This window comes from Mauremys mutica, chromosome 4 (assembly GCF_020497125.1).
Source record: "Mauremys mutica isolate MM-2020 ecotype Southern chromosome 4, ASM2049712v1, whole genome shotgun sequence".
In the NCBI taxonomy this organism is placed as follows: Eukaryota; Metazoa; Chordata; order Testudines; family Geoemydidae; genus Mauremys; species Mauremys mutica.
The window spans coordinates 12,063,305-12,182,812 of NC_059075.1; the positions used below are offsets into that span (position 1 = coordinate 12,063,305).

The 119,508-nt window shown below is 40.2% G+C and overlaps 2 protein-coding genes, 1 long non-coding RNA gene and 1 other non-coding gene across 11 annotated transcripts; 2 read left to right on the top strand and 2 right to left on the bottom strand.

Annotated features, from left to right (window-relative positions):
* Positions 1 to 4,098: 4,098 nt before the first annotated feature.
* On the bottom strand, positions 4,099 to 4,171 carry TRNAK-CUU. Its single transcript has one exon. It is a non-coding gene; the product is annotated as a tRNA-Lys (tRNA).
* A 182-nt stretch (positions 4,172 to 4,353) lies between these two features.
* Positions 4,354 to 31,971, top strand: PSMA3 (proteasome 20S subunit alpha 3). Its single transcript, XM_045013937.1, has 11 exons — positions 4,354 to 4,506; positions 9,119 to 9,201; positions 11,180 to 11,303; positions 12,856 to 12,957; positions 13,111 to 13,184; positions 13,851 to 13,923; positions 19,325 to 19,390; positions 27,135 to 27,181; positions 30,620 to 30,687; positions 30,932 to 30,996; positions 31,797 to 31,971. Exons 1-11 carry the CDS (start codon positions 4,486 to 4,488, stop codon positions 31,839 to 31,841), a joined length of 768 nt encoding a protein of 255 aa, XP_044869872.1. The 5' UTR covers positions 4,354 to 4,485; the 3' UTR covers positions 31,842 to 31,971.
* Positions 30,993 to 51,716, bottom strand: LOC123368823. 3 transcript variants are annotated; one of them, XR_006578907.1, is made up of 6 exons: positions 51,514 to 51,716; positions 50,618 to 50,725; positions 48,763 to 49,003; positions 47,410 to 47,536; positions 46,140 to 46,262; positions 30,993 to 31,297 (listed from the first exon to the last, which is right to left on the bottom strand). It is a non-coding gene; the product is annotated as an uncharacterized LOC123368823 (long non-coding RNA). The 3 variants fall into 3 exon arrangements; XR_006578905.1 differs by having other exon boundaries at positions 48,763 to 49,006; positions 51,514 to 51,715; XR_006578906.1 differs by lacking the exon at positions 47,410 to 47,536 and having other exon boundaries at positions 48,763 to 49,006; positions 51,514 to 51,712.
* A 429-nt stretch (positions 51,717 to 52,145) lies between these two features.
* Positions 52,146 to 118,758, top strand: ARID4A (AT-rich interaction domain 4A). Of its 6 annotated transcripts, none has more exons than XM_045015553.1 (26): positions 52,146 to 52,160; positions 53,686 to 53,758; positions 55,579 to 55,689; positions 58,320 to 58,385; positions 59,924 to 60,014; positions 72,239 to 72,318; positions 72,413 to 72,507; positions 73,197 to 73,329; positions 75,665 to 75,744; positions 78,296 to 78,369; positions 80,523 to 80,689; positions 89,942 to 90,014; positions 92,588 to 92,682; positions 92,810 to 92,907; positions 95,008 to 95,236; positions 99,409 to 99,659; positions 102,426 to 102,623; positions 104,076 to 104,160; positions 104,356 to 104,557; positions 104,785 to 104,847; positions 105,798 to 106,931; positions 107,137 to 107,241; positions 109,006 to 109,218; positions 115,740 to 115,886; positions 116,819 to 116,918; positions 117,189 to 118,758. In XM_045015553.1, exons 2-26 carry the CDS (start codon positions 53,753 to 53,755, stop codon positions 117,349 to 117,351), a joined length of 4,059 nt encoding a protein of 1,352 aa, XP_044871488.1. In that variant the 5' UTR covers positions 52,146 to 52,160; positions 53,686 to 53,752; the 3' UTR covers positions 117,352 to 118,758. The 6 variants fall into 6 exon arrangements, with proteins under 6 accessions (XP_044871488.1, XP_044871487.1, XP_044871486.1 ...); XM_045015552.1 differs by lacking the exon at positions 52,146 to 52,160 and adding an exon at positions 52,197 to 52,313; XM_045015551.1 differs by lacking the exon at positions 52,146 to 52,160 and adding an exon at positions 53,210 to 53,353.
* The last annotated feature ends 750 nt before the right edge of the window (positions 118,759 to 119,508 follow it).

Here is a 119,508-nt window from a genome sequence, read left to right on the forward strand (position 1 = left end):
TGACTTATTTTTAGGTGAGGAATGTCAAGATTAAGGATCAGTTTCTCATTAATTTACACCAATATGCCTGACTCATAACTATCTCTAGATAACTAGTAATTTTCACCTATCCTGTACTAAATACTGAGACAGATGGATTCTTGTGCCTTTAAATCCTATCGTTAGGCTTGAATGTTTAATCAATCTTTAGAATTTATTTGTTTAGAATCTTTCATTATCGCTAATAGGATTTGCATGACTAATTCCCCCCCTTCCAGCCTGTTGTTCACTTTCTGGTGGTTACTGAAATGTAGTTTTAGAAATAAAGCAGGATCTTACATAGAAACAACAAAGATTGTTGATTTGAAACTAAACAGTGTAGCATGCATTGGTATTTAAATAAGCTTTAATCTGAAGGTTGTCATTACATTTCATAAGTGCCCTGACCTCCATACGCATTTTTTCAGTTGGCAAATATTGACAGATCCTCTCTCCTATCTTAATATTTTATAATTAGTGTGTCCAGGAATCCCTGTGTGAAGTCCCACGGCTTGTACTGTTAATTAAGTCAGACTTGATGATCATAGTGGCCTCTTCTGGCCTTAAAATTGTGGGTTTTTTCCAACATATTATTGAGGGATATATATTTGAGCTAACTGAAGCTAGGGAGAATATCTCTAATACTAGCTACATTCATCTTTCTGTACTCACCTACCATCTAGGCATCATGTATGTATCTGGTATAGTTTGTAATGAAGATATTGGAACAGTTTCTGATAATGGCAAGTACTTAGCCCATTCCCCTACCCATTTTTAATGAAATAATTAGGAAAGCAGAAATCACTGCAAAAGGTGAACTTGATTCTAAAAGCGCAGGTGAGAGAAAAAGATCTAGCTTCTGGATAACAGCCCATTGTATTTCTTTTCATGACTGATTCTCAGTCTATATAGTACCATTAGAGCTTCTTTATAAAAAAAAAGATGTCTTTGCAATGTGTATTAATGTGCCCTTTGATCAGGGCTGGCTCCAGGGTTTTTGCCACCCCAAGCAGCAACAAAACCAAAAAAAAAGCCATGATCAGATCTACTGCCGCCACTTCAGTCTTCGGCGGCAATTCGGCGGCTGATCCTTCGCTCCAAGAGGGAGTGAGGGACCCACCACCGAAGAGCCAGACGTGCCGCCCCTCTCTGTTGGCCGCCCCAAGCACCTGCTTTCTGGGCTGGTGCCTGGATCTGGCCCTGCCTTTGATAGAGAGAGATCAGACCAAGTTTCTGTCATCCCCTTGTAAATACAAGGTGAGTGCATCAGAATAACAATCTGAAGTTTCAAATTCTGTTTTGGCCCAATGTGCAAAACTCCTGCTGAGTGCAGTGAGAGTTGCACGTACAAACGAAATATCTTGGCCTGAAGGGCCAAATTATGCAATCACTTGTTGCAGTCTATAGAGCTTGCTACTTGTAGTCCCATGGAAGCCAGAGGATTGCTCACATTAATAATCGCTGAGCGCCATAGGAGGGACTCTTAGATTGTGAGGCTTTTATTTTCATTTGTCTTATACCGCAGCAAATTCAAATATAGGAGCCATGGAAATTCACAGGGCTATTATTAGTTGTTCCAAGTCCAATATTTTGTGGCCCATGATGGTTAGAAACAGAAATTTAATCCTCTTGAAAAGAAGATATTCCCCACTTCCCAGCACTTGTAGCCTGGAAACTCCATAGATGTCACACCTTAAACATATAAAAGGTGATTTAGGTCATTGATTTGTTTTTAAAGTATATTGATTATAATTCTCTCCTTCCTCCAAGGGCTGTTTGGTAGTAGAACTCCTGGTATGAAGCTAGCCAGGCTTTATTGGTGCAGATATGAAATGTGTTTTAATACACCCAAATACAAGGCCTTGCTTTAAGAACAAAGAGTGGAGGCCATGCCTAGAGAATGGGAGACTGTATCCTGGAAATCAGTATCTCTGTAAAGGATTCAGAGGTAAACAATTGGTAAACAGGCAAACAGGTAAACAGGCAAACAATTGAACATGAGCTCCTAGTAAAATCTATGGCAAAAAGGGCTAATGTGATCCTTGGATTTATAAATGGGCATAATGAGTAGGAGATGATTTTATCTCTGTACATCAGTGGTGAGACTCATCATGTGTACAGTTCTGGTGTCCACATTTTAAAAAGGATATTGAAAAACTTCAGAGGGTGCAGAGAAGAGCCACAAAAATGATTCAGTGACTGGAGGAAAATGCCTTACAGGGAGAGAGGGGCAAAAATACCAGGCACCCAGGGGTTTCTTAAGCTAGCAAAGAAAGGCATAACGAGTACCAATGACAAATTCAAATTAGAAATCAATTACACATGATTAACAGTGAGGGTGATTCACCATTGGAACCAACTAACAAGGGAAGTGGTGGCTTCTCCATCTCTTGATGGAGTCTTCAAATCAAGACTGGATGCCTTTCTGGAAGACATGCCTTAGCAGAACCCAAGTTATTAGGCTCAATTCAGGGGTAACTAGATGAAATTCGCTGGCCTGTGTTGTAGAGGAGGTCAGACTAGATGTTTTAATGGTCCCGGCTGGCCTTAAAATCTGGGAACAACAGTACTTTAGCCAACCCACTGTAAGGTGTCTTTGAGTGTTGAAGTACACCAGCCCCTATGTGTCTGGAGTTTACTGCAACCTCAGAGGCAAGTACTGTAGATCTGGGGCTTGCCCCGCTCTGACGCTCCAGCCAGGCTCCCAGAAGCAGTGGCATGTCCCCGCTCCGGCTCCTACATTTAGGGGCAGCCAGGGGGCTCTGCCCCACACACTGCCCTCACCCTAAGTGCTGCCCCTGGAGCTCCCATTGTCTGGGAACCATGGCCAATGGGAGCTGCAGGGGCGGTACCTGCGGAGGGAGCAGCATGCAGCAGAGCTGCCTGGCCGCTCCTCCGCATAGGAGCCAGAGGAGAGACATGTCATTGCTTCTGGGAGCTGCTTGAGGTAAGCGCTGCCCTAAGCCTGCACCCCTGAGCAACGCCCCCAGTCCTGATCGCCCCCTCCTGCCCTTTCAACCCCTAAGTCCCAGCCTGCCTGGAGCACCCTCCTACACCCCAAACCCCTCATACCCAGCCCCACCCCAGAGCTCGCACCCCATCTGGAGCCCTCATCTGCCCCCCCCACACTTCACCCTCCCTGCCCCAGCCCAGAGCCCCCTCCCGCACCCTGAGCACCTCATTTCTGGCCCCACCCTGGAGCCCACACCCCCAGCCAGAGCCCTCACCCCAATTTCATGAGCATTCATGGCCCGCTATACAATTTCCATACCCAGATGTGGCCTCAACACTCTGTAGTCATATGCCTAGTAAGGAATCTATTTGTCAAAAAACATTTCTGTTTTTTGTTGTTGTTGTCAGACATACCTGCTGACAGGTATTTTGAAACCAATTACAGAAATAATTGAAAGTGGGGTGATTATATGCTGTTCTTTTGACAAATAAAATATGCAGAATTTCAAAATATTGTGTGGGGAATTTGTAATTGCTTGGCGCAGCCTTCCCCCAGAAGCAGTGTATTCTCAACGGTGTCAGGGGAGCCTCTGACTCTACAACCAGCCTTTTCCAATCATAAACAAGCCTTGGGGACACCCACTGAGTCCTCCTTTGGTGGGACGGGCCCTTTCGCCAGTAACACACAATACTACAGCTGGTAACTAGTTACAAAGCAGCCCCGGCTGCTGTGTTTGATGATAGTCACAGGGTAAACAGCAAAGGGGGTTACAGAAAAACATTATGACCCCTGGCTTCGATTGAGTTACCAGCACTGGGCTAGTTTTAAGTGACTTTGGGCTATTAATGCAGTAGCCATTTGGCAGCCTGCTCCTCTGAGGGTCACCCCACAGCGCAGTGGGACCAGGGGCTCCCCACCCTTGGAGAGGGGCTGCCGCAGCCTTTCCTGTGCTGGAGGATGCCTGGCGATCGGTCCCTGCCCCTCCCCACCTGGGCCCACCACCGGGCTGACCCGCTTTGCAAGGCTGATGGCCAAGCTTGCCCCCTTCGCAGGCAAACTGCGCTGCCCCCATCGCTCCTCGGGGCAAAAGCACGGAACACCTGCAACTGTAGGAGCAAAATTCTCCGCGCCCAACGTGGGGCTCGAACCCACGACCCTGGGATTAAGAGTCCCATGCTCTACCGACTGAGCTAGCCGGGCGCTGCGAACTAGGGCTCCTTCAGAGCCTATTCGAAACATAGTTTGGCGCATGCGCAGAATTAGTTGATTCAGCTTTGCTTACGAGACTCCTCCCCTTTCGAGTCATCCCCCGCGGGTTTCTTCCGGTCTCGGGCCGGGCGCGCTCCCGCGTCAGTGACGAAGCTGCTCTGCGGACGCGCACGTTCGCATAGGAACCCACCGCGGGAGCTCATTGGCTGGTGTGCAGCGGACCAATGGGCATGTGCGTTGGTGAGCGCTGGGGCGCGTGAGGCTCGGGTCTGTCCGGCGCTCGCTCTCCGCACGGCTCCGCCGCCATGAGCTCCATCGGCACCGGGGTGAGTGTGTGTGTCCGCCGCGGGGCCCGCTGGGGCGGGAGCGAGCTTGAGCCCCCCCCCCCATGGGGCCGGGGGGGGGCTGCCCGCGCGGGCTGGGTGCGGCGCCGCGCCGCTCTGCTGAGTCACCTGGGCCCGCGCGGCGGGTGGGAAAGCGAAAGTGTAAGCGAGGGGCGGGGCCACAGGTCTCGGGCCCTGGGGGGTGGGGAGCGGGGGCAGGAGCTGGGGGAGGGGGAAGGGGGTGGGGGTTCTAGGGGGTGGGCAGTGGGGGCAGGAGCTAGGGGAGGGGGAAGGGAGAAGGGATGGGGGGTTCTAGGGGGCAAGGGGAGGAGAAGGGGGTGGGGGGGTTCTAGGGGTGGGCAGTGGGGGCAGGAGCTGGGGAGGGGGAAGGGATGGGGGGTTCTAGGGGGCAAGGGGAGGGGGAAGGGGTGAAGGTTTAGGGGGTGGGCAGCGGGGGCAGGAGCTGGGGGAGGGGGAAGGGATGGGGGGCTCTAGGGGGCAAGGGGAGGAGAAGGGGGTGGGGGTCTAGGGGGTGGGCAGTGGGGGCAGGAGCTAGGGGAGGGGGGAGGGATGGGGGGGCTCTAGGGGGCAAGGGGAGGAGAAGGGGGTGGGGGTTTAGGGGGTGGGCAGCAGGGGCAGGGGCTGGGGGAGGGGGAAGGGATGGGGGGCCTCTAGGGACCAGCGGGAGGGAGGTGGGGGTCTAGGCCAAGGGGTTCTCAACTTTTCCCCCCTGAGGTCTGTTCTCCCTAACATGTTTTAAAAAATTCAGGGCTTCAGCCCGGGGTGGAGCTTGAGAGCCACTGCTCTAGGGTGTGAGACGAGAGGATGCGGGTGGGGGTCCTCTCTAGACAGTTGGGAGAATGGGTGCAGGGGGCTCTGGGGGAGGGTGGGCTCTAAGGGGGGGAGAGGGGGCGGGTGGCTCTGGAGAGATTGGGTCTGGATGAGTGGGTGCTCTGGGAGAAGGAGTGTGTGGGGCTATAGGAAGTGGGGTGAATTGGGGTGCTGGGGGGAGATGGGGCACTAAGAGGAGCAGGGAAGGGGATGATGGAGGTGGTAAAGCAGTGGGGGCCCTCTGTCCAGCCCCAGGGCACTGGTGTACTCTTCTCAGCCCCATGATGCCCCCTCCTCCAGTCGCTGCCATGTTTGAAAAGGGGGCACCTCATCTGCAGGGAGAGATTCAGGATGCCCCTCTCCATGTTCAGATGCATGTTGTCAATGAACTGGGGAGGCTGTGGCTGGGAACGTGCCATTTAACTTATGGGGGGTGCTTTTTTCTATGGATATGCAGACTTAACTGGTGCTTAGCAAGGGCCTCTGCCACTCTGACCCAGGCTAATGCAGTAAGTACATGAGACTATGGCATGGTTATGTCTAGGGGTTCTCGCAACAAATATTTTGGTGGCTTCAGAGAGCGGCTACCAGCAAGAGCTGGTGGCCGCTCTTACAATTTTTCCTAAAATACTTAATTAATTTTAGGAAAAACAAATAAATATGTACATATACATGCCCAAATCATTGTAATTTATTTATGCAGGGTTTTTTTCAGACTCTAATAAAAATAATGTACAGTTGTCTCTAATCTTTACTCGGCCAAACCAGAACAGAAACACGCATACGGTGCTTTGTGTGTTTTACTTTTTATGGTTGATTTTTTTTTTTTAATTTGCTATCTAGTAAGTCTGCCACTGAGAAAAGTGATATTTGTCAATATCACTTTTCACAGCAGACTTACTCATCCCCGACAAGCTGGGGAACAAATTAAACCCTGGATGGGGAGGTGAGTAAGGATGGCCAGGAGTAATGGGGGGCTGGATGGGGGGCTGAAAGAGGTAGCGGGGATTGGGGCGATGGAGGGTGAGTCCAGGGCTGGATCATGGGGTCCGGCTGGGGGCTGGAGGGAGCAGAAGGAATCAGGAGTGATGTGGGGGGAATGTGCCCAGGGCCAGAGCACAAAGCCCTGCCACTGGGGGATGAAGCCTGCCACCCACCACCTCAGAGCTGAAGCCCAAAGCCCAATCCCCACTGCCCCTGGGAAGGTGGGGAACTCTCACAGGTCGCCTGCTCCTAACAGTATTTGTGGCTTCAGAATGGGGCTGGGACCAGTCCCTGCTGGCGGCTCCAGGGGAGGGGCTGCTCCGCCCCCATCACCACCCAGAAGGTTGTGGCTGCAAGAAAAACCCCTTGTGGCAGCATTTGAGAGATGCTGGTATGCTACAGACCTTACAGTGGCACAGCTGTAGCCTCATTATGCTGACCAGAGAGAGCTTTCCCGTCGGGATAATTTAAACCGGGATAATTTAAACCACCCCCAGTGAGCGGCGGTAGCTATGTCTCCCGCTGACTTAGCGCTGTCCTCACCAGCGCTTTTGTTGGTGAAACTTATGTCGGTCAGGGGTGTGGTTTTTTTCACCCCCCGACAGACAAAAGTTTTACTGGCAAAAGTGCTAGTGTAGACCTAGCCTACGGCTCAGTGAGAAGATGATCTGTCACTTGTTGGCAGTTCCCTGTTCATTTAAGAATGGAATCAGGCCTGAAAACTGTTTTCTGGGAACAAGGGAAGGTCTGGGTTAAACCTGCATATTCATAATAGTTGGGTGCTTTCATGAAACATCTACTTTTTTATTCTTCTGCCCTTCGCTGCACCAGGCATGTGCAAACTCCACACTACTGAGATGACTGAGGGTCTGTCTACACTGCAAAAACACCCCACAACTATGGTAGAGAGTTTCAGAGCCTGCTAAAAATAGCAGTGTAGATGTTTCCACCCAGGCTCTGAAATGTGGTGAGGAGGGGTGGGTGTAGATATACCCTAGATTTCCTTGGACCAAGGATAATACAGTTACAAGCAGAGCTCAGTTAGTGCTATACCTATTTGGCCAGCAGGCAGCACTGTTCACCGACATCACTCAAATGCCCACTGACCTCTCACACATTCTGCTGTACACATTGCCTAGGTACCAGAGATGAAGTCCTGATTTGTGGAAAGGCTTAAATGTTAAAGTGTGAGAAGTGCTTTGAGATCGTCATATGGAAAGCAAAGTGGAAGAGAAAAGTACTAATGCTATTCTAAGTATCAAAATAAGTCACAATGTACTAAAAAATAGGAACTTTTTGTATGGTTAATACTATGTCTGTGAAGCCTTACTCATTATGCTACTGTTTGGAATTTGAGATTCCTTAATGGGTTTGAATTATGGAATGAATATCACTGAAGCAAGAGCTTTTTTAAAAACTAAGCAAACCAACATTGAGTTTACTAATTTACTTTGAGTTTATATACTTTCACTAAAAGAGAACTGTCTGATTTTTTTTAAAAGTACTGCCCCTTTTATTCACATGAAGTAAATATCAATTTGAGTGAACCATTCTTACACGTTAAGATAAAATGGTCAGTTTTCAGAATGGAGAGAGTCTAAATAGTGGTGTGTCTCCTGGGGTCTGTATTGGGACCAATCTTATTCAACATATTCATACATGATCTGGAAAAAGGGGTAAACAGTGAGGTGGCAAAATTTGCAGATGATACAAAACTACTCAAGATAGTTAAGTCCCAAGCAGACTGCAAAGAGCTACAAAAGGATCTTACAAAACTGGGTGACTCGGCAACAAAATGGCAGATGAAATTCAGTGTTGATAAATGCAAAGTAATGCATATTGAAAAACAATCCCAACTGTACACATAAAATGGGGTCTAAATTAGCTGTTACCACTCAAGGAAGAGATCTTGGAGTCACTGTGGATAGTTCTCTGATAACACACTCATTGTGCAGTAGCAGTCAAAAAAGTGAACAGAATGTTGGAAATCATTAAGAAAGGGCTAGATAATAAGATAGAAAATATCATATTGCCTCTATAAATCCATGGTAAGCCCGCATCTTGAATACTGTGTGTGGATGTAGTTGCCCGATCTCAAAAAATATATTGGAATTGGAAAAGGTTCAGAAAAGGGCAACAAAAATGATTAGGGGTATGGGATAGCTTCCATATGAGGAGAGATTAATAAGACCCGGACTTTTCAGCTTGGAAAAGAGATGACTAAGGGGGGATATGATAGAGGTCTATAAAAACATGACTGGTTTGGAGAAAGTAAATAAGGAAGTGTTATTTACTCCTCCTCATAACACAAGAACTAGGGGTCACCAAATGAAATTAATAGGCAGCAGGTTTAAAACAAACAAAAGGAAATATTTTTTTTCACACAGTGCACAGTCAACCTGTGGAACTCCTTGCCAGAGGATGTTGTGAAGGCCAAAACTGTAACAGGGTTCAAAAAAGAACTAGAAAAGTTCATGGAGGATAGGCCAGGATGGGTGGAGATGATGTCCCTAGTCTGTTTGCCAGAAGCTGGGAATAGGTGACAGGATGGATCACTTGATAATTACCTATTCTGTTTATTCCCTCTAGGGCACCTGGCATTTGCCACTGTTGGAAGACAGGATACTGGGCTAGATGGACCTTTGATCTGACCCAGTATGGCTGTTCTTATGTTCTTACATAGATTTTCTCCAGAAACTCACTTTAAGACTTTGCATAGAAAAATAGTTTAGTACTACCACTATGTGGGTTCTATTTGTAACTCTTTTTATGCTGAGTAGTTTGTTTTCTTCCTTTACAGTATGACCTGTCAGCTTCCACATTCTCTCCAGATGGCAGAGTATTTCAAGTTGAATATGCTATGAAAGCTGTGGAGAATAGTAGGTAAGAGAAATGTCTTTGTTTTATACTTCACAGATTTCTTTAAAAAGGGCAAGAGAAATGTGAGTAGGGCAGATAGCTAAGATCGTATTGCAAAGAAAATTGTACTCCTGAAATAAGCAATTTTGTGACTGTATTCCTTTCAGGAAGCTCTTCAGATTAAATATAAAGGGAGTGTAATCATCCTTATTTGTTCAATAGTTTGGAGGAACAAAAATTATAAAGGCATGTTTTGAGAGACTGCAAAGGAAGGTAGTAAATTATTCATGTTTGCTAGGTGTAATAAAATCTCATACTTTGGGGCAAAAGCTGATTGCATAGGTCCTTAATATATGTAAAATGCTCATCTATTATGGTAATAGGCTATATAAATACCAAAAAGGCCATTTTAGAGATGGTGAATTGAGGCACTGAGAAGTCAAGTAACTTGCTCAGGACCACACAGGTTTGTGGTAGTCTCACTGGCTGTTGCCAGTTTCTTAAAGAATGATGGTTTGGCTAAAACTACGTCAGCCTCTCTAAGATTACATACGTTCATTCAGGCATATGCCAGGTGACAGCTATAAACATGTAAATATTCTTTTGTGTTGTAGCACAATCTGGATGTGTTGACTAGTAAATGCAGATAAATTGCTTTGAGCTTTGGATTGGATCATCCTGTGTTTGTACAGTAACTGGTCTTGATCCAGGTCTCTGCATACTATTGCACTAGAAATAACGTAGTTCAAAATAAATCTGTGTGGTACTCCAGCTAGTATGAATATCTAATATCTTAGGAGTATATCACCCTTTTAGTGACTTCATCAAATGCTTTTAAAGATCTCTTACCATCTGTAATACCATCCTAAAAGTAATGGTGGAATGGTCCATAAATCTTAAATATGCATCCAAAACTATTTTGTACTAATTCTCAATTAGTAAGAACTATTTAATGTCACTGAAGTGCATGTTCTAGTGATTTATCTTCTCTTCTTCATTCACTTGGTCAGTAAGACTTTTTGATGCATCTAGATACTTTAATGTTAGGCACTTAGAGGACATGATTTAGCCCCGTGGAGGGAGGAGGGAACTTGTCAGTGTTGCACTTTATGGCAGTGGTTCTCAAACTTATTTGATCGAGCCCCTCCCCCCCTTTTTTTACATATATGGCCGCCCAACTCTGAAGGCAGAGTGGAGAGTGGCGGCTGCTGGCCAGGTACCCAGCTGTGAAGGCAACACCGTCAGGAGCAGCAGTGAAGTAACAGTGGCATGGTATAGCATTGCCACGCTTACTTCTCTGCTGCTGCTGGTGGTGGTGCTGCCTTCAGAGCTGGATGCCTGGCCAGCAGCCGCTACTCTCTGGCTTCCAGCTCTGAAGGCAGCGCTGCTTCTCACGCCGCCCCAGAATTCATTCTGTGCTCCCCAATGTGAGAACCTCTTCCTTACGGAGTAGGTAGGGGCCGTCCTAACTTAGTGATGACAACAGATTCTTGAGATACTTGTGCCACTGCCTGGGCACTCTCAGGAGCTGTGTTCATATTTTTATGATTATGTGCTTACTGGGGAAGAGGGGGATTGAAGGAAAATAACACATCCATGTAGATGCTCCCACTTCACAACTATAGGAAACCTGCAGGTTTGAAGGGAGAACTGCTCCCCACCCACGTCCCTCAAACTATTTAGTTCTAGATGTACAGAGTGTGTGCGAAAACTTCCTTGTGTAGGGTGGGAAAAAGGGAAATGCGGTGCCACTTTCTTATAGAAACACTGGGTAACTTCAGTGGGTCTTACTCTTTTCCTCCCCGTCTTCAAGACAGCAGTGAAATCATGGAGCAGATCTACCTCACTTTAAACTAAGCTGTCTTGTACTTCAGTCCTGCACCTATTTAACTTTGATAAAGAAATGCTAAAATAACTTTCCAACCCCAGTCCTACCGATTTAGTGGGGTTTTTTTTGTTTTAAAAAAAATCTTACTCTTCTTCTATTTGACTTGTCTTTCAGTACAGCAATTGGCATAAGATGTAAAGATGGTGTTGTCTTTGGAGTAGAAAAACTAGTCTTGTCCAAGCTTTATGAAGAAGGTTCCAATAAACGTCTCTTCAATGTTGATCGACATGTTGGAATGGTGAGGTGCTGCAACACTTTTTTGCTTTTCTCCTATGAATTAGGAAAACGTCACAGAAAATGGATAGTCCATTGCATAAACATAGCCAGTGTTAAATAGCTTTTGAAGTACTGTATCCCGACACTTCTAAACTTGTAGTCAGAGAAAAGTCAAGGGACATTTAGACAAATCAGATTCTCAATTCTGTGTATGCACTTCTAGTCCTGTTTGTGGGTATGTGTATAAACCTGTTCACGTACAAGCAAAATCTCACAGTAAAATGGGAGGCTGATCTGTGATATTTACTCATTCTAGAGTTAACTTTCTCTGGTTTCTTTTTTCTATGTGTACTAAAACAAATGCTCCAATGAGAGCAGGAATATACATAAACTAAATATTAAGAAAGCAGCCTCTTGTTACCCATATCATAAAACACATTTTCTAAAAATAGCAAAACACATAACAGTACTAACATAGAAGATATTCTCACCGTCTTTTGAAAGGGGCGTGGGACGGAAGGAGCAGGATGCTATAATGGCTGGTATAAAGGGACAAAATATCATGGGCTACTGACCTGTCCCAATGGTAATGTCAGTAACATCAGTAGGGCTCTACCAAATTCACGGTCCATTTTGGTCAATTTCATGGTCATAGGATTTTAAAAATAATAAATTTCATGATATTTAAATCTGAAATTTCAATGTTGTAACTGTAGGAGTCCTGAACTAACTCTGAAGGCAGCAGCGTAGAAGTAAGGGTGGCATGGTATGGTATTGCCACCCTTACTTCTGCGCTGCTGCTGGTGGTGCACTGCCTTAAGAGCTGGGAACCTGGCCAGGAGCCACTGCTCTCAGGCCACCTATCTCTGAAGGCAGCGCAATACCTTCCCCCCAATAACCCTTTCATGGATTGGGACTCCCAGTTTGAGTAACACTGGTCTCCCCCTTGAAATCGGTATAGATAGCGTAAAAGTACACAAAAGACCAGATTTCACAGGGGACACCAAATTTCAGAGTCTGTGATACATTTTTTATGGCTGTGAATTTGGTAAGGCCCTAAACATCAGGTGGGAACCATGCTAGTAAAACTGCTTGAAGCTGCATCCCTAGTCATGGAGAGTAAGAAGATTGCTCCTGCAACTGTAATGCCCCCAGAAGAAGGGTAGGTGTTGCTGCAGTTCAAGAAATCTTAAAATCCAGGGGGAAAAATATATAATATACTGTTAAGGGTGCTTGTCTATTTTTTCCATGTTCTCATGGTTTTTGTTTATATTAAGTTAACTTTACAGCTTACATAGAAGTTGGATCTTAAAAGTATACCTTTATTTTATGCGGTTTACAATAATACATCAATTTTGTTTTTATTGAATAATTTTAAAAAGCTTTTTCAGCTTGTTGATAGGTGTAAAGTCTGGTTTGGTCAGTTTTGAAAGAGCAGATGTATGGTGCAGTAAAAACCTGTTTAAGTCACAGTAACAGAATTAGAGGTTGTCTGAAGTTTGTCAATTACCTTGCAAGAAATAGCGGTAATTTATCTGAATGTTGACTTTAGCCGGTGATACTCTTCATTTCAGGCAGTAGCAGGACTCCTGGCAGATGCTCGTTCTTTGGCAGACATAGCTAGAGAAGAAGCTTCTAACTTTAGATCTAACTATGGATATAATATTCCATTGAAGGTAAGTAACTGGTGCTTTTAGCACAAATTCATTCTTTAGGTTTCCTTAGATCCTGTGACAAGGAAGGTAGCCCGTTTTGAATTGTTTTACTTGAGGCATGTTTATTTCATTAAATTAAATGTTCTAAAACACCTCCCTTTTTTCTCCCTCTAGCATCTTGCCGACAGAGTGGCCATGTATGTACATGCCTACACACTATACAGTGCTGTCAGACCTTTTGGCTGCAGGTATAAAGTTTTTTAAATGCTTGTGCTTGATTGTAAGAATTTTTATTCAGTGCACAATAGATAGATTTTTCTCTTGCGTATTTATAAGATGACTTTTCACCTTGGTGTATCTGTGCCTGTGTGTGTATCTATCTATCTCCTAAAACAAGTGTAATTATATTGGTAATATTGAGGAGGACTTTAGGTAAAGATGTCTGTGTAAAGATGCATTTGATTACTAGGTAAAATATCTAATTGTTCCTAAATTTTAAAACTGAGACGCTTGTGCTGGTAACTTCCATGGGAATCACGAAAGCAAAATTGTCATTTGAAAATTTACTTCTCCGGCCCTGTAGCTCAGTGAGGCATTGTAAATTCAGTGCAGTTTATCTTAAATGACAATCCAAGGGACCAATAAGTCAGTGACTTAAGAAAGATGATCTTTAGTTATAGGTCGAGCAAAATTGTACTGACAGCTTTCGGGTTGAAGGTACCCAAAAGGTTAAGATGAGTTTCTTGTTGGAAGGTAGTGTATAGCGGAGGTTTCACTGCAAGAGCAATGATGAGACCTTGTTGTCTACTGTGTGCAAAAAAGCCCAAGGCAGTATAATTAATCTTTGTAATTTTGTGTGATTTTTGTAGCACCATGCATAACCTGTCTTCTAATATCTCATTTTCTTTATTCAGTTTCATGTTAGGGTCTTATGATGAGGATGATGGCGCTCAGCTTTACATGATTGACCCATCAGGTGTTTCATATGTGAGTATTTTGAAATAACCTCAAATATCTTCTGACCGAATAGTTCCTAATAGGGTAATGGAATATAGGATTTTCTCTTTGGATAGTGGTCACTACTGCTGGATGACAGTTGAACTGGTAGTGTTGTATGGCATTGGCTTGCAAACAGACAACCCACACCAAGTACTCTTGAGATAGACCTCTTCAAAATCACTGTCAATAGTAATTGACAGCATTTCTCACACCTGGTTTCACTTATTTGTTAAAGATGAGTGTCAAGGACTTTTTTGGAAAAGTAGCTTGTCTGTTAAACCCCTCTGCTAAATGAGTCAGAAACCCAGCACATCACTTTATTTGTTCTGTCTTCTGAAGTCAGGTATTAGTGGATGGGACTCTGACACAAAAAGCGTGTGGCACTGTAGTAAGAGTCCCACTTACTAATAGTTACCGCCAAGTAGACTCCCTTAAGACCCTGCTTTAATAATGTCAGGTCAGGACAGACACATCTCTTGTAAAACATAATGCTTGACAGGGCTATCTTTGAATAGTCCGCTAAAGAACAAACAGGACAATACAAGACCATAGACAACAGCAGGAAGTGTAGTACTACTGTAACAGCAAAGCCCTGCACATTTTGTATCCCTAAGGATGTATTTAGTAAGATAATTTGTAAGGCAAGGAAATCTTTCAAAGTGTGGATAGCTAAGGATAGTCTCTAAGCCTTGATCTGAATTTCCTGACTTAGTTTTCAGTTGCGACCTAGATATATATTATACACAGAGTATATTAAAAGAATACTAAGGCTGCAAAGACTCTGAAGTTAAATGTTAGAATTAAAGTTGCATCTGCTCAAAAAGGGTTATGGTTACGTGGGTCCTCCCATTTACCTTTTTTAAATGTTGGCACTCCAGCTGTTTTCAGTCTTGTGGAACTCTCCCAGTACACCAAGATTCCTTAAATATCAATATCAGTGGGCCAGAGCTTATCAGCCAGTATTTTTAAACCTCCTGGATGCAAGATACTGTTTAACACCCTCCCTAGTCACATTTTTCAATAGAAAGTATTTCATTATCAGTGTAAGCTGTGAATACCTCATCTGGCTTCTTTCCAAATGCAGTACAGAAATGTACTGACTACATCTGCCTCTTCTTTATCAACAGCTTTTCCATCACTGTTGGTTAACTGACTGATACCAGTGCTAGGTTTTCTTATGTTCCTGATATTTACAAAATTACTACTTATTGTTAATTCTACTGGTGGTAGCTTTTTTTCATTTATACCTTTTAGCTTTTCCTGTCAACTGCCTGTATTTAATAACTGATAATTTTAGTCTTTCCTGTTGACTTCCCCTTTCTGTTGATTATGATTTTTTTTATTGCTGCTTTCATTTCTCTTTCTTAATTAGGATTTATTTTTTTTTAAGCAAAGAATCCATTCTTTATTGACACTGGAATTGGGGGGCATCTAGTAACGTTTTCTTAAACAACTCCTAAATATAATTCACATTTGTATTGTTTAAAATTTTCCTCCCACTCACTCGTGACCATAATTGTGTTTAAACTTTGAGAAATTGGCCTTGTTAAAGCGTGTGTGTATCCTGTGGTATATACATACTAGGTCAGTGTTCTATTACTTCACCATTGACTGATTACTGTTAAAATTTAAACTTTGCAGCACAACAGTTTCACTTTGGAAATTTCAGCTAATGGTTTATTTTCATAGTCTTGTTTGAATATATTTAAATACTTAACGTTGGGCATGACAGTTGGACTTGTGAATACAATATTCACATAGAATCTGACTTTTTGTATTTTATCCTAATGAGTATCAGAGGGGTAGCCGTGTTAGTCTGGATCTGTAAAAGCAGCAAAGAGTCCTGTGGCACCTTATAGACTAACAGACGTTTTGGAGCATAAGCTTTCGTGGGTGAATACCCACTTTGTCGGATGCATGTCATATCCTAATGAGCACATCTCTGAGTAAAAATATTTTACTATAGCAAATATCTAATAGATATGTACTAACCATAACAAGCACAGTCTTGGTTAGCTATTCCTAGCTAGTTTTAGACAATCTCACATCAATGTCTACAGTAGCTTTTTATGGGAAATCTTCTCGTTCCATGCACAGGACTAGCCACACAGAGGGAACATCAGAGCCTTTGTAAAGAAGGTTTTAAATGACTAGGAAACTATGGTAGGTAAAATGGAAATTAGGAGGCTACAAATTTGAAGAATAGCCAAAGATCTGAAAAAACAAGTAACACATTCTTTAGTATCAGAAGCAAGAAACATTGAGAATCTATGGGTCTACTGCATGATAGACTGTAAAAGATACAATTAAGGAGGATCAGGACACTGCAGAAAAGCCTAATGGTTTCTTTGCATCAGTCTTTACTGCAGATGATATTGTGGCGGTACCTTTATTCCCTGATAAGAGTGGGTATCAAGAGAAGTTGCTGGAACCAATTGATAAATTAAAGAGTAGCAAGTTGCCAGTGCTAGATGGCATCCATCCATCCAGGAATTCTGAAGGACTTTAAGAATGAAGTGGCTGATCTGTTAATAAGAATATGCCATGTCTCAATATACTGGAGGGTAGGAAATGCTGTACCTATTTTTAAAATAGTTGCTGGGATGACCTTGGAATTTAAACCTTTCTTTAAGCTGATTCAAAACTGGTAAAACAAATACAACTGTACACAACCTGTGGAATTCAGTGCCACAGGATATCATTAAATCCAAGGATTTAGGATTCAGACATTAGATATCTGTGTACTGAGAGTGTTCATGCTTATATAAGGGTAAAAACTTTATTTTCTTTTAGAAAAGATGTAAAGCCTATATGCTTCAGGTCATAGCCAACATGAATGAGATTAGCAAGAAACTACCTTTGTGGACAGATTATTCCATAATTGCCCACTAAAGGGCTTCTTCCTCTGAAGCATCTGGTACTAGCCACTGTCAAGAGGCAGACTGGACTAGATGGACCCATAGACATTTCAACCTTGTGTTTCAGTAGTCTGTGTATTACTTTGACTTCTGTGCTGTGAGGTATAAGAAGGTGAGTCACTGATGTATATCTCCTTCTTTCATCAAATGGTATACATGGTTAAACTCCACTGTATTTACCACTGTGCTTGCAGTGCAAAAATTAGGAAATTAATACTTCCTTTGTGACTAAACAAATGTTTGGTGACCACCTCTCCCACCTAAGCATGAGGAATATAGAAAATGTATTCTGTGAAAACACTCCAGAGTATGTGAAACTTTTAAAGCTGCAGTTTTGGGGTCCAACAAAAATCAGTAAGAACAGCTAGGCTTTCACATACAAGATGTTTCAAGGCAGATAACACACCAGTGGGAGTTCTGCAAAGGAGAATGATAGGAGAATGATAGATGGCATGAGGGGAGATTTTGGGAAAACAGTATATGTTAATTCCCAGAGATGGATATATGTTGTACACCCCAAAGTTTTTGGGGTGGAAGTGATGATGCAATTCAAATGGAATGTTTAGTTTTGTATGCGGTGTTGTAGCCCTGTTGATCCTAGGATATTAGAGAGAAAAGGTGGATGATGTAATATCTCTTATTTGACCAACTTCTGTTGGTGAGAGAGACGAGCTTTCGAGCTCACATGGAGCTCTACTTCAGGTCTGGGAAAGGTACTCAGTGTCTCAGCTAAATACAAGGTAGAACAGATTGTTTAGCACGAGTAGTTAACACATTTCAAGGGACCATTCAAGATGAAGTGGCCCACAAACATCTCTCTATTCATGGGGGGGAGGGGGGAGAGCAGCTGGGGGCGGAGTTACTAGTGGGTTATAAATTATTGTAATAACCATAAGGCTAGTGTGTCTATGCAGTCCATTATTTTTAGTGTCTAGCTAAATTCTGAATTTAAGCTCTCAGGCCAATGTTTTGAAAGTGTTGTACAGTTTTCCTTTGAAGATGAGGACTGATAGGTCAGATATAAAGTGATCGCTTTGTGAAAAGTGTTCACCCACGGGTGGGGGTGATGGGGTATTTTTGTCCTTTGTCATTTTCCTACATTCATTTGAGAGTGTAGTGATTGTCTGGTTTCACTCACATAGTTGCTATCTGGGCCTTTAGTGTGCTGGATGAAGTACACCACATTGTGATAGGCATGTTGAGGACCCATTGATCTTGAAAGATGTGTTGTGGGGAGCGTTGATCATTGTAGCAGTGGAGGGGTGCACTCCACTAGAGAAATAGATCACATTATGGAATGGACCATCCAAATATCACGAGAGAACCGGCTTCAACATAGAATTTAAACCTTCTCCAACTGCACACCCCTAGGTGTCACCTGCCACCACACACTGGAACCCATACAGGGTACCATCAAATAGCTATAACCCATACTTGATGGGGATCCCACCCTGAAGGAAATCTTTCCTGAATTCCCCCTTCTGGCCTTCAAATAACCCCCTGACCTCTTCAAGCTCATCAGAAGCAAACTCCCCACAGACCAGGACATACTAGCTCAAAGCGGCACCAGACTGCCAGAACCACAGATGCAAAACCTGCAGACATATCTCCAATGCTACAATGATCAACGCTCCCCACAACACATCTTTTAAGATGCATGGGTCCTACACATGCCTATTGCTACATGTGGTGTACCTCATCCAGTGCACTAAGTGCCCCCATAGCAACTATGTGGCCAAAACCAGACAATCACTACGCTCTCGAATGAATGTAGAAAAATGATAAAAGACAAAAACGCCATATCACTTATGGGTGAACACTTTTCATAAAGTGATCATTCTATATCAGTTCTCATCTTCAAAGGAAACTTGCACAATGCTTTCAAAAGACAAGCCTGGAAGCTTAAATTCATAACTTTGCTAGACACTAAAAATCATGGACTGAATAGAGAGACTGGATTTATGGCTTATTACAACTATCTGCAACCCCCTAACAATTCCCACCCCCCATTTCCACCCAGATGTTTCACCTACCCTTCCTCCTTATGACTGCAGGGGTCACCTTGAATGGTCCCTTGAAATATGTGTTAACTACTTATGCTAAGCAGTGACACTTCGAGTTAATTTCCAGTCCTAAAGAAGAGCTCTGTGTAAAGCTCGAAAGCTTGTCTCTCACCAACAGAGGTTGGTCCAATAAAAGATATTAATACGCCCACTTTGTCTGTTACGTTTTTGAGAGTTTTCACTTATTGTGTTAAAACACCAGTATAAATTGAATTCTGCTCTGAGGAATTTACTGAGAAGGATGTTTTGTTGTTCTGTAATATTACCTACAGGTATACTCCGAGTTCTACATCGTAAACTGCAACACTTTACTGAGTTCTTCCGACTAAAGAATATTAAAGAGACCCTCCCTGTAAAAAAAGATTATAACCAAACTTTAACTAATCTCTTCTTTTGTTGCTTTTATAGGGTTATTGGGGGTGTGCCATTGGTAAAGCCAGACAGGCTGCAAAGACAGAGATTGAAAAACTTCAGGTAGGATGGTATTAACAATATAATATACAGTCTATCCAATTATTTTGTATTAATCCATTTCAAGACAGATATTCCTAGCTACCACTGTTGTGCTGTAACTTTTAGGTTTTTGAAGGTAAGGGTTAGTGGGCGTCAGTGCATTCTGGCACAAGGGAGATTAGCAAGTAGATGAAGCTACTTGCTCTGTACAGGAACATTTCCCTATAGCCCACTGTGACTGGAACATCCCCTGAAGAACAGTGAATGGGGCTGCAGCCCCATCTCTTTCCCATGCTGAATGACCAGAGGAATACTATGAATTGTACTAAAATATACTGTCGTGGAGAAGTAAGATCAGAGATGTTTGTTCTCATCAGGTGAAGCACCAGCCAGTTGTCATGCTCCATTTCAGTATACTTGTAGAGTATCATGTGGATATAATTTTTTCTAAGAATTTCTTAAAGCAGTATATAGATATGTAGCATAAAAAGCTTTATTGACATGAGCTTGGATGGCTATATTAATGATGATTGGCAAAGTAACTTGTGAGTTTTGCACCACCAGTACCAGCTAAACTTGTATACCAACGTACACTGTCAAATGCAGTATATACAGAACACAAACCACTTTTAGAACGGTTTTTGTTAAAACTTTACCCTCCACCTGTGAAGTTTGGTTCACATAAATAGAACTGTCCTGGCCTCTAAGTGAGAGGTTTAAAAACCTCTAAATATTGCCTAAAATAAATGTCATTACTGTGAAATCAGATTTTGAGATCCTCCAAAGCTAATGAAGGGCTCCATTGGAAAACTAGGTGTCTCCTCTTCCCAGTGGTAAAAGCTCCCTTTTTTTACATTTGAAGTCAGATGATGGATTTGAAACTTTATTGATCCAATACTGGAACATTGCCCAACTTTCCCCACAAGCCTGTGGAGTTTGGGGAGGGGGCAGTAAAAGGAGACCTCTTATAGAAATCTATTTTCTTTTGTGAGGAGAAGGTGGGGAGAAGAAGCACTTTGAAGTTGCTCAGAGGTCTGGAAAGTTCAAATCCATCCCAGGAGAAATGGTTTAGTAGACCAAGCATAGATGGTGGGGTAAACTGCATTTATTAAATGGCTGTTGAGCCACATATAAGGGGAGGGGGAGTGTGTTATAACTACTAAAATTGTTTCAGGGATGTAAAGAAACTTGCAAACCAATATGTTAATTTATTACTATTAACAGGTGAGGTTGGGACTTTCTGTCCCAAAGAGCTCAGTTAACCTGCAAATATCAGTCATTCACACCTTTTGCTCTATAGTGCTCCTGAAGTCAGTTAATTGTGTAAAATACAAATTATTCATCTAATAACTTGGATATGTTGGACAACCTTTGACTTAAGAGTGCAAAAAATGGATTGCTTAGCTTGTGCTAGAGATTATGTAGGGTTTTCTGTGCTTTGGTGGAAAACTGGTAAAGGTGGTTTCTAGCAAATGGAGAAAAATCAAATTGCAGTTATAGACTACTTCATTCATTAGTTGTGTTGCTCAGTGTGAAATGGACTAACAACAACTAACTCTTCATGAAAGTATTTAAACTGAAAGTCCAGACACCTTAAGCATGATAGAGTGTTCTTATGTCTGAATTACATCAGAACACTATGAAGAAATACAATTATACTTGTTCAGTTTTGGTGTAAAAAATTAGATTGAGGCATTCGAAAATACTGGTGGCTTATAGCAGTCAGCCCTGCCTTGATCTTGTAACTCCCTCTTACTAGCTTATCTGGGGCACATCCAGGTCGTATGAGACAATTTAGCAAAAGGCTCTTGTACAGCTTTTTGTTGAATTCCTGAAACCTATCAATTTCTTAATCACTTATGAGACTAGAGGAACTATATCAGTTCAGCATGTTTTCTTCCATAATAGTGCAGTTGAATCTTCCTATAATACCATATAAGTATTTTATTTTTAGAAGAAAACGCCTTGTAAGATAGGATTGTTGAAACTTCTTATAAGTCAACAAACTATAAATGCAACTAACTCTTACGTGAACAGTGGAACATCATATACAAAATACAACCCGTTGCCCATAAACTGTGATGATATGGGGAAACCAACTTGCCTTTTTCCCTCCTCTTAGCTCTGCTCTGATTAAACAGTGTATTAATTTCCTGTTAATACAGCAGTAGCTCAACCATGTAACTGTATACATTGTTATAATCTTACTAAAAATGGTATCCTAGTATTTTATGAAAGTGTTCCAAATAGTGGGAGTTACAGTAATGCAAAATACAGATGGATTGCTCATTATCTTGAGACTTAAGTGATGTCTTTTCATATCAAAACATTTAAATTTATTTAATGTGCATTTAGACAGTTATGTAAAACTAATCCTTGTTTTGGATGACTCTGCTGAAATGGATTTAAACGTGCCTCATGCTGATAACTTCTGCAATACTGTTTTAGGATCTTAAATTTAATTTGATTTCTCTCCAGCTCTCTTAACTTTATTTACTATAAAACACTGTGTACACAAACACATCGTTTCATTAGGTTCATATTCTCAGATGTACTATTAAGTCGTTTAAAAGAGCAGGAAAAAACTGATTCACCACAAACAAAGCTCACTTCACCTCCCACCTATCTTTTTTTTTTTTTTTGACAATCTGAAAATGTACCTAACCGTTCTTAATTTAGAGATCTATGGGAATTTAATCTAGTCCTGGTTTATGCTACTTTTTTTTTTTGAGCCACCATTAAAATGTAGCCTATTTTCTATGTTAATTTGCTTAATTTTTATAATGAAATTTCATTTAATCTACTGTATATGTCAGGATGGATTTGATCAGAGATCTTGTCTTAAAAGTTTAGTCTAATGTTCATACATTGCGATGAAAATATAGAGGCTAAAAGACAATGCTGACTGAGAAACAATGCTGTGTCAATTTCAGTATACACAAATTGGTAGAATTCACCTTGCTGCATTTGAGTGACATACCTTACTCCTGAGGGTGTTTATTAATAATGCTTGCTTTGTATGTAGTGCTATGATTGTAGCCTGCTAATGTCTTCCTTATATCGCCAGATATTGTCTGATCTTATCAGTGGGGCATAATAATTCAGTACAAACAAAATAATAATCTCCAACACACATTGACATGGCTGTCATTGTCTGTAGAGAACTTCCAGCGGTTTGGTGGTGCTATCACAGTAATGCAAGGCAGTGTTCCTTCTAATTCATTCCGCACATGGATGGAAAAAATGGTATGTGCAGCACCAATATCGAGGTAATATGCGGATGTGCGCCATCACCTCCATGCTTTCACCGCAGCCCTTCGCCCACCAAGCGCTCCCAACATCCTACTGCTAGTACCTAGCTGGGTCTTAGGGAAGCTCTGTCTTCAGGTCACATCTGCAGTATCTATCTGTTTATTCCTACAACCTCCTTCCACAAGGATCAGTACATGCTTCACAAAATATACATATAAATGCATCACTGAAATGCAGCCATCTCTGGGGAAAGTCAGCAACCAGCTAGGTCAACAGCACAGATTGCACTCTGCAGTAGTTTGGAAAGAGAAGGGGAATTTTAGATAGGAAGAATCTTTTTCTCTTATGCAAAATGCTTGAGATATTTAATGTTCAGACAGGAATTCATCTGTAAAGGTCTCATCTGAATGTAAAATATAATACTGCAATTTAGAAATCAAAGTAAATGTTTCTTTTTAAATCCGGACACTAAGGTTCAAAATTTAAAAAACACTCAAATTCCCCTTACTACCATCCTCTTGTATTAACAATACAAAGCACTTTAAAAGACCTATAGCCTATTCCGTCTTCAGGTTGATATTTTTACCTGGATCAGCTTGGACAGTTAAAGTAGCACAGTGAAGTTCATCTTCAGATTCTCATGCACGCATACAATGTTCCAGTGTTTCGGTTATAACAGTGAAACACATATAGCTCTGTAAATGTACACAGCACTTTACAAACACATGAGGTCAGGCAAACTTTCACTTGACAGGAAGTTCTCCCACTTTTCATGAGGCCACTCACATGAGTAACAGCTACAAATAATAATTTGCAGGATCAGGCCCCTAGATAAATCACGTGTCCTGCTGCCCATCTAAAACTTTGCAAACACTGTGAGGGGAAGTTTAAATCCACAACAGGGAAGTGTTGTCACTGGAAATCAGACAAAAACAGTCACCAAAATATATCCATGAAGTCCTAGTTTTGGTAATTTTTTAAAACTCAAATAAAGCCAACAATATTTAGTGCTTTTCCTTTCTAAATATCAGTGTTTTACAGAGGAAGGTCAATATCATTCCTATCTGGAAAATGGGGAAACTGAGGCATGGTGAGGGAGGGGTTACAGAATGAACATCCCAACGTGTGGCCAGAGCAGATACATAATCTCTTTGCAGTTGCTGTAGCAAACCCTGTGATTCCTGCACACTGGTCTAATAACATTCCTTGCCACACCCACTGGATACATGTAACCAAGGCCCTTTTCCGCTCCTTTCTGTAGTGGCCTATGCAAAGCTATTGTGGAATGCAGTTCTGTCACATGCAGGAGGTACAGTGTCTTCCATGCCCCTACTAAACAGTTACCCATTCACATGTAGTGTAACCACAACAGTTCTGCTGCAGTGGGGGACTTTCTGTGGCCACCTGTGTTCCTGGATGAATTTCAACAAAAGTGTGCAAAGCTGACATTCACACTAACGAGGGTTGCACCCGGCAACAATCAGACCCCGTAGTTTTCCCAAGGGGAGCTCAGCCAAAATATACTTATCAGAATTTGTCTTAACTTTATTTGTCTTACCTAGAGACTATTCCTTTGCAATCTGTAAATGTTAAAGCTTTCATGGAATGCTTAACACATGCTCTTACTTCTGAATTCAGAGCACAGTTCAAGTTGAGGGACAATGTTATATTGATCCAGTGACTTAACTTCAATGCAATAAAATTTCTGCCAGCTGATCCAAGTAATTGGTCTCTTATGCAGTGGTAAGCCAGGGACAGTGAAATGCTATTTTTGCCATTTTTTAAAAGCATGAGAAAAAATAATGTAGCTAGGATAATGGAGAAAAAAATTAAATGATAGGTTATGGCCAAGAATGAGATTTATCAGACCCTAACTTGAAGTTAAAATTTCTCAACCAGTGTGGAGCTTGCTAGAAGCCTCTCGGGTAGACTACTGGCAGTTTTATTGAGGCATTAACTCCTAGCTATTCAGAGGGTGAGAAAAAACAGTCTGCTAATCAAGATACTGTGCTGGATGGGGAGAGGTGTCTGTCCCATCCCTGCCGCACCCTGGCCAGAGTTGGGGCTGGAGGAAAGAGAGGCATGTCTCCTGTCCCCATGGCAGCCCTGCATGCCCCAAGATCCCACAAACCCCCATCACTGTCTCCCGCCCCACACATCCTCCACCCTCACCTGTGTGGCCCTTGATGGCCTCCTGTGCAGCCGCACAGGAGCACACCTTAGAGGGAACACATGCAAAGCTTGTGTCAGTCTCAAGGTGTAATGCTTCCTGGTAGATATACCTCACTCAGGATTCTAGGGGCAGGTCTACGGGGCTCACTCAACCTAAATTACGCAACTCCAGCTACGTGAATAACACAGCTGGAGTCACCGTAGCTTAGGTCGACCTTTTGTGGTGGTTATACCACGCTGGGTCGACAGGAGAAACGCTGACTTTCCTTATGCTTCTCGTTCTGGTGGAGTAACGGAGTTGACAGGATAGCGATTGGCGCTCAATTTAGTATGTCTTCACTAGACCTGTTAAACTGACTCCTGGTGGACTGATCGCTGCACGGAGATATCCCCCCTTCCACCTCCCAGTAAGTAGAGACAAGCCCTAGGTTTCCAGAGACTTTGACCTATTTGTTAGGTGCACGTTTGGCACAGATTAACATTTGATCACGTTTCAAACATAAAATTAGAAGTAGCAAACTGCAAGGTGTCTTGTAATGATGGACAATATGGCCTGCTGGAGATTACATATAAAAATCTACACCCAGAAAAGAGGAGAGAGGTAAGGAAGTAGCTCCACCTATCATCTTAAAGCAAGTCTTTTCCTTCTTAGTACTGTCAGATAGCCAAGCATTATAGGGGAACAGCTAAGCATACTGCAGTGAAGATACAGAAGCTGGGAGGGGAGGTGGTTAGTGAAATATTTTCTGTCATAAGTGGTCTACATTATGAAGAACTGCTGTATTAATCACCTCTAGTGGTAGCTGTAAACACTTAATACTTCAAAATGGGAATCTGTATTCAACCAGGGGAAAGTGGTGGTGTTTTTTTTGTAGTATCTCACAAATTCAGCTTTTTCTGAGACAATTCATGTGCCATCTAATGTTTAAATTTCCCCCATTACTTTGGATGTGAACAGTGAATGATACATGTAAACCTTTGAATGATAAATTCAGTGTCAAGCTTTTGATACTGTCTGCAGGATTAACAAATCTGAGATGAAAAAGGTGGTCAGGGATAATGTCTAGCTAAAACATGTGGCCTGCAAACCTTCTTAACATCGGTAGACTAATAAATCTCTCACTCTTTCACAAATAACTTGTGTGCATAAATGCAAGAATCAGTTCTGTGGTGCATGCAATGGTTATACAAAGATAGTGGTGTATATATCTTAGGGCTTGTGTCAACACAAACACCTAGTTTGTGGCAAAACGGGGGGTAAATTTACCCCATACTAGCCTGCTGTGCATGAGATGTCTGTCTGGGCCTGCTGCTACTCATTAAAAGTTCCCTAGTGTGCTCTGATCCACCCTGCTTTGAAGTGAGTAGATTAATGCATACGAGGGAACTTTAGTGTGCTGCAGCACGTGAACATTTAGCACAAATAGCACAGTAGACTTGTATCCTGTCTTGTTGTTCGCTGAGTGTTTGTCCAGATATGATCCTGTCACTGTTAAGAATCAGTTATTGGGGAAAGGGAAGAAGGATCTAGTTTTGTGCCTGCATTAAATCAGCGGGGCCCTACGTGCTGCTTTTCCATTATTCCAAATGGAGGAGGTGGTTGAGATCTGATGTGTATGAATATTTTTTCATGAGCTTGTGCCATGTCATGGATCCTGGAATTTAATTTTGTAAATGTTACCATAATCGTGTGAAACTTTATTTTGGTCAGCTGTCAGTGGACTGCCTCAGGACTCCAATGTAACTACATGAGTTTGAGGAAAAAATGAAAAACCAATCCTCCGTTCAGCCTCACAAGGTCTGTCTTATCAAAATTAGAATAGCATTTACTAGTAGGACACTACACGTAAACAGGAATGCCCTTGAGACTCTTGAAGCATGATTGTTAGAACAGGTGCTAAGATAGAGATGCATCTGTTGGTATGATAGTCCCATGATTTAGTCTGTCAAAAGGCATCAAGGTATAATCAGCTAAGTAAAGGCCTGTGTGCTGAGATTTATAAAAAGCTCTGCAGCGTCTAGTTGAAAGGAACAAACTGAAAAGCTGTGTCTGAGTTGTCTACAACTGAATGAATAGGGGAAAGAGTAACATTTGGGACTCATACAGAAGTAGTAGTGAGAATAAAAAGTGAAAATAAGGAATCATTAGCTAACTTAATTTGGCTCTATTCTTGACTGAGCCTGTGGCAGGATTGTGCAGCAGAAACCGATGCCGGAACAAAACAAGAGTAATATAATTTGGTGCATCAGCCACCAATATCCTGGCTTTCCCCTAGTGGATAAGTGCTTTCCAAAAATACAAAATGTTAAATCAACTAAATTGTACATTCCTTACCCACAGATGAAAGAAATGACTTGCCGTGATGTTGTTAAAGAAGTTGCAAAAATGTAAGTTTCCTTTCCGCCTTTCATCCCCAGTGCTCTTATTTTCTCTTATCCCTCTTTGTGAAAAATAAACATCTCAATAGATTGGCAAACTGGCCCTAACATGGAACTGAGTCAGTTAAATAAAAAATAAAAATGGAAGCTTAAAGTACTACTCCTGTTCCTAGGGCTGTCCCTGTGTAACTAACTTTAGTAGTTTTACAATCTTCTTTCCCTATTTTAAATGTGTGGTTTTCTCTCCCTCCTTCCTGTGCAAAAGATCTATCCAGCATAGGGAAACTGACTATACAGAGGAAACCGTGAAAGGAGTCAATTCTTGGTGCTTTTGGCAGCACTGTGGAAGCCAAGTGAAAACATGTATCTTTATTCTTTCCATTAGTCACTTTAGGTGTTGCTTGAAACAGTGGGTTAAGTGCAGATAAATGTTTGGCCGTGTTCCTACTTTTTAAATGTAAACATTTGAGAGAAAGGGAAGCTGGTCATAGTTCATAATACAGAGTTACTATGGAAATAGATCTATGCAAACTTAATTAATTGTGGCTTCAGGTGCTTCCTAGCTTGGCAGTATCTAGGAATGAAGCAAAGGAACACTGTTCCTAGAGAGGGCCTCATTACCACCCCTCTCTTCTCCTTGCTAGCTGATTAAGGAGCATCACTGCTTGGTTAGGAGAGCAAGTGCAGTGCAATTTATCCAGAAGATGACATGTTGCCTTCTATTATGTAGATGGAGGAAACTAACAATCAGATTTGGTATTTGATGGCACAGTAGCTTCTTTGCTAGTTTAATGTTTCTAAACTTATTAACAGGTGTTACAAATACCATGTTAGGTAATTAAGACTAGGGAAATATTTTATATATAGTGTACATTAGACAGTGCTGGATAGTCACTATTCCTTCCTGGTCTCATCTGCTGGCTGCTATGAGCCTCTTGTTGAACTTGAGCACACAAACACAGGCAGGAGAGAAAACAGAACTGGGGTGCAGAATTGAAGAAATAGGAGTGTTGAGTCTAGTGTCTCCTTCCTTTTGTATTTTCATGTTTGTTCGTATCAGTATCTCTAACCCTTTCTTGCCTAGACATTTTTCCTCAGTGATTTTGAAGGCTTTAGACTAACTCAGTGCCAGAAATGGAAACTAATCTGCTGGATGCTTATACAATGCTGCTTTCACCTTGATTCTGTCCCTCCTGATACTTTGTATGAATTAAATGGTTGATTGAAAACATTTCAGAGGAGGGGTTAGAACTGTTTGTCTGAATATCTGAGGACATTTCCCCTTCAAACTTCTAGCTACTGCAGGAATTACACTGAGTTTCTTGGACATCGAGTGTACTTGCCTGTGAAACTTTAATATTACAGTTTAGTTGCAAATGATTCCAGTATTTTTGTAGCAGTAACTTAGAAGGCTAAGGATGTACTAGGATGAACCTTTTTGTACTGGGGCATATGCATGTTCCATACAACAGATGTCTCAGGTTGCCTTGATGTGTTGTGATGTGATGTGTTGAACCAGAGAGCTTAAGTAGGATCTCTGACCTTGATATTTATTTGAAGCCCTGTGAGCAGGGGATCAAATTCTCTCAAGCTGCACAAACTGGGGGCAAACTTTGTTTTTGGTCCAAGGAATTAGAATGGAAAAGTGAACCACATGGTACTGGAGGCTTGAAATGTTGCATAGTGGCAACTCTATGCACTTTACACTTTCTTTTGACATTTTCAATTTATCTGCAATCCTTTAACACAGGGGTCCCCAACCTTTTCAGGACCAGGGACCGGTCATGCCTGCGGAGGGAGTGCTCGTCCCGCGGCTCGGGTAGACCTCCCGCAGGCGTGCCTGCGGGAGGTCCACCGGCTCTGGTTGAGCTGCCGCAGGCATGACTGGACGGTTCGCTGGTCGCGCGGCTCAGCTGGACCTGCGGGCGGTCCAGCTGAGCCGCGCGACCAGCGAACCGTCCACAGTCATGCCTGCGGGAGGTCCACCGGAGCCCCAGGAGCAGCGGACCTCCCGCAGGCATGACTGCGGAGGGAGCGCTCGTCCCGCGGGAGGTCCACTGGGTCGGTTCGCGGCCCGGTTTGTAAGAGGCTGCGGACCGGTACCAGGCCGCGGACCGGGGGTTGGGGACCCCTGCTTTAACACTACAGTAGTACTGAAAGGCTGTAACCAGGTTGGGGCCCCCACTGCACTAGCAATACAATAGCTGTTGGAGGCAAGCACTTAGTCTCAAAAACAGGTGGATGAGACAGGGCGGGGTGAGGGCCTGTGGCCTGTGAGTTGAGGTAATGAAAATAGCATGAGCAATTCCCGGGATCAGTGCCTACAATTCCATATGATTAATAGCAGGCTTTGAGGCATTCAGAGCTCTGATCTTGGTTGGCAAGTCCAGAGCATATGCCCAATGCAATTAGTGAACTTGTAGGTTCTAGCTCCTCTTCTAGAGGACAAGGGATGACATCACCATTAGAACTACCCATTTTCAGCTTTGCTTTTAAGCATCCTAAATTCCAAGTTTGAAGAATGCAAAGCTTCTGTAACAATTGGAACTGAATGTTTTTTGTTTAGGAAATTAACTTGTGCAACTGCTTTGAGGGAGCTGTTGGAGAACATTAACTTGGCATTTTTTAGTGTTCCTCGTGAACAAATAGATTAAGGATAAGGTTTATATGTTCTTGAACATGGAAATAAGATTGTCTACAGTCTGGTCATCATTGCCATTTTGCTTTTTATTTTTATAGGCCGATAGCTAGTTTCAGAACTGTATGTACGACATGTGCATAACTTACCATGATTGCATGCAGAATTAGAATTGTAACACATGGCCAGTTCCATATGTAAATAGGGCTTGTACACAAGTCACTAACTACAGATGTGCAAGGTGTGTGAATGCATGTGTAGTATTAGACAACATTTGTAAGTTTGAGCTGCATTTACTCAGTCTTCTTTAATTTGTATGTGACTTGCAGGAGAAATATATTTTTAGGAGAACTACTTGCTGGCTTCAGTTTCATGAATAGTTGAGGCACTAGGTCAAGGGCATCATACCTATGGGGTCACTTAAGTGTTATGCTGTCTGCATATTTGATCAGGATACTTGTTCCGCACTTATTACTGGTTGTAAGACACCTTGAGTTAAGGGTGGTATCTTTGCTGAAAGTTTGTTAGCAAATGCTACTGTAAGTGGGAGGGAATGTTACTTTCAGCATTTACTTTGTACATTAATGTAAAACTACTATATACACTACTGGTGTGCGGGTCCTTTACCATACAAGAGAAACATGTTAACAGGAAAATTGTGATCTACAAACTAGCAGGGGAAGAAGGGAGGGGGCAAGTAGAATTTTGTAATGTAATTGTTCATTTTGCATATTAATCCTTGGCTTTGGGAAGGGAAAATGTCAGTGGCTAACTCTTAACCAGTTTTCTTCACTCTTCTTTCTTTCTAGAATCTACATAGTTCATGATGAAGTGAAGGATAAATCTTTTGAACTTGAACTCAGCTGGGTTGGAGAAAGTAATGTATTTCATTTTTTCCTTGTTTTGTTATCTTTAGCTATGCCATGTTTGTCAGTTCTGTGGGAGTAAAATTCAAGGCTCAAATTCTAAACTCCACACATACTACAGGGAAAGTAACATACCTGTTAATGTTTGTAGTTTCTTGTTGCTTCTATCCACTAAGTTTGTTACTTTGAGACTTACAAGTTCCATGCTTATACCAGTAATTTCTAAAGTCTTTATAAATATGGCTTCATTCACAGTAACAAAAGGAAAACATGAAATTGTTCCAAAAGACATCAGAGAAGAAGCAGAGAAATATGCTAAGGTAAACAATATAATTTTATTTAGTAGGTTCAAAACTCCATTTTACAAGTCCAGAATAGAATAAACTGCACAAAGTTCACTTTGTCTAGTGTTTTGGCAACTAGAAGTGTATTATTTTAAGTAATTAGTTATGAGGCAAATCTAGCCTGGGGTTTTTAGATTAAAGTGATTCAGAAACAATTACCTGAAACTTTAGAAGGAAGAATAAAAAGATAAAGTAATCCAGTGGCATCTTCAGCCGATCACGTGTGCATTCAACAATGTAGGTTCAAGTCTTGTACAGCAGGCATGTTTCTCCTTGCCTAAATAAGACAAACCAAATGCATCAGACTATTTTTTAACTGCGAGAACTGACAGTAGTAATGAGTTATATCCAGTACACTAACCCTTTAAAACACAAATTGACTAGGAAAAATAGAAGCAAGCGGTGCATGTATCAGTTCTGCGTTTGTTTTGGAAGTGATGGCTGCACTTCAGTAGTGTTTCTTGTACACTGAAGTTGCAGTATTTGACACTTTCCCATGCAACACTATTATTGACTGCCACAGGGTGCTATGCAATCTGTGTAGATACAGAGCCTTGTCTCTACTGCTTTAGTTTATCTGTACAAAGTGGATGCAATTCAATTACCACACCAAAATTTCTCACTCACTCATAGTGAACTAGTGTAAATGACTATACCAGGTATATAGCTTTAAAGAATCAGATACTTTGTTGAATGTAGGCTGACTCCTAGGACTTGCAAGGCAGCCACTGAACAAGACCTAGGAGTTGATTACGCTTTTATTTTTTTTAATACAGGAGTCTTTGAAAGAGGAGGATGAATCAGATGAGGACAATATGTAACACATTGTTATTTCAAGACACGTTTCAATTTTCTTAATTTGTAGTAGCCATTAATGTGTTAACCATGGATTATTTACTTGCTGGAAAGGTGTTAACTTGCACTAAAATAAATTTCCCCATTTACTGTCAAGTCATGATTCAGACTTTGTTTGAAAATTGGACATAGTTGTGTTGACCTATGAAAAAAGACAAGATATTGCCTCTAAGTCTGAATTTTAGTAAACTTTTGTGCCAAAAACCATGGTGTCAAGAGTGAAAGGGGACATTTGGCAACCTGGTGGTTTTTCCTCAGTGCACCAGCATACTTAAGTCTCAACTTTATGTACATCAAAGACAACCCTCATTTAATCTGAACTGTCCCTCATTTTTCAATTGAGTAGACAGTGCTATTTCTTAACCTCAAAAAAATCTGAAAGCAGTCTAACTCTTGAGTTAACTAGTAAAGCTATACATGAAGTTTATAAGTTGAAGACACTGCAATTCTACCCTGAATAATAGTTTCGCAGCAGTCCAGTTTACAGGAGGTGTGAATTTTACATTGCTCTAAAATATTGCACTCTGCCTCATGTAAACCCTGCCAGCACAAACTAAAAGGTACCTATAGTGCACGTTACTAGGTACCTTTTAATTTGTGCCAGTAGTGTCTAACCCAGGGCATTTAGAGCACTCTAGTGTAGACAAGCCTTAAGATATTGGTCTTAAGGGAGCTTATATTGTAGCTACTGTATCCTGAAGCCATTTCAAATGGATTTTACACTATTTATTCCTATAATATGAACCATTAAATTATTTAAGGCAAAGTAAAATAGTCCTGTAGTTTAGGCAGTGGACTGTACACCTGTGACTTTTGGGTCCATCACTTCAACTTTGCAAAACACTTGCCTACCTCTCAGGGCCAGTGAGGTGCCATTCATTAGTATTGTTTTGTTGAGATCCTTCAGAGGGAAGGTGTATTCATTCTTTGACTTGGCAAGCAAACCCCGGTGCCAGTGTGTCAAGCAGTCCTGTTATCAGAATTTAGCACACCACAAAAGATAATTGGGAATAAAGTCATCCCTACCTGGATTACTGCTATTTTAATTGTCTGCACCTACGAGACAACTATCTACCCCCTGACAAGGCCCGCTCCACCCCAAGTTAGGCTAGGCCCAGCCTACCTTTTCTTGAATGGAGAACTTTCAGTCTATAATATTTCAGTGCAAATCTCACTTGGTCATTGTAACTGACCAAAGCTGGTAGTCTCCCTCTCTGAAGTTATGACTTGAACGAGCTGTTGTGACTGTTAATTACCAAAGATTGCTATGCAGTCCTTTCCTAGGATGGTAGTATGTGGTACATCACCTCATTAAGCTGATATGCTCTAGCATTAATGCTTAGAGCAGTGGGTCTCAAACTATTGTACTGGTGACCCCTTTCACACAGCAAACCTCCAAGTATGACCCCCCCTTATAAATTAAGAACACTTTATATATTTAACACCATTATAAATGCTGGAGGCAAAGTGGGGTTTGGGGTGGAGGCTGACAGCTTGTGACCCCCTGAGGGGTCCAACCCCCACTTTGAGAATCCCTGGCTTAGAGGGTAGGAGGCAATATCAAGGGAATGTATTTATTAGCTTGGATTGTGCAGTCTGCATTTACTGGAAGATAACAGTTTACTTCATCTTTATATTAGTTTTATAGCCAATCATGTCTAGAATATATATAAATTCAAACTGACAAACTTTATCTGGGAGAGACTGAGTAGGTCTAACTTGTGCATATCAAGTAGAATAGTACCATTCTAGTGCTACATATGACTGACATCTAATGCATTTATCTTATGTCAATATAACACACAGTTTAGGAAAGGCAAGTGCTGTCTAAAACACATAGAAGTTATATTAGTCTGCGTCTCATTGCCACTGAGGAAAGCTACCTTGGCATGAAATAAGCCTGGCTCTTGGAAGCAGGGACTAAGATTTAAATGAAGCTCTGCCCTAACCTCTACAGTACTTCTAAAGGATGATCCAGGGGTTAGGTTACTAGGGACTCAATACCTAGATTCAATTCCCAGCTCTACCAGAGGCTTCCTCTAGGGCCTTAAGTCATTTAATGTGTCTCCATTCACCAGTTGTAAAATAGGGATAAGAATACTCTACCTCATCAGGAGAGAGCATGATAAACACCAAAATATTAGAGCACCTCCACATAATAGGGACACAAATATAGCCTCAAATCTTAATTGAAGTTATCTTTGCTTCAACTTCATCCAATTTAGTGTTACCATTTTTAAAAACACATTTGGGGGAAGAGATGGCTTTATTGGTTTTGCAAATTTAGTTGCATTTTCCACTTCCTAACCTTAGCTATTGCTGATTACACTTCATTTCAGTTATATATGGAGTACTTGGCTCAAGGCAAGAATACAAGAACATACCTACCACAAGGGTGCACAGTTGAATGAGCAGTTATTATACTACCTCTTTAAATGCCACTGTTTTGGATCTAGTTAAAAAAAAATCTACTGGAGCCAAGGCTGCTTTGTCAGTAGAAAGCTATGCAAGTTAGTAACTTAGTTTTAAAATACACTAGAAGAATTTTTTTTTAAAACTTTCCTGTTCTAGAAGAAATACCAACAAACTGATTTAATTGTCCGAGGGAACTAAATTGAGGCCTGTATGGTCCAAGGGTTATCTGAAAGTTCTTGGATTCTCTTCAAGGCTACTTAATCCTCAAAACTGCCATTTTTTCCAGACAAGATCACTTGATCCTTAAAGGCTACCTTGATCAAGAGGGCTTGTTGCCATACTGCCAACCTTTGGTAACCGCCTTTTAAAGATCAACTGTCCATTTTAGTTAAACACCCAAACATAGCATGAGCAGGCATTTTCACTAAGGCCAGGCCTACACTTACAAGCTTACAGTGGCACCATTGTAAAAGCACTAATGTAACTTATGCTGCCAGGAGAGAGCTCAGTGGAGGATGAGTGGTGAGACAGGAAGAGGAGTATTTCTAAAAACTGCTGAGCCATTTTAGTGCAAGGATTTCCTCTAAAATTAAGCAATAGAAAGCCAGGGAATTTTGGTAGTACTGGCATTTAAGCAGATGGCACCCCTAAGAAATGGAGTAAGTGCTAGTGAAGAGTTTAGACACATGAAATTGATATGAATATAACTCTCCATCTCTGAACAGAATAGTGCATCGTTTATACTGGGGACTACTTGCCAAGACTAGAGTTAACTAACGATAGCTCATTAACACACGCATTGAAAACACACCGTACATCGCCATGATATAACCACCTAATACTTCTGACACTAAACAAAATTCTGATCACTAGTTCAAGACCGTACTTTGGAAAGCACATTACTCTGAAATTTAAACACCTCTGCACCAGTCATCAACATTACTTTCGTGAATGACTAGTCAGAAATTAATGCCTTCCATGATCTGAAAGTTTGCATTTCAAGCTTTGTAATTATAAAACGTGTGTGTTTTTTTTTAAAGTAGAAAAAAGAGACCTTACAAATCATGTCATTTGCTGACAGTGTAAGAACTGCCAGGGATATAAACAAATGCTTTCAAAGCACTGGAAGCCATGGCAAGTTTGGGAATTTTAGCAATACAGCACTGATCTATAGCGGATGCTTGTTAAAGAACTCATCCCTCACTTTCAGTGCTTTGACACTGGGCCCAGGTAAGTAATTTTTTGTTCAGTGGGGATGTCCTTGGTTTTATCCCTCCCAAACAATGCTGCTGCCACTAGTCCTGCAAAAACCACCTTTCTCCACATGTAGTTCAGCAGCTTTAGTTTCCCTGGTAGTTTACATAATTAAATATCTCTGCATATACACTATTGTAAGTTGCAAGACTAGTGGGGTCTCAGATTAAACTACTTTCAGCCCTTAGTGAATTGCAAGATCAGCATCTTACACTACAAATGCACCTATTTAATGACAATTGTCTCAACTGTACACATCCGAAAGTGAAAGACAAAATGTTCCCTGTTCAGGTAGTTTCATCATAGCGTACCCACGCTGGTCTGTGATCAGTTGCCCTATACTGCCTTCTGCGAGCCCTTTATAAATCTTATGTAGACACAATTATTAAAGTACATTAAAACCAGGCAAATGTTTGACATAAAAAATGCAAGTAGTGCTGAGTTCTGTTTTCATGGGGGTGGGGTTACATGCTGGCCCCATTACAGATAGGATTCAAGAGGCTAGTAGTCAAAGTTTCAGGGAAAAGCAAGCTATAATTTGCCTAAAGGTAAAAACACTGAAAACTAAAGTAAAATCAAATATTAAATCTGACACTTTGCTTTGTGCCAGGGTGAAAAGTTCACCCAATTCTTAGCAGCCTACTGGAGCAAGCAGGTGGTGCTTTTTACTTTGGATTATTTAATTTAGATAACCCATATTTGTACCCACAGCTACTGGAAAGATTCACTCTCTAGATTAGAATAGCACGATTAGGCTCACCAGGCAGCTTCCTCTTTTTGCTTCAGGCATGACAAATCTAGCCAATCCAGGCTCAAGCCATATATGGTAATACTTGACAGAACAGCACAAAGTACGCAACTGTCCACTCAGAGTGGTTGTAGTCACTTTTGCTATTCCAAAATGCTTCAGGATTTCACAGGCAGTTTAACATTTCATGCACTGTTGCTTCTGACTCAAAATATATGCCTTAGGAGAGCACCAAAGGTGCTACTGCTGTTTAGTCCAGATGCCAAGATTCTGACACTTTTGTTTTGGTGTAGCCAAGTCCTTCTCTATTAAATTGTTGTGACAGAACAGCCAACTACTGTTAAAACTGACAGTTCTTCCCATACATTTCCTCTTGATGAGCAGGAGGATAGTTTGCAACATCCTCACACAACAGTTTGGCATGCACTAGACATCTTACCTGTCCCTTGGTGCTCTCTCCACAGTTTGTGGCACATTTATTCCAGAAGTTTAATAAGATCCTAGCACCTTACCTGTTAGGACTCCCCTTTAACACTACTTGGAAGTGGAAATAGGCAGAACAGTATCATCCAGTGCTGTATTTAAACTACAAAGTAACAGCAGCAAGAATCTTGTGGCACCTTATAGACTAACAGACGTTTTGGAGCATGAGCTTTCGTGGGTGAATACCCACTTCACCCACGAAAGCTCATGCTCCAAAACGTCTGTTAGTCTATAAGGTGCCACAAGACTCTTTGCTGCTTTTACAGATCCTGACTAACATGGCTACCCCTCCGATACAAAGTAACAGGTTTCTGGAAGCCATTTGGTTTATACTTTCAGGTCTAATAGCTTGACAGTCAAAAGTCTATTCCATGCAGACTTTTTCCAGATAGGCCAATATTTAATATATATACACATCTCTGCCTCAGCTCAAGTACCACATCATTTACTATTTATACAAAATACAATTTCCTAGAGGAAGTATAAGCCTCTAGACACAGGTCAAGCACATTTTATATAAAACCAAAACAATGGTTACAATTTCCCTATCAAAGACACAGGCTTGGAGCCTGAATCTTTGGCTATATAGAAACTGCTAAACCAATCTACCTTAAAAACCAAACAGTTTCTTCTCACCCAATACCCTACCCGTAGTTGATTAAAAAACAAACAAGTCATGCCATGCACCCTGAGGCTGAAAGTCCATTGACTTGATCAGGATAAAACCAAAGTAGATTCCTAGTTTTACCATGAACAGCAGTTAGATCTGTGGCTCTCTCAGAAGGTAAGCTTGCGCACACATACTGATCTGATTCTACAAACATTTTCCTTCACGCAAATCTTACTGCTGTCCTAAAAAGTATGTGTTCTTATTCTGTATTTGATGAGTCACTATTCTGGTATTTAGTGGAAGTGGACTTGTCAGATTGCCAATTATAATACTCATGTATTTTGTGGAAGTGAGTCAATACACAGCAGCTTTGTTTTGATAAGATTGTGAAGCAAACCACAGACAGCACATTTTCTTGAGTCAGGTGAGAGCAGAACTAAAGATCAGAAACTAGACACCTACTAGCCAAAGTTATAAACAAAAGGAGATGTCTGTAGCCTTCTCCCAATCAGCATGCTGGTAAGAATGCCCATCTCAACTGCTGGGATTTCTGCCAGGGTATTGTTGCTAAAGCATGCCTGTTTCTATCTTTCACATCAACTACAGCTGGCTGATGAATGGGAAGCTTCCTTTTCTCTCTCCCACAAGTGCACCCCCATGCATCTAAAAGCTTGTCACTCCCACTACATTCAGAGCCTCACACATACTGCGTAAGACATCCTCCCCTCCAGTCTCCTGGCTATCAAGAAGAAAGGTTTCCCACTCTTCTACACTTGTTTTGGGATTGTCTTCCATGGAAAGCTTCCCTTTATTGCTCCTCATAGCTTTTCTGAGCATTAGTGTGAAAACAAGATCTCACTGATGCCAACAAGGTTCTGAAAACTGCAGTGAAACTGACTGACCCTGTTAAATTTTATTCTGCTGCTGCCTGGCAAAGCTACTATGAGTCTCATTTGTTCCCTCTATAGACTCATGAGGACAACACATCAGTTCAAAGCTGGAAGGACTTTGCAATCATAGGAAAATTACGTAGAAAGATGTCCTGGGCCCACTCAGTCAGCAGAAAAGCTTACCACTCTTCATGGCAAGTGGATTTTTCAGCTAGGATTTTCAGAGTTTGATTTTCAACAGGATTTGGGTACTAACTCCCTTAGGCACCTCTGAAAATTGTATAGTGGTTTAAGCTAAAAAATATTCAAATATTAATACATGGTCTCAAAAGGAGAAAAACTAAACATTCACCAAGATATCTTAAGGGGGGAGAAATTCTGATTGGGCCCTGTTTATGCGATGAATTCTAACGAACATCTGAACAGGTTTCCTCCTCATTGAAGTTTTCCTGCCTTTCTTAACTTAGACTTGTTAACACACAAATTAAACTATACTGGATAGCTAGAGGTTTAAGTAGCACAACTCCCATATCGTGGACACAGTTGTATCAGGATAGTTACTCCTATAAGGAAGGAGAATAAGCTATGCTGGCATTAGGCACCTTTATACAGCTACAACTACATCCACACTAGGGGCTGTATCCATTTAGCTATTTTGTTTAAAAAACCAAAATCATCCTGAACTAAAATACCTGTACTAGTACAAAACCTGTGTGTAGACAAAAACCTTAGAAATGTCAAGTCTGATCTACTCTGCTTTTTCTGGGAGACTTGCTTTGCCTCTTTAACTGAGTACAGAGCTTAACTGAATAGGAGAAGGTGCTGAATATTTTTCTCAAACTTGAACAGGGGAACTCGAGTAGGAATAGAGAGTATTTTACCTCTGTATTTGGCATGGTGCAACGGCTGCTGGAATGCTGTGTCCATTCCTGGTGCTCACAATTCAAGAAGGATATTGTAAAATTGGAGAGAATTCAGAGAAGAGCCATGACAATGATTCAAGGATTAGAAAACCTGCCTTATAACAACAGACTCAAGGAGCTCAATCTATTTACCTTAAAGAGCAGATTGAAGGGTGACTTGACTACAGTCTATAAGTACCTTATGGGGAATATTTAATAATGGGCTCTTCAATCTAAAGAGAAAGGTATAACACGACCCAATGGCTGAAAGCTGAAGCTAGACAAATTCAGACTGGAAATAAGGTGTACATTTATAACAACAAGAATAATTAACCATTGGAACAACTTACAACAGCTTATCACTCATCACTAGCAATTTTAAAATGAAGACTGGCTGTGCTCTAGGAATTATTTTGGGCCAGTTCCATGGCCTGTGTTATACAGGAGGTCAAACTACATGATTACAGTGGTCCTTTCTGGCCTTGGAATCTATGAATTTCCATTAAGTTGTTTGTCAATATGAAGAATCAAACCCCAAAACATTGCTTTTTGACCTTGTGTAGTCATGTATCCTAATGTAGAGTTAGCGTGAAGTACTACAATTCTGAACTGGTAGTGCTTTGCACTGGTATAAATGACCACACAAGGTGAAGGGAAGGAAGAATCAGACCCATAAGTGTTCAGATGGGGGAAGGGGGGGCACAGAGAAGAACACCACTCCTTTTCTCAGCAGGTTGCCTCCAAAAAAGAAAGTTAAGGTCCAACATCTATAGGATTGATGTTCTTAGACCAAAGGGACTTTCAAGTAAGTGAAATTTAATTATTTCATGCTCTAGATTACCTACACATTTTATTCTAGAACTTGGACCATAATTTCCACTGATTTACATATCTATCCTACAAATGCTGCCTTATCACCATAGCAATTAGAAATTAAAACATGAGGCTAAATTGTGGAGAAAGTCAGCCCTGTGTAAGGAAGACAAACGGTACTGCAAGTGAATTGGAAGACGTCTGTCAAAGCAATTTATCCATCTTAAAATGGCTCCAGAAATGACACTAATTTTGTACCCCCAGACAAAAGGCTCCAAATGTGACAAGTATACACAAAAACCTGAGTGCGAGTCTCAAAACTCAGACTCCACTGCAGTATCTGAGATGACTAAGGACTCATTTCAAAATATAGTCTCTTGCAGATCTCTAAATGAGCCAGCAGTTCTTTTCTTACTTCCTCCCCACAACTGGAAATAGCCTGATGACTCTGGCTTTTTGACTAGCTGTGTGGCTGCAGAAATGGACATGTTCATGTTTGTGATTTTATCTGGTCTTCAGATTCAAAACAGCATTAAGTGGGATGCCTAAAGAGAACTGCCTTCTGTATCCCAATTCTTCTTGCTAAAATGAAAATATGACCAAACAAAAAAGGAAGCACAAAACACTGAATTGAGTTCAATATCTTGTGTTTACCAGCTTGAAGGCAGTTCTTCATGACTGTAATAAAATGCAGAACCTAAAGCTTATTGGGGAGGAAAAACAGTAAGGCTCCTGGTTGCCATAACAACTTTAAGACTGTACCTGTGTCCAACAAATACAGTAAGTAGATTGTTCTCCCCCACCATTCTTCTTCCAGTTAAATATTCCTGTCAGACAGGAAACTAGCCCCCCCACCAAACACACACACACTGTATGTAGGTTTTCAAACATGCAACAAGAACAAATGACTTACACTTTAAATAAAAACAGCCCATTCAGTTTGAGAATTGACTGCTTGTTACTTCCTATTTTAGAAGTTCTTAGTGCCCATTATCTCCAAAGCTGCCAAAATGCAAACACCAGCATATAGGTTAATTGGCATTGATACCATACTGACCAGTTTTTAAATCAAGGACAAATGGGAGACTTACAAATCTGAAGTCTTCTACCCTGGACTGCAGGTCCTGCATTCTCAGTGGTAGTATGTGAATACTGTACACATAGGGTACAACAACCATCACACAGAATGTTGCATTTCTGGGATCTTGGAAGTAAACTAACTATTCTGTCCCATTGAAGAAGATGAAAGATTCTGAATCCCCAAGCAGCTTTTATTCAGGTATCATTTTCTGACCTATTATTGGCTAGAGGGAAGCAGGGAGTAGTCTGGCATAATTTGTAGTCTATATAATGGCAGATTTTGGGGGTGTCAGGGAAGAGATTAAATTGCTAGCAGCCTCCCCACCTCATTCTACAGAAAAGCTACTTTAGTCAAGTGAGTTTTTTAAAATGTCAGTACTATTTTTTATCCCCACTGCCTATACATTAATTGCCATGACTCACGGTAACTAGGCAATTAATTAGATGTGGAGACAAACACTGTTCCCATAAAGCTAAGCTTTTTAAAAAAAATGGTGTAGTATCATATAAAGTTGGGATGTGTTGTTGGGATGGCCTGTAAAGTCATTTGTGAGCCAACCACCAGTAGGTAATATGATCATCCCAAACTCATGATAAACATACCACATAACCATATTCAATAACTAAAAGAAAAAACTCCAAACTTAGGAAGAAGAAAATTGGCTGTATGTTTAAAAAACACACCTGTTATTGTTAATTCATCCCATGTTGGATCAAGAGATATACTCCATTAACAAAAAAAAGTGTTACTTGTCTCTGAAGGCCACCACCAAAAAAAGAGATTCATGGAAGTTAAAGTGATCATCTTGTCCATAGGGCTTTTAGAAAAGCAGCAACATGCTATGCCCTGAATCAGGACAATGATGACAAAGATCTATTAAGTTAGACTGTGTATTATCAGTGTTCAAGGGCCATACAAGGCAAGCATACGTTTAATAGAGGAAGTGCTAAATGATTTAACACTTAATACGCAATGCTTAAGTTTCAATTCTGGCTGTCTCCATATAGGGATGGAACAATGCAGAACAAGCATGTCATGATTTTGTGCAAAGGAGTGAGATTTCTTGATATCCATTCCACTATGTCTTATGTGCTTTGGAAAAAGCATAAAACATACTGTAAAATAAGAGATAGGGGAGGACGTGTCTAATAGCCAGTACCAAAATACTGGAATTTATAGCATCACAGGTACAATGCTACAGTTTGCTGTCAGCCAAAGGCTACCCAGGCATTAGTCACGCAGCAGATCCTTTTAGTGTTCACTGACTGCTTTGTTGATAGTTCATATTCTCAATTAAGCCTTTTAAATAAAACCTGTGTTAAGAGCAGCTTTTGCAAGCACCATGAAGTTTCACAGCAGGCACAGTTGAGAAAAATTTCAGAAACTGAATTGCCAACCAGCTATGGATCTGAGTTCAAAGCAGCTGCTTATGTAAGTGCTTATAATTTTAAGAGCATAACTGACAGCATTAATGCTTTTTGAAAGATATCAGCAATGACCACCAGCTAAACACAAGGGAAACCTTAAGACTGACAGCCAAGTTAGCAAAAATATGCTTAGTCTAGGTGTTTGGGTTGAGACTGGACTGGAAAAGGAAGTCCTAAAGTAGAGAACAGAGAAATGAGCCATTAGATAAAACTTGTGATTTTCTTTGTTGTTGATCATTCTACATATGCAGAAATATAGGCTAAAAAGCCTGTCAATACTCATAAAATGGAGCTAGATTAAAAGGAGGATTTAAAGGAAAACATTACAAACTTGATTTTAGTACTTCTGAAAGCATCCGGATGAGAGAAATGTACAAAATGTTGAAAACAGGGCCGAATTTCTATGAATTCATAATAGCTTTTTTTGAGATTCAAATTTTAGAGAGCTACAGTGATATCTTGGTAGATACACTGTGTACCAAAGATTTACATCTGCATATTTACTATTTCTTCTAAAAAATAAAGTTTTTGCTATGAAGTGTTTAATTTTAGCTCCATCTCAGTTGTAAATATAGGCACAATTTACCATCTATTGCATAGAGTTAAATCATAGTCTAAAAGTCACCAAGCTTTTTAAAAATACTAAGCATCAATTGACTTACCATTAATTCATTTGTATTAGGGTAATGTTTAGTGATTCTAATAGAGATGTCAGTCCTTGCCTCAGAGAGATACCAAATAGACAAAGAAAGAAAACAGGTAGAGCTGTCAATTGGTTAGAACCTAGGTCTTAGATTTGCACTATTCAAGACAGAAATGTGAAAGTGGGACAAAGTAGTAGCTAGTTTTTACAATGTTCAGGAAAATAACTAATTTAATAGTTGCAGAATACATTCCAGACTGACTGAAATTTTCTAACATCAAACTCTGTTGCTCCTATGGATTCACAGATCCAAAAGTTTACTCAGTGACTGTAAAATATAACAGTCTATTAACCTGGGGTCTGATATTCTAGCCATTTCTCTTCCATATCGACTCCCATTACCATCCCAAGAATTATCTAGCTATGTCAGCAACATATTTGGGGCCTGATTTATAGGAATGCTGAGCATCTGCTGCTCTTTTTGACATCAGTTTGAGCATGTTGGTGCTCAAGAGCCCCATAACTAGGTTTGTATCTATGTCATTTTGATCAATAGCCTATAAAAGTTTGTGAGCTTGGAAATGAGACCTGTGCTGAGATATGAACCCAAATCAATTTACTCATCTTCAGTATTCCTGCTATGTATGTTTTATACCTCCCCGGAATCTAATCTGTGCTGCATGAGCGTAGAGACAAGTTATTGAAAAATCCACATCAAACACGCATGTTTCTTATCAGTTTTTGTGCAGCAAATTTATTCAATCAATCTCAATTTAAGTTTCCTACACAATTTTTGCCCGTCCTGCACTCTTGCTGCAGCATGGATAAAATTAATAGACATTTGTCAAAAACAAAAAAAAGCTACTTTTAAGAATTGAAAAAGAAGCTGAACCAAATGCCAGGTGTGGGGGGAACCCACTATGAAAGCAGTTTACTTCTGATTGGTAATGACAGATCACTCAAAAAAAACTCCTCAGGGGAAAAAAGAGAAACTAGCTCTTCTGTTGGTCTTTTACTTTCATGTTGGCAATAGAAGGGATTTCTCTTCTGCCACCCAAGTGAAATAATGGCATATTTTAGCTCTCAAAGTAAGTGTGAAGCAATTTCTTAGGTAAGAGGGAAACTGAATAGCCTATTCACCATATGGTGAGTCAAAGATCAATACCACAAAAGAAAGTAAGCACTTAGGCCAAATCCCTTCAAGGTGGATACTGGAATAAATAAGAGTGAACTTTCAGAAGTTCAGAACACTAACAAATCTCACTCAAGTTAACAAGAAATGCAAGTGCTCAGCACTTTAAAGCAGTCAGGTCACACATTAAGATGCCTAAATATGGATCCAGGAGGCAAAATTTAGGCATGTAATTCTGGAAAAGAAAAACTAAGTCTCACTTTAGTGTTTTTCTATATTTCACAATATAACATCTTCTAAAATACCTCTAACTATAGGGAGTGGCCACTTCCACAAATATATTATACAAGTTTTTTTTCAAAACTGGTTAACACACAAGTTTGAGTATGTTTACATCCAAATCAAGAAACAAAAGGCTTCTGAAATTCATGGTATGTTTCAGTTTAACCAAAAACCTTCAGACATAAGTTCATTTTCTAACAGATTAAGAATTTGTAGTAAGAAATAGGAAAGCTGTACATCCAGAAGTTTAGATGCAAAGACAGTATAATTTTAAAAAGCTCAAGTTTTTAGACCATATCTAGCACTATCATTGACCTTTGTCACTGGTTTGTGTATACTGCATACATAATTATGTACCAGGCAGAAATTTAAGAATTTTTCCTCAATTCATGCAATATACAGGCATGCCTCAATCCATTCAGAAGTGGCGAAGATTTGAAAGATCTGCAGCTATTTAGCAGAAAGTGGGTTTTTCTTTGTTGTAAAACACACACACCCCAAACACACACAAATGTGGAACCCACCAGAAGAACTGTTTTAAGTAGGAGGCAGTAAAATTAGATTTTTTTTTAGGCCTGAATGCAACAGTGGAAATATAAAAAAAAATTAACAGTGGCATTGTTGATAAAAGCCTATGCTAATATAGCCAAAATCCATAATAAGTCCAATTCAATAAAAAATAAGTATACCCATAGAAAGCATATTGTGCACATGTCCCAGACAGTGGAGCTCTGAGGCTCTTACTTCACAAGCCTGGAAACAGTGAGCATGATGTATTTGGTAAAGGATAGCTAATATTTTACCTTCATCAATGGGCATGTACAGAAGTCTATACTACTGCTCATCTTCCATATTTTTCATCTAAGAGCTAAACAAGTTTAAGTATTATATGGTTACTGAAGGAAAGACGTATTTACATAAAAAAAGTAAGGTTACAAACTAAAAAAAATAATTAAGGGAAAACTTCTGAAATTTGTCCTAATTTGATTTTTCAATTCTTTGCCCTATTCTTAAAAATGGTGCGATAGAGGAATTGTCCTGAGGTAAGTGAAAAGTTACAAAAACTAAAGGCTCTCTCACCCCTAAAGTAAAGGCTGGACAGATATTTTAAAACAATGAGATTTAGCCTACAGAGCTGTTACTTAGATCTCTGCTGCCACTGCAGTTCTCTATTGTGCTATACCAGTATGCTAATGAAGGCAAGAGTAAATTCTCTGCACATTTGTAGTCAGTCATTACTTCTCAAGTAGGGACTAGAGAGAGGCTATTACAATTAAGATAGTGATTTCTCTAATTCCACCTTCACTAAAGACAATTTAGAACACTGAATGGATTTCTCATTACAAATCAGAACAATTACATTGTTTGTGTTTGCCAAGTGAAATACTATAGAAACAGAAGTCTATATCAAGGTATCATATTGAATAGTCCATTGTCAGTACTATGTAAAATTGGTTTTAAAGACAGACCTGAAGTAAACCTTTGCTTTAATACTCTAACCTCTTTAGTTAGCATTCTATGCAACTGGATTACAATTATCACAATCAGAAAAAGTGGCAGGCAAAAATAAGAAGTCTTACTTACAATGCTGTTCTTATATTTTGTCCTAAGGCATCAGAGAAGAATATCCAATGTTTAGATTTAGAGTCACTATGGTACAGGAATCAAAAAGAGGAAGACATGGAGAGCAAGCAGATTGGTCTGAAACTAAAGAGGAAATAGCATTTAACAAGCCAGTCAGGATTAAAATCTTTTCTGGCACAAGGCTTTGCTCTCAACAGTTGCTACTGACACATGCAGGTAAATTGGCACACTGCTGAACCACATACACATTCTATGATCAGTAAGTCTCTATCGAAAAGAAATGTAGCCACAAAGCAGAACTGAGACCAGACTAGAGTTACTCAATAATAATGAGATTTTAATTTTCCCAAGAGATCACTGGACCTGCTGGAAGAGCTGCTGACAGTGGAAAAATTGATTGGTAGTCACACAAAGTTCAGAGGAACCTGCAGCAGTAGCTGTGACGTCAATGTTACTGCCTAAGAATTGCATCTTTCCTCAGTGGCTTTGCAACAGAGTAGTAAAGTTTTTAATAAAAACAACAAGGAGTCCAGTGGCACCTTAGAGACTAAGATTTATTTGGGCATGAGCTTTCGTGGGTAAAAAAAGCTTATGTCCAAATAAAATGCATGAAAGCTTATGCTCAAATAAATGTTAGTCTTTAAGGTGCTACCCGACTTCTTGTTGTTTTTGTGGATGCAGACTAACACAGCTACCCCTGAAACCTGACACCATGCAAAGTGTTTAATGTTGCATTAAAACACAATGCTGTATTTCAATATAGCTAGAAAAGTTACTGCACTGCCGCAAACTAACCATCAGTAATACTGACCCACAAGACCACCCCTAACTTCAGGGGGACATAAAAATGGTGATTCATACCTCTTATGTGGTGGCAACTTTTATTGCAACTTCCCCAGCAATTCCAACAAAATCCAATTTTTTATTTTTATTTTTAAAAACATGCTTACAAAAAGGCAGGGAATGGGTTGTGAACTTTTGGGGAAAACCTGTATTATGCTTTCGAGTGATGCTGAATGCATCAAGAAGAGGAACTTACTAGGTGTGGTAAACAGTAATGGAAAATACTGTTTTGACTAAAACTAATTTAACCCTTCTCATTTAGTAATGCAGCTACTTTCACTGATTTTTTTTCCCCCCTGCAATGGACTTGTGTTCACAGGACAGCTATATTTTCAAACATTGAAAGAAAGGTTTCCTTTTTATCTAGAAAGACCTTCTCACACAACTCACAATCATGTGTGACACAAAATAAATCTTTATGGCTTACAAAGAGCTTAGTTGATGCTCATGTTTTGTAGGAAGATGCCAATTCCAGTGGCACAGATGTCTCGAGGTTCAAAGGAGGTGGTTTTCAGGCTCCACTAGAATGCACGCTTGCCACACAATGCAAAGCACTTCACTCGTTACAGATACGATAGTGAATTTGGGAAGAAGTTCAGATGAGGTAGCAGACATGAAGGAAGGATAGGAATAAAAGCATCATTAAGAGGTCGCACTCAACACAGGCTCTTTTTCAAACACTCTTGGATGAAAACAGTATCCCTCTCTATATCTATTTCATTTAAATGTTCAGAAGCTGGCAGGGAAACAAAGTTCTGGTATTCTGAATACTGCCAAAGCTCTTTTGACTACCAAGTTTACATGAATTGCACATATATTTGCGTTTTTAGTTCTGAATACAAGCGGAATGTGTCAGAAGTAATGCATTGATCAATTTGAATAATTAGAACTAATTAAAACATGCTCATCTGACCTTTAGTACCCAGGGGAGCAAAATGAAGTAAAGAGCTTTCCTTTTAACAATTTGTGTTTGGTTGCTATTTATGCTCTTATAAGGAGTATTATGAAATGGAGAATCCACTGCCCTTTCTGTCTTGCTAGTTTTCCTGGACAGAGTGCCAGATTCTTGGAATTATCAGCATAATTTCTGTAAGTTTTTCAGTTCAGATATGATCATGAGAAGGAACTTATTAACCGCCCCACCCAAGTGTACTTATAAAGTGTACCCATCACTTGGGATCAAGGCTTAGTTTATCAAATATATGTTTTCATAACTGACATCTGTAGATACCTATAAGATTACATATTAAAATATGTAAAATTTCATGTTAGATTGTTTAAGGATTAAAATGATCTCTGCAAAGGCCTACAGACTCCCAAATTTCTGTGTATATATCCAATTTTCATACGGATGCAATATGTATGAAAGTACGTACACTCTTAGAATCAAAGCGAAGATTTTTCCAAGTAAAAGGGTCCCTATTAAGAGTTTCATTTTTAATTCCCCTTGTGTGTCTACGTTTTCTGTTTGGTCCTGCACCTATTCCTAAAAGGTTGTTAACATTGTGCATGACAAATTGAGTCCTAGGGGGCAGTTATGTCAAAGGATTATGCCATTAGATAAAATAAGCAGCAGACTGCTAAAAAGATTTGTTTCCATATAGGATATCCCAGTAACAAGAAAGAAAAAGGCAAAAATGGGATACACTGTAGAAATCAGTTCAAGTTGTCTGGGAACTATTTACATTACAATGAACTGGGAAAAAACTCAGAATTTCAACAGACGCAATATGAAGCTCTGAAATTCATATTTTAAAACTAAAATGAAAGCTTCCCCTACCTCAGTGAAAGAAATCTTCATTCCATTATACCAGATGTCATCTTTTTAAGTAGTGTCAAAATGTTCAATTAGGTGGTCTGATTGGCTAAACAGTCTGAAGTACTTTTGTTGTAATCATAATACAAGTAGACCCTCTATAGAAGTTATTTTATTCCACTGGATGACCAATGCATCAAGAACTTCCTAAACAGTCCATGTAGTCTCAGATACCAATGGTGATATCAACAGGTAGCCAGGGCTTCTGCTAGAAATTAGAAACAAGGCTTATTAGTTTTGTATTTAGCTGATATTTATTGAGTGCTGGTGTACTAAGTGCTTTACAAAGGCACAACCCCTGCTCCAAAAAGCTTACAATCTAAATCGTGACTTAGGCAACATGTTCCACACAAAAGATACGTAGGTTAAAAGGACCAATCTTCAAGCCATATATTTTTAGTTACTATAACAATAACTGATCTTGTATTCTTAGCAATAATACAGTCTCCTCACTCTATCCAATGAAGAATCTGAACTAATGATATTATGCATGAATAAACTGCCAACTTGCTTTTCACTACATTGTTTAACTAGCACAAAACCCCAACAATCTAAACCAAAAAAATTCCTCTCAAACTCCATGCTTCTATTATGTATTGTAAACACGTTACCAGTCAAGTACAACAAAAATCTTGAAACAAATAAATAAATAAATCACAACTCAACTCCAGCTAGCAGAACTATGTTCTGAACTTTTTTGCCTGTATGGTTAAGTCTTTGAACAGCTGACTGCAAACATCCCCAACATGCTGTCTCTAATAAAGTACCTAAAGCATATCCATACTATGCAATACTGCCTAACTAGTAAACTTATCCATTGGAGTATGCCACTTTCTTTCTAAACCTTCAGATCTAATAAAAACCAAACTCTGGACCTAGAATGGACTTGGAAGCTGGTTATTAGATATCAAGCCATTCTGGCATCATTCAGTAGGCAGACTGACTGACCATCTCTGGGGCCCTCATCTTCCGATAAACGCTGCATGATGAACTCCTGCAGCCAGAGCCCATTAAAGGATTGGAACCTAGAGCAGTGGTTCTCAACCAGGGGTCCACGGCCCCCTCGGGGGCCACAAGCAGGTTTCAGGGGGGCCATGAAGCTGGGCCAACATTAGACATGCTGGGGCCCAGGGCAGAAAGCTGAAGCCTCACTGCTTAGGGCTTTGTTGCATCCGAAGAAGTGGGTATTCACCCATGAAAGCTCATGCTGCAAAACGTCTGTTAGTCTATAAGGTGCCACAGGATTCTTTGCTGCTTCTACAGAACCAGACTAACACGGCTACCCCTCTGATGCTTAGGGCTGAAGCCTGGGGCCAGAAGCCACTTTGCAGGACCCTCGTGGTATGGGGCCCAGGCAATTGCCATACTTACTACCCCCTAACACCGGCCCTGGCTTTTATATACAGAAAAAGCAGTTATTGTGGCACAGGTGGACCATGGAGTTTTTATAGCGGGGGGGGGGGGGAGAAGAGGGTGAAAAAGAGAAGAGAACGACCAAGAAAGAAAAAGGTTGAGAACCCATGGCCTAGAGCACTAGATGGGAGGTTGAAGGGGTGTTCTCAAGTTTAAGTTATTATGCCAAATATTTAACAAAGATGCATTTAGATCTTTAGGCGGTTTAGTGATAACAGCACTTCATGCTGTAGCTTGAGTTTCAGTTAAATAGTTACCATATATACTCATTCATAAGCCAAATATTTTTGGTAAAAACACACCACATCAAAGGGTAGGGGTCAGATTATAAACGGGTCTACACCAAAATTTTGATTTTAAACTCTATGGACTCATTGACTATCTAATACATCGTCATTTTGTTTACCTGGAGCATCTGCAGGCATGGAGCCCCTCAGCCCTCTGTGGCCGCAGTTCGCTGTTCCCAGCCAATGGAACCAGCAGGGGTGTAAAGGAAAGCTGCACTCTGGCTATTCTGTGGAAAGGGAAACTCCGTCTCCGTGGCTGTAGCTTTTGGACTGGTCACAAGCACTAAAGCCACGTGAAAAACACCTGGGAGGCAGGACACGCACATCCTCCCCACCCTGCTCCTTCCTGTGTATCATGACTATGACACAGACTAATGGATACACAGCACACACGTCACCCGGGAGCGAACTGCCACCTCATGCCCGGTGCGGTAGTTCCAAGAGCAACACGTGCAACAACCCTGCTACTTCTGAAAGCAGCAGCTGGCGAGTTACCAAAGCCCCGCTATGCCCGCGGGACTGGCAGCTCCCCAGGCCACAATCCCGGAGCCTGTGCACATTTCTCCTGGAGCTAGCGACAGAGCTAACGCCCCCACCGACGTGGCGACCGGTAGGCTTCAGAGTCAACGCGCTCCGGGAAGGAGCGGCTCGAACCTCGCCTATAGCGTCACTGACCCCGGTCGCCAGCAAGCTCCAGACGGCGCTGGCACGGGGTCACAGCTGGACAGGCCTCGCTCACCACCGGGGCTGCGGGTCCAATCCGCACGGGGCTGCGCCAACCGACTCACGCTGCCGTACCCGGCCGCCTCCCGTACGGCCCCGCCTCCGCGGCCCAGACATCGCTGCGTGCTGCTGCCACCTCCCCCTCCTCACGGAGCTCCTCCTCCTCCGCCGCGGCCATGGGCTAGGTGAGCGGCTCCTCAGAGGTCCCTTCACTTCCGGGTCCGGCTTCGCCGAGCTTCCCCCTCCCCCCGGCTGCTGCGCCATCACCGCGCCAAGGGAAGGGAAACGCTACCCGCTCGCTACGGCCACCATCGCCTCCGGCCAGGAGAGAAGACGGAGCCTTCAGCCGGAAGGAGGAAGTCCCACGGAGCCCATCCCCTAGCCCGAGACGAGGCAGAGCCCCCCGGGAGACGCAGCGACCACTCCCGCTCCCTTCCTCCCCGCCTAAAATGGGAAAGAGCATCGTACAAAATGGCGCCCGGGAGGCCCATCGCGGCGCATGCTCTGTGCGGAGCTATGCAGCCGCCGCCGCTGCAGGCCTCTCGCTCCGCCCCCTCTCCTTGTCTATGACACAGTCCACACCAATCACATCGCCCCGCCGCTCTTCCTGACCTCCACGCTTCCCAATCATCGCTCGCAAAGCTACATCCGGATCCAGTTCATACCAATCAGCGTGAGGTGTACGATTACTTCACTTCAGAAATGTCCAATCGACTCGAGTGCCACCGATTCACCAATCAAAAGTCTCCGTTGCTTTACCTGCGTCGCCTGTTGACCAATCTGCTCTCACTGCCACCCTGTGACCAATGGGAGGGGGCTGTCCGCGGCGCCCAATCCGGGCAAGGTAGAGCCCCCTGGGCGTCATGAGGGGCCAATGGGAGTTCGAGCAGGGCAGATACTGCTCAACAGCTTGTTATTTGGCTGATCGCTGGTGATTCGGTACGAGTCCGGGCTGGAAGGGGGGGTGGAGCGGAGTCGAGCCGCCGCTGCCTCCGCCGCCGCTGCTGCCTCTGAGGCGCCTGCCGCGAGCGGGGCTGGGGGCCGGGCCGGGCTCGCCTCGCAGCAGATCCCTACTTGGCTCTGAGTTTAAAGGTAGGGGGAAGGCGCAAGAGGGCAGCGAGCGGCTCAGCAGCCGCAACTCCGCTGCCGTCCCGGGGGAAGGGGGGTCGGGATCCCCGAAACCCCTGGCTCGGGGGATCGGGGCTCCCTCACCCGGTCACGGAGGAGGCAGCCCCACCCCCCGTTCGGTTCCCCTCAGAGGGGGACTCGGACTCCTTTCGCCCGCCGAACTCCACCCCCCCCCCCATATCCCAACGCGGTGACCGGCGCTTCCTCTCCTCCCTTCTCTGGCTGAGGACCCCTCTTCGCGGCAAGGAGGACGGGGACGATTTATCTCCCGGCCCCGGGTAGGGGAACGCCCCCGTCAGCCCTCTCGGGGGTGGGGGAAGTCGGCAGGTTCCCCTTGCCCGCCCCCCTCCCGCGTCTCCAATCAGCTCTTCCCTGCTCAGCTTCAGGGGGCACCGGGACCTCGCTTCCCACCCGCTCAGTGGGCGAACCCCCCGCCGGGCCAGCCCCTGGCAGCGGTGGGGTTTGGGTTGTGTGTGTTTGGAGGGGGCTGAAGGGTATTTGAGAAGGGGGGGGTGTTGGAGCCAGGGGGTGTGGGGAGGCGTTGCGGGGCTGGAAGGTATTTGAAGTGGGGAGGTGTTGGGGGGCTGGAAGGTAGTTGGGGGGCAGCGGGCGTGGGGAGGCGTTGCGGGGCTGGAGGCTAGTTGGGGAGGCAGGGGGTGTGGGGAAGCCCTGGTCTAACTCCTCTCTGCGTCCCAGGCTAAAGCCTTCTGGGGGAGAGGGGAGGGGAGGGTCCTCCCTAAGTAATCTCTCTTCTTGTGCTTGAGAAAGTTGAGAGGGGAAGGAGGCAGCTCAGGGCCTTGTCTCTTCTGCGCAGGAACTGCCCTTGTCCCAGCAGCTGGGCTGCGAGCAGCTTATTAGTATTATTATGATGATTTTTGCCTACGTCGTGTGTGTGGAGCCTCTTCTTGCCTGACATGGTGCAAAGGCAGAGGGAGTAATGGCGACCTGACACACGGAGGGGCTGAGGAAGAGCAGGAGGCAGCCAAAGCGGGAAGGAAAAGGAGGTAGTAGCGGCTTCTTGCCCAGATCTCCAAGGGCCCATTTGTCCCCTGCAAGGACCCCTTTTCAGCACTTTTCGCTGTCCCCTCCAGCTGCACACGCAGGGCAGCAAGTGGGGCTCGGAGGCTTTCTGTGGAGGGAATGCTTTAGGGATGTAAGGGGTGGGTGTGTTCGTAGGGTGGAGGGGTGTGTGTAAACAATGTGGAGGGGTGTGTTTAATAATCTTCCATATGCTTGTAGCTGAATTATGTTCTCCCAAGATCAAGATATTTCCTTTTTAATAAATCCACATGCATGCAGATGTGTGTCTGATCATCTCCCTTCTCTTGTTTTCTAGCTTTTTTTCTGTATAACTGGAGTCAAGATAAATCTTTGAGCTGGAATCCCTCAAATAACCTTCAAAGATGAAGGTAAGTTTGTCCAGGTCCTGAGATGAGGAGTAGGGGAAGCATTTGTACTCTTTCTCTTCTCCCTGCACCAGTCACCTTATTAGTTTCATTTTTAATCAGTGTATCTTCGGGGAACAACAGCAGAATAAAGTTGGCTGTGAAAATCAGCACGTGAATGGAATGAAATCCCATTTCTTCTCTCTCACTGAAGGGCAGCTCATCCCAATCCCTCACCTATGCAGTAACAACACTTTGGAAACATAGGATGCCTTTGACTTGTTGTCATTTGGAGTACTGTCTTTAAATGCTTCCTGTGTTGGCTGTAGCTTTTGTGAGTTTGCAGAACCACAGCTTTTGTCCTTCCTTAGCAGTTTCAGTTTTTCCAGAGCAAAGACTTAACAATTGCAGGGTAAGTCACATGGAGGGAAACACTTCTTAGATGCAGAGATGAGCAAAAAATAGTTCATTATTTGTGTTCTTTATCAACACAAAATATTTCATTGCATGTATTGATTTCCTATTTTACTGTAGCTTGTTTTTTTAATATAGTAACTTAGCATAAGTTTATTGATCATTGTAAATGTCAAATAAAGAAAATAAAATGTAAAATAATAATGCTCAGGTACACACAAATGTTCTTGAAAATGATAAACTTGCACATGTTTTAGGGGGAAAATAAATCTTAGCAAAGACCTTTCAAGGAAGAAAAATAACATATAATATACTTGTTTGAAAGGTTACATCAAACTTTTCTGTAGCTCTTTTGCTGTTTTTCCTTCAGAAAATGTGATGTAGAGAACACCATAGAACACTTTATTCCGTTGAAATGACATAAATCGAAGATATTTTTAAGTACATAAAGATTATGGCTATTGTATAAATTTTGAAATTGCAATTGTCTTAGATGCAGCTGCATTCAAAATGAAATATCACTTTCATATTGTTTATAGCAATGTATTGAAATTATCTTCCTCCTTCTATTTATCTTTCCCTCTCTGTTTGTAAGCATATGCTTCAGTTCTCTTTGAGGTTATTGAACTGGTATTTCTGAGACAACAGTCAGACTGGTGCGTGTGTGCGCATGTGCGTGTGTGTGTGTCCCTGAAGCAAAACGTGCATCAGTAAACTCAGTGTAATGTAAGCTTTGTAGCCAGCCCAATATGCTGAAATTTACTGGTACAGCTGATTTATTTCTTTGGATCATCATGATTTGTATATGCTGTAAAATAGTGCTACAAACCGTTACCACTGGCCCATTCTTACTCATTTTTCATCAGTTAATTAAGTTCTGTTTTTTCTTTTTTAAGTTGCTATTTTACATTGTATTTCTGCACTTAAATGACTATTAGTACGTTCTTGCAAAATGGGGACATGAAAATAATTACGTAGGAAGAATCTGTACCACTCACTTTTCTTACACTGTCTGTTTGATTGAAGTTGTATGTTTTGTTTAGAAACAATTCCTGTGCAATGAAACTTTAAATATGGTTAAAATGTTATGCACAGCACCTTGGTAAAAATGTGTATATCCGCTCCACGGATTTAATTGGAGCAAAATTAAGGGCCACTCTTAGGAAAGAGTTGACGTTTTAGATTTTAGCATACGTCAGATCTTATTGTAAAGAAAGATTAGGCTGTCTGCAATATTGGGAAGCAACATAAATCATCATTTGTGACCTAATTAAGAACTGGTCAGTAGGACTAAACATTTGGGAATATATTTGAATATATGATGATGCAACTGTAAAGACGGTTATTATTGTTATATTATTGTTTTTAACTAAATGCATTTTTGTAAAATATAAAACTAAACCTTGTTCTAATTTATTCTCCTTTGTTAGGCAGCAGATGAGCCTGCCTACCTGACAGTGGGAACTGATGTCAGTGCCAAGTACCGTGGTGCCTTTTGCGAGGCAAAGATTAAGACAGTGAAGAGGCTGGTGAAAGTCAAGGTAGGATTTATGACATTAGTGCTATTGCTTTCCTGGTTTTTTTATTAGAAAATATATTAAAAGGGTTGTCAAGGAAAATCATACCCCTTAACATTAGTGTATGGTTATACAAAGTTGTAGACATTTCTTGGGAAGATTTTTTTTTTAAACGTAATTCTACATTGGTGCAGTTATGTTTGTCATATCTAAAAAAAATTCTTTTCAAGGGTACTAGCATAAAAATAATTCTTAAAATAAGTTTATCTGCTCTTGCTACTTTATTTCTCATTTGCAGTTATAACCTTCTGTTTGTGACTATATCAGTTCCACAGTAATCAATGTTGATGGCATAAATGGAGTGTTATGGCTTTAGGTGAGCAATAAGAACTAGGAGCAAAGATTCTTCAGAAGCAAAGATTATATATCATACAAACACCTTCGGTCTTTTATAGCTAGGAAGCAAAGAGGAGATGAAAATTATTTCCATTGAACAGTTTTTCAGAATTGTCCATGAGATGTCTGTTTAAATGTAAACAAAAGTTTTAAAACTGTTTCAAAGCAGCAAGCTCTAGCTGTATGAAATTTCCATGCAATGTCTTTCCGAGGCAAGGATTGTGCTAAAACTTAGTGTACGTTGATACAGGAGGAAACTTTTTTTTTGTTTTGGCATTCCTTCTAAATTGCTTTTTTTTCTTTCTTTTTTTTAAACACTCTTATAAAAGATGGAGATCAAGAATGAAACTGTCCAAACATACATGTTTACACAGCATGCAGAGTAGATCCAAAAATTTACTTTGCACTTTGTTCCTACTTCCTACCTCCTAGCCTACCATTCAGGACACTGTGTATATGAGCTATTACAGTGACCAAAAAAATTAGATGAAATCCAGTTATTTTTTGGTACACATCTTAGTTTCTATGTGCTTTTGTACTTTGGTTGTTCTATTTGATCTGTCTATCTGGGTGCTTATTTGGACCTCATCACTTTATATCAAAGTACCTTCCCTGAATTTCAAAACAAATCTCTTCTTCCCTTCTTACCAACAAGCAAATTATGGGATTTTGGTGGCACTTTTTAAAATCTGTTTGAATGAGGGTATTGTTGTGGAAAGCAATGGATTCCACCTTTTTGGTCTGCACTGGTCCACAGACTATTTAGATTATTTTGAGATGTGGATTTTTTTTCCTTTTGGATCATAGTTAGGGCCTTGTATACTCCACTGTACGGTCCCTGGGATTGCTAATGTTGCTGCTGCTATATGTCTACGCCAAGTCCATTGAGTTCAGTAGGGTTTTTCACAAGCACATGGGTATGCCTGCATGCACCTTAAATAAGAAAATGAATAATACAATCTGCACAGTAGCTCCTGTGTCACTTCTAATATTAACTGTAGTTTATTTTATGTCTTCGTGTTCATGTTTTAGTGTGCCACAGATTTTTATATTGACAAAGAATAACTACATTGTATATGTTTTTTGGGAGGAATTTTGAGAGTTTGGTACATGCAAAGAGAGTAGTTTTGACTCTTGGCCACTGCAGAAATGTGGGAAGCATTTTGGAATTGTAGGATAAATGCATTAGCTAGATGTTTCTGTTAAAATGATCAGCAGTAAAATAATTAACAATGTTGACATCCTACATTCATCTTTACGTTTCAAAGTTAACAGTCCATGGAAATGAATGATCCAGTTTACATTTCTTGAAGTTCCTGTTTCCAGTCTCTCTGCAGGAAGTGGCAAACATCAATCTGTATTTTTAGAGCTCTGCAAATCCATGGACCTTTTTGGTGGATTGCAGATTGAAAATGGATGCACGTTTTGTATCTAGAATCCTGGAAATCTGTGGATATCCGCTTTATATCCGGGGATCATTTTTGTGGATCGGATGCAGATACAAATTTTGTATCCACACGTGGGTCTACATATTTTCAAGGTTGTCTTCACAACCACGAGAGCTGAAACCATATTTTTTGTGGAAGGAAAACTTAGGTCTTATGTACACAGTAACTGGAATTAAAAAAAACCTAACTGGTTTAAATTCACAACTTTAGTGTGTGAGTCTGTGTGTGGGCACTCTAAAGAATGTCCACATACTGACTTGTACCAAAATAACTAAAGGTGTGAATTACAACTGATTTTAGTTATTTTGGTTCCTGTTACCATGTAGACAAGCCCTCTGCAGCAAAGAGTAGATTCTGCAGGAAATTCTCTGCCCTGGAAATACAGTGGCTTTGTTAATAGTGAATGCTACAGATGATGTGAGAGAAGTATAACTCTTAAGCCTCTAGCCTAGTGGCCCACTGCAGGTAAAGCCAGGATTGTGTTATTGTCCAAGCTCATAATTGTATAAAAAAAGTACATTTTTTTTTTATTGGTATGACTGAGATTTGATTTAGGTGAGATATCCTCTTAACTACTAACTGATTCATAAAGTTGGGTATTGAATGCATGGTATTTACTTGGTAATTCATATGGCACCTGGGCTCCTTATAAATTCAAACACTGTCATATTGTTTGTACTAAATAATGTTAGCGATTTTGATAAGGGTTGTATTTTCTAATTTTTTAGACGTTGTCATAAGGATTGTTGTGCATGCTTTTTGGAAGTATGAAAGTAAAATGTATATACCTGTTTCTAAAATATTTTTCAGGTGATCCTGAAACAGGATAACTCAGCTCAGTTAGTGCAAGATGACCAAGTAAAAGGACCTTTAAGAGTATGTATGCAGCATGTTTTTCAAATGTACAACTAAATTGTAATTATTTTAAATTTAGACACTTTAGACTTTGACATTTAGACATTGAGCATCTAATGCACAGTCTGTTGAAGTCAGTGGAAAAACTCCCATTGGTTTCCATGGGCTGCGGATCAGGCCCTCAATGAGTAATTATCATTATTAGCTAATATTTTAGTTTTTAAAAGATGTTTATCCCTATGCCTTTGACAAGTTAGTTTTGTATGGAAATGTTATTGCAGGCAAGACTATTTTTGTAAATACGTTAGACGTAAATTTGGAAAGGTCAACTGTGTCAAGCAAAATACAGACATTAGACAGGAGTAAACAAGCTGTATATTCAGTTTGCTCAGGAGCTGCTAGAACAGGTGACTAGTATAAAATACTCATTGCAGAAATGGCATTACACTGGGTAGCCCTTATTTATTTGCTTGGGGTTTTTGCCTTTCCCTTGTCCTTACCTCCTCTGCTGCTACCTCAAAGGCACTAGTAAGTGCTGTTGTCAAAATCTGGGCCAAGTTCAGAACTCTTTTGTATTGTTCAGTTGACAGTGAAGCATATCTACTTGAAGTTTGAGTTCAAAGAGTAAATGTATGTAATAACACAGGCTTTATTTTCTTATCCTATAGACACATATACCACTACTAATATTGTTCAAGTGTTGGATTAGTGGTTTAGATCTTGAATTCGAATAAAATTTATGACTACTGCAGCACCTTTCCCCTTTGAACGTTGCAAGTTGGCCCAGACTGTTACAGCACCTCTCAGGTTTGGTGTGTCCACCCCTCTGTATATAGAGACAAAGCGCCAAATTTGATTAGTGCTGTAACCACGTGGGTCAGCTCTCAACACTCAATGCAGGGAGCTGAGCCCAGTCCCATAGGATAGGGCCCATTGCTATGGAGTGAGTGTGGGGTGGGCTCACTGTCTGAGCCTTCCATTCTCCCCTCTCTTCCGTGACATATCCTTGTTTTCCTTCACCTCTGCCATGATATTTATTAACATTTATAATTTAAAAAAATTATAACCTTACCTTTTGTTATAATACAAAAGTCACAGTAGGGATCCCAGTATGCTAATTTCACTGCCCACTACTAACTAAAACCAAGTCAGAATAAAATGTGATTTGGCTAATGATTTTTCACTTCTGAGGCAATCGGGGGAGGGATAGCTCAGTGGTTTGAGCATTGGCCTGCTAAACCCAGGGTTGTGAGTTCAATCCTTGAGGAGACCACTTAGGGGTCTGGGGCAAAAATTGGTCCTGCTAGTGAAGGCAGGGGGCTGGACTCAATGACCTTTCAAGGTCCCTTCCAGTTCTAGGAGATTGGTATATCTCCAATTATTACCTAATGTAACCAATGCATGCATTTCACAAGGGTAGTGAAACTTAAATGAGTCTCTTCCCTGCCAACCCCTCCCCCCAGATCTTTCTGGAAGAATTGGTACATCTACCTTCAGTATATGAACCTGGGACTACAAAATTATTATGTTATATACACTTAAAGTATTTTATATTGCAGGTTGGTGCAATGGTTGAAACCAAGATGCCTGATGGATCCTTTCAAGAAGCTGTTATCAACAAATTGACAGATGCCAGCTGGTATACTGTAGGTGAGTAACTATGTAACTTATAGGTTTTAATGTTGGTACAATATGTTGGTTTAAACTGGTCCATTGGTTTAAACTGGTTTTGTATTCAAGGCACAGGATGGGACTTAAGATCTGACTCTATTAGACTTTTGGTGTGACCTTTGGCAAATCACTTAACTCTCTCTTTATTTCGTCTCCATTTTACAATTAAGAAAACAATCATTGCATGCTTTATAGAGGTGTTCGAGTGACAAGGTGGGTGAAGTAATATCTTTTATTGGACCCACTTCTGTTGGGGGGAGAGAATTTTTCAAGCTTACACAGAGCTCTTCACAGGTGTTGTAAGGATAAATTCATTGTCTGGTGCTCAAATACTATAGCTTTGAGTGCCTATGGATTTTGATACTTTGCTTGTATGATCAAGCTTCAGTTTGTCAAATAGATGCATATTGATTCAGGTTCACTTCTTGGAAGACAACATTGCTTAATTGCTATTTTGAAAGGACATACTTAACAAAATTTTCAGACAGCAGTGGGATTTACCTACTGTTGTTACAGGTGACTGCAAAGATTAGTGGGAAAAACATTCTGTATATTTCTAGTTTGTTTACATGTGATTTTAAGACTCTCTATAGAGAGAATTTCAATTGTTCCCCTGTATACTCAGTCATTTCCCCCTGTTTATGTGGTGGGTTGTGGGTGTTTTACACATTGTTACTAGGGAGAAGAAAACATTCCTAAGAGAATAGAGAAGAGTGTTGTACCTTGAAACCATAATTTTACTCCTTTGTTTGAAATGATTACACTTCATTTTGGCAGTGTTTCCTTTAAAGGAACTAAATCTTAAAAGAACATGTAGAAGAAGGTTTTGCTTTCATTTTAGGGACAGATAACTGAGATGGTCATTGGAAATAAATCCAGTAAAATCATGGCTAGTGACACAGAATGACGATTCAATGAAACTTGACATCAAGCCATAACTAGGTTCATTGTAGAGATAACTTTATTTATTTTGGATTATTAATAAAAATGCATAGTCTGGTGTCTAGGTGTCTGACACAGCATTAAAAGTATAATGACATAAAAAACTATCAGCTTCCCCTGAAATCAGAAAATAACTAACTAGAGATGCCAATCAAATAATATAATACTCACTCAGATCAAACACCCTTGCAAATACCAGTCCTTATCGTGTGCCTCACTCCCCCAGAAAAACTGGGGATAGTGAGGGTTGTATTTCCAGAGCTGTGTGGGTGGTGTGCACCTCTTTACGTAATAGAAACTGTACATATTTCTCCTATGTGTTGCTTTAGAAATTAATTCTTGAATGTTTAAATTCACTGGTCCCATTTCCTTGTCTGTTACCTTTTGCAGTAGCGGTGATAAGATTATTGAAATGCTTTTAACAGAATACCGAAGAATTTAAAGTAGAGTTTTTTACACACTAGCATTCACGTGTCTATTATCTTAATTATTAATGTACTCCTTTTCTTTGGAGACAAAGAAGCAATGGTTTGGCAGCCCGATTTGGTTTGCATTGAAATATACAGGAGTTTTCATGTTGACTTTAGTGGGAGCGGGATAGAGCCCTAGATGTCCATGATTTAGTACTTTATGTTAATATAATTGTGATCCTATGGATCTGAGCCAGTTAGCTAGTTTTAAGTTGACCATCTACACTGCTATTTGTTTTCTGCTTCAGGAATGTAGCATAAGCTGGCATAATTCAAGATGCATGACTCTGTGTGGGTGTGTGCGTGCGCGGTGAGGACGAGTTTGGGGGAAGGAGTGATAATTTAGGAGTTTAGTTGTGGGAATTAGAGGAGTACTCATCAATTTAGTTCAATACTCTGATGCAACCTAGCAGGCAAAGGACGCTGACTTTAATTTTTGTTGGCTTAGAGATTTTCTTTCCCATATTGAAGGAAGAAGGAAATACTCTGTTGCACTAACAGTGTTACACTTACTAAGTTGATATTTCTGTTCTAAACTCTTATTTTCAGATTAATTGATTTTTAATAAATCTGCATTTTGGGTTGTAACTATTTGTTTTGTCTTTTCCTCAGAAGAATCTAAGTTGGAAAACTGACCCTTCTGCCCCAAATTCCCCCCTTCCCCCAAAAAAATCGCTTAACAGAATTAGTTGATGTAAGTGGGAAAGGATTTTTTTTGTCAAATTCTGCAGATAAGTTTTGCATGTGCAAGTTTTCAAGTTCTTGGATATAACAACTCAAATTCAAAAATTTACTATGATGTGCAGGTAGTTTTGAACGAGGAACATAAGAATTGGCTTATTTTAAAGAAATTTTGCTTGGAGTTAACAAATCACTGAACGCTTACATCATACTGAGCATACATGGTATGATCCTTTCCTTTTTATGTATGTATGAAAGTGCAATGTTTCAAATAGACACATAGAATTGTATATTTAAAGGTATGCACGTGGTTTCATTTATATATTTGTACTACCTGGTGCTTTAAATAAACATTGAGAAGGGAGGATTTACCAGGTAGAGCACAGCAAATGCATAAATTGCCTGCAGAGTGGGACCTCTTAAGTTTTCCTGCATTGGAAGTTTTACTCCCCCTTAAACCCTTAACTTGTTATTTTAAACATAGGTGTATAAAATGTTAGCGTTTTGGCATAATTCAGAACTCTGCCCTTTTTAGTACTTAGTTACATGTTATACTTACATACAGTAATATAGAACACTAAATGTATCTAAGGCTGTAAAAGAAAGCTGGAGTTTAAACATAATGCACTTCCAGTTTGTTTAGCTATGTGCCCTTGACTTAGGTGGTCTTAAGTTCATTTTTGTGAGTAAATAATAATATATAATGGGCAGGGTATGCATTTGTCAGTTTGCAAACCAGAGGTAAAGTTGACCAAAGTACATACATTGTGAAGTGTAGATTTCTGATAAAGAAGTTAGTTTACATTTAAAAATAGGGGAACTTTGTAGCTCAGGGAAATAGAAATGACATACAATCTTTTATCTCTCGGTCACCAGTTCCAATTTACTGTGGGTTAGTAGTGATCTAAAGATGATGTCTGTACAGTAACTTCTGTGCACTGAGTTGGACTCAGTTTCCTAGTGAATGGTTTTAAGATATAATATTTAGCACCCTTGTTGGCTGTTTAAACAGATTGACCAAGAACTGCATGGACTTGGGGATTGAACAACCCTTTCACTTGTGGAGTCCCTACCAGATCCAAGTCAAGTTTCAGTGGTAGGGCGGTGTGGGAAACTTGCATTGAAATTATCAATGCTTTTCCAGTTCTGATTTATTTTGTCCTCTTACATGGCATAATTTTTCCAATCATCTGAAAATGCTTAACGAAGGTAGGTAAGTATGAGCACCTTTGAAAGAACAGAACAGCTAATAAAACACACAGATTAAGGCAAAAATTGTCAAAAGGGTCCACTAACTTGGTGTGTCATTTTTCAGGTGTATGTTTTGAGACACCAAGTGCCTGTCTTTAGGCATCACTACTTATTCTCAGCACATTTGAAAATCTGGACCCATGTTCGTTCTCTCTCTCTCTGTCTGTCTCACACACACACACATACTCTCTCTCTCTATCTCTCTCTAGTGGACAGTTGAAACAATTTTGGCCTAAATTACTTGCCCAGTGTCCTAAAGAGAGCCAGTCCATTCTGAAAGTGTTCACTGTGTTCCAGCCTTAGTCTCTAGACTAGGCTACTTCATTGCCACCTTCTCTGATTAGGGCCTTGATATTGATATAGCAACAATGAAGATAAAGCACTTTGCTTTTAGAAATAATTCTCTTAGCTATTAGATGATACTGCTCTGCTCTAAATTGATTAACAGGCTGTTCAAAAAATGATCAAATGGAGTTTTATTTTCATTGTTTCTGCCATGGAGCCACCTCTGCATCAAAAATCCTGATCTAGTAATGATGGCACAGCAGAGAAACAGTGATGTTGGAATTTTAAACTGGGGCTTGGAAATGCTTTTGGAATTGGGCTGCTTACCCAAAAGTATAGATACAGAAAGAAACAGAAGAGATCTGGATTAAAAGTTTAACAGGCTCTAGGAAATGCCTCTTTTGCGCATACCAGTCTTTTATCGCTTCTCAGTCTCATCATAAAGAAGTGGCAGCAGTTCCAGTACCTTGGAAAACAAGCAGCTAACCTTAATTTTTAAAAAGCTAATTTTAAATAATTAAAATTTGGTGGGGGTGTTCCTCTGTTTTTGAAGAGAATTTATAGGCTCAGTATATGCAGTGTGTTACCACTAGGAGATAATTATATAGATTTAAACAGTCTTCAGCCTATCAGATTTGTTTTCATCCAAGTCATTTTAGAACTAAGTCTTATTTTTATAGCGTGTTTCATCCACAATGTTCTCCAGTATTAACTTGAATATTAAATATTGAAATAGGCCTCTGAAACAATAATAATAAAAAATACACTATATGGTTCTATAGGTGTTTTCCAACAGCTGCCAAAGGCAACATTAAGATGATTATGATCAATTTTGGACCTAGCCCTGAACATTAAAAAATTATATTAAAAAAACATTCTGTAAGAGGAAACTTGTTTCTGTAAATTTGAAGTGGTAACAGAAGTTAAAAGCAGTGTCTTAGTTTGAAAGACAATTTATTTCTTGTTCAGAGATCTCAGTGGAATGCTTTTGTACTCACTCTGACTTGTGGTGTTGGCTTACCTTCAGGGTGTGCTCTTATGCATGCTCAGTTAAGAGTTGTTCATGTGTGTCCTTTTGCTCTCTTTCAAGGAATATTCACTGGTGTGTGTGTATGTGTGTGTGTGTGTGTGTGTGTGTGTGTATATATATATATATAATTAATTAATTTTAGGCTAGAAGTCAGTGCTAGTCTATTAAAAATCCAGAATGAGTTGTTCATGAAGCTCCTAATGATGATTCCTTCCTCTCCCTTTCCTAGTGCCCAGGTATGTTATCTGAGTTCCAGCAGGTCAGGAAGTGGAAAAAATGCACATGTTCCTTATTCTGGATGTCTTGTGCTACTTTTGTATACTTCTGTAAAGTACTGAAGTGGCTTGAGTCACCAGATAAAGCCCTCTAGTGGGAAGCAATAATTGCAACCATTAGACAAGCAACTAAGCTACTGCTGTTACAGTAGTCTTTTTTCTAATAGGGAGTAGGACAGTCTATTCTTTGTGGTCCATTTATTCTCTGTCAGTATATATACCTTTCTGGTGACAGAATCCTCAAGAAAATTTAACACAATCTATAGGCCTAGATTTTGGGCTTAAAAGGGCAGTTTAGATTAGACATTAGGAAAGACTTCTTACTGTTGGGGTGGTTAAGCACTGGAATAAATTACCTAGGGAGGTTGTGGAATCTCCATCATTGGAGATTTATAAAAGCAAGTTAGACAAGCACCTGTTAGTGATGGTCAAGATAATGCTTAGTCCTGCCTTGAGTGCAGGAGACTGGACTAGATGACCTCTTGAGGTCCCTTCCAGTCCTACAATTCTGTGATTCTTTTAAAAAGGTGTTTGAATGTATAACTTATCTTTATCTGCAATTTTAAAACAAAAAATGCAACAACACACATTTGACCTTTTTCCTAGCTATTCTAATGTGAGAGGATTGTGGGGTTGGTTTGGTTTTTGCAGGGAAAGTGGAGCGGAGAGGAAGGCAGGATATTGGTTTATTATTTTTCAATAATCTCATACATTACTGCTTATTCTAACTTTATTTTTCTGCCTCCCATCTTCAGTGAGAAAGATTTGCATTTATAGCAACTTTCAGCAGGATTTGCCCTCCACAGTTAGGCCCTTTTATGCAGTCCAGAGTAGAAGGAAACATAAATCGTTGGGTTGTGGTAGCTGTGGGCTTCAGGCTTTATCTGAAGCACTTCCCCTAAGGGTAGTCATGTCTTTTCACTTTTATAGTTTGTCTTAACCTGTTAGGAAACCATTTAATTAAAAATGATTATATTTGTCTCTCTTCTTTCCAACTATGCATACATCCAAATCAAGCACATGCAGACTTCTATCTTGGCTGTGATTAGCGTGTAGTATAGATGTACAGACACTCTTTCCTTAACCTGTTTATTATATAATTTTAACAGTAGCTTTAAGAAAAAAAAATTAAATCCCACTTAGGGTACATTACCGAAAACATGATAGTAATTATTTAGTTCACATCTTCTCCATATTACAGGGATACAGTCAACTTGAAATCTAGTCATTTTCAGAAAGAGTTCCAAATAGTCTCAGGTATTGGACAGTCCCTGAATCCTCCTGCTAACTCTTTGATTTACATTCACATTTACCTATCTTTACAACATTTTTTTTCTTTTAATGCTATGTGAAAGACCCATTCTAACACGGGAGGCTTACTTAGATCTCGTCCCCCACTACTATTTTGAACTAAATTTGTAAACTGTTATTGGCATGGTTAGTTCCACCCACAGCATGATTAAAACTATTAATATAGCCATGGTCAGCTAAGTGTTTCCATGCCAAATGCCATAGCTGGCTGGCTGTCTTCTAACCTGATTTGACCAGTCCTCCTTCCTCACAGCATCATGTATAGTGAGACATCCCAGATGCATAATGCCATGTGCTGCTATGTGTGTATGTCACCCAGGAATTGTAAGCCTTATTAAGATACCAGGGGAAAACTGCCCAGATTTGCCCGGCTTGTACTTACACAAATGGTTAGGCAGCATGTAGCTGGACAAACACAGATGTGATGTCAGGAAAGCTTCTTTATGGACAGAAAATGAACAGTTACTTGTAACTGGTTAAGTTGATAGTACCTCTAACAGGTTATAAACTCGTGTTTTTGGTGTGTTTTTGTTTGGGTATTGTGACTGAGTATAAAGGGGAAATGGTGAAACATGGTTATGCAAAGTGCTTTTGAATATGCAAAGTAAACAAAGTGGGGAAAATAGATTCTTTTCATTAATCCTTTTTAAATTAGTTTATTTACTATAGTTACGAGTATCATCCAAGTAAAAGCAATTTCAGATCGAAGTTATCATTTTGTTTAAGCTGACAGTGTCCTTACAAACAGTATCAAAGACGTTCAGTTTCTTCACTTTTACAGTTCCTCTGATCTCTAGAATAATCTGTTCCCCTCTTTTTTTGTATGGTACTGTCTGTAGACTAGTGCAGTGCAGATCTTCATCTTGCTATTTATAAGAACTCACTTGTAGAGTTGGCTTGATAGTGAATGAAGCCCAGTTTTGAATTCAACAGGTATACTTTTGGATTGTATAGCTCTTGAACAATCAATATTGCCTCTGCAGGTGAGGAAATAAGAATATATTTTTTTGTTTTAAAAAAAAATTGATTTGAAATCTTAAAATGCCACTGTTAGGTACTAAAGCATTTAGTAAGGTCACAAATTGTGACATTGTCAATCACTTACTGAAAACAAATGCATATTGCATGTTGGAAAAACAAAAAGGCACCATGTTATTTCCCTATTAATATCAGTACCTATTTTTGCTTCGTCTTTTTAAGTTCTTTTGCCAGGCCCATTACCATGGTGTCAAAATGTCACGGAGGCAGTAGAATTGTTGCAGGCTCTCCTGTTGCTTGATATTCAGGGAGTCCTTAATTTGTGGGTCCTCGATGCTGTACTCTGAAAAAGCTATTTTTAAACCTTTAAGATCTATATTAAAAGTTCACGTATAGGGAGACTTTAATTTGAAGACTGCTGCATATGAAGTAGATTAAAAAGAGAAGAGATTAAAATCACAAGGACTTTTTAGTTTAGAAAAAACAGTGAGAGAGATGGTAGAAGTGAGTGTTTTTTGGTTTGTTTTTAAGGTATTGAGAAGGTCAGATGTGTGCTTCTGTTTACCCTTTACTATAATACATAATTTAGAGGGCACTTGCAATCAAAAGGCAGTGAATTTAGAATTGATAACCTTAAAGATTCTTATGCAATATAATTAGCCCATGGAACTAGTTTCTGCAGGATATTATTCTGGCCCATAATTTAGTCAAACTCAGTGGAGGATTGGCTAATGTATATAAGTAAGAATAACTTCTGCAATACAGGGGCTATGCTTTCTCCTACTTCACTGTGTTACCTGATCTCCAGCTAGAGTAGGGAAAAATGTATCCTTATTGTTTAGTATTGCACACTTTGGTTCATTAATGGAAACTTGGTGATTTCCTCTGAATTATTCATCTATGGCAGTGTTTTCCAAACTTGGGATGCCGCTTGTGTAGGGAAAGCCCCTGACGGGGCAAGTTGGTTTGTTTACCTGCTGCGTCTGCAGGTCCGACTGATCGCAGCTCCCACTGGCTGCGGTTTGCCGCTCCAGGCCAGTGGGAGCCGCTGGAAGTGGTAGCCAGTATGTCCCTCGGCCCGCGCAGCTTCCAGCAGCCCCCATTGGCCTGGAGTGGCAAACTGCAGCCAGTGGGAGCCGCAATCAGCCGGACCTGCAAACGCGGCAGGTAAACAAACCGGCTCGCCCCGTCAGGGGCTTTCCCTACACAAGCGGAGTCCCAAGTTTGGGAAACACTGATCTGTGATCTCAATTATATGGGCCATTGGTCTGATCCACAAAAAAATCCTTCCATGGAGTGCCTGTCCTTGTGGGCTAGCATCCTTTGTTTATTCTTATGTTTGTGGAATGATCTGTAAATTATTATATTTACAGAAACTCCTATGTGAGCAAAGGGAATCCCTCATTTTGCCCTCAAAGTAATTTAATGAGTATGACCCTTTTAAAAAAAACCATTATTCCTTTTTTCATGCTCCCTGCCCCCAATTTTTTTCCCCAAAGATCAAACAGTCACCTCTACAATAATATTTTAAAGGGTTTTGCTTTGGGTTTTGTAAGTAACAATAATACTGTGGGACACTATTTCCCTCCAGTCTACAACTATTAATTTAGGCTTGTAATAACTGTCTAAAAACATCCTTTGTATTGTGCATTGGATGTGGGGATAGCCACAGGTTGGAATAGAGACAGACCTCATAAATCTTTGCGTAGTTTGTTTATATTGTCTGTAGTCAAATTACTTGAACATTAACTATTATTTTAGTTTGAAAAACCTTCAGTCCTAGTTTTGTAGAAACAAAATAAAAATGGAGCTTGTAACTCAGGGCTTTAATTAAATTGAAGGGATCATGCACTCTTAAGCCTGCGGTGTATTTCCTCTGCTCCCAGTCAGGGGAATCCCACATGGCTGTTTAACAGACACATTCCCTTTCCTTCCTCTCCCCCCCACCCCCCCTTAACTCTTAAACCAATTGCTTGGCTTTAGGAGGAGACGAGGGAAGGAGTGCTGTACAAATAATTGTAGCCCTTCAGATTTCATGGCTTTCTTTCCTACCCTTTCCTTCATGACGGGGGTGGGGGCGTGTCTTGACTCTCTTAGCCGCACTCTGTTTCAGCTGTGGGTTGTTACTGAATGTCCTAGTGCTTGCTCAGTCTGTCTCCCTTGGCAGCTTGCACAGTGAGATTCCCTTTCTGTTGTAAGAGACAAAATGTTGTTCTGGAAGGAGCCACTTTTGTAGCTGGCACCAGGGATTGCAGAGGTGACAAATACCAGGACTTGCAGGGAGAGGACTGCCTGCAGCAAGGCATTAGACAGGAGAGTCTTCCCTTTGTTCAGGTGTGGTGAAAGGGGATGTATGGCTGGGAGGGCTATAGGGGCTGTAGAAAAGGTCTGTAAGAGGTGCAGGGAGACATTCAGATCTCTCTCAACATGTTAATTATCCTCATTTCTTCCACCTGTAAGAGTATGGGAGGAGATTTACCCATGAAAGAGAAATTTGAAGTTCTGAGATAAAGATAAATTAGTTCTGATAACACTTCACTGTCCTGTTTTTGAGTTCCTGAGCCATGTGTTAAATGAGATGTTTGATTCTAGCTGAGGAAAGACCTTTTTAGCACATTATTTCCTATTTTTGTCACAAGCAGCCTAAGAGGTCTTATTTTTAATTTTTTAATGAAATATACTATATTGTGTTATGTACTTACATTTTGCTCAGTATTTAACTTTTCAGATTCTTTGTTCTTAATGGATGTTAAGATGTTGGTCTTCACAGTAAAATGAAAGCTGAGTAGTTAATTGGAGGATTAGTGTGACATGTTTGGGAAGGAAATAGGATTTCTTTTGTACGGCTGCAAAATCTTAAACAATTGAGCATCCTGTACTATCCCCTAAAAGTATAACATGGAAGCTCTCTCAGTCATCTGGCTTTAGCCTGGAGTTTCCTTTTTTTCTATATTAAACTTTTTTGAGAGAGATTTTCTTTATAAAAATCTAGCTTCCAAAATATCAGATAAATTAGGCGTGATTTCTCCCTTGCAGTCCACTGTCATGTCTTGCTTGATGCTGTGGTGAAGTTATCTTATGCTGAACATCAGTGTATTGCCCCAGAAATGATTACTTCTACAAATTCCGCATTTTGACTTCTGTGTAGAATCTGTTGGGAGGAGAAGAGGTGGTGAGGGGCTATGGCCTTGTTTACACAAAGAAAGTAACATTGATTACTGGCCAAAAAAAAAAAAATGGATAAGATCTAGATTGAACGTCAAAGAGCAAAATGTGCACAGTGGCTTTTTCGGGAAACTAGGTAATAGAGTTGAAACTTTTAAAATAGATTACATTAATAAAAATGCATGCAAACCTATATTATATGACTATTTTGTAGTTACTATCTAGCAATTTTATGTTTTAATAGTTTTGAGAAAGATTATTGGAAGGCAGTTAGGGAGCAGGACTGCTTGCTGTTTTAAAACTAATAGTCGTTTATGTGAATAAGTATAACAAGCTGAATCAATTGGCTTACCTCTATCAAAGTAGCTCAGTTGGGAGACTAGACATGCAAATTATAAAGCTTAGTAGGCCTGCTAAGATATTGCTTGCGTACTCTGCTCTTTCTTTCTAATTACTCTTGCAGTTTCTAGTCTTAAATTAGGCTGTTAGAACATGGTGGTTTCTTTTCTTTTTGCTTGGCAGAGTAGAATTACAGAGGAATAATTTAAATTACAAATGTTACTTTATATCTTGATGTAAATGTATCAAATTTTTAGCAATACAAATATATTGTATTCACGTTAGTCTGAGAGATTTTTCTTGTAAAGAGGATGCCACAGTTATCACACTAATAAAACAAACATGTCCAGACTGTATGGTATATACTGGCTATGGGATAGACAACCTCTTCCTAATAGTGTAAATACAGAATATGTATCCTGCAACTGAATGGAGGTCATGGACCCCTTCGATCAGTGCCTTGTCCGTTGGAAGTCACTGGGTCTCTACACATGCACAAGGGTTTGCTCAGATGTCCCGATTTTAGGATTGGGATTTCTGAATGTAAAATGCAAAATTGCCAAAATGTATACATTCTACTTCAAATTTAGTCAAGGTTTATGCATTTTAATTAAAGTATACAGTGACTCTTATAGATATTAAACTGTTAACAATCTTAAAAACTACTTTAGTGGTAAAATTCCCTCTTTTGGAAGAAGTTGGGAATTTTATTGTAATAGACAGTCCTGTAACCAGGAGTAGCACAAGCTATTCTTTAGATATCTGCCAGCATACCTGAGTCCATGTATGTAACAGCCTCACTATTCTTTTCTAGGTCTCTCCTGGCCATGTGATACAAATTTAGATGACTTGCTTCTGATTATATGTGATTTTGTGAGGTGAACAAAATGTCCAGTAGGGACTAGAACAGAGATGGCCAGACTACCACGTGTGGGCTTCCAGTTCTCCTCTTATCTGTAGCATAGTATTTTATGTTGTAGCAGAAACTTCCATGTGTATTTGTCTGCCCACTAGTAAGATTTCCTCACAGAGTATACAAGTGGACAGTTGCCTGCTTCCTATTTCCCATAGCAACAGAAACAGAGTTGGGAGACTGGCCCAGTTTAAATCAGAAATAATTGGGTGTTTCAACCCAGCTGGGGATGTTGGTTGGGAATGATAACTGGCAGGCAGCCAGAATCTGTGGTCTTTAGTAGTACAGTGTATTGATAAGAGAGATGACAAACCCTGAGACTGGTGCAGCTGGCAGCCTGATTTTTGCAGTGACTTTGAATCCGTGTGCTGGAATGTTTGCCTGCTCTTGGGCCAGATCTTGACTATCAGACTTCTTTCCACTTCTGAACCAAAGAGCTTAATTTAAGTCCTCAAAGGCATATTCTACAGGATTATTTAATTTATGATTTTGAATAGCAAACTGGCCATTTAGTTACATTTGCAAATCTTGTACCACTATCTTTGTCTCTGACTTCATTCTAGTTTTTGATGATGGAGATGAGAGGACATTGAGACGAACTTCATTGTGCTTGAAGGGGGAAAGACACTTTGCAGAAAGTGAGGTAAGGAGATGTTAACTTTTCTTCAAGCTGGAAAGTAAAAATCTTTACATTGTGGAAGAATTGCAAGCTGATTTATATTCCCATCTTCTCCTAGACACTTGACCAACTGCCACTAACAAATCCAGAGCACTTTGGAACTCCAGTAATTGGGAAGAAATCCAACAGAGGGAGAAGATCTTCTCTTCCTGTGTGAGTTTTTTATAATTCTATATATGCTATTTTGTCACCTTATTGTCCTTTTGCTAAAGTCTGGTGACCCTAGAATTTCAATGGGACTATTCATGTGTGCCTAGCAGACAGAATTTGGTCTTAAATGACTAAAAAGAGAGATGTAGGAGAGATGAAACCGTCATTATTTTGTCATGTATTATATTCACCGCTTATATTTGAAAACAGCTCATCTTGTCGGGCATTAGCTTTAAAATGTAATCACTTCCAAACTTATGAAAAAAGTTTGTCTGGTATATGAGAAAATCTAGGATTTTTAACATGCTTAGGCATTTAAACTGGTAAAACTGTACATACAGAAGCTTCAGGTTTGTAAGCTCTTTGGGGCAGGAATGCTCTTTGTTCTGTGTTTGTACAGGACCTAGCACAGTGGAGGCCTGTTCCTGGGAGCCCCAATCATGGTAGTACTGCAATACAAATACAGTAATTATAATTGTGAGCGCAGAGGAACTTCAGCAATTCAAACTCCTTTTACTTAATTTATGCTCTTTTACTATTTCAGTTTTTTCAAGTTCAACCTTTTGCATTTAAAAATTAGTTTTAGTGGCCCTAAACCAGTATTTTACTGCTGCTCTTATGAGTTATATTTCCTCACAATTCTTATCTTCAAATTAAGGCTGTTTTAAAATATTGTATGCTTAATCCTCTAGCACTGAAGATGAAAAAGAGGAAGAAAGTAGTGAAGAGGAAGAGGAAGATAAGAGACGTCTTAATGATGAATTGCTTGGCAAAGTTGTCAGTGTAATTTTTTGTTCAGAGAAGACTGACTGGTATCCGGCTTTGGTAAGTAACAAATAATTGGGATAGCCACAATATAATGCCTTCAGAATACTATGTTTTGGTTATCTGGGGGTATGAAAGGGTGTTCTGAATCTGTGTCAAAGCCCCAGTCTTGTCACTTCACACTATAGCTCCTTCCTTCCTCTATACTTCAACCGCACTACTTGCAGACATTGCAGCTCCTGGAGCAAGACTTGGGGATAGCCATCAAACTCAGAACTCCCTAGGCAGCAGGCTCATGCTGAATATGTTTTGAGGCTGTCATTTTTTGTTTTTACAATTTAGGTGAGCAATAGAAAAATACAAATTTCAATACTTCTCAAAATATTTATCAGGTTTATGGCTCTGACTTCAGTAAAAAGCGATACTTAAAAAAATCTATTACAAAAAAAAATTGATCTTTCAACAAAATCAGATCTATTAAAACAACTACCTGTTGGTAATGTAAAACTACATTTCTAATCCTTTTTCTTCGTTTAAAATTTATAAACTACTAGATAAAATAAATGCATATGTGTGCTCTGCATATTACAGTATATTAAAAAAAAAGTTGACAAATTAAACTTTGTTCAGTGACATGAACAGTAGGGATTGAGTACTAGAGTGTTTTCATTTGTAAATTGACTTGCAATAGTTCTGGTTACAAATAACACACACAAGAGAAATCTAAAATAATCCTGGTGTTCTGTTGCTCTTGTACCTTTAATATAAGTATGGAGATGTTTCACAGAACTTTAAAAAAAAAATTGCTCATGTGCATCAAAGGAAGCTTTAGCAATACATTTTTGTAATTCCTGACTGACCAGTTAAGTGTATGCATATTGTCTCCTTACATCAAGGACAACACCCATTATTATAAATACTTTCATTAGAGTGTTGAATTGGGACATTTTACCCACTGACTCAAATGTTACCTTGTTAGATTTACTGTAGGTAAATTAATCTGCATTGTATCTGGCTACTTGGTGCTGCTTTTCAGGAACTAACTGGAAAGAGACCACTTGTCACATTGGGTTAACTGAACTTTAACATTGATTTTTTTTGGATGCAAGTAGGAAGAAAGATTAATTATATACACAAATTATGTTTTTCTGCTGCAAGTGTTTATCAGTATATTGTACCCTAATAAGTAGATATTGACGATGTCTGAGGTGTATGTCAAGTTTTATTAAAAGCCTGTCGCTATGTAGCTCTTCCAGAACAGTAGAACTCTGTTCATCGAAATATGAAATATAGTATTGTTCCATATCGTCTGGCTGTTGGTCAGCGCTCCATTTTGTTCATTCATTAAGTAAAAATTGTTCTAATATTCTAACTGGGAGGTGAAATTGCTAGAGGTCCAGAAACTGTTATCCTCTTAGCGAACCAAGAAATAGGAATCTGTGAATTCAGTCTGATGTGCAATCCTGGTCCCATTGAAGTGAATGACAAAACTCTTACTGACTTCAGTTGAGCCAGGATTTTGCCTGAAAGTGTTAACATTGCTCCAGACCTTAAGAAGCAGTTATAGCTGGAAAACAGACTGTAAAATCATTACCATCATGTTCTTTGTGCATTCAGAGTTGTTTACTTTAGTGACACAAATAAGATTTTTTTTTTTCCAAACTACCATGTAATCCTACAGTATTAATACCACTGTGGAGGAGCTCTGGTTGATATTATCAACAGTATTATTTACTTAAGTTCCCGATGTAGAAACTTTAATATTGGGGATCATACGTAAACCAGAAAAAAAGGAAGCTTGCCTTTTGGATCCCAGCTAGGATGACCAGATAGCAAGTGTGAAAAATCGGGATGGGGTGGGGGGTAATAGGTACCTATGTAAGAAAAAGCCCCCAAAATCGGGACTGTCCCTATAAAATTGGGATATCTGGTCACCCTAATCTCAGCCTTAATATGAAAGACTAGAAGTGGGGAGGGGGGTATTATTTTTTTAATTGTAATCTGAGCAAGTTTTAATCTGAAAAACTGTTGTGGGGTAAACATGGAATTCCACAATGCCATTTTTATAGAATAGCTTTTCAGAGTATAACTGCACTTTTATTATTGACATCTAGGGGGTAAATGATCAAACTTCTGGGTTGTCACATGAATGTTTACAATGGAGGATATGGTGCTTTTTTGGCAGCTTCTTCATCTTGGTCAAGTATTTATGGAGAAGTTGTTCATTGCCAGACTTTACAACATAAATAGGAGTATACAAAAACCTAATTACTGTTGCCTTTTCTGAAATTGGAAGTAACAATAAAAGAAAGTGGAAAGGATTTATACAGTCTTACTTTTTTTAGCAAGAAGAATAGCAACTCTTGAGAGCAATGTGTTTTATTTGAAACTTCAGGTAATATCTCCCAGCTGTAACGATGACATCACAGTGAAAAAGGACCAGTGTTTAGTTCGATCTTTTGCAGATTCCAAATTGTGAGTAATAGAATACAGTACTCTTAATAATAGTGTTGTATTGAAAAATGTGTGAACTTGTGACAAAAAAAATGTATGTGGACATTATTCAATTGTACATTAAGATCTTTCTATACAAAACTTAAGTATAGGATTCTACTTAGTTAAAATTTATAACCAATGACTCATTATTTTCTTGCAACTTAAAATGAAAAAAGGCAAGCGACTTACAACTCAAGAAAAAACGCAATAAAATTTTCTACCTATTGCATGCTTAAGATGCACAATTGAGCTAAAATATTTGGTGGAGTACAGTGGGGGGCTTACCAATGTTACTAAATCATCTTAGATGATTAAAGTTAAATAATTTTTTTAAACAAAATTTACTTTAGTTAGTCAAGCATTTTACTTCTGTTTTTTTTCCTCACTTTTTTAGTTTATAGACACTTTCCAATTAATTTCTCCTTTTTGGTTTTTCGTACATTAGCATAGTCCTTTATTTGGGTTGCAACATTGAGTTGGAATATTTTGGGGTTTTTCGGTAGGCTTTTTTTAACTTTCCACTGAAATAAAAAAATAGAGAAATAATTTTTAGAGGTCTACAGTTTTTTGTAAAAGCGTTTTATGTAACTTGGGTCCTGATGTTCCTCACTTAAGGTCTGCTAATCTGGTATATTTTTGTGCATGTTTGTTGAAACAATGTTTTTAAGCTGCTCTTTCAGTAGCAATTTGTAGCGTTTAACTAACAAACTCAGTATTTATAAAAGAAGGTGAATTAAAAGTATCTATTGGGTTACAAACTGCTACTGAAGGGGCACTTGGGGTCTAAGATATCCAGGTGAGAGAAAGGGTCCAGTTATTCCAGGGAATCTTAAAAATAAGAGAACTTTTATTAAACAAGTATATTCAAAAAATGATAACATTTTAACCATTTCTTACTATTTTTTCGTATACCATTTAGTAACTGCTTCTCACAGTCCATAAACCTCAACATTGTGTTTGTACAAAACATGCCTGTTTTTTAAAAAATAAATGAGCTATGGTTATAGCAGCTATAATTCTCAATAGAATGTGAATTAGTAGGCTACTGATGCACTGTTTCTTTTGGCCTTATTATGTGGACATGGCATGCATCAATAGCCTACTTAAAGTATATTCTGTTGTGAATTATCACTATAAATAATATAATATGTCTTATTACCAGTGCTTACTGGACCATTTTTCTATTTACTCTCTCTTAAAAAAAGACTACTTCCCCATAATTTTCTTTAGCTTGAGAAAATGGTGGCCACCAATTCCTTTCATTCCACTGGGATTTTGCTACAGTTCTTGTGAATGAACTGAATGAAGAAAAATCTTATGATAATAACTCACTTGAAATGCTATAATTGTAGGTTGGCCTGCATTCCTATTATAGCAACCAAATTTAACTCAGTATTTGCAATACATCTTGTTCCAAACTTAAAAGATTCCATGTGTGTTAGCATGAGAGCACTTTTGTAACTTAAAAAAAATGGATGATATAATAACACAGATATTAACACAATAACACAGGTATTTGCTTCACAAATCTTCTTTTGTGCTAGCAAAAATACAGTTTAAAAACGGGCATACATTTACTTGTCAATATATAGATTGTTTCCTTTTGATAGTTGTTTTTGTAAACAATCATATTGGTATGGGATATATTACTTTATACATGCAGTAGCCACATTGTAAAGAGTGACTTTCCTCTTTTCTGTGGTTACATATTATAAAATCAAGGATTCATTTCCCTGATAGATCTAGCTGGAGGGTCTATTTTTATATTGGATTTTCTGTAAACTGGTCTTGAGAGATCAGATCTCTGTAGCATGCCCTAAAATTTGTATTTAAAAAGTAAATGTGCAGTATTTCCTTAAAATATTATTAAATATAATAAAAGGTTATATTGTAACCTGACATCTAGTTCTTGTTCTTCCTTGCATTAATTCCCTCAAATGAGGTCTGCTCTACAAGTCCTCTCTCTCCAAAGTGCTCAGTTCAGTGCCATATCCCCTATCACACCACATGCTAACATGTCTTCCTTTGTCATCCCATCCCTTCTTAACATGACATCTAACTAACATTGGCAAAAGTGAGGAAATGTAGAGAGAAAACTTTGTTTCTACTGTATGTTGGTGCTACAGACGTTAACTCAGTGCGTGATTGAGAGTGAAGGCAAAATATTTGGATGGAGTTTTAATTTGCTCCGTAGCATGGTGTGGGGTTTAAAAGAAAAATTAAAAATATTTTAAATATTTTTATCTTTAAAAATAGAACAGCTCTGTAACTGTAACAGATTAAATTATATTTTTTAATTAAAAAGGCACTTTTGATGACTTTGGGAATGAGGATTGGGAGTTTCTGTGTTATTGCTAGTGTATATTGTGTTAGTGCGTATATCCGCTGATGCTTTATGTATAATTCTAAAAGACCTTATTGTTGAAAGTGAATGAAGGGTCTTGAATGTTAAGAAACCACTTTTTTCATAAATCTAGTACTCCTTGACTTATTCCTATTTTATTTTATTAAATACTTTCCTCTCTTCCAGTTATTCAATAGCAAGAAAGGACATCAAAGAACTAGATGTAAAGCTATCAAAATCTGATCTGTCTGCTAAAAAAGGTATATTAGAATAATTCTTCTCTGGTTTAAAAAAACAAATCAGTTGTGTAATGCAATATTGAACCTTCTGCTGGTATGTGACCAGAGTTAACTGCTATCAGTTTACCATTGGAGGGTTACAGTGAACACTAATAATACTGCTATATACTATAATGCTACTATTTAGCATTTTAACAGTGCTTTGCTAAGAAGCACTGGCAGCTGTTGCTTCATACTTAAGATGGGAACCAAGCTTCCATTATAAGTCTGATTTGTTGGGTGGGGGAGTTCCCTCTCTAAAATCCACTCAAGTTATATTGGCCTCCAAACTGCTAGTTTATGCCTGGACCTGAGGTCGAAATATTCTACCAAATTTGAAGTGCCTTTATACACAGGACTCCTGAATTATGGCTCTCTGAAAATAGAACTGTTCACTAGAATTCAAAAAGTCTCCATTGTTGTTTTCCTTATGGAGGCTTCTTAAGGAAAAAAGAGAATTTTACCTCCAAAAAGTAGGTAAGGGTACTTGTATGTCACAGGAGGGCTTGCCAAGCAAGGGCTTGTCCACAGAGTCTTCTGCAAACCACAGAGGGTTCATCAGTTACAGAAGCCAGGGAGGTATTAGTGCTCCCCAGACCTTCTACAGCAGCACTGAGCAGGTCTTTGGTGTTCCCACCTCTATCTATTTTAGGTACCTGTATGGCTCCCATTACTGTAGTATCCAAGTGCCTCAGTCTTTAATGTATTTATCCTTGCAAACACCTGTGTGAGCAAGGACAGTTATCCCTATTTTACAGTCGGGGAACTGAGGCACAGAGAGACTAAGTGACATGCCCAGAATTACACAGATAGTCTGTGGTGGAGCTGGAAACAACTTGAGTCTCCAGAATCTCAGACCAGCACCACTAAACATTGGACCATTCTTCCTCTGCTTCTTCCACAGTCCCCAAACAAAAATCAGCGTCTCCCCCTCCCTGCCAAATTCCTAGGCCTCATAAGCGCTCACAAGCTTGAGTCCAAAAAGACTTACTGGGCCACTGATGCGGGTATCCAGGTGAAGCCCTACTCCACCATCCCAAAGATCTGTGGGAGGCTGGCTGTATTAAGTGAGCATTAATGAGTGTGAGGAAGTTATACGTTAGTGAGTGTCAGGGAGTCGGGAGGATATGGGGAATCTCCACTCCTATAGTCTTTCAAAGTCTCCTTTTGCTCCCCAACCCCACGTTGGGAGTATTTACCGTATTTTTTTTTTGTTTAAAAGGAATATCCATACAAAAACACTAACATTATAGTGTGGATACCTATCAGTGGGTTTAGATGTGTATTGCCTTAATAACATTTGGATTTTTTGTTTCAAACTCTAACACTAGAAACCAAATATATCCATAGGAAAGGTTGCCATGCTTGAGAAATACAATCATATTGCGTTAACTCAACCCCCTGGGGATGCTCTGAGGGAATAAAGAAACTTCTACTATTATCACCCATAACCATTTATTTTAAAACCCTACAGTCATACGTGACCCATACTGAAGAATTATAGGCAAATGGGCATACTGAAGGCAGTCATTCATTCCTTACCATTAAATGCCTTATCCTTCAAGGTGCTGAGGTCACTCAAAGTGTCTCATATGAGAAGTGTATGCTTTGATCATGAAATTAGAGCATTACTGTATTAAAAGAGCAAATGATAATGTGGTGAGAAATCATCATACTTAGCATAAGAGACATGTATGTATGAAGCAAATATTTCAGCCAACGTTTTGTGATGCTTGTTTCTGATAAAGTTGGATGTAAGGTGCAGATGATAACTCTGCCCTCGAGGTGCCTGCCTAGGATAACATTGTACTTGTCAAATAGCACCTAAGTTAACTCTGAATTCCATGGATTTCCAGTATTTGTGTTTTTAATCTAACGTTCCTGAAAGCTAAAATGTGCTCATATTATGAAGATGTGCTTGCAACCTTAAATTCATCCTAATTTTGTGTGTGGGATAAATGATCGTGTTTAAACTTTTAATTCACTTTTCACCACCTACTGACAATTCAGCTCTGAATTTTCCTCCCCCCCCTTCATTATAATTTGAAAAAAGAAGAAAAAATAGGAATATTTTGTAATGTACATAATTTTGAGTTAAATTTAGTACCTTGAACACTGGGCATTTTTCTCTGTAGGGTTACAGGAAGCAAGCACTTTCTTAAACACAAAAGCTGTTCCTGATAACTGGAAAATGGACATGAGTGAAATCCTGGAGTCCTCCAGCAGTGATGAGGAAGATGGCGCTGCTGCAGAAAGTGATGAAGAGGAAGACAAAGTGGAAGAAAAGGAGGAAGAAGTAGTGGTAAGTCTATTTTTATATTAGAAACAATTATGCAATTAGAAATGGAAGATACAGAATTTAAATGTCCAAGGACACTTTAGTTACCAAAGTTGTGATCTCAAACTTGGCTTACTCACTTTGGAGTTTTCAGACCTGTTTATCCTCCCTTCACAACTGTGCTTAATGGCATCTGTGTGCAACTGCAGATATTCTGCTATTATCCAATGCACAAATTTGAGACAAATCTCCGAAGTAAGTCAGAAAACTTTGTTGGAGAGGGTCTGGGTCAGAAATATGCAGATAGGGAAAGGAAATAAAATTTCATAGCTGTCTGAATAATAACCTAGTGCTGATTTAAAATGTAACATGCTTCTAAAATCCAAGATCCTCTTGAATGACGAATACTTGCAGTCAGAGAAGGTACTAAAATGCCAAAATAAAAATATCGGGCACAGTAGAGGAAAGTGGTAGGTGGATGGACTATTCCCTGTTATAACTATTTATTAGCTAAGAACCTCAGAATTTTATGCTAAATATCTTTGTAGATAATATTTCAGTAAAGCTTTCTTTAGATATTAATATTTTTTTAAATAATGGAATGGTAATGTTATTGTCTAATGTATACTTTAAATTCAATTCATTGTACAAGTGTCTGTGTCACAGAAGTATTGATAAAATGATCCAGTTACTCAGCTTCCATAAAGTAAAGCATCATCTGTCCTCATGTCATCAAAAATGAATTTATGGAATTTCCTTTAATTTTTATCTGGTTTAAATCTTACAGAATTAGATTTACTTGCAAACAAAATAGTTCTTTGTAAGTTTGTGTACCATACATGGAACCAGGAGATTCATTATATAGAAAAGGAAAGTAAACTTTCTGTTTTTAAAGAAGGTCAAATATCGTTTCCCTTTCACTTCCCCTGTAGTATGTGGTTTTGTCACACTGAAAACAGAATGGCTGTTCATACTTAGAGGCAGGCTGCCTACAGTGTTGCCATAGTAACATACTGTTGGTTTCAAGTGAGCATGCTCAGGAAAGAGAGGAAGATTTAGCAGAGGCTTGGCAGCCTGCCAGTGAGGCTTGCCAGATGCTTTGAAATGGACTGTCTCTTTCTTTTCCTTTCATGTAATGTCTGATTTTTATATGGAAGAGAATGTAAGTAATGCTATATAACTGCGGATGTCGTGCAGTGAGAGAGAAAGAAAGCAAATATTTGGAAGTCAGGATGAAATATGTCCAGGCACTGGGCAGATTAGGTAGAAGGGAAATATAACCATTTTTCATTTGAGAGAAAATGCAGCTCATAGGTAAGGAGTTTGTGTTTTAACCTGCAACATTAACATTTTTCATTATTAAGAATGTGGATTTGACTTAGATTTTAAGCTTTCTGATCTGTGAACAATGTGATATAGCATGTAGCCAAGGGTAAATGTTTCCTTGTTTAAAAAAATAAAATAAAAACCTATTTTAGATATTAATGTTATGCTTTAGTAATAGTGTTCTGAAAAATGGAGTAGTTTTCCATATGAAAATATTAATATGGTTAGATAAATATGAGGATGAATGTGCATAGAATATAAAATCCCACTGGGTTTTTTCCTCTGTATGTAGTGATAAGAATTGAATAGGCCACATTTTGCAGGGTGTGAACTGTTGCAGTCTGCAATCTGTATTAACGTTTGTTAAAATTGCATACTCCCAGTCAGTTTGTGTGTGGGGGGGTGGTGGTTTGGTTTTTTTAAAAGATGGCTTAATCGGCTTCTAGCATAATTTTTGGTGTCATTTTACAATGGTTGTTCTCTAAAAGTGCAGTATGCTTCAAACAAAGAAGGGGGAGGGGTAGCTTTGTTTAAAAACAAAACAGCATTCTTATAAAACAAATGGAGTTTTCATTTCTGATTCTAAGAAAATAATCTGTTGATCAAGGAAAGGGAGGTAAAGCATTCCAGAGATGTAGATCTGTCAGTAGGAAAAGCTGTAGGATCCATTGTTTCCAGGTAACAAGTAGAGAGAGAAAAATAAAGGGATCATAAAGCTATCTAGTGGAGCACAGATATTTATTTTTATTTTTTTTAGATTGTCTGAGCAGAGCTGTCATTCTCGACCGTGAAATCAAAAATCTAGATTATTCTGTTATAATAGTCTAATCTTAATTATTTAATTGTGGGCAAAGCTCAATATTTCTGCTAAAGAGAGAATTTAGGAATTGTGATTTTTTTTTTCTTTAAGGGTTTTCTTCAAAACATCACTAATCTGGGATGCAGACCTAAGGGAGCCAATGAATAAAAGACTGTGATCTTGGCTATGTATGATTATAAATGTTGAATCACTCAAATTTTAATCAAGGTCAAAATAACCTCATTCCCTCTTCTGTCAGAATATCCTCAATGCATCTTCTGTTTTGGGACTCTGAGTCACGCTGTTCTATTTTTTTTAAATTTACCATTGTGGTGCAGTAATGGCCTAGCTGCCAACAGGCATGGAAGGCCTTTCTCAGATAAATGACATGGAGTCCCCTTAACTCTACAAATATATATTTAATACATACCCAGCATATTGTCAGTCAAATCCAAAGGATAGTCTTATTATGGAATCAGAACAGATAGGGCTAATGTAGTTGTTTGTGATTATAGAACCTAGTATTTTCTCGCAGCTGGATTAGGATCCATAATTTTGCTTTGACACACTTTGTGTGTGTGTGTGTGATGCCTTTAGTGATTTAGTAGTGGTTCAGTACAAGGAGTAATTTAGGATAAGCACCAAGATATTGTGGTGTCGCTGCATAGTCTCTTCAGGATCTGAGAATATGGGATCAACATGGTGATACCCATATGGTTATTTCTCCTGTTGGAGGTAACTTATGAGTGTGGAATTCTTTACAGTTGGCAGTGCAGGAGGAGAATCTGGAGATAGCCTTCGCATTGACATCTATATTAAATTTTAGAAGAATATTGACGTGTCATGTTGCATAATGAGTTTCTCAAAAGGTTAAATTTGTGAGACTTTTTTGCAGTAATTTCAAAATACTGCATAGCAGCCCTAAGTTACTGTATTGCTTTCAACTTATACTTGGATGCTCGTTTAAATAATGAAACTGACTTTTTGTTACTATTATTTTTGCTATTCCTTTTTGTTGAAATAAGGTAACTTTTCCCATTTGGAAGTGAGTGGTTAGTTTGAATCTAGTCACAGGTCTGTTGGCTATAAACTTTTGTATTCAATTTGTAAATTTAAAAATCTGCAGTAAGAGTGTGTTAGATACATATTAGGATGTAACAGCCATTCTGATGATAAATTGGAATTAGAGGTATAAAAATTTGAAACTCTTCTATATCATTGGCTGCATTGAAAACATTCCAGAAGCTCAAGGTCTGTCTCTATGCCTGTCTTATTAAAAATCAAAAATATGTACAACCATATTATTTTCTTGTACTTCTACTCTTCTGTCAAGGAAGATGGCAATTGCTAGTTGTTTACCAGGAAATAAAAATGTCCAATGATTAACTTTTTCCTTGCCCTGTGTTTAAAGGGAAGACTGCCTGCAGCTTGCAGTTTGATCTTTTGAATCTCTTTGGACATTCTTCCTGTTGACAAATCAAGCCCTCTTCATGCATTTAGTTAAAATATATATATTCCTTTTGTTGAGTCAGAAGCAACAAAAGGAATTCCTATACATCGAGTGTATGCATTTGATTTTATGTGTAGGATTTCAAAGAGTTACAGAAAGACATAGTATTAAATGATGATTGGATCAAAAGGCGAGAGCTTTGGAGGGTGGGGCATTGTGGGAAGGGAGGAATGGTGTATAAGGCCCTCAGTGTTCAGGTTTGGACAGTGTACCATGACTGAATTTAACTGCTATTGCCCCTGGGGAGGTAGTGTTTTGTTTTATTATCCCTTTGGATTTTTCATCTCTTCTTATCCTTTTACATTTTTAGAAGCATGAAGAGTTCAGACCATAGCAACAGTGCTAGCCAGATTGCTCCCTTAGTGTTTCCCACTCAAGAGGAATTGGCTAGCAGACATGTATCTTTTTCATGGAGAGTCTTCCTAATGGGAGATATTGCTGAAGCCAGACAATTCATCTCATGGGAAATACGGGGGGAACAGGTCACCATGCTGGCCATCCTTTAAAGGTGTCTGTCTCATATGAGATCAGAAGTAAGTTGTTTCCCATTTGAAAATGAAATTTTGGTGCCTAACTCACTTCCTGCTGTTTGCAATAAGAACTGAAAGATCCAGGAGCATGTGGTGGCAGAGGGTGGGCTCTGTTCTCAAGGCAGTGGCAAGTACCTGGTCGTGCTCCTGGTAGCAGGGCCATGTATTTTTAAGGTCAAATTATAGATTTCTTGTCATGTGAATTTACCCTATTGAAGTCTTCAACTGGGGGGAAAGATGGCCCATTTAAACAATGACTGAGGAGTTTGTTCAAAATAAGACACGTTCTAAGGAAGTCAAATTCCTAAATGCTGAATCAGGAGCGTGGTGTAGCATGCACTTTTTCCAACACCCTTCAGATCCCTGTTTCTCAGAAAAGCAACAATACACTATGATAAGAGCATAGAATGTGTAATTATAATAGAAAAGTTGCTACCTAGAAAGTTTCATATAATACTTCCAGATTTGCAGATATATATAAAAAAAATGGATGACATGTTCAACATTTTCTTGTGTGAAATTAGTTGGTTGGTCGAAGTCCGCTTTCCAATGGACAGGTATTTGAATCATAAATATCATCACATTTGGCACCCTTGTTGGCACTCTGAGCAGACAAACCAGTGACTGAATGGGCATGATGGCTGGTAGCCTGTAGAGGAAGTGTCATCCAGTTAGCACTGAGTCACGTCACTGCCCACCACCAGTGCAAGAAAGCTTTCCCTGCTATACCTGCTCTGTGGATAAGAAGAGGATTTCAGTCCTAAGGATTTTCATTCCTGGTACCTTTCACCAGCATTAAATTTACATTGGAGGGGTGTGTGTGTGGAAATATTTGAAACCCATGAATTACCTTTTAGAAATAGAGATTTGGGATTTTTGTACATGACTAATGACTTCTAATGCTGCTTCCAAATTGCCACTATTCCCAGACTTCTCTAATGTATAAATGGTTTTCAGAGGCAAGATAAAAAATTTATCTGAAGCAGTCCATCTCTGGTGTCAAGTGTGTGTGTTTTAAGATAGCATATAAAATCTGAGTCTAAAAATTGCGTACAAGAATATCACAATTTCAAAGCTATTCAACAAGAAACAGCTTCTTTAAGATACATGGATTTACATAACAGGTAAGTAGCAAGTGTAAATGTGATACCACACAACATATATTTACAAGTGACAAATTCACTAATCTAAAGTAACTCATTTCCAAGATTTCTGATTACTGTTTGAGTTTGTGGTTTATAGTGCACCCTGTTGTAAAACTAGACATTTTATGTACAGTTTTCATCTTCAAAGTTCTATATGAACATTTTAGTCTTGTAATACCCTTTGGAGTTACCTATATTAACCCCATTGCACAGATAAGATGAGGCAAAGAAAGGTTAAAAGGTATGTAGCTAAATCGTTGGGCCTCAGTCACCCTTTATTAGAGCCTATTTGTGGGGAAAAGATGTAAATGAGAAACTAACCTATTGTGGAACTGGAAGTTTTCAGAGAAAATTATTTGCACAGATTTTATCTACGAAATTCTGAAGCCTTCTGGTGAAAATACCTGGACTTCAGAAGAGATGGGACTGCTGCTTGGTATGCAGCATTCCTGCTATCTACCACAATTCCTGCTATCTACCACAGAGAGTGGCATGAATGCCATGCTTAGAAGTACAGTGTTCAGGCTACCTACCAACAGAAATATGGCTCTCCTCAGTGGTGACAGGTTGTGGCAATAGCATTTCTGAGATGCTGCAATGTTTATTCAGGTTCCTTCAATTCTTCCTTATCTTCCCCCTCCTGGAGGCTGTAGCAGGAGAAATAGGGGGAGAGAAGCCAAAGGACCTGCTATGTGACCCTCTTTGGGATCCCAACCCACAGTTTGAGAACTGCTGGAATATCCCAGAATTAAGTGGCTAGAATTCTTTCCTGAAAGGTAGGATTCAAAGAGGAGTCTCCCTTCTTCCTGAGCGGCAGGGGAACTGAACTTGGGTCTCTCAGGGTATGTCTACACTGCAATAAAAAATCTGTGGCACAGAGTCTGAGAGCCAGGGTCAGCTGACTTGGGCTTATGGGGCTCAGGACTAAAAATAGCAATGTAGACTTTAGGCTCAGTGACCCACCCCCTTCATGGGGTCTCAGATCCCAAATTCCAGCCTGAGCCTGAACATAGAATGTCAGGGAAGGGACCTCAGGAGGTCATCCAGTCCAACCCCCTGCTCAAAGCAGGACTAATCCCCAGACAGATTCTTGCCCCAGATCCCTAAATGGCCCCCTCAAGGATTAAACTCACAACCCTGGATTTAGCAGGTCAATGCTCAAACCACTGAGCTATCCTTCCCACCCCCAATCTGTGCTGCAGTTTTAGAGCCCTGCAGCCCAAGCCCTGCAATCTATGCCAGCTGTGATCTTGCCCTGGGTTTTTTATTGCAATGTAGATATATCCTCACATGCCAAATGAGTGCTCTAACCACTGGGCTAAAAGTTATAAAGTGGAGTATTGCTGCCACCATCACTACCTCCTCCTTTCAGATTTTGAATGAGACCTGGTCTGATAGGTGGTCTCTAAGCATATCTACTGGACTGGGCCCTGCACCCTTGTTAGGAGGGCAAATGCTGATCTTCCTCTGGTTGTATAAAACTCTGGGGGCCTCGGCACCTAGAGGGAGGCTGCAGTGTGTGTGCCTAGAGGCAGAAACATCTGTGATGAGGGAAATTTTACTCTGAAAATATAGGTGCTTGAGCGAGTTTAGGCACCAACAGGGTTTGGTGGGAGTTCTGTGCATTGCAGCGGAGCCTGAAACTGACTTGTGCGCCTATATACCTTTTGTGGATCTGAGCCTCTGTGCCTATATTCATCTGTAAAACAGGAATAATAAAACTTCCTTTGTCTTGTCTATTCAGACTGTAAGTTTTTCAGGGAAAGACTGTGTGTCTCGATGTGTAACATCTAGCAAAGTGGGGCCCCAATTGGTTGAGGCTGTCATGACAGAAATAATAATTCAGCCCTCCTCATCACTCAGCAGCAAGGATGTTGCCTTAGGGACATTAAGTCCATGAAGCCTGGAGGGCAGTTGATAATTTAAATGAAACCCTGCTTCAGAACAGCAGGTGATGTCCTGGGAACCACTTGCACCCAAAACACACAGAGAGAGGATAAGGATAGCATACAGATAGCCTAATGTGAAATGCTCTCCAGCATCAACTCATGAGTCTTTGTTTCACCTGGTCTCCTGTCCAGTGACTGGCCAATTAGGTGCATCAACTGTCCTAACTCTTCCTTCTGTTTTCCACGCTCCCCATGGATAGTCACTCACTTGGTCTTCCTCCTCCTGTTCCCTTGGGCTATACAGTTTTTCATCTTTGCCTTTTGTTTAACTTCAGGTGAAGATACTGAGAGACTGTTAATATTTAAGTATCTGCTCATGGAAGAGCTATTTCTAGCCAACAGTTTCATTGTTTCGGGGGATATGTCCACAAGAATAAACAGATCAAGGTGGAAGTGCTTCTGAATTCTGAACATCTGTAGATATCTACCACTTGTAGTGCTTTTTATCCATAGGTATAAAAACCTTTTACATTAAATGGTGAGATCTATTAATTGCAATGTTAAGATTACATAGTTTAATTTTTTTTAAAGCAGGAAATATAAAAGCTAAGGTTCCTGTGCACTAATAAATATGCAGCCTTGTCTGTGTGATTCTATTGTTAATTTTATAGCTTACTTATATGTCTGTTAAATGTATACCATAGAATATACAGGATGAGCAAAATGGCCACTATAACATTATATAATTTTGTGGGTTGGCATTTAATTTCCTTGTTTCTTTTCTAAGAAAAATCAGAAGAGAAGAAACACAAACTATCTCTGCAGAATAATGTCAATATTTAAATAGCCCTCATTGTGCTCTGGACATTACAGCTCATTGAAGCAAGCAGGATGAAGAAGGGGTGAACTAATACCGATGCTTCACAGGAGGCTGTTTTTCGGTTAATAAGGCAGTGGTGTATCAGTTTAGATTGCAATGGCTCTATTTTCACAACAGAAAATTAGGAATGTAATTTTATTAAAATGAAAGCTTAGAATTTGCTGAATGCAGACCAAACTGAAACTGAGATCAGTAACCTTTCTATTGCTTCCCCCTTCCTCTCAAAACTACCTGTGATTTTTCTACTAATGATATAGTAGTGGTGTTTTATTTTTGACTTTTTCTGTACATCTTTCCTCTGAGACAGACAGCCTCACCAGCAATCCTTAAGCCTACCAGGCTGGGCAGGAAGAATGTGGCATACATAAGATGTTGCAGGAAGCAAGACTTCATTAGGCTCTGCTAAAATCTTAGAATCCCACTGAACATGCTCAAAAGTGATTTTTTTTTCTCATAACTTTTATTTATTCTAACATTTTCCCTTTGAACATAGCAAAGGCTTTACTCCACATTGTGGACTATCCAAGTCAAAGTTTAGCTGTGTTTATCCAGAGTGGCAGTGTAAGAATAGTAGAGGTAAAAAGAAAACAGGATAGATAACATACATTCTGCTGTTCTGAATTATACAAGTGACTCCTGAGATGTTTCCAGAGATGACCTCTTTGAGCAGAGACCAAGCATGGAAAGTTTCATTCCCCAAGGGATTTCCTTCCCCTCCTTCCCCAGAAATGTTTGAGCATCTGAAGATATAGGGGCTGTTACAGTGGAAACCATTTTGCAGCCTTGACTATAGTTTTTTCTACTGGGGAAAGCTAGAATTCATGTTAACTGCTATAGTCTTGTAAATAACACATTCAATATTAGATTTTACTATATGACATCAGTAATATATTAGTGCAGGCCATGTCATACCCCTAATGGATTGAGGATCCCACTGCTCTGTCTTTTCTTTTTCCCCAGTTGAGACTCCAGTGTATGGGGTTTTGAACCTTCGGAGGGGAATCAAGTTAGTCCTCCTCATCTTATTTAAACTTGTGTCCATTTGTGTGGTTAGCCCTTTCTGATTGGTTTATTTTCTGGATATCGTATCCTTATATGGGCGAACTTGGCTTGGCTTTTTTGTGCAAATGAATTGTTTGGCATCTGACTGTCCATATGCATCTAATATTTTCAATATGTCTCCCTTTGTTTTGACAGCCTGAGGAAGAGCTTGATCCTGAAGAGAGGGACAACTTCCTCCAACAGCTTTACAAGTTTATGGAAGACAGAGGTAATACATTGCTTAACTTCTTATCTCTTGGGTACCAACCCATTTAAAAAAATTCTTTTAAAATTTAATGTGTTGTATTATGTTATCACCCTTGCATCAGGGAAACATGTATATTACAATAACTAAACATACAGATGAAAACATTTGTAACCATTTTCAAATGGGACAAGTCGTCTTATGTCGGATGCTTATCAGCATAACACACACAGTAAAAGCAAACCCTGCCTGATTGATGTTTGGTCGTGTGTTGGGTTTTTTTAGACAGTTCTTGATGGGCTAGAATCAAAGTATCTTTGAAATAGCCTCTGAGTTGGTGTCCTTCTATGGCAGCTATGGCTGGCAACTCCAATTTGGAGAATAAAAACACTTGGAGACTTGGCCCTGGTTTGTGGCTCTTTCAGCCACCAGAAATCTGGAAATGTGCCATTTTTAAGTCTTGTAGCAAGGCTATCCTAATCATGCACAGACATTCTACTAGTAGTGGAGCAACAGTGACATTCACCTGGAAAACAACCTAAGCAATCCAGCTTGGTTCAATAGTTAGAATAAGGAAGGAATTGATTTGCTGCTTTTCTCGACAGAATTAGACCAGTCTGTTATATACATGACGGTTAGATGCTATAATGGCAAAGAATATATTGGAAGTGCTGCAGATACCTTTATACATAGTATGGTGCTTTGCCCTCCTCCCAGTTTCACCTTCCTTAGAACCACAAATTTCAGTGGCTTATGCAATACTAGTTTTCCAATTTCGGGGAGGCAACCAGTTCTAACACCCTGAGCTTTTCTAAAGGCATTGAAGCCAGAAAATAGGTTATCCTTTCAGCAAATAACATATTGTGCCCACATATTTTATGCTCAGAAATGGCTGTCTTTTTTAATATAAAAAGTTTCACTCCTGTGTTTGCAAACTTGTTTTGATCAATAGCAAAATTGAAAAAATCGTACAAATAAGACTAGACTCTCTCTTTAGATACTTTTGTCAAAAATTAGCAGGTCTTTTTTCCACAGGGTAGAAAATATCTTTTACATTTTTTTGTAAGCACCGTATGTACTAAAAATGTTATTTGACCAATTCGTAGATCCCCAAATTGCCAGGCTCCAAAATGATTCCATAGCAGTGGTGACATTACAGCATAGTATAGCAAAGTATGTGTGGTTATATCTGGATTTAAAAGGACTGGGAATGAAAAGAATAAGTTTAGAATCAGTTACATACTGAATACCTTCTCTGCCCTTTGGTGAATGAGGGAAGAGTGCATAAAAGTTCATAAAATGTTAAAGTAATCTATAGCAATAAATGTTGATAAGAAAAACACACAAAAGGGAGACAGACTATATTAGTTCAGTCAGAATGGTTTCACGATCTTTAAGTATAATTAAAAAAAATATGGCAGGTCACCATTTTAAGTAGGCTGGTCTTCTCTTTAATAAGGTATTTTCCAATCCACAGAGGCTTAATGGAGTAGTACCTAGCCTGTTCAGTCTTGCCACTTGCCTATCACAAATATATCAGTGGGTCATGTATTTGTTATGGCAAGCTTTTCTGGCGTTCATCCAGCATCACTTTGAAGGCCATGCCATGTGGAATTAGCACTCTCGGGGGGGCGGGAGGAGGGAGGAGGGGCTTCAGAGAAAAGTGTGTTATGTGTAAGCAATACTAGCTTCTTTATAAAGTGATTCTTCTTCTACTTCTGTTACTGTCCTTTCTCCTCTTCCTTCACTGAGGAGTGTCACCCTGCCTCAAGTGCTGTTAGTCAAGGAAGTAGGGAGAGACTGTGTAGGCAGCTGTGGGACGTGGGGAAAACAAGGAAGGTAACAGCATTAAAAGTAAAGACCCAGTCCCGAGACAAACTGATATTGCTTAAATATAGTATTTAATGGAAAAAAGGGGGCCTCCTTTTCTACCTTGGCAGGGAGGAATAGCAACTTCATCAATTTTCAGCCCTTAGCCCTGTTTATTTCGAGCCTCCTCTTTCACAATTAATAGATTCTCATTTCCTACCTGATTCCCAGCTCTATTAGTTTAGTTTCATACTCTGTCGCCACACAAATATTTTTCTCTTTTGCCACCTTTTCCACCATTTCACACATTCTGACCCTTTAATTTAATTTTCTACTCCATGTCCCCTTCACCCAAACATTTGATGTTCTTCTTTTTATCGACTCCCACACCCTACCATTTTCCAGGCTTTTCCTTAGCAATTCTGATAGGCTGTCCTTCCATGTTTTGGCTGCCCTTCCGTGTTTTCCCTGCTGTTTGGGTAAGGGCAGCCAATCAGATGGGGTTTTCCCGAGAGATTTGAGGAGGGTCAGAGAACCTGTGTAGTTTGCAGGCCTATGATGCCAAACATAATAATAACCCACCTAGAACCAACCAAATGCTGATGCAAAAGCTGAGCATGACCATTAGTTGGGAGCAACTGACTTGGGATGTCCTTTTATGAGTAAAAATATTATTTCAGACACTAAATTAAAAAATGTACCAGCAATCAAGTGTGTGCTATGGGATGGAAGAGAAGTTTGCTCATCTGCATGGTAACTTTATTTATTTGTATTCTTATGTTAATTAGGTACTCCTATCAATAAACCTCCTGTTCTGGGCTACAAGGATCTTAACCTCTTCAAACTTTTTAGACTGGTGTATCAACAGGGTGGGTGTGACAATGTAAGTGTCAAATTTTTCATAAGCAAAACATCTATTTGTTCTCTTGGAAGTTATGGTTACAGTTCTAGTGTCACAGTAAATTTTGTTCTTAATTTTCCTGATTAACAAATAAAACTTACTTTTCCAGATTGACAGCGGTGCTGTATGGAAGCAAATTTATATGGACCTTGGCATTCCTATTTTGAACTCAGCTGCTTCCTACAATGTAAAAACTGCTTATAGAAAGTAAGTTATATATTATTAGATGATTGAATGAATAGTTTTATAAATATGGAAAATCTGAAAAGTGGCATGAACATTTTATTTTGATGGCTCAGCAGTTGATATTAGTAGACAAGTTAGTGTTCCACATTCTATTCTTAAAATCTGGCAAAATTAATGTAGCAACGTAAGAAGTTCTTGAAAACAAGGGCCAGAGTTCTGCAGTGAGAGTGGTGCTTAGCATCCTCCATCAGGGCCGGCTGTATGACCCACGGGGCCCGATTGGAATACTCGTCAGTGAGGGGTCTGCTTCGGGTTTTCCGCGGCACCAAAGGAACTCCACCACCGAAGACCCCTGGAGCAGGACCCCCTTAGGCGCAGGGCCCTCTTCGGCACAAGGCCCGATTCCGGGGAATTGGGTGAATTGGCTTAAAGCCGGCCCTGTCTTCCACTTCCATTAACTACAAAGGGAAGTAGGTGCTAGGCACCATGTAGGATCTTGCAGTTGCAGTTTCTTAGAACATTGCTTGTTTTAGAGCAGGAAATCTCCATTGTTGGCGTGTGGTGTTACTGTTTTGGAATATAGCAATGAAAACTGCTATACAATCAGTTTGCAGCTTATGCTTAACAACATGGACAGACTCTGTCCTCAGATGCACACACATTCTACTTCCATTGAGATTTGTGATAGCTGCATGCTGTGGGCTGTGCTTTGCATTTATATGCTCCAGACTTTTAAACTTTCTGTACAATGTAGCTAGAAATAAGTGTGTTGCAGAAGTAATCTTTCAAACATCAGTGCAGAAATTTTGGTTATATCTTTATAGATCTGTAGATGATGGCTTTCAGACACACTTACGTTGTTAGCTATAGGAGTAGGAGTGGTGGTGACCACTTGAGTTAAGGCTGCATAAGCCTTTTCATTCTAACCCCTGATGTTCAGTTGTATTTTCATTTTTGATACTTACATCTTCTGGGCTGAAACGTTTCAGGCTCACTTTCTAAGTAGAGTGGACTTTTTTTTCTTCTTTTTTTCTCCTGAAAGGTTGAGCAAATATAGTTCAGTGTTTTGAGTAAAAGGAGAAATTGAGCTCTACATGTGGGAAGCAGGGGGAATGTTTTGCCCAATTCTGAAGAACTTAATTTTTTTTGTTTAAGAAAACAATCAGAACAACTGAGCACTGAGGTTGTGTGATTGGCACCAGTATCAGGAATGGCTTAAGTTAAGGTTACACATGCAACATTAACTCTCACCGTTGTGCATTTGCACTACAAAAGTCTTTAATGACATGGTTGCATTTTGTTTCATACAAATATATCATATGTTTTCTAAGCCTTAGATTAATGTGTATTCTCTCTTTTACAGTTGTGTATGCCAGACAGCTCATTAAAGTAATCATTTGAAAAGTACACAGCAAACTATTGCTGATTAAGAAGAGAAGTGAAAATTTGCAGGCATATATTGCCCACCTTAATTTTGCAGCTAAACTAGCTTAGTGGTTAACTACCTTGTTCTCTGACTTGAACCTAATGAAAGTCGTGCTTTTTGAATAGCAGGTGACAAAGGGTCTCATCCTACTTGTTAAAGTAAATGAAAATATTCAGATTGTCTTCAATGGGAGTTGAGCAGGGCACTAATTTAAGATGCATATTTTACAGAAAAGTATTTAGCATGCAAAAATTAGTAAAGTTGTGATAGACCATTATGACATTAAAAACGCTCTAACAGTATAAGAATGGGAAAAAATATTGCAAGGTGATTCTAAAATTGTAAAAGCAATTGTGTGTTTGACAAACAGTATAGCATGATGTGCGCTTGACTGTCATGAATGCTTAAGCAAATGGGACAGAATTAAAGCTGAGCACGTGCAATGTTAAACTTAGTCACTCTCATATGACTGCTTAATCATGCTACCTCAAAATCTCTTAACATAGGATTGAGGTTTTTATTGTTTGGTTTGGGGTTTTGGGGGTTGGTTTTTTTTTTTTTTCTTTCTTCAGGAGTTAGTGTTCTTCTCTTGCACTTCTGTGAGCAAGAAAATAAAGAATTTTTTTGCAGTTCAGTGAAATGAAAATCAGATATGCAATGGTAAAAATGTAGTGAACCTTTGTTTGCATATATAGGTATCTTTATGGTTTTGAAGAATACTGCCGCTCTGCAAACATTCAGTTCAGGACCATCCATCATAATGAACCAAAAGTGGTAGAAGACATTCAGAAACAAGAAGAACCAATGGAGGAAAGTGTAAAAGAGGAACAAGAAATGCTTCCAGCAGAAGTAAAAAATGAAGCAGAAGAAAATGATTCCAGCAGCGAAAGTGAAAAAGAAGAAATAGAATTAAGATCCCCGAGAGTAAGTAGTCTGATTTGAGGTTTGTTTTTTTTTTATTTATGTGCTAAATAGAACTGGGTGTCCTTAATAGTTCACTGATATGAGATTTCCCTAGAGGATTGGCTGTACATGGGAATTGCCATACTTGTACAAACACAGGAGCCACATGCTGGACAACACAGACTTCCATTCACATATCAAGACAATGTTCCACTGTTTACGCTGGCTTCCCATTGAATATAGTCCATTTCAAGTTCTCTCTTGATGGTCAAAACCCTCCAGGAAATTGACCAAGCTACCTGAGATCATCTTTAGACAAAGGAAATGCAGTAGATCTAATCTACCTAGGTTTCAGTAATGCATTTGAGAAGATGGGGATAAAGAACTGATTAAAGGGGAGACAACAATGGGTCATCCTGAAAGGTGAACTGTCAGGCTGGAATGTGTTTACTAGTGGAGTTCCTCAGGGATTAGTTTTGGGACCAACCTTATTTAACATTTTTATTACTGACCATGGCACAAAAGTAGGAATGTGCTAATAAAATTTGCAGATGATACAAAGTTGGGAGGTATTGCCAATATGGAGAAGGACCAGAATATCGTACAAGATGATCTGGGTGACCTTGAAAACTGGAGTAATAGAGAGAGGATGAAATTTAATAGTGCAGAATCATGCACTTGGGGACTAACAACAAGCTACAAGCTGAGTACGTATCAGTTGGAAGTGACAGAGAAGGAGAAAGACCTGGGTGCATTGGCTGATCACAGAATGACGATGAGCCACCAATGTGATATGGCCGTGAAAAGGCTAATGCAATCCTAGGATGCATCAGGCGAGGTATTTCCAGTAGAGACAGGGAGGTGTTGGTACCATTATACAAGGCACAGGTGAAACCTCATCTGGAATATTGTGTGCAGTTTTGGTCTCCCATGTTTAAGAAAGATTAATTCAAACTGGAACAGGTGCAGAGAGAGGCTACTAGGATATTTGAAGGAATGGAAAACCTACCTTATGAGAGGAGCCTCAAAGAGTTTGGCTTCTTTAGCCTAACCAAAAGAAGGCTGAGGGGAAACATGATTGCTCTCTCTAAAAAAAAACATCAGAGGGATAAATACCAGGGAGGGAAAGTTATTTCAGTTAAGCGCCAATGTGGACACAAGAACAAATGGATATAAACTGGCCATCAACAAATTTAGGCTTGGAATTAGATGAAGTTTTCTAACCATTAGAGGACTAAAGTTCTAGAGCAGCCTTTCAAGAATAGTTGGGGCAAAAAAACTAGCTGGCTTCAAGACTGAGCTTGATAAGCTTATGGAGGGGATGGTATGATGAGACTGCCTACAATGGCATGTAGCTGATCTGCAATTGCTAGCAGCAAATATCTCCTCCAATGGCTGGGAGTGAGACAGTAGCTGGGGAGGGCTCTGAGTTACTAAAGACAATTCTTTCCCAGTTGTCTGGCTGGTGGGTCTTGCCCTCATGCTCCAGGTCTAACTGATCGCTACATTTGAGGTTGGAAAGGAATTTTCCCCTGGGTCAGATTGGCTGAGACCCTAGGGGGGTTTCACCTTCCTCGGCAGCATGGGGCACAGGTCACTTGCAAGTTTAAACTAGTGTAAACAGTGGATTCTCTGTAACTTGAAGCCTTTTCATCAGGGGTAGGCAACCTATGGCACGCGTGCCGAAGGCGGCGCACACAAGCCGATTTTCAGTGGCACTCAAACTGGCCAGGTCCTGGCCACCGGTCGAGGGGGCTCTGCATTTTAATTTAATTTTAAATGAAGCGTCTTAAACATTTTTAAACCTTATTTACTTTACAAACAACAATAGTTTAGTTATATATTATAGACTTATAGAAAGAGGCCTTCTAAAAATGTTAATATATTACTGGCACGCGAAACCTTAAATTAGAGTGAATAGATGAAGACTCGGCACACCACTTCTGAAAGGCTGCCGACCCCTGCTTTACATCATGATTTGAGGACTTTAGTACCCAGCCAGATGTTAGGGGTCTATTACAGGAGTGGGTGGGTGAGGTTCTGTGCCCTGCAATGTGCAGGATCAGACTAGATGGTCGTGATGGTCCCTTCTGACTCAGACTTTGTTTCCCTGCACAACCATGACTTTCATCAACAGCTGTGTTCCACCAGAACCATAAAACTATCACCAAGTGGAGTAGACTTGTGAACACGGGAGAATTTTCACAGGAGCTGGACCTAGATTATGTAACTTCCTCTTGCAAGAGATAAGAATGAGCAGACACCTCACAGCTTTAAGTACCAAATGTAAACCCCATTTCTTTGACCTAGTGTTCTCATGATCTCTCTCTCTTTAAAAAATAAATAAAAATCTTCAGCCTTTCAGCTCATTCACATCTGCAGAGAAGGGAATGGAGGGATAGTAAGTTTTTTGTTTGTCTATTTTTATTTTTTTATTTTGAGTATTGCTTGAATGCTGTGGTGATGAGGGCCATGTCAGCAGGTACATAGATACATCAGTGACCCCGTCTAATTTAGTGTTCAATCAAAAGTAGAATATAAGAAAATATTTAAAAGAATTTTTCCTTCATTAGAACAAGAAATTAACTGTCTGAGTTATCTAGATTAACTGGCTAGAACTCTGGCTAGTTCCATTAAGGAAGCAGCAAAGAACAACTTCTATTAAGGAAGTTACTGTGTGTTCGTTTATTAAAACTAGCACACTGAAAGAGAAAGAAATGTTACTTCTGACAGTTACCAAAGAACAAAGAATGTTTCCAGTTAAAATATTTAATAATGCACATTTAGGATCTCATCTCCTTGTGATGTAAGCTAGCTTCCGTATAACATCAGAAGTTTGTTTCCTATTGAAGTTTTTTGGTGACTAGATCCTGTCAAGATATTAAATGACTGATAGAAAGGATCTTATTACAAGAAAATAAAAATACTGTGAGCATATGCTTACTGGAAATGCTACTTAAAATGTGGTAAATGTATTGAATCAATAGTTTAAAATATGTGGTTTCTACAATAATATAAATATACAATATTTAGCTTTAGACAAGCACTGAAAATATGAAAAGATAATACAGACCAATTACCTATGATTATCTCTAATTTGTTCACCGTCCAGCATGCTGCAAAAGCCGTTTTTATTTGACAGGGTGTTGGAGGAAGGTTGTGGGTCAGGAGAGAAGAGGGAGTGGAAGGGTTTTTTTGATGCTGCTTTGACTTATTGGATGGCAAAGTTAACCTGTTAACTCGGCCAACCAGCAGCATTAAATAATATGTAGATAATGTTATCTGTATGTGACTATGTAATACTTCCAGGTGGTTGCCATTATGTTGCTATAAGTTTAATTATTAGGGCACCTAATGTGTTTTGATAGTTGTTTTGAATAATAAATACATTCTAATAGAAGGATATATGTTCTGAGTACAAAAATGTGACGCTACCAAAAAGAGCACCTAGGCCGCTAATAATAAAACAATAAGCCCATAACAGTTAAGACCCCCTTCCTCAAACTCACCAGCTGTCCCCACTTTACCCCTTTGGAAACTCCAGTGGGCTTGCAGCATGCTCTGAAGGCAAACAAATCTAGAGAGACAAGGTCGGTGAGGTAATATCTGTTATTGGACCAAGTTATGTTGATGAGAGAGACAAGAGTTCAAATATACACACAGCTTTTCATCAGGCCCAGACCTGAAGTAGAGCTCTGTGTAAGCTCGAAAGTTTGTCTCTCTCACTGATGGAAGTTGGTCCAATAACAGAGATTACATCACCCACTTTGTCCCTCTTAATATCCTGTGACCAACACGGCTACAAAAACACTGCATACAAATCTGGGTCCTGTCAGACTAAGGAGAGCACTTTCCAGAATTGAGGATCCCTCGTGGAAAATGCCTTGTGAGCATCTCTGTCCCTTTTAAACCATGGGACTATCAACTCAAGTAGTTCCACTTACCACAACTGCCATAGTCAGCTAGGGAGGGTGATATTTCATGTGATCAGGGACTTCAGGCCTTGTAGAATGCACACAATGTTTTAAATTTATAAATCTGTGATAACTCTCAAATGCAAAACTTCACGTTGGCCTCCAATCTGTCTTCTATACAGGAAAAATAAATATGCTTCAGTGCACAGGATGCACTGCATAACCTCCCCTGCCCTGAACGTGACAATGCTTGTTTAACAGATTGTATTTCTATCTTAGGGAAGGAGGAGACTTGCTCGCGATGCAATAACTACTAAAAAAGAAACTGAAGAGGATAAAATGCAGGACAAATTAAAAGACAGCAACAAAGAAAATAAAGATGTAGAGGAAACACTTGAGAATGCAGATAAGAAAGAAAATGAGACACCACTCGGGAGAAAGAACACACCAAAGCAAAAAGAGAAGAAAATGAAAAAGCAAGAGGAATCTGATAAAGAATCTGATGAAGAGGAAGAGAGAAGGCAAGAGAGGTACATATTAACTTACATCTGCTCTTTAAAAGAATGCCTGTGTGATGGTACAGCGGCACTCTGTATTGCTGAGTACAAGGGAGGTTTAGGATTCCATTTCTGGAGATCAGATGTGAATCAAGTCCATGATACACACACACACCCATCACAATTTGCCCCTCCTTGTGCATCTCCAAGACAGCAGAGGCCTGCTGTACCTGAGGGAGGATTCTTCCCTGGAGATGGCAGGTAGTATTTCCACTGTCATCTTCCTCCAAGGGTTCGGTCAGAAAGGGCAGCATTCTAGTTTTGGGGGCCATACAGGAGTTTATCTTGAGAATGCTTCCCAGGAGGTGTATTGAATCAGTGCATCCCTGGATGTTCTAGCTCTGTTCTCATCCCAGCCCCACTTCTGGGCTGCTTTAGCCAAGAGTGTCACCACCCCCCTCAGTTGCACACAATATTCACTGCTGTACTGCTTCTCTGGATGGACTTCTGTCACTGTGGGCTAGGGTGACCAGATGAGAGGAAGAAAACATTAGGACACATGGGGACGGGGGGGATGTATCGGGACATCTGGTCACCCTACTTCGGGCTTGTATTATACTGGTATTTGTGCACAGTAGTACACGCAAGCACAGCTAGGATTGGCTAGGTGTTGTGCAACCATGTAATGATAGATGGTTTCCCACACTCTGTCTTGTCTATTTGTGTTGTATGATTTGGGGTAGAAAGTGGATGTAACATACAAGTGAAGTGGCTAATGATGGTTGGCAAATGTCCAACTTGCGCTTGTTTCCATTTTTATTTAAATGTATTTAGAGGGCAGGAGGGGATGAATTAATAAGAGCAAAGGAGAAGGGAAGGGGGAGGGGGACTAAAAATGAAAAGGGGAGATGGATTGAAGAGGCAGGGAAGGAGAGAGGGCAACATGGAGGGCAAGGACAGAGTGGCAGGCAACAGAACAATGTGGAAGAATGAGGAGATGTTGGAGTAACGAGCTGAGTGGTAGAAAATAGCAGCCATAGTACAAACTGAGAGGCAGAATTGGTTTAAATCACTGCTGTCCAGGGGTTGTGAAAACAGGCTAGGCCTCTCTCTTCCCACCCTGCTAGACCTGACTACCCCCTTGCTCCATTCAGGGATTGGTTCTGCTCCTTGTGACATCATTCTTCCTCTTTTCTAGCCCATGTGCCTGGGGAGGAGCGCACTTGGGGCACAAGCTGAGTGAATCAAGCCTGATGACTTTTTGTTTGATGCAACTGGAGAATGTGTTAGCTGCATCATCTCCATATCATTTCCATATGAGGAGAGATTAATAAGACTGGGACTTTTCAGCTTGGAAAAGAGATGACTATGGGTGGAGAAAATAAGGAAGGAAGTATTTCTTCACACAACGCACAATCAACCTGTAGAACTCTTTGCCAGAGGATGTTGTGAAGGCCTAGACTATATAACAGGGTTCAAAAAAGAACTAGATAAGTTCCTGGAGGATAGATCAATGGCTATTAACCAGGATTGGCAGGGATGGTGTCAATAATCTGTTTTCCAGAAGCTGGGAATGAGTGACAGGGGATGTTCTCTTCATTCCCTCTGAAGCACCTGGCATTGGCCACTGTTGGAAGACAGGATACTGGGCTAGATGGACCCTTGGTCTGACCCAGTGTGGCCATTCTGATGTTCTCATTTTGATGCACTTGTGGAAAAAACAGTGACTTCAAAGAAGGCTGCGCCTTCAGTCAAAAGAAAGTTCTTGTAGAATAACACAGCAAGCAAAAATTCCATTCAAACATAGATACTGCGTGGGTGTACAGTAGGTTGCATAGGTGTATTACATATATCTACAGTTTCTTGGTCATCTTTCTTGTAAGTACTTGATGCCTTGGCCATCGTCTTTCCTTTTAGTGTAAACTGTTATTGCTGCAAGATAGGTTATAGTCAGAGATGAACTAACATTTATCTTTTGTAAAAAGCAAGTAGTGCTTTTTCTGTCTATTTTGTCTGCTTGTGGTTCCTTATAGTTCTAGGTTTTGCTTCTATTCCAAATAATTTGTTTAAAAGGCCGCGTACGTATGTAGCTCAGATGAGACATTGGTTATTGAAAAGACATTTTTCAGGCACCTAGTCCTTGTTATGGATCTTTCCTTAAGTTAAATAGTAGATAAAAATTCTTAGCCTCTTTTTTTAAATGATATCACAGTTAAAGGCATTTATTGTAACTTTGTGTTCACCACTGTTTGCTTCAGTGGAACTGATTAGATATCCACAAAAGGGCCATTACATTGACAGTGCAAACGTCTCATATAACTTGAAAGAAAATTGTGGAAGGTGGAAAAATTTAAAATAACACAGCAGAAGCAAATACTAAGAATTAAAGTTAATGTTGCCTTGCTCAGCACCTTCTGTTTCACTGAGCTTCAAAACAGTGAGTTAATGTAATGTATTTTCTCCACCTTCTTTCTGTGATCTCCATATGTTTCAGAGGATAAACGTTAAAGCTTTGAGATAGTTATGCACATAATAAATCATGTTAAAATGTGATTTGTGAATAAATCCGATGCATCATTTTTAACACTTCTGATTTATGCAAATCAGAGTGGAGGTGTCTGACTTGAATAAGCTATGACCAGCCCCTTTTTTTTATACATTGCACTTCATGAAGCAAGGAACTCCCTACTGCAAACTTTTTATCTTCTCCTTCCTTTGATTAGAAACTATGCTTTGGAAATGTTAGGTCTGATTGTAATTAAATAATCAATGGGCATTATAAATATACCTTGCCTACAGGGAGGAAGTTGAAAACAAAGGAGAATCAGAAGGGGAGGAAGATGAGGAGGACTCAGAGCCCTGTCTAACGGGAACCAAAGTGAAAGTAAAATATGGACGTGGAAAAACTCAGAAAATTTATGAAGCCAGTATTAAAAGCACAGAAATTGATGATGGAGAGGTTTTATATTTAGTACATTACTATGGCTGGAATGTAAGGTAAGAAGGAGAAATTACTAGTTAACTTCATTTTAGTTTACTAAAATAATTGTTGTATTCAGAGATTTATTTTTTTTTGCTTTTGAAGAGAAAATGTCATCAAAGGGGGAAGAGTAATGGGTCTCTTGGCCCTGCAGTGAATTAGTATTGCACAATAGGGTCAGATCCTGCTAAAACTTTTTCATGTGCCTACCCTCACTCACATATGAGTAATCCTATTGAAGCCAATGGAATTACGCATGTGTGTAAGTGTTTGCAGGATTTTGGTCCATCTCTGCGTAAAAGTGTGAGTAGTACTTTTATATTACATTGGAGTTCTTGTGGGAATAAATCCAATTCCTGGTAATTGTCACCAGGATCAGACTTTTGGCGAATATAGTGAGCTATGAAAGTGACGTTTAAATTACTCTTGCCTTTTAAGAAAGTGGTGGTGTGCTTCCAGATGTCACCCTGAGTATTAGAAACGGTATTGCGTTTAGTAGTAGGGTAGCTTATACAGTTATTGGTCTATTAAACTCTGAAATTTCAGCAACAAAAAATATGCTGACAGTTGAACACTGGCTATAATTAAAGAAGATCTATGTTTTAAGAAATTCATGGTGGGAGTGAGTGGGGAAAGCTGAACTGTAAGGAGGTGCAGAAAAAAATCCACTGAACGCTTATGTTGTATTCCAAAAGAGTGCATTCCTTATATTGAATACCTGTTGTGTAATGGCATTTCTTTATTTTTATAAACAATGTGACTGCTAATGCCACAAAACTCAAATATATTTTAAAATGTATTTTCCTTATACATTAAAATGTGAGACTTGCCATCTCACTGAATTCCTGAGAAAGCTAAACAGACTTTCTTGAATGTCATTGACATCATGTAGGTTTGAAAGAAACCTTTTTTCCAAACTTCTATTCACATCCCCTCTTCTATATTGATGATAATAATAATAATAATGCAAGAGAGTTTCAAAGGCACAAATGGCAGATAAGCACCTAACTGCATTTATGCCTTTGACAGTCTCCCCTAATGCTTAGTGTCTTTTGCCAGACAATTTGAAAACTCTTTAAAAACACAGGTAAGTATGATTATTTTATAACAGTGTTATAGATGGGGAAACTGAGGCGTGGAGAGATTAAAACTGAATTTTCTAAGGTCACATGAAGTTGATGGAAGAGTCTGTAATTGACCCCAGGTCACCTGACTTCCAGTGCTTTGCTGGCAGGAGACCAGGAAGGTCTGCACCTTCAGATTTCCTCAGGATCTTAGGAAGGTAATTGCAATAAAACATAGCACTAAATACATTTTAAAACATCAGATACTTGATATGTTGCTAAAAGGGGGTTGGGGATCTATTTTGAATTGTTATTAAGGTCTTTGCAATTCAGCTTTGAACCATCAAATTACAATAAAACAGTTTTTAACGGGAGTAGTAACAGTGTGCTGTGTTTTGCTTTTAGATACGATGAATGGGTGAAAGCTGATCGGATTATCTGGCCTTTGGACAAAGGAGGACCAAAGAGAAAACAAAAGAAAAAAGCAAAAGTAATATTTGTAGATCAGTAAACTTCTTGTAATAGTTTGTAAGAGCTTAATGGATCTCTCTGCTCCTAAGAATAAGAGTTTATTTAGCTGTTCACTCCCTAGCCTCTCCCCTTAATGTGTAGCCCAAAAAGGGTGACGTTTTGACTATATAAGCAGTGATGTACATTCATAGAATGCCCAATTTTGTGTCTTCAGAGTAAAGACGACCAGGAAAAGGATGAAAAGAAGGATGAGGAGAAACAGAAATCAAAACGTGGCCGCCCCCCTCTGAAATCTACTCTTCTGTCAAACATGTCTTGCAGTTTATCCAAAACACCTAATAGTGAAGGTAAAGCAGGAGCCAGAAGTACACGGAGCAATATGTCAGATTGCTCGTCATTACCAAATGGAACAGAAGGTACACCTGATACAGTCATGTGAGACACTTAGGGTGCTCATACATAGGAGAAATGTATGTAAATACTAATAATGTAACCCCACACGTTAGTATGAAACATTTAATAAACATATTGTTTTATTGTAAGTCAACAGTTTTGAAGTCCTGTGCATTCAGTCAGTCAGTTTACTAGCTATATAACAAATTTTATTCTATATAAATTAATTAGTTTTGATTTTGATTTTTAGGAACACCTCGCAGGCAGACGAGACGTAGCTCAGGAATGTTTGATTCTGATAGAGGATCAAACGGTGAGTGATCTCTGTCCTGTGTTTTTTATTTTCATTCCTTTTTGAAAAAGCGATTAAAACCCCCTTTTTTCCCTGCGAATTTTAATGCTGTTGAAAGAACTAAATTGACACCAGTGGAGGAAAAAAAAATCTCTCTTTCCTCCCCAAGCAATTAGGGAAGGGGCAGCTACCCCATGTTCTCACATCAGTCTGCTTCAGTCCTAATCCAGAGATAAAATTGTGGCCATTACTATGGTCACTCAGTCTTCTAATGTCACAGCTCATGCATCCATCAGGGATGCTAGTTAAGTACAAATGGTGACAGTGTTGTTTGATGATAAGAACCCTTGTCTAGTAGGAACTGAATTGAAGCCACCAACTCATTTCATATAGGTCTCTGCACAACTATCAGGCACCATAGTATTACTTGCTATCTATATGGCTTCTGATTGAAACCACTGATTTAGCAATGAAATGGCTGAAACCCCATTATTAGTCTTCTGAGCCATCCGTTCCTTTTTGAGGTGAGGTGACTGGGAAGATTCAAGCTATAAGGAGACTTGTAAAACTATCCTGTCCTCCTGAACTATGATTTATGTGTGGCTTTTTGATTTCTAACCCCCTCCACCACCATCACCACCAAAAAAAAAAAAAAAAAAGTGAACACAAAAAAAAGTTTACACTAGTGCTACCATACTTTCATAGAGATCTAAAGTAACACTCAGAAAAACTGTAGCAAAAATAGGTTGAACAATGCAACACATTTTGGATTTTTTTTTATTTAGTTGTAGTTGATGCAAAACCAAAACTCTTGATTTTTTTTTTCTTTTTTTTTTTTTTTTTTTTCCATAAAGTGATTTTTGGACACTATATCTGTGTGGGTTATTGAATAGTATCTGCATAGCTAATATAAAAAAATTGTGCTTTAACAATGACCTTATGTATTGTTTTTTAATCTTATTTTCTGGCAGATTCTGGTTCATCTGACAGTGAAGCTGATGAGACTTCTGAAAAGAGTATGAATGAAGAATTTTCTGCAGAAATTTCAGATATGGAAAAAAATGAAAAACTAATTGATGAGAAACCTGCTGAAGAAAACCCAAAGATCCCACATGTATTGATGAAAGAAAATGACAGGACTCAAGTGCAGCCTCTAGAAACTTTGAAACTGGAAGTTGAAGAAAGTGAACAAATAGTTCAGATTTTTGGAAACAAAGCTGAACAAGTGGAAGAAATGAAAAAAGAGACTGAAAAATCACCTAAGGGGAAGGGAAGAAGGAGCAAGACAAAAGACCCCTCTTTAGAGAATGTAAAGGTTTTGCCAGAAAGCCAGGAAGAGGGAACAAATGAAACCCTCATAGAATCTGAAAGATCAGAAATTTCTTCCTTAGACAGTAAAGAGTTTTCCACCACTGCTGAAAATGAAACAGACCCTTGTACAAAAGATAAGAAGCTTTTGAAAAGGAAAACGTTGGAACAGACATCACCTGAGAAAAAGGTACGACGAGAGTGTGAGATGGAAGTGCCAAATATTGTGTCTGAGGAGAGGACCAATGAATGTATTGGAATAGAGGAATGTAAAGACTTTCATGATGAAGAGTCACTCAGAACTGAAAATGAGGAAATGCCGTCTTTAGTAGCAGAGTCAGATCAACATGTTCAAGAGCTGACTAATGAAAACTTTGAATGTACATCTGAGGAAAATGAGCACGTTCCATTAAAAGATGAGGATGACGCTATGCCTCAGATTGGACCTGAAACTCTACTTTGCCATGAAGTGGACTTGGATGACTTTGATGAAAAGGAAAAGAGCAGTAGTGAGGATGCAGTGACAGAAAAGCCAGACCCCAACACTTTGACCTCAAATCCATCTGCCTTAACCCCTGCAGTCCAGCCTAACTTCTCTGTGGCCTCCCCCCTTGCTCTTAGTCAGGATGAATCTCGCAGTATAAAAAGTGAAAGCGATGTAACGATTGAAGTGGACAGTGTGGCAGAAGAATCTCAAGAAGGACTCTGTGAAAGCGAGTCTGCTAATGGATTTGAAGCCAGTACCACTTCAAGCAATTGTAGTATAGCAGTACAAGACAGAGATAATGGAGAGAAGGGTATGTGTTTCCCATGTGACAAGCCAATCTCTATTTTGGCAATTCCTGAAACCATTGTAAATCTTTTATTGCTTTGCTAAGGACTATTGGCTCAAAAGTGGCATTTGGCTTCCTCTAATACTAGTTTTCAGTTCAATCTATTTGTTTTAAAAGGGGTATATTGAAGGCAGAAATATTTGAGGCATGTTTTTTTCTTTTCCTTCAGGTCAAAAAAGGCCAAGCGATGGCAATAGTGGGACACTGGCAAAGAAACAAAAGCGTACTCCAAAGCGATCAAGTGCTGTAGCCAAAAATGAAAAGAATGGAACAGGTACATTTGGAAGTGAATGTTTGTACTGTATCACAGCAAGTGTGTAGTAATCCATCCTTTTGATATTTATCACCATTGTACGTGTGTAGGGGTTTCCTTGCCAGGACCTTTAATTAGTGTTGACTGGACCACTAACTATGTATCTAGTAGTATCTGGCAGTCTCATGACAGTCTCATGACTGTTATCGTCATCATTTTCATTAGCAACTATCTTTACAAGGCTGCTGTATGTGAGAAGATACCAATTATTTTACAGTTATCCTGGTTATATATGTTCAGCTCAATTATCATTTTGTCCCTATGCTTGCTGAATAGAAGCACCTCCTTGAAAAGTCATGTCCAAGTGCTTCTAAGGTAAGAAAGATACATTAATTGTAACTTACAAGAAAAAATACATAGAGTGAAATGAGGTAAGTACGATACCTTTTAGAGACAGGACTTTTATGTACGGTTGACATTGTGATCAGATATGTAACCTTTTAAAATCAGCTGCAGAAAGTCTGGATTTAGTCTTATAAGTAAGGATGACCTTAGACAGCTAATGGATTTGAATCAAATAGGTCAACAGAGTCAATGCCAACAATGGCATTGTTAAGATTTTTGTCAAATAAATATTTTGGGTTCCCACAGTAACTGCAACAAATATTGTTCATAGGCTGTTAAATGATGCCTAATATGTGCAGAATGAAGATTTTGGTGGGAACTGTAACTTAAAATTTCCTGAGACTTGTATATTTGAAATGTGAACCTTTATTTTGGCACTATTGTAAGAAGTTTTAAATTGTTTTTATTTTTACAAAATAAATATAACTATACACTGAAGTACAAGATCACACTGCATGTCAATGTGAATATGGTACAGTAGAACCTCAGTTAGGAACATCTCAGGAATGGAGGTTGTTCATAACTCTGAAATGTTGGTAACTAAAAAAATGTTCTGATTATTCTTTCAAAAGTTTACAACTGAACATTGATTTAATAAGCTTTGAAATTTTACTATGAAGAAGAAAAATGCTGCTTTTAACTGTCTTAATTTAAATGAAACAAGCACAGAGACAGTTTCCTTACCTTGTCATATCTTCTTTTTAAACATTCCTTTTGTTGTTTTGTAGTTTACATTTAACACAGTATTGTACTGTATTGGCTTTTTTTGTCTCTGCTGCATGATTGTGTACTTCCTGTTCCAAATGACGTGTGTAGTTGACTGATCAGTTCGTAACTCTGGTGTTTGTAACTCTGAGGTTCTTCTGTATCAGAGATGCATACTCTACTGAAATGATCATACATTGTTCACATCTATAAGTAATTAGTGCACCTGCACTCTGAAAAATGACTCTAGGGCCTTGTCTACTCTGAAATAACTAAATGTATTTTTAAGTCACACCTGCTTTTTTGACAGCAAACACACTTATTTTGGACTTATAATGTCTGTATTATTTTTGTAGGTAAAAAATGTACTTTGGCAGGGGCTGACTCAGCCCCTAACTGCTCCCTCCATTGGGGTTAGAGGGAGCACTGGCACACCTGAAGAATCAGCTCATCGTAATGTACCTAACAAAATTAGAAAATTTTAAATGGGTTTGTCAGTAATCTGAAACAATTTGGAATCCACAAAGGGAGCAGGGTCTTTTGAGTAAGGAAACACAATTTTACTGTTCACTTTTCTGACCATAACCACAGTTTATGTAACCTAGATTGTAGGGTTAGAAGAATACTAAAATTATAGGTCTATCTTCTAATCAAAATTAATTTGTGTTATTACAGGACAAAGCAGTGATAGTGAAGATCTTCCTGTCATGGACAGTTCAAGTAAATGTACTCCAGTAAAACACATAAATGTGTCCAAACCACAGAAGCTTGCGCGATCCCCTGCAAGAGTAATTTCCCCTCACATCAAAGATGGAGAAAAGGATAAACATAGAGAGAAACATCACCACAGTGCTCCCCCTAGAGTGTATAAATGGAGTTTCCAACTCAGTAAGAATTTTTTAAAGTGTGTTAAATATTTAAATCAGAGTTCAAAATTATATTAGTACAGTATCCAGAACTTGCTATGTTCAGTTCCAAAAAGGCACTTGGCATGAATGCTCATTATCATTGTAAAGCCAGGTTTATTGGTATAATGTATTTATTTATGTGCTTCACTTTCACACTATAAAAGTCCTTTTAAAAATGGTATTATTTAAATTATCATTATACTTCCCCACACACACACACTTAATTTCCGGCATACATTTAGCAGTTTATTACTTCAAGAATATCTAGACTGTGAAACTAGTATTTTATATCATTTGAAAATATCTGGAATCTGAGTTCTCAGATGGCATAATCCAGGCATTCATCTCTAATTCTAGAATTTACTGGATTATTGGCTGCAAAAATTCAGGTTGGGATTGAAGAATTGAGTTAGAAGAGCAAGATGACTAACGAAAATTATTATGTAGGGGGAGGATGGAGGAGTTCTTTTGTTTTTTGTTTTTAAGTTCCAAGATATGGTAACCTAAAACTCTGGGGGTCTGAGACAAATATTTTAGAACCAATAATCTTTTTCCCCACAACCATTAGTGGAGGACTAGTGATCATGTAAATATAGTATAATATATAAGTATGTCGTAGCTGTCTGTTCTTCGAGTGATTGCTCATGTGCATTCCACAATAGGTGTGCAAACTCACCACGTGCACCGGTACCGGAAGTTTTCCCTTAGCAGTAGTCATATGGGAACACCTGTAGTGACCCCTGAAGTGTGCGCTCTCACCACCCTCAGTTCCTTCTTGCTGCCAGTGAAGGTGCTTCGGAACTGTTCTGCTCCAGCTCTGCTGTAGCTTTCCCTCTTTGGACTTTGTTAGTTCGTAGTTAGTAGTACCTGTAGTTATTTTAAAAAAAAAGTTAGAACTAGTTAGGTGCGCCTGGGTCGGGGCATGCCCCGGGCTTTAAGTCATGCAACACTTGCAAATGGCCTATGCCTGTCAGTGATCCGCACGTGGACTTTTTCTGCTCATGTGCATTCCACAATGGGAAACCCATCTCAGCGACTGCTGCAAAATTTGCAGATCCTTCAAACCTTGGACCAAGAAGGAGCTGGACATACGGCTCCAAGCCATTTTGATGGAGTTGGCCCTAACCCCGACACCGCTTCACCACTCGAGTTGGCACCGTAGCATCAGTGTGCAGTGATGCATCAGTGCCCTCCACCAGTCAGCACCGCTCTCCATCCATGGGACAGTCTAAAAAGGCAAAGAAAAGGTCTTCTCCACCAAGGCACCGGAGCAAGGGCAGTTCTCAGTCCCCATCGCCTCTGACTCAAGTCAAATGGAGTAGCCTGACCCACTCCGAGCCGACTTCCCCGGATGCCAGTGGCCACATTTGGGTGCCCTCCACACCGGAGGCTCTGCGGGCGGGTCGAGACGTCTCTACCAGTACTGGCCGCACTGCTGTCAACTGCTCCCCGGTCCAGAGGCAAGCTGTTGCTCAGACCTCTGCAGTTACTGCCTGGACGGTACCACTCATGGTCGAGGGAAGGTTCATGATGCCGTTCTCTGCACAGCTATCACCCTGTGCGCAGTGCACGCCGGTCTCCGTCAACCCCCACCAGGATGTCTGGCTGGGTGCTGAGCAGCAGGTTTTCCAGGCACCACTCTGCCTCGGAGGAATGTAGACCTCGTGATGAGAGCATGCCCCACCAAGACCGGAACAGATGGCACCGGAGATGGTTATCTCTGAGAAGCTACCGTAGCCCCTCGCGGTATGGATGTTGATGCTGCTCCTGCTCTTTGTCCTGTTTGAGGTACCTGCCATGGTACTGCCCCTGCAGCCCCAGGCATCGCTCGCCAGCACCCCGCCATCGCGGATCCATCTGTCGGAGCTGGTCACAGAACAGCCGCTATAGATGGTACTCCCACTCCTCCACAGCGGAATCACGGTCTCATGTTCGGCACCGCTCCCAATGCCATCACTCATCCCTGTCCCTGGATAGCGGTCGATCGTATGCCAGCCCAGCCTCCCTTCAAAGTCAACAGTTGGTGGGCCAGGCGAGTCAGGCAGGACAGTCTGCTCCAATGGTGCCACAGCTTGTGCAGCGCCATGGTACCAGTGGGCCTCGATGCAGTCCCTGGTGGTGGCTTGCTCAGTGGCCAGAGCCTCGGAAAGACCATCGGCCTCTCTCTCTCAGCCTTCCAGGAAAGGGTCAGCGGAGCTCTCGTCTCCGGTCCCGCACTCAGAAGGGGACCAAGTGGTAGGACCTGCACCACCAGTGGGGACGCAGAGCACCACACCACCATTCTCATCCTCCCCCCATGAGGCGATCATGGCCCCTCCTCTTCCAAACCCACAGGAGGACACGAAAGCCCACTAGGAACTGTTGAAAAGAGTGGCATCAAGCCTTAACCTACAAGCTGAGGAGGTGGAGGAACCCTCGGACTCCCTCTTCAATGTCCTCTCAGCTTTGGCACTGGGCAGGGTGGCTCTCCCACTCCATGAAGAGGTGGCAAAGATCTCAAACGCCCTGTGGCAAACCCTGGCCTCCTTGCCCCCCATCTCTAAGAGGGTAGAATGGAAGTATTTTGTGCCCACCAAGGGGCACAAATAAATGTATACTCACCCCACCCCCAACTCTCTAGTGTAGTGTAGGCGGTCAACCATAGGGAGCGTCAAGGTCAACCCGCTCCTACTCCTAAAAGTAAGGACTCGAGGAGACTAGATCTATTTGGTAGAAAGATTTACTCGTACTCAAGCTTCCAACTGAGGATGGCAAGCTACCAAGCCCTGCTAGGCAGATATGACTTCAATTTGTTGGGTCTCAGTGCCCAAATTTGTGGACTCCCTCCAGGAGCGTGATAAAAAGGAGTTTGCTCTGGTGGAGGAGGGTATGGCTGCCGCCAGGGCAGCCCTTCAGGCAGTCCCAGACACTGCAGATGCGGCTGCATGGTCTGTGTCCTCCGTGGTGTCCATGAAGAGAGCGTCAGGGCTCCTGCTGTCTGGATTGTCCAGTGAGGCACAGAACTCCTTGCAGAACCTTGCGTTCAATGGCAAGGCCCTGTTTGCGGAACAAACCGGCGTGAAGTTACATGGTCTGTATTTTCCTCCCGGAGTGGTCACGGCTGACCTCGGACTGATGGGTCCTCAACACAGTCTCCTGGGGCTATATCCTCCAGTTTCTTTTTATCCCACCCACCATCCCTGCCCATCCCTCTTCAGGGACCCTTCTCACGAGTGCTTACTCAAGCAGGAGGTGAGACGGCTTCTTTGCTTTGAAGCGGTGGAGGTGGTGCTGGTGGAGTTCAGATACAAGGGGTACTACTCCCACTATTTCCTTATCCCGAAGGCCAAAGGAGGGCTCAGGCCCATCCTGGATTTGCAAGGCATGAACCAGTACATGGTAAAGCTCAAGTTTCGCATGGTCTCTCTGGCCTCCATCATTCCCTCCCTGGATCCCGGAGACTGGTACGCCGCCCTCGATCTGCAGGACGCGTACTTCCACATTCATATATTCGGGGGCCACAGGCATTTCCTCTGTTTCACGGTAGGGCAGGAATACTACTAGTTCACTGTCCTCCCGTTTGGTCTATCGACGGCTCCCAGAGTCTTCACAAAGTGTATGTCTGTGGTAGCGGTCTACCTCAAGTGTCAGGAGGGTCCAGATCTTCCCTACCTCAATGACTGGCTGATCAAGGGCAGCTGCAGGTCACAGGTACAGGATCACGTAACACTCCTCTTGTCCACATGCACCACACTGGGGCTGCTGGTAAACAACACCAAGTCCACATTGGTACCGGTGCAAAGCATAGAGTACCTTGGGGCGATTCTGGATGCGACGTTGGCCAGAGCCTCCCTCCCACCGGACAGATTCTAAACCCTAAGGGAGCTCATCAGCGTGGTCATGAGGTTCCCCGTGACGACCACCAGAGCGTGCCTCCAACTCCTGGGTCATATGTTGGCGTGCATGTACGTGGTTCATCACACCAGGCTCAGGATGCGGCCCCTTCAGCTCTGTTTGGCCTCAGTATTCTCCCAGTCCAGAGACAGGATGGACAAAGTAGAACCTGTGTTAGCCTCCCTACGTTGGTGGTCCTCCCCAGGGAACATGCTCCAAGGAGTCCTGTTCAGGGGCCGATCCCTGACAGTGGAGTTGATGTCCGATGTGTCGGACCTGGGATGGGAAGCCCATGTGGAAAACCTTCAGACCCAAGATCTGTGGTCCGCACAGGACCTAGCCCTGCAAATAAATGTCAAGGAGCTCAGGGCGGGCCGTCTAGCCTGCGTGGTCTTTCGCTCGTGCCTAGCGGGCAGAGTGGTCAGGGTTCTCACGGACAACATGGCCTCGATGATCTACATCAACAGGCAAGGCGGGATCTGCTCCTCAGCCCTCTGCCAGGAAGCCCTCAGGCTGTGGGACTTCTGCATAGCCCACAATATTTCCTTGGAAGCCCACCACTTACCGGACATCCAAAACTCTCGGACGGATTGGCTGAGCCAGGACTTCTCCTCTTAGCTCGAATGGTCGCTGCAGCCAGAGATGGTGCACAGGATTTTCCAAATGTGGAGCACTCCCCAAGTGGACCTGTTTGTGACCCGGCAGAACCACCAGTGTCCCCGCTTCTGCTCCAGGGGAGGGTTAGACATGGGCACGATCTCCGACACCTTCCTTCTGCCCTGATCGGGTCAGCTCTTCTATGCCTTTCCACTGATTCCACTGATCAGCAAGGTCTTGGAAAAGATAAAGACGGACAGGGCCCAAGTCCTTCTGATCGCCCAGGCAGCATTGGTACGGGACTCTCATGAGCTTGGCATTCATCCTATCGTGGCCGTTGTCAACCTGCCCAGATCTGCTCTCCCAGGACCAAGGTCGCCTCCTCCACCCCAACCTAGCAGCCCTCCACCTCACGGCATGGCTGTTCAGCATTTAGGCCGGGAAGAGAGGACTTGCTCGAAAGGGGTTCAGCGCGTCCTCCTGGAGAACAGGAGGTCCTCCAAGCATTAGGCCTGCCTGGTGAAATGGTCTTGGTTTTCCCACTGGGCCGCTGATCAGGGCGTCTCGCCAGTGGCTGCTCTGATCCAGCTTATACTAGACTACCTCCTTCACCTTAGAGCCCAGGGCCTAGCGCCCTCGTCCGTCAAGGTGCACCTGGCAGCCATATCGGCCTTTCGCCCGCCAGTGCAGGGCCACACGATATTCTCTCGTGCCATAACCGGTTGATTCCTTAAGGGTTTGTATTGCCTTGTTCCATATGTTAGACCCCCAGTCCACCAGTGGGACCTGAACTTAGTGCTGGCCAGACTAACTGGACCTCCATTTGAGCTGCTAGCTACACGTTCCTGGTCACACCTCTCATGGAAAGTAGCCTTTCTGGTGGCGATCAGGTCCGCTAGACGGGTCTCAGAGCTCCGGGCCCTGACCTTTGAACCCCCATACATGGTGTTCCATAAAGACACGGTCCAGCTCCGCCCACACCCTTCGTTCCTCCCTAAGGTGGTCTCTGCCTATCATATGGGCCAAGACATTTTCCTGCCGGTCCTCTCCAAAACACCGTGCATCCAGTGAGGAGCGCTGCTTCCACATGCTGGATGTGAGACAGGCTCTGGCTTTTTACGTGCAATGTACAAAACCGTTCAGGAAGTCTTCGCAACTATTCATCACCATGGCCGAATGCATGAAAGGTCGGCTGATCTCCATTCAGCGGCTTTCCAACTGGATCACTTTGTGTATCCATACTTGTTCCGACCTGGCGGGAGTTCTCCCGCTGCCAATTGTGAGGGCCCATGTCCCTATTTGGGACATCTGTAGGGCTGCCACTTGATCATCTGTCCACGCGTTCACCTTGCATTATGCGATCATCTCCCAAACCAGGGAGGACGCCAGGTTCGTCAGGGCAGTGCTCAACCCTGAGTGTCTGTGAACTCCTACCCACCTATTGTGGAATACACATGAGAAATCACTCGAAGAAGAAAAGATGACAGTTACCTTTTCCATAACTGGTGTTCTTTGAGATGTGTTGCTCATGTCCATTCCACATCCCACCCTCCTTTCCCTCTGTTGGAGTTGTCTGGCAAGAAGGAACTGAGGGTGGGGGGGGGAGTGCACAGTGCCCCTTATACCGCACCGTAGTGGTGACACTCCAGGGCTTGCTAGGGGCGCTCCCCTACGGGTACTGCTAAGGGAAAAACTTCCGGCACTGGTGCACGAGGCGAGCACACACACCTATTGTGGAATGGACATGAGCTACACATCTCGAAGAACGCCAGTTATGGAAAAGGTAACTGTCTTCTTTATAAGGAGCACAATTCTTGCTAATCTACCATAATTAAAACACCTTGGATTAAATGGAATTTAATAAGAAACTTTGTATTTTGATAGCCAAAACCCACATTTTTTTCCATCTGTATTGGATGTAACCCTACTTAGTATAGCATTGTGGAAGTGCATTATTGTTTTGCATGTGATGTTGCAGTTATCGTTTCTTAAAATCACCATAGTAAAGTAACTTTTTCCCCCACTCTTAAGATGAACTAGACAACATGAACAGCACTGAGAGAATCTCCTTTCTACAAGAAAAACTACAGGAAATCCGAAAATATTACATGTCCCTGAAGTCAGAAGTAGCAACAATAGACAGAAGAAGAAAACGATTAAAAAAGAAAGACAGAGAAGGTAACTTTCCAGTTTGCTTTACACTCAGACCTCCCTCTCATGAGATGAGAAGAGATATCTGTTTTAAACATGCAGACCCCAAAACAATACATTTAATTGACAACATTTTCTGCAGCTGTTATTTTAACTTTTTTGAAATACAGTTACTATACGAAGTTTAACTTGTCTTCTATCCATACAGGATAAAATTAGAATCCACAGCATGGTTTGCTTTTCAAAATTTGTACATATAATAAATTAAAATCTTTGAATATATAAAATTACACTTTACGAAGGCCAGGTCCTTGTCTTTTTAATGTACCCTGGATCTGGGTTTTCACAAGTAGCATAACAGATTGTCTTGTCCCTTAATGATTTAAGGCACAGAAATTATAAGGTTAGCTATCCAGCGTATGTGAACAGACAAGAAAAGTAATTGGCAAAAATAATCTGGACCAGTTTCATAAAGCTTTTTGTAGTAAAAGTAAATCTTATTTTTAATCCAGTAATATTTACTCTTCTCCACGGTATCTGAGCACAGTATAGAAACACACAGAAACTAGAGTAGTTCTCTAAAACATTAAGGCTTTGAACTTACTAGTCCACACATGACGAATCCACTTGTATTTTTTTATAACAGGACTTTGAGAGGTCTTTCTGTACTGCTACTTTTCCTCCATGACTATTTTAAATAAATAAATAAATGAAGGTAATACTCATTAAAATGAGCAACTAGTAAGGACACTACATTGAGCCAGGGATAATGGGTGCAGGTATGATGTAAGTTTCTACACACAACTCTGTCGACGTACCTCAAACCTGACAGGCCTCACTTGGGATCTATCAAGTTGTTTTGTGTGTGTACAGACACTAGATCTGATACCTAAGCGAGCCTCCAGTGTGAAGGATAATTTTACCGTCTGGTGCTAATGTCCTGCTTTATGTATTTACAGTGTCTCATACAGGAGCATCCATGTCATCTGCTTCATCAGACACTGGGATGAGTCCGTCATCATCTTCTCCTCCCCAGAATGTGCTTGCTGTAGAATGCAGGTGATACATATTTCTCTGCCTTGTCAGTAGTTTGCTGCCATGGACATAAATCCTGAAATATAACCACAAAAAGCACTCAACTGGTTTGACATTGCCAAGTACATTCTGTACACTCTTCCACTGCTGGACTGTATCTTTTTCTTCCCTCCTGGTTTATTTTATTTTATTTTAATTTTTACTGTTGAGAAATTAAGCTCATTGGTAACTGAAGGTTTGTAGGCACCGTCTGACATGTTTGTCATCGTGTTTATTGTTTTTTTGTTAATACAGAGAAAGGGCACTTATCAGATTTGAAAAATTATGTCCAATGAAGCATTCAGGTGTTCTAGGAAATCATAGAAAAGCAAGTGCATCAAACAGACATCAGAATATTATCAAACAGAATCAAGTTACTGCTGCACTTTCACCCAGCTTGTATGCTAACCCTTGGTGAGTAGTTCCTCTTTGTGGAAGCACTTGCTATACAGAGCTGCCAAAGTATGTGTTCAGCAATGTGCCCAGTTTTAAAGATGTAAATGGGACAAAATAAATTGTGAAAGGAAGTGTAGTTGACTGAAAACTACAGTTGTAATAAGTCTTCCACTTTTTATAGGATTTTTGAGCACACAATTATGCAAATATTTTAATGTTTATTAATGTTTACAGTGGAATTGTGAATAGGTTTTCAGTGGACTATCTTATCCCTTGACAAAAATATTTTGTCTTTTTTCTATGTAATTTCAGAGTTTTTATTTTGTTACAAAAAGACGAAAAATGAAATATATAACAACAATGAAGTTATTTAACAAGATTTCTAAAGCTGAATTTTTTTGTGTAAAATAAGGTATCTTGCAACTTGTTAAATATATTTATTCAGACATTGGATGTTGTATTTTTATGTATTTTTTAAAATATTAATAAAATTGGAAAAAAAATTCTAGGTTAGTTCACTCTTTTGAAAAAACATACCTATCAGTTGTAGCTCTTACAGGAGGTTTTATTCAGTAGCCATGCCTGTATGTGCAGTGGGTCTGTTTATTCTTCCACAATGTAGAACTGTAATCGGGCATCTGGATTAAACTATAACCTTGTTTGGAAACTTTGGCAGTCCTAGTACTTATATTGTTTTGAGGAACAAATTTTATTGGGTTGCCCTTAAGATGCTTTGTCACAGTTTTTATGTTTGCTATACTGCCGAATGAATTTATATCTCCCAAAGTTGAGATGCAACAATAAAGTAAAGCAACTGTGTATACTTTGTCTGTGGATTGTCCCACGGGCTGATGCAGTTTGTAAATAACTCTTCCAAAACCATGTATTTAAAACAGTTCGCATATACATTATGTATAAAAGTGATTTTTTAATCAATTTTTTATTCATGTTTGTACATTGAAAGGGGTTTTAACCTCTCTTTCTGTGTTTAAAATGCTGTAGAGTAATAACATAGATGCTCTAGACTGTATATCAGGATATTATGGTTCACACAGCAGAAAGTCAGAGCGAAACACTAGTGATGGGGGTAGCATTACTAAAATTGATGTTTCTTGAAACTTCATTTTACCACATTTGTCAACTTGTGATTCCAATTCCTTCCATTTTCGCAGAGAATTAAAGAAAAGTACTCTTGTAAAATGCACTTTTCCGTCTTTTCTTAAGCAAAGCATAACTATTTCAATGTAAGATAAAATGGAGTTCATTAGAGAGCATTAATAAAGGCCATGTTTTAAACATAGGCTTTATATTTTTTTATTTAAATGATTGTTCTTGTAAATCTGACATCTAAACAATAGAAAAATCAAACTTTGTTAAGTGTTGTAAAAAATGTTCAGAGCTAACTTTCACTGTTAATTTTATATTAACTATGAATAATAAATAAAAATAATACTCATTTATTAAGGAAAATAACACGGGTCACATATTTTCTCAAATTAACTTCCATGCTTAATATTTGCAGAAGTAAATCTTAACTGTTGAGTGTAAATAATTCCATGTATTGCTCTTGGATGAGTTTACGTCTTGTGAAAATATTTAGCCTGTGTCTAAATACTACAACCATTTCTCTAGAACAGCTAGAAAGATTTTGATGTAAATCACCATTTCAAATGTTGCAATGGATGAGCCTCTAACGCTCTGTACCTGTAGCATAATTGTTCAAAATGAACAACTCGACTGCTTCCCCTTCACCTTTGACTGGTTAATATATGGCCGGGAACCTGTGAAAAGGTGGGTAAGGCAGCCATTCAATTCTTGAATATTAATTAGGAATTTGGTTTTTGCAGACTAAAAAACAGGTAAAAGAAAGAGGGCTTTTCTTCTTTTCCTTCTACTGTTTACCACTGGTACTATCTCTAGCCTGTATTGCTTTTCTAGTCTGCCTCATTTGGCTCGACTCCCCAAACACCTGTTTCAGTAGATAGCTAAAGTTTTCTATCCGAATTATTTATTTATTTATTTTTTAAGGCTACTAAATGTTCAATAGGAAACAATCCTGTAACAGCAGGGACATGGACAAGATGATCTAGTAGGCCTTTCATTTCCAGCTTCGAGTACAATTCCTTTTTCCTCCTTCGAAAACAATTGTTAAATATCTTTCATTGCCTTAAATAAATCT

Bases quoted from the DNA above. Each gene is read 5' to 3' on its own strand.
- PSMA3 (XM_045013937.1), top strand. From the start codon at position 4,486: ATGAGCTCCATCGGCACCGGG. The intron at 13,185-13,850 runs GTATAAAGTTTT...TTCTTTATTCAG, and splicing joins GTCAGACCTTTTGGCTGCAG to TTTCATGTTAGGGTCTTATG. The intron at 30,688-30,931 runs GTAATGTATTTC...CTTCATTCACAG, and splicing joins ACTCAGCTGGGTTGGAGAAA to TAACAAAAGGAAAACATGAA.
- ARID4A (XM_045015553.1), top strand. The intron at 73,330-75,664 runs GTAAGTAACAAA...TTGAAACTTCAG, and splicing joins CTGACTGGTATCCGGCTTTG to GTAATATCTCCCAGCTGTAA. The intron at 106,932-107,136 runs GTATGTGTTTCC...CTTTTCCTTCAG, and splicing joins CAGAGATAATGGAGAGAAGG to GTCAAAAAAGGCCAAGCGAT.